Here is a 144,179-nt window from a genome sequence, read left to right as displayed (position 1 = left end):
ACCTTCCGTTCAAGTCTATCTTGAGACTATAAACATTTACCCTTCAGAGCCCAAACTCTGGAGTCAGCAAATCTGCGTTTGAGTATATCACTTGTTAACTGTGTGATACTGGGCAATTTGCATACCTCTGTAGGCCTCAGTTTCTGACACATGGTAATCACTTAATAATAATAATAATAAAGGTTTCCCTGGTGGCTCAGTAGTAAAAAATCCTCCTGCCAATGCAGAAGACTTGGATTCTTTCCCTGGCCTAGGAAGATCCCACAGGCCATGAAGTAATGAAGCCTGTGTGCTGCAAATATTGAGCCTGTGCTCTAGAGCCCAGGAACTGCAACTACTGAGCCCAAGCACCACAGATACTGAAGCCCTCAACTCTAGAGCCTTGATCCACAACAAGAGAAGCCCATGCACCACAACTAGAGAATAGCCCCCACTTGCTGCAACTATAGAAAGACCTGAGCAGCAAGGAAGACCAAGCGCAGCCAAAGATAGATAAATGAAATTATTAAAATAACATCAAGGCAGGAAAAAAAATCATAAGTTAGTATTGCTGTTGCAGAGAAGAAGTCAATTCTGACCCCATGTGGGAAACTGTTCCTTTGACTTGCTTCTTGTTGTTTTTGTTATTGCAATCATACATAATGGCCTGACTCAGAGGACCCTACCCCTCTCCCTGACTGTAAATTAAAGTACCTTTATTCAGATCAGGTTTCCCTGATAGGTCAGTTGATAAAGAATCTGCTGCAATGCAGGAGACCCCAGTTCGATTCCTGGGTTGGGAAGTTCCCCAGAAGAAGGGATAGTCTACCCACTCCAGTATTCTTGGGCTTCCCTTGTGGCTCAGCTGGTAAAGAATCCACTTGCAATTCAGGAGACCTGGGTTTGATCCCTGGGTTGGGAAGATCCCCTGGAGAAGGGAAAGGCTACCCACTCCACTTTTCTGGCCTGGAGAATTCCATGGACTGTGTAGTCCATGGGGTCACAAAGAGTTGGACACAACTGAGTGACCTTCACTTTCACTTTCACTTTACTCAGATCAGAGAGAAATAATCTAATCCTTCCCACCTGTGAACAGATTAATACACCCCTTCCAAAGACTAACCCTTCCAAAGATGTTTTGTGAGACTGAAGGCCCTTCCACTTTACTACCCCATTCCCTGTCCCTCTCTATTCTGACTTTTGATTTCAGTGGCTCATTGCTTCATTCTCCCTAACTCTACAAATGAATCTGATCCAGACCCCAGCAAGATGGTTCAGTTCAGTTCAGTTCAATTGCTCAGTCGTGTCTGAATCTTTGCAACCCCAGGGACTGCAGCACACCAGGCCTCCTTGTCCTTCACCAAATCCCCAAACTTGTTCAAACTCATGTCCATTGAGTCGGTAATGGCACCCAACCATTTCATCCTCTGTCGTCCCCTTCTCCTCCTGCCAGCAGTCTTTCCCAGCATCAGGCTCTTTTCCAATGAGTCAGTTCTTCACATCAGGTGGCCAAAGTATTGGAGCTTCAGCTTCAGCATCAGTCCTTCCAATGAATATTCAGGACTAATTTCCTTTAGGATTGACTGGTTGGATCTCCTTGCAGTCCCAGAGACTCCCAAGAGTCTTCTTCAACACCACAGTTCAAAAGCATCAATTCCTCTGTGCTCAACTTTCTTTATGGTACAACTCTCACATCCATACATGAGAACTGGAAAAACCATAGCTTGGACTAGAAGGACCTTTTGGCAAAGTCATGTCTCTGCTTTTCAATACGCGGTCACCATCTGCAGTGATTTTGGAGCCCAAGAAAAGAAAGTCTCTCACTGTTTCCATTCTTTCCCCATGTATTTGCCATGAAGTGAGGGGACCAGATGCCATGATCTTCATTTTTTGAATGTTGAGTTTTAAGCCAGATTTTTCACTCTCCTCTTTCACTTTGATCAAGAGGCTCCTCAGTTCCTCTTTGCTTTCTATCATAAGGGAGGTGTCATGTGCATATCTGAGGTTATTAATATTTCTCCTGGCAATCTTGATTCTAGCTTATGCTTCATCTAGCCCGACATTTCACATGATGTATCCTGCATATATGTTAAATCAGCAGGGTGACAATATGCAGCCTTGGAATACTCCTTTATCAATTTGAAACCAGTCCATTGTTCCATGTCTGGTTCTAACTGTTGCTTCTTGACCTGCATACAGATTTCTCAGGAGGCAGATCAGGTGGCCTGATATTCCCATCTCTTTCAGAATTTTTAACAATTTGTCATCATCCACACAGTCAAAGGCTTTGGTGTAGTCAATAAAGCAGAAGTAGATGTTTTTCTAGAACTCTCTTGCTTTTTCTATGATCCAAAGGCTGTTGGCAATTTGATCTCTGGTTTCTTTGCCTTTTATAAATCCAGCTTGAACATCTGGAAGTTCTTGGTTCAGGTACCATTGAAGCCTAGCTTGGAGAATTTTGAGCATTATTTTGCTAGCATGTGAGATGAGTGCAACTGTGTGGTAGTTTGAACATTCTTTGGCATTGCCTTTCTTTGAGGTTGGAATGAAAACTGATCTTTTCCAGTCCAGTAGCCACTGCTGAGTTTTCCAAATTTGCTGGCATATTGAGTGCAGCACTTTCACAGCATCATCTTTCAGAATTTGAAATAGCTCAACTGGAATGCCATCACCTTCACTAGCTTTGTTTGTAGTGATGCTTTCTAAGGCCCAATTGAATTCACATTCTAGGATGTCTGTCTCTAGGTGAGTGATCACACCATCATGGTTATCTGAGTCATTAAGATCTTTTTTGTATAGTTCTTCTGTGTATTCTTGCCACCTCTTTTTAATGTCTTCTGCTTCTGTTAGGTTCATGCCATTTCTGTCCTTTATTGTGCCCATCTTTGCATGAAATGGTCCCTTTGTATCTCTAATTTTCTTGAAGAAATCTCTAGTCTCTCCCATTCTATTGTTTGACTCTATTTCTTTGCACTGATCACCGAGGAAAGGGTTTCTTATCTCTCCTTACTAATCTTTGGAACTCTGCATTCAGATGAGTATATCTTTCCTTTTTGCCTTTGCCTTTAGCTTCTCTTCTTTTCTCAGCTATTTGTAAGGCCTCCTCAGACAACCATTTGGCCCTTTTGCATTTCTTTTCCTTGGGGTGGTTTTGATCACTGCTTCCTGTACAATGCCATGAACTTCCATCCATAGTCCTTTAGGCACTCTATCAGATCTAATCTTTTGAATCTATTTGTCACTTCCACTGTATAATCATAAGGTATTTGATTTAGGTCATACCTGAATTGTCTAATGGTTTTCCCTACTTTCTTCAATTTAGGTCTGAATGTGGGCTTCCTTGGAGAAGGCAATGGCACCCCACTCAGGTACTCTTGCCTGGAAAATCCCATGGATGGAGGAACCTGGTAGGCTGCAGGCCATGGGGTCGCTAAGAGTCAGACACGACTGAGCGACTTCACTTTCCCTTTTCACTTTCATGCATTGGAGAAGGAAATGACAACCCACTCCAGTGTTCTTACCTGGAGAATCCCAAGGACGGTGGAGCCTGGTAGGCTGCCATCTATGGAGTCGCACAGAGTTGGACACGACTGAAGTGATTTAGCAGCAGTAGCAGTAGCAGGGGGCTTCCTTGGTAGCTCATATGGTAAAGTGTCTGCCTGCAATGGGGGAGACCTGGGTTCGATCCCCGGGTCGGGAAGATCCCCTGGAGAAGGAAATGGCAACCCACTTCAATACTGTTGCCTGGAAAGTTGGATGGATGGAGGAGCCTGGTTTGCTACAGTCCATGGGATCATAAAGAGTCGGACACAACTGAGCAACTTCACTGGCACTGGTGGCAACAAGGAGTTCATGATCTGAGCCACAGTCAGCTTCTGGTCTTGTTTTTGAGGGCTGTTAGAGCTTCTCCATCTTCTGCTGCAAAGAATATAATCAATCTGATTTCAGTATTGATCATCTGGTGATGTCCTTGTGTAGGGTTCTCTCTTGTGTTGGAAAAGGGTGTTTGCTAGGACCAGTGTGTTCTCTTGGCAAAACTCTGCCAGCCTTTGCCCTTCCTCATATTGTACTCCATGGACAAACTTGCCTGTTATTCCAGGTATCCCTTGACTTCCTACTTTTGCCTTCCAGTGCTCTATAATGAAAAGGACATCTTTTTTGGGTGTTAGTTCTAGAAGGTCTTGTAGGTCATCATAGAGCCATTCAACTTCAGCTTCTTTGGCATTAGTGCTTGGGGCATAGACTTGGATTACTGTGATATTGAATGGTTTGTCTTGGAAACGAACAGAGATCATTCCATCCTTTAGAAATTGCACCCAAGACCGACATATATGTATAGCACATCCGTCTGCCCCCTGATTAATAAGGGTAAGAGATATTTTATGGTAAATATTAGTAATATAGAGATCTTAGAAACTATATGGGCTTCTTAAAATTCTGATGTTTTTTGCTATCAGTCATAATTCTAGTTATTATCTCAAAATATTGTCATAGCACTAGCCAAGTTTCACAAAAATCCTTCCTCTTCAAAAGCTTTATAGAAAGGACTTTTGGATAAACACTAGTTTCTGAACTGGGTAAGGATTCTAATGTGAAACCTGATGAATTCACAAAATTTAACAAAAGGACTGAATGAATTGGCAAATATGCTTAGAAATTTTATGGTTTCTATCTGAAAAATTACTGGTTTGAATCTATGTTTTCCAGGTGTAAGAAAAAAACCTTGCCCTCAAACTAATTATGACAATAATTTGGTAAAATTATATTTTATAAACAAATTGAAACAGTTATCTTTTTAATCTGTGAACCCTCCAGAGATTGGAAACTCTTAGTTTCCAGTAACTTAATCAGATAAGTTAAGAAAGTTATCTCACAAGGAGATACAGAAATCTCAAAGCATTATGGAGCCCTCGAGAAGGGAGGAATTCACTTATATATGTTAGGCAAAATCTGTGATAAGCCTTTGACATGACTTTCCTAGCCTTCAGTCTGTGACTCTAAAAGTTTCAGCAAAGCAAAAAAGTCTGTGATCAATTACGGTTATATCACGAGGTCAAGTTTATTGAGCCCAGACCTGTAAAAATGATGATCTTAGAGAGAAAAAGATGTTTTAATAAACATCACCAGATGGTCAACAACGAAATCATATTGATTATATTCTTTGCAGCCAAAGATGATGAAGCTCTATACAGTCAGCAAAAACAAGACCAGGAGCTGACTGTGGCTCAGATCATGAACTCCTTATTACCAAATTCAGACTTAAATTGAAGAAAGTAGGGAAAACCACTAGACCATTCAAGTATGACCTAAACCAAATCCTTTATGATTATACAGTGGAAGGGAGAAATAGATTTAAGGGACTATATCTGATTGATAGAGTGCTTCATGAACTATGAAATGAGGTTCATGACATTGTACAGGAGACAGGGATCAAGACCATCCCCATGGAAAAGAAATGCAAAAAAGCAAAATGGCTGTCTGGGGAGGCCTTACAAATAGCTGTGAAAAGAAGACAAGTGAAAAACAAATGAGAAAAGGAAAGATATAAGCATCCAAAAGCAGAGTTCCAAAGAATAGCAAGAAGAGATAAGAAAGCCTTCCTCAGCCGTCAATGCAAAGAAATAGAGGAAAACAATAGAATGGGAAAGACTAGAGATCTCTTCAAGAAAATAAGAGATACCAAGGGAACATTTCATGCAAAGATGGGCTCGATAAAGGACAGAAATGGTATGGACCTAACAGAAGCAGAAGATATTAAGAAGAGGTGGCAGGAATACACAGAAGAACTGTACAAAAAAGACCTTCATGACCAAGATAATCACGATGGTGTGATCACTCACCTAGAGCCAGACATCCTGGAATGTGAAGTCAAGTGGGCCTTAGAAAACATCACTATGATCAAAGCTAGTGGAGGTGATGGCATTCCAGTTGAGCTATTTCAAATTCTGAAAGATGATGCTGTGAAAGTGCTGCACTCAATATGCCAGCAAATTTGGACAACTCAGCAGTGGCCACAGGACTGGAAAAGGTCAGTTTTCATTCCAACCTCAAAGAAAGGCAATGCCAAAGAATGCTCAAACTACCACCCAATTGCAGTCATCTCACACGCTAGTAAAGTAATGCTCAAAATTCTCCAAGCCAGGCTTCAGCAATACGTGCACCGTGAACTTGCTGATGTTCAAGCTGGTTTTAGAAAAGGAAGAGGAACTAGAGATCAAATTGCCAACATCTGCTGGATCATGGAAAAAGCAAGAGAGTTCCAGAAACATCTATTTCTGCTTTATTGACTATGCCAAAGCCTTTGACTATGTGGATCACAAGAAACTAGAAAATTCTGAAAGAGATGGGAATACCAGACCACCTGACCTGCCTCTTGAGAAATCTGTATGCAGGTCAGGAAGCAAGTTAGAACTGGACGTGAAACAACAGACTGGTTCCAAATAGGAAAAGGAGTATGCCAAAGCTGTATGTTGTCACCCTGCTTATTTAACTTCTATGCAGTGTACATCATGAGAAATGCTGGACTGGAAGAAACACAAGCTGGAATCAAGATTGCCGGGAGAAATATCAATAACCTCGGATATGCAGATGACACCACCCTTATGGCAGAAAGTGAAGAGGAACTAAAAAGCCTCTTGATGAAAGTGAAAGAGGAGAGTGAAAAAGTTGGCTTAAAGCTCAACATTCAGAAAACGAAGATCATGGCATCTGGTCCCCTCACTTCATGGCAAATAGATGGGGAAACAGTGGAAACAGTGTCAGACTTTATCTTTTTAGGCTCCACAATCACTGCAGATGGTGATTGCAGCCATGAAATTAAAAGACGCTTACTCCTTGGAAGAAAAGTTATGTCTAACCCAGATAGCATATTGAAAAGCAGAGACATTACTTTGCCAACAAAGTTTCGTTTAGTCAAGGCTATGGTTTTTCCAGTGGTCATGTATGGATGCGAGAGTTGGACTGTGAAGAAAGCTTGAAGAATTGATGCTTTTGAACTGTGGTGTTGGAGAAGACTCTTGAGAGTCCCTTGGACTGCAGGGAGATCCAATCAGTCCATTCCAAAGGAGATCAGCCCTGGATGTTCTTTGGAAGGAATGATGCTAAAGCTGAAGCTCCAGTACACTGGCCACCTCATGTGAAGAGTTGACTCGTTGGAAAAGATTGTGATGCTGGGAGGGATTGAGGGCAGGAGGAAAAGGGGATGACAGAGGATGAGGTGGCTGGATGAAATCATGGACTCAATGGACGTGAGTTTGAGTGAACTCCGGGAGATGGTGATGGACAGGGAGGCCTGGCGAGCTGTGATTCATGGGGTCGCAAAGAGTCGGACATGACTGAGCGACTGGACCGAACTAAACTGAACTGAAACCCCAGTTTATTAATGGAGGTCTGCATCTGCTAAGAATCTTTTCCTAGATAGTTCTTTGCTGTTTGGATATATTAATGTAGAATTTAATTAAAATTTTAAAGGACATCAAGATTTGTTTCTGAAGCTTATCTCAGTAATTTATCTTTGGGTGAAGATCAGATGCCCCACACACAACCTGCAACCAATACTGGCAAAAGACATAATTTAAGAAACTGTCTCAAACCTGGGTGGAAGGACCTTTCTGTCAGGTACTCTTAACTGACTGATGCACAGTGAAACTGAAGGGAAGTTGACTGTTGAATTAACTGCCACTTCCAAAGGCCCCTAAGCTGGGCTGGTCTATAGAGAGGCCTGCTGACCTCAAACTCACCTTAAAATGAGTCTCAAAGAGGAAGTTGCATTACACTATGATGAGAAGATAACAACATCAGAAGTAGACAGCTTGCTCAGATGTTGATCTGATTCATATGATCATTTATGTTTTCTTGATTCCTTGGACCTGTGCCTATCAATCAAATGTTTTCTATCATGGACATGATTCTATGCTAGTTTAAAACTCAATCCAATTGTTGTGGCCAGTTACCTGTGTCTAGTACTTCTGGGTTAACTTGGTGGATTTCTGTCCTCCTGGATTCTGACTGAATACCCCCCTAGGAAATTTATTTTAGATAAGAGTTCAGTCCTGTTCTGTCTATTCATAATATTACTAGATGGGATCCTCTCACCTGGCCAACTAATAATACGTGCTCTGATGCTGGCCATAGATTAAGTTTTCTCTTCAGTTTATTTCAGTTGCTCAGTCATGTCTGACTCTTTGCAACACCATGGACTGCAGCACGCCAGGCTTCCCTGTACATCACCAACTCCTGGACTCTACTCAAACTCAAGTCCATTGAGTCAGTGATGCCATCCAACCATCTCATCCTCTGTTGTTCCCTTCTCCTCCTGCCTTCAATCTTGCCCAGCATCAGCGTCTTTCCAAATGAGTCAGTTCTTCTCATCAGGTGGGCAAACTATTGGAGTTTCAACTTCAGCATCAGTCCTTCCAATGAATATTCAGGACTGATTTCCTTTCGAGTGGACTGGTTGGATCTCCTTGCAGAGTTTCCTCTTAGAGTCATTCAAACTCAATCAGCATGACAAGCTAAGTCTTAATCAAGAAACTAACCTGTCATCTATTAAAAGGAAAGCTCCCACAATTATGGGATGGATCTATATGGTTAACATAAAGCTATGTTCGTTTAAGTTTAAAAGCTTCTGTATGCTGGGAACAATTAAATCATACTAAAAATGATCAACCTGATAATATTACAAGACAAGGCTGGGTGCTTTATGAACTATGCCTATTATTACCCTTAGAGAGAATAGTTCATATGGAACTGTCATGTGAGTGTATGCTCCTCAGTTTTGGTCTCATCACAACAAAGATTTGGAGTGACAGACATTAAAGCCCCCATTGGTGCTCTCGGGTCTTGGACAGACCGTGTTATAGCTTTTAGACAAATCAGTGTTACAGCTCTATTTTATTTAGAAGATAGCAGGAAAATCTATCTTTGAGGCATGAGGGCATGTCGATCTAAAGACGCGAAGAGAAGAGCGCCCCAGTGCACAAGGAGAGAGAGCGAGAGAGCACTTTGACTCCTCTTTTTATATGCTTTTTTCTTCCCCCTGGGCCTGCCCTATGTAAATTGGGCTTAGTCAGGAGTGCTGTCCTACCTGAAGTCCTCACTCCGGTCCTCGGATCTTCCTTTGACCTTCCTCTGTTCTATTTTCGTGGGCTTTTCTCTTCCTTGTCTTTTAGCCACCGCCATTCTGGACTCCTTTTCCCTATTCTAACTACCTAACAGAACTCAGTGAATTTGTGGCACTAATTTATAGCCTTGACATCTATATTCATCTGCTGTGAATATCATCAATGTGTGCACAAGGCAGCCCCACAAGAGGGCTCAGTGGCTAACTTCTGAATTTTAGGCAAACAGGCCCTGGGCAGGAGAACTCAGCAGATTATTTTCCAGTGAGAGTGCCTCCACCCTACCCACTTCACACCATAGCTTACATTAGATCTGGAGCAGATATATCCTGGGAGAAGTCTGCCACAGAGGCAGCCCAGATTTGGGGGCAGCACAGCCATCCCAATTCCTGCAGTCACAATGCCCTGACCCCCAATCATAGCCTTGTACTATATCTGGGATGAACACAAGAGGAAAAGAGATGCAAACTGGGGCTGCTTCTGAGTGGAATCACAGGTATGTACACAGGAGGCAGATGCGTCCTCTGTGTTAACAAGTACTTCACTTGCTTTAGTATTCACATCCTTTGCAGCAGGTCTTGCACTCAAATAAAATGGAGGCTGATAGAATCTGTGTCTCAGGGGGCAAAAACTCCAAAAACTGGGGGCAAACCTTGCCACAATAGGTCACAATAACAACAGATCAAAGAAGAAGCCCTGCTTCATTCCTGCACAGGATTTAAATCCTCTAACACAAACCATACACCCTATCAAGGAGATAACAGCCAGCATACTCTGCACAGCATCCATATCAAAATCAGCCCTCACACCAAAAATACTGGACACACCTTTGTTGCAAACTTGTATATAGCCTGATTTTCCCTCTGACCTCCTTGGAGCAGTTTTCTCAGAGCTACTGAGATGCTGTTTCCTGGGCTCAGAGTCCTAAACATTCTTACTATTCTTGACTATCGCTTTAATGAGCCAGAAAATAGATTAAAAAGCAATTTTAATAATTGTAAAAAGTGATTTTTAACTATAATTAATAGTAAAAGGATAAGCACAAAGTTTTAAAATAGGATATCAAAATCACAAAATATAGGAGAATGGAGTATAAAAACATAAATCATTTAGAGTATGTATATATTTTAAATTAATTTAGACTATATTTTAACTTGAATGACTATCAGTTTAAAAAAGTACAGTTATGGGTCAACATACTCGAACTCCATGATAAGCACAAATTTAAAACATACAATAGATTCCAAAAAAAACAAACAAAAAGGAAAGAACTCACGCATACTGCAAAGAAAATTATCAAAACAGAAAAGGAAAAATAATAACAAGAAGAGATGAACAAAAGAGAACTACAAAGACATTTGGAAAATAAAGATTTAAGTGGCAATAAGTATATACCTATCAATAACTGCTTTAAATGTCAATGGACTAAATTCTCCAATAAAAAAATACAGAGTGACAGATTATATAATAAAACAAGAACCTATGATATGTTACTGTCAAGGAAAGTAGTAGTCCTGTTCAGGAAGTAGTCTTCTTCAGGCTTCAGAAACAGGAGAGCAGGCCTTTCAGCTGCTTCTGATCTGCCTGAACACTGCCCAGATCATGTACCTACCTGCAAAACACACCAATCGTTACTAGCAAATCAAGTGGCACTTTAGATAAAATCGTATAATTTTCCTGAGCCCCTGGTGGCCTAGTTAGGCTTCTGAGGTCTAAGAAATCTTATGACTCTAAAGGTGAAACAAATAACATTGTTTAAGTTAAAAAAACAAACTGAAATAAAACAAAAACAGAGTTGCATTTTTGCATGCAATCTGATGATAATATCAGTTTGCAGCCTGGGATTATAAACAGGAGCCTCCAAAGCTGAGATTTGAAGTATCACTCATGGAATGGACACACTGCCCAGGACCCTTCCCCAACTGCGACTCCAGATTGCTGCCATTCAGGGCTTCCTAGCACTGTTCAGTTCTGGATGTAGGTTGTCGGCCCAATTTGGTGATGTATATACTGTTAACTTCTATTGTTTCTTTTAATGGCTGTATGTTGAAATTAAGTCAAATAATCCCCTATTAAACATTGAAATTTTTTATTTGTGTGTAATTAGTGGTTTCTTTTGTGAACAATTCCTTCAAACTTAAAATGAAAGCAAAATTGTCAGCAAAACAGCTGCCTATAAGAGATTCACATCAGGGTGAAAGACAAACTGAAAGCGAGGGGGATGGAAAAAGATATTTCATGCAAATGGAAATGACAAGAGATTGGCTGTGGCAAATACTCACATCAGACAAAATAGACTTTAAAACAAAGGCTATAAAAAAAAAAGACACAGAAAGGCATTATCTAATGATAAAGGGATCAATACAAGAAGGGGATATTACACTCATTAACATCTATGCATCCAATATAGAGGCACCTAACTATATAAAACAAATATTAACAGGGATAAAGGAATAAATTGATCATAATACAATAATAGTAAATTTTAACACCTTACTGACACCAATGGAGAGATCATAAGGCAACAGAGATCCTAATAACCAGTTGGACTGAATTTATTTCTATATGATACTATATCCAAAAAATCAGAATACAGATTCTTTTCAAAAATGCAAGGAACGTTCTCTAGGATAGAGCACATACTAGTTCACAAAACAAATTTAAAAGGATAGAAATTATTTCAAGCATTTTTTTTTTCTGACTATATTGGTATAAAGCTAGAAATTAAACACAGAAAGAACAATGGGATCAGACCAAACCACGGAAAGTAAATATCAATGATGAAATCAAAGAAGAAATCAGAAAATCCCTCAAGAAAATGGAAATGAAAACACAACTTAACAAAATCTATGGGATACAGCTAAAGCAATTCTAAGAAGGAAATTCATAGTGACAGGCCTTCCTGAAGACACAAGAAGAATCTCAAATAAACAAGCTAACTTGCCACCTAAAAGAATTAGAAAAAGAACAAACAAAACCCAGTCAGCAGAAGGAAGGAAATAATAGAGACCAGAGAGAAAATAAATAACACAGAAATGAAAAAAACAATAGAAAAGATCAATAAAAACAAAAACTGATTATTGACAAGATAAATAAAATCAACAAACCTTTAGCCAGGTTCACCAAGAATAAAAAAGAGGGGACCCCCTCCAAAGAAAAAACAACAAAAAAAGACATGAAAGAGGAAAAAAAAACCACAACAAACTGATGCCACAGTAATGCACAAAAGAATGAGACAATTCTATGAATAGTTACATGTCGACAGGATTACCTAGAAAAAATGGACAAATTTCTAGAAACTTGCAGGCTGCCAAAATTGAGTCAAGAAGAAATATTAATAGATAATTTGCCAGAAGAAAAACTATTAAAAATTCCAACATGTGAAGGTTGAACAACACGCTTCTGAATAACCAACAAATCACAGAAGAAATCAAAAAAGAAATCAAAATATGCATAGAAATGAATGAAAATGAAAACACAACAACCCAAAACCTGTGGGACACTGTAAAAGCAGTGCTAAGGGGAAAGTTCACAACAATGCAGGCATACCTCAAGAAACAAGAAAAAAGTCAAATAAATAACCTAACTCTACACCTAAAGCAACTAGAAAAAGAAGAAATGGAGAACCCAAGGGTTAATAGAAGGAAAGAAATCTTAAAAATTAGGGCAGAAATAAATGCAAAAGAAACAAAAGAGACCATAGCAAAAATCAACAAAGGCAAAAGCTGGTTCTTTGAAAGGAGAAATAAAATTGACAAACCATTAGCCAGACTCATCAAGAAACAAAGGGAGAATAATCAAATCAATAAAATTAGAAATGAAAATGGAGAGATCACAACAGACAACGCAGAAATACAAAGGATCATAAGAGACTACTATCAGCAATTATATGCCAATAAAATGGACAAATTCTTAGAAAAGTACAACTTTACAAAACTGAACAAGGAAGAAATAGAAAACCTTAACAGACCCATCACAAGCACAGAAACTGAAACTGTAATCAGAAATCTTCCCGCAAACAAAAGCCCAGGCCCAGATGACTTCACAGTGAATTCTACCAAAAATTTAGAGAAGAGCTAACAGCTATCCTACTCAAACTCTTCCAGAAAATTGCAGAGGAAGGTAAACTTCCAAACTCATTCTATGAGGCCACCATCACCCTAATACCAAAACCTGACAAAGATGCCACAAAAAAAGAAAACTACAGGCCAGTATCACTGATGAACATAGATGCACAAATCCTTAACAAAATTCTAGCAATCAGAATCCAACAACACATTAAAAAGATCATACACCATGACCAAGTGGGCTTTATCCCAGGGATGCAAGGATTCTTCAATATCTGCAAATCAATCAATGTAATATACCACATTAACAAATTGAAAAATAAAAGCCATATGATTATCTCAATAGATGCAGAGAAAGCCTTTGACAAAATTCAACATCCATTTGTGATTAAAAAAAAACAAAAACGAAACAACTCTCCAGAAAGCAGGAATAGAAAGAACATACCTCAACATAATAAAAGCTATATATGACAAACCCACAGCAAACATTACCCTCAACGGTGAAAAATTGAAAGCATTTCCCCTAAAGTCAGGAACAAGACAAGGGTGCCCGCTTTCACCACTACTATTCAACATAGTTCTGGAAGTTTTGGCCTCAGCAATCAGAGCAGAGAAAGAAATAAAAGGAATCCAAATTGGAAAAGAAGAAGTAAAACTCTCACTGTTTGCAGATTACATGATCCTCTACGTAGAAAACCCTAAAGACTCCACCAGAAAATTACTAGAGCTAATCAATGAATATAGTAAAGTTGCAGGATATAAAATCAACACACAGAAATCCCTTGCATTCCTATACACTAATAATGAAAAAAATAGAAAAAGAAATTAAGGGAACAATTCCATTCACCATTACAATGAAAAGAATAAAATACTTAGGAATATATCTACCTAAAGAAACTAAAGACCTATATATAGAAAGCTATAAAACACTGGTGAAAGAAATAAAAAAGAACACTAATAGATGGAGAAATATACCATGTTCATGGATCAGAAGAATCAATATAGTGAAAATGAGTATACTACCCAAAGCAGTCTACAGATTCAATGCAATCCCTATCAGGCTACCAACGGTATTTTTCACAGAGCTAGAACAAATAATTTCACAATTTGTATGGAAATACAAAAAACCTCGAATAGCCAAAGCATTCTTGGGAAAGAAGAATGGAACTGGAGGAATAAATCTGCCTGACTTTAGGCTCTACTACAAAGCCATAGTCATCAAGACAGTATGGTAGTGGCACAAAGACAGAAATACAGATCAATGGAACAAAATAGAAAGCCCAGAGATAAATCCACATGCCTATGAACACTTTATCTTCGACAAAGGAGGCAAGAATATACAATGGATCAAAGACAATCTCTTTAACAAGTGGTGCTGGGAAAACTGGTCAACCACTTGTAAAAGAATGAAACTAGAACGCTTACTAACACCATACACAAAAATAAACTCAAAATGGATTAAAGATCTAAATGTAAGACCAGAAACTATAAAACCCCTAGAGGATAACATAGGTAAAACTCTCTCCAACATAAATCACAGCAGGATCCTCTATGACCCACCTCCCAGAATATTGGAAATAAAAGCAAAAATAAACAAATGGGACCTAAGTAAAATTAAAAGCTTCTGCACAACAAAGGAAACTATAAGCAAGGTGAAAAGACAGGCTTCAGAATGGGAGAAAATAATAGCAAACGAAGCAATGGACTAAGAATTAATCTCAAAAATATAAGCAACTCCTGCAGCTCAATTCCAGAAAAATAAATGACCCAATCAAAAAATGGTCCAAAGAACTAAATAGACATTTCTCCAAAGAAGACATACAGATGACTAACAAACACATGAAAAGATGCTCAACATCACTCATTATCAGAGACATGCAAATCAAGACCACAATGAGGTACAATTTCACACCAGTCAGAACGGCTGCTATCCAAAAGTCTACAAGCAATAAACGCTGGAGAGGGTGTGGAGAAAAGGGAACCCTCTTACACTGTTGGTGGGAATGCAAACTAGTACAGCCACTATGGAGAACAGAGTGGAGATTCCTTAAAAGACTGGAAATAGAACTGCCTTATGACCCAGCAATCCCACTGCTGGGCATACACACTGAGGAAATCAGAATTGAAAGAGACACGTGTACCCCAATGTTCATCGCAGCACTGTTTAGAATAGCCAGGACATGGAAACAACCTAGATGTCCATCAGCAGATGAATGGATAAGAAAGCTGTGGTACATATACACAATAGAGTACTACTCAGCCATTAAAAAGAATACATTTGAATCAGTTCTAAGGAGGTGGGTGAAACTGAAGCCTATTGTACAGAGTGAAGTAAGCCAGAAAGAAAAACACCAATACAGTATACTAACACATATATATGGAATTTAGAAAGATGGTAACGATAACCCTGTATGCGAGACAGCAAAGAGACACATATGTATAGAAGTCTTTTGGACTCTGTGGGAGAGGGAGAGGGTGCGATGATTTGGGAGAATGGCATTGAAACATGTATAATATCACATAAGTAACGAATCGCCAGTCTAGGTTCAATGCATGATACAGGATGCTTGGGGCTGGTGCACTGGGATGACCCAGAGAGATGGTATGGGGAGGGAAGTGGGAGGAGATTCAGGATTGGGAACACGTGTATACCCGTGGCTGATTCATGTTGATGTATGGCAAAACCAATACAATATTGTAAAGCAATTTAGTTCAGTTCAGTTCAGTCACTCAGTCGTGTCCGACTCTTTGCGACCCCATAAATCACAGCATGCCAGGCTTCCCTGTCCATCACCATCTCCCAGAGTTCACTCAGACTCACGTCCATCAAGTCCATGATGCCATCTAGCCATCTCATCCTCTGTCATCCCCTTCTCCTCCTGCCCCAATCCCTCCCAGCATCAGAGTCTTTTCCAATGAGTCAACTCTTCACATGAGGTGGCCAGTGTACTGGAGCTTCAGCTTTAGCATCATTCCTTCCAAAGAAATTCCAGGGCTGATCTCCTTCAGAATGGACTGGTTGGATCTCCTTGCAGTCCAAGGGACTCTCAAGAGTCTTCTCCAACACCACAGTTCAAAAGTATCAATTCTTCGGCACTCAGCCTTCTTCACAGTCCAACTCTCACGTCCATACATGACTACTGGAAAAACCATAGCCTTGACTAGACGGACCTTAGTCGGCAAAGTAATGTCTCTGCTTTTGAATATACTATCTGGTTGGTCATAACTTTTCTTCCAAGGAGTAAGCATCTTTTAATTTCATGGCTGCAGTCACCATCTGCAGTGATTTTGGAGTCCCCCAAAATAAAGTCTGACACTGTTTCCACTGTTTCCCCATCTATTTACCATGAAGTTATTGGACTGGATGCCATGATCTTGGTTTTCTGAATGTTGAGCTTTAAGCCAACTTTTTCACTCTCCTCTTTCACTTTCATCAAGAGGCTTTTTAGTTCCTCTTCACTTTCTGCCATAAGGGTGGTGTCATCTGCATATCTGAGGTTATTGGTATTTCTCCCCGCAATCTTGATTCCAGCTTGTGTTCTTCCAGCCCAGCGTTTCTCATGATGTACTCTGCATAGAAGTTAAATAAGCAGGGTGACAATATACAGCCTTGACGTACTCCTTTTCCTATTTGGAACCAGTCTGTTGTTCCATGTCCAGTTCTAACTGTTGCTTCCTGATCTGCATACAGATTTCTCAAGAGGCAGGTCAGGTGGTCTGGTATTCCCATCTCCTTCAGAATTTTCCACAGTCTATTGTGATCCACACAGTCAGGCTTTGGCATAGTCAATAAAGCAGAAATAGATGTTTTCTGGAACTCTCTTGCTTTTTCCATGATCCAGCGGATGTTGGCCATTTGATCTCTGGTTCCTCTGCCTTTTCTAAGACCAGCTTTAACATCAGGGAGTTCACGGTTCACATATTGCTGAAGCCTGGCTTGGAGAATTTTGAGCATTACTTTACTAGCATGTGAGATGAGTGCAATTGTGCGGTAGTTTGAGCATTCTTTTGCATTGCCTTTCTTTGGAATTGGAATGAAAACTTAGCCTTCAACAAAAAAATAATTAATTAAAAAAAGAAAAAATGAAATGTTAATAGATAATTTGAACAGACTGATCACTATCAGTGAAATAGAATCTGTAATTTATTACTGAAAACTCCCTGCAAACAAAAGTCCAGGACTTAACAGCTTCACTGTGGAACTGTATCAAATGTAAAAAGATAAACTTATACATCCTTATTCGACTATTCCAAGAAATTGAAGAGGAGAAACCATGTCATTCAGTGAAACTACTGTTGTTCTGATACCAAAACTGGACAAAAACAATACATAAAACACATTTTACAGGGTAATATCCTTGATTAATAGAGATGCAAAAGTCCTCAACAAAATATTAGCAAATCAAGTCCAACAATATGTAAACAGCTCACATACCATGGTCAGTTTGGATTCATTTCAGTGACACATGAATGGTTTGGTATAAGCAAATCTATCAATTTGCTATACCACATTAAAAAAAGGCAATATGTAAACCACAAGATTATCTCAAAGGTTGTAAAAAAAAATTGGATAAAATTCAACACCCATTCATGATAAAACCTCTCACTAAAGTGTGGCTATAGAGGGAATATATCTGAATTCAATAAAAGCCATTTATGGCAAACCTGTAGCCAATATAATACTCAACAGTGAAAAGCTGAAAGGCTTCCTGCTAAATTTAGGAACAAGACAAGGATGCCCACTTAACCATCTCTATTCAACATAGTATTGGAAGTCTTAGCCACAGGAATCAGGTAAGAAAAAGAAATAGGAGGTATACAAATTGCAAGGGAAGAGGTAAAAATGTCACTGTTTGAAGATGACATGGTACTTTATATAGAGAACCCTAAAGTCTCCACACAATAAGTATTAGAACTAATGAATTCAGCAAGATAGCAGTTACTCGATTAATATACAGAAGTCTCTGTTATATTGTTTACGCTAATAACAAAATATCAGAAAGAAAAATTAAAAAAGAAATCCTATTTAACATTATGCCCAGAAAGCAAAACAAAATGAAACAAAAAACACAGGAATAAACTTAACCAAAAAGGTGAAAGACCTATACAGTGAAAACTATAAAACACTGATAATGGTAAATGAATATAATTCAAAGGAATGGGAAGATATCCCATGCTCTTGGATTGGAAGAATTAATATTATTAAAATGGCCATACTATGCAAAGCAATCTGCATATTTAATGCAATCCCTATCAAAATACCTCAGATATTTTTCACAGAAAGAGGATGAATAATGCTGAAATTTATATAGAGTCATAAAAGGAACAGAATTATCAAAGCAGTCCTGAGGAAAAAGAACAGAATTGGAGGCATCACAGGTCCAGACTTTAGACTATATTACAAAGCTCCATGAATCAAAACAGCATGATACTGACACACACACAAAATAGATATATACATCAACAGAACAGAACATAGAGACAGAAATAAACCCATGGACTCATGGCCAATTAATCTATGACAAAGGAGGCAAGAATACACAATGGAAAAAAGTCCATTCCATAGTGGTATTGAGAAAACTGGACAGCTACATATAAATCAATGAAATCATAACTCTCCCTTATTACATATACAAAAATAAGCACAAAATAGTTTAAAGCCCTAAATATAAGACATTACCCCATAAAACTTCTAGGAGAGAACATAAGCAAAACATTCTCTGACATAATTCTAGCAATATTTTCTTAGATAGGCTCCCAAAGCAAAACAAATTAAAGCAAAAATAAATGGGACCTAATCAAACTTAAAAACTTTATCATAGCAAAAGAAATCAACAAAAGAAAAATAACCTACAGAATGGGAGAAAATATTTGCAAATTATGTGAATGACAAGAAGCTAATATAAAAAAACATAAACAGCTCATAATCAATATAGGAAAAAAAAATAATACCCACCAAACAACCTAATCAAAAAGTGAGCAAGAGGCCTAAGTAGAAAAATTTCCAAAGACATACAGGTAGCCAACAGACACATGAAATGATGCTCAATGTCAGTAATTATTAGAGAAATACAATTAAAATCACAATGAGATATCACCTCACATGGGTTAGAATGTCTATCATCAATAAGTCTACAAAAATAAATGCTGGAAAAGATGTGGAGAAAAGAATATCATCCTACTCTGTTAAGGAGACACAAATTGGTGCAGGCACTATGGAAAACAATATGGAGGTTTTATACATAAAATAGATAAGTATCAAGGATTTATTTTATAGCACAGGAAATGATATTCAATACCTTGTTATAACCTATAATGGAATATAATCTGAAAAACAACTGAATCGCTTAGCTGTACACCTGAAACTAACAGAATACAGTAAATCCACTGCACTTTAGTTTCTTTAGAAATGACTCACTTCTGTTCAGTTGAGTTGCTCAGCTTGTCTGACTCTTTGCAAGCCCATGGACTGCAGCATGCCAGGCCTCCATGCCCATCACCAACTCCCAAGTTTGATCAAACTCATGTCCATCGAGTTGGTGATGCCATACAATCATCTCACCCTCTATTGTCACCTTCTCCTCTTGCCTTCAATCTTGCCCAACATCAGGATCTTTTCCAGTGAGTCAGTTCTTTGCATTAGGTGGCCAAAGTACTGGAGCTTCCATTTCAGCATCAGTCCTTCCAATGAATAATCAGGATTGATTTCCTTTAGATAGACTGGTTGGATCTCTTTTCAGTCCTAGGGACTCTCAAGAGTCTTCTCCAACACCACAGTTCAACAGCATCAATTCTTCAGTGCTCAGCTTTTCTTATGGTCCCACTCTCACATCCATACATGACTACTGGAAAAATCATAGCTTTGACTAGATGGACCTTTGTAGGCAAAGTAATATCTCTGCTTTTTAATGTGTTATCTAGGTTGGTCAAAGCTTTTCTTCCAAGGAGTAAGTGTCTTTTAATTTCATGGCTGCAGTCACCATATGTAGTGATTTTGGAGCCTAAGAAAATAGTTTCTCATTGTTTCCGCATCTATTTGCCATGAATTAATGGGACCAGGGGCTGCCATGATCTTCATTTTTTGAATGTAGAGTTTTAAGCCACATTTTTTCACTCTCTTCTTTCACTTTCACCAAGAGGCTCCTCAGTTCCTCTTTGCTTTCTGCCGTAAGGGTGGTGTCGTCTGCATATCTGAGGTTATTGATATTTCTCCTGGCAATCTTGACTCTGGCTTGTGCTTCATCCAGCCCAGCAATTTGTATGATGTACTCTGCATGTAAGTTAAATAAGCAAGGTGACAATATACAACACTGATGTACTCCTTTTGCAATTTGGACCGATCCATTGTTCCATGTTCAGTCCTAACTGTTGCTTCTTGACCTGCATACAGATATTTCAGGAGGCAGGTCAGGTGGTCTGGTATTCCCATTCTTGAAGAATTTTCCACAGTTTGTTGTGATCAACACAGTCAGAAGTTTAGCATAGTCAATGAAGTGGAAGTAGATGTTTTTCTGGAGCTCTCTTGCTTTTTCTATGATCCAACAGATGTTGGCAATTTGATCTCTGGTTTCTCTGCCTTTTCTAAATCCAGCTTGAACATCTGGAAGTTCTTGGTTCACATACTGTTGAAGCCTAGCTTGTAGATTTTGAGCATTACTTTGCCAGCATGTGAGATGGGTGCAATTTTGTGGTAGTTTGAACATTCTTTGACATTGTCTTTCTTTGGAAATGGAATGAAAATTGAAATTTTCAAGTCCTGTGACCTTTGCTGAGTTTTCCAAATTTGCTGGCATATTGAGTACAGCACTTTTACAGCATCATCTTTTAGGTTTTGAAATAGCTCAGCTGAAATTTCATCATCTCCACTAGCTGTGTTCATAGTGATGCTTCCCACTTGACTTCAGACTCCAGGATGTCTGATTCCAGGTGAGTGATCACACCATGGTGGTTATCTGGGTCCCTGTGATCTTTTTTTTGGTATAGTTTTTCCTTGTAATCTTGCCACCTTTTCTTAATATCTTCTGCTTCTGTTGGTCCATACCATTTCTGTCCATTATTGTGCACATCTTTGCATGAAATGTTCCCTTGGTATCTCTAATTTTCTCAAAGAGATCTCTAGACTTTCTCATTCTATTCTTTTCCTCTGTTTCTTTGCTTTGATCACTTAGGAAGGCTTTCTTATCTCTCCTTGTTATTCTTTGGAACTCTGCATTCAGATGGGTATATCTTTCCTTTTCTCTTTGCCTTTAGCTTCTCTCTTTTTCTCAGCTATTTGTAAGGCCTCCTTGGACAACCATTTTGCCTTTTTGCATTTCTTTTTCTTGAGGATGGTCCTGATCACTGCCTCCTGTACAATGTCACGAACCTCTCTCCATAATTCTTCAGGTAGTCTGTCTATCATATCTAATCCCTTGAATCTATTTGTCACTTCTACTGTATAATCGTAAAGGATTTGATTTAGGTCACAACTGAATGGTCTAGTGGTTTTCCCTACTTTCTTCAATTTAAGTCTGAATTTTGTAATAAGGAGTTCTTGATCTGAGCCACAGTTAGCCCCTGGTCTTGCTTTTGAGGACTGTGTAGAGCTTCTCCGTCTTTGACTGCAAAGAATATAATCAGTCTGATTTTGCTAATGACCATCTGGTGACGTCCATGTATAGAGTCTTCTCTTGTGTTGTTGGAAGAGGGGGTTTGCTGTGACCAGTTTGTTCTCTTGGCAAAACTCTGTTAGCCTTTGTCCTGCTTCATTTGTACTCCAAGGCCAAATTTACCTGTTATTCCAGATATCTGTTGACTTCCTCTTTTTGCATTCCAGTCTCCCATGATGAAAAGGACATCTTTTTTTGGTATAGTTCTAAAAGGTCTTGTAGGTCATGATCAGTTCAGTTCAGTTCAGTTACTCAGTCATGTCTGACTCTTTGCGACCCCATGAATTGCAGCACGCCAGGCCTCCTTGTCCATCATCAACTCCTGGAGTTCACCCAAACTCATGTCCATCGAGTTGGTGATGCCATCCAGCCATCTCATGCTCTGTCGTCCCCTTCTCCTCCTGCCCCAATCCCTCCCAGCATCAAAGTCTTTTCCAATGAGTTAACTCCTCGCGTGAGGTGGCCAGAGTACTGGAGTTTCAGCTCTAGCATCTGTCCTTCCAAAGAACCCCCAGGACTGATACCCTTTAGAATGGACTGGTTGGATCTCCTTGCAGTCCAAGGGACTCTCAAGAGTCTTCTCCAACACCACAGTTCAAAAGCATCAATCCTTCAGTGCTCAGCTTTCTTCACAGACCAACTCTCACATCCATACATGACCACTGGAAAAACCATAGCCTTAACTAGATGGACCTTTGTTGGCAAAGAAATGTCTCTGCTTTTGAGTATGCTATCTAGGTTGGTCATAACTTTTCTTCCAAGGAGTAAGCGTCTTTTAATTTCATGGCTGCAATCACCATCTGCAGTGATTTTGGAGCCCAGAAAAATAAAGTCTGACACTGTTTCCACTGTTTCCCCATCTATTTGCCATGAAGTGAGGGGACCAGATGCCATGATCTTCGTTTTCTTAATGTTGAGCTTTAGGCCAACTTTTTCACTCTCCTCTTTCACTTTCATCAAGAGGCTTTTTAGTTCCTCTTCACTTTCTGCCATAAGGGTGGTGTCATCTGCATATATGAGGTTATTGATATTTCTCCCAGCAATCTTGATTCCAGCTTGTGCTTCTTCCAGTCCAGGGTTTCTCATGATGTACTCTGCATAGAAGTTAAATAAGCAGGGTGACAATATACAGCCTTGATGTACTCCTTTTCCTATTTGGAACCAGTCTGTTGTTCCATGTCCAGTTCTAACTGTTGCTTCCTGACCTGCATACAGATTTCTCAAGAGGCAGGTCAGGTGGTCTGGTATTCCCATCTCTTTCAGAATTTTCCACAGTGTATTTTGATCCACACAGTCAAAGGCTTTGGCATAGTCAATAAAGCAGAAATAGATATTTTTCTGGAACTCTCTTGCTTTTTCCATGATCCAGCGGATATTGGCAATTTGATCTCTGTTTCCTCTGCCTTTTCTAAAACCATCTTGAACATCTGGAAGTTCATGGTTCATGTATTGCTGAAGCCTGGCTTGGAGAATTTTGAGCATTACTTTACCAGCATGTGAGATGAGTGCAATTGTGTGACAGTTTGAACATTCTTTGGCATTGCCTTTCTTTGTGATTGGAATGAAAACTGACCCTTTCCAGTCCAGTGGCCACTGCTGAGTTTTCCAAATTTGCTGGCATATTGAGTGCAGCACTTTCACAGCATCATCTTTCAGGATTTGAAATAGCTCCACTGGAATTCCATCACCTCCACTAGCGTTGTTCATAGTGATGCTTTCTAAGGCCCACTTGACTTCACATTCCAGGATGTCTGGCTCTATGTGAGTGATCACACCATCGTGATTATCTTGGTCGTGAAGATCTTTTTTGTACAGTCTTCTCTGTATTCTTGCCACCTCTTCTTAATATCTTCTGCTTCTGTTAGGTCCATACCATTTCTGTCCTTTATCAAGCCCATCTTTGCCTGAAAATTTCCCTTAGTATCTCTAATTTTCTTGAAGAGATCTCTAGTCTTTCCCATTCTGTTGTTTTCCTCTATTTCTTTGCATTGATCACTGAGGAAGGCTTTCTTATCTCTTCTTGCTATTCTTTGGAACTCTGCATTCAGATGCTTATGTCTTTCCTTTTCTCCTTTGCTTTTTGCTTCTCTTCTTTTCACAGCTATTTGTAAGGCTTCCCCAGACAGACATTTTGCTTTTCCATGGGGATGGTCTTGATCCCTGTCTCCTGTACAATGTCATGAACTTCTGTCCATAATTCATCAGGCACTCTATCTATCAGATCTATTCCCTTAGATCTATTTCTCACTTCCACTGTATAATCATAACGAATTTGATTTAGGTCATACCTGTACTGGCTCGATAGACATGAGTTTGAGTGAACCCCGGGAGATGGTGATGGACAGGGAGGCCTGACGTGCTGCGATTCATGGGGCGCAAAGAGTCGGAAATGACTGAGCAACTGATCTTAATGAATTGAACTGAGTGGTCTAGTGGTTTTCCCTACTTTCTTCAATTTAAGTCTGAATTTGGCAATAAGGAGTTCATGATCTGAGCCACAGTCAGCTCCTGGTGTTGTTTTTGCTGACTGTATAGAGCCTCTCCATCTTTGGCTGTAAAGAATATAATCAATCTGATGTCGGTTTGACCATCTGGTGATGTCCATGTGTAGCATCTTCTCTTGTGTTCTTGGAAGAGGGTGTTTGCTATGACCAGTGAGTTCTCTTGGCAGAACTCTATTAGCCTTTGCCCTGCTTCATTCCGTTTTCCAACGTCAAATTTGCCTGTTACCCCAGGTGTTTCTTGACTTCCTACTTTTGCATTCCAGTCCCCTATAATGAAAAGGACATCTTTTTTTGGTGTTAGTTCTACAAGGTCTTGTAGGTCTTCATAGAACCGTTTAACGTCAGCTTCTTCAGCATTACTGGTTGGGGCATAGACTTGGATTAATGTGATATTAAATGGTTTGCCTTGGAAACAAACAAATCATTCTGTCATTTTTGAGACTGCATCCCAGTACTGCATTTCAGACTCTTTTGTTGACCATGATGGCTACTCCGTTTCTTTTAAGGGATTCCTGCCCACAATAGTAGATATAATGGTCATCTGAGTTAAGTTCACCCATTCCAGTCCATTTTAGTTGGCTGATTCCTAGAATGTTGATGTTCACTCTTGCCATCTCCTGTTTGACTACTTCCAATTTGCCTTGATTCAAGGACCTAACATTTCAGGTTCCTATGCAATATTGCTCTTTACAGCATCAGACCTTGCTTCTATCACCAGTCACATCTACAGCTGGGTATTGTTTTTGCTTTGGCTCCATCCCTTCATTCTTTCTGGAATTATTTCTCCACTGATCTCCAGTAGCATATTGGGCACCTAATGACCTGGGCTTCCTTGGTGGCTCAGATGGTAAAGTGTCTGCCTGCCATGTGGGAGACCTGGGTTCAATCCCTGGGTCGGGAAGATCCCCTGGAGGGGGAAATGGCAACCCACTACAGTACTCTTGCCTGGAAAATCCCATGGACAGAGGAGCCTGGTAGGCTACGGTCCATGGGGTCACAAAGAGTCGGACACCACTGAGCAACTTCACTTTCAATGACCTGGGGAGTTCCTCTTTCAGGATCCTATCATTTTGCCTTTTCATACTGTTCATGGGGTTCTCAAGGCAAGAATACTGAAGTGGTTTGCCATTCCCTTCTCCAGTGGACCACATTCTGTCAGACCTCTCCACCGTGACCTGCCTGCCTTTGATGGCCCCACAGGGCATGGCTTAGTTTCATTGAGTTAGACAAGGCTGTGGTCATGTGATTAGATTGACTAGTTTTCTATGATTATGGTTTGTGTGTCTCCCCTCTGATGCCTCTCGCAACACCTGTCTTACTTGGGTTTCTCTTACCTTGGACATGGGGTATCTCTTCAGGGCTGCCCCAGCAAAGCACAGCCACTGCTCCTTATCTTGGATGAGGGGTATCTCCTCACAGCTGTTGCTCCTGACCTTGAATGTGGAATAGCTCCTCTCGGCCCTCCTGCACCATAGAACCATTCAACTAGAATGGTTAGAAATGACTAGTTTATCTTAAATACTGTTTCCAGTTTATGTGTGTCTTAAATGTTGATATCTGCTTTAGAATTCTTCTACTTGATACTTGCCAATAAAAAAGTTTCAGCTTTTTACTATTATGGTATTTTAAATATTCAAACATGCCTCACAAAAGAACATAACATAAAATCATAGACACTTAGAACTACAATCTTATGTTTTTTATTGATGACAATCATAATATGACATAGATATTCATATGTTTTTTTATTATACAATATGTTGTGTTTGCTGAGACTTAACAGTATGTTTATTTACACTTATTTTTATAAACAGGGGAGAAAAGGTAGTGGGAAGGAGGCTTAGCATACTTGTCAGTTAAATCACAGAGGCAGTCAATTTTTTATTCTGAAAATCTTGGTTACTTAATTTTTCTGAGCGTTGAGTTACTCACCTCAAAAAACAGTGCTAATAAGCTAATCAGTGTAAATAAGGAAAGCATTTTGGAAATGCTTTTGGAATTTGTAAAGCATTTGTGGCAGACTATATTTTCCAAATATATCTGCAACAATAGCTCCCATTCCATACACTCACTTTCATGTGACTTTGACAAATATCCGATCAAGAGGTGGGGGTTTTCTTAAGACTTCCCAGATGGTCTAGTGTTTTAGATTCTGCAGTTCCAATACAGTGGGCACAGGTTTAATCCCTGGGTGAGGAATAAGATCCCACATGCCATTTGATGTGGCCAGAAGATTAAAGAAAAAAAGCTGTGGATTTGCTTATTTTAGCTGCCTTAAAAAATTACCATATATTGAATGCCTTAAACAACAGATATTTATTTCTTACAGTTCTGGAAGCTGCACGTCCAAGATCTGGATGCCAGCATGGTTGGGTTCTGGTGAGAGCTCTCTTCTTTGTTGCAGACTGCTAACTGCAGCTGCTAACTTCTCACTGTGTCCTCGCATAGAAGAAAAAAAGCAAGCTAGCTCTCTGGTTTTTAGTCTCACTACCTAATTACCTACCTCTCAAAGGCTTCACTTTCAAATATGATAACACTGAGATTTAAATTTCAACATATGAATGTTGTAGAAACACAAACCATTCAGGTTGTAACATGGTCTATATTCACTCCCCTTGTATCTGGAGGGGTTCATAATCATGGTGAGGGTGATGCTACGTGACTTCCAAGTTTAGGTCTTGAAAGAAGACGCTGAGAAAGAAAATAAGCAGTTTTTAACATTTGGAAGCTGTCCTGGCACTTATTGCTAGGTCATATTTTTCTCTTATTGAACATAAACAATCTCAGAGTACCGCTCTAAGACAAGACTACTTTGAGCCCCTGATAAAATGAGACAAAAACAAGGCTACTTCATTATTTTATCTAAACAAACAAAAAAGGTCTTTCATTGTGACACCCCCCAAATACCAACTCTCCCCCTTTAGTCAAAATGAGTGACTGCTATTTCACTGTCAATCATAGTTTTATCCTCACCCTAGTTTAGTTTATTGAGATACCAATCAGAATTGCATCCAATCTCACAGCATTCAATCTAGGGCAAATCAATTCTTGCTTCCTCAGACCCTCCCTCAAGCCACTCATACATGCATGCATGCTAAGTTGCTCAGTCGTGTCCAACTCTTTGTAACCCTATGGACTGTAGGCTGCCAGACTTCTCTGTCCATGAGATTCTCTAGGCAAGAATACTGGAGTGGATTGCCATGCCCTCTTCCAGGGGATCTTCCCAACCCCAGAGTCCATTACATCTGCATTGGCCAGTGGGTTCTTTCCCACTAGAGCCACCTGGGAAGCCCAAATCCTGACAGGTCCTTTCTAACATCCTCTTACCAAGATGTCTGATAATTCTCCCATGGGTTTGTTCTCTCTCACTTCAGGGAGTAATAAATTCAACTTGTTTAATTACATGTATATTCATGGAGAAGGCAATGGCACCCCACTCCAGTACTCTTGCCTGGAAAATCCCATGGACGGAGGAGACTGGTAGGCTGCAGTCCATGGGGTTGCTAAGAGTTGGACATGACTGAGAGACTTCACTTTCACTTTTCACTTTCATGCACTGGAGAAGGGAATGGCAACCCACTCCAGTGTTCTTGCCTGGAGAATCCCAGGGATGGGGGAACCTGGTGGGCTGCCATCTATGGGGTCGCACCGAGTCGGACACGACTGAAGTGACTTAGCAGTAGCAGCAGCAGCAGCAGCAGCAGCATGGTAGTCTTTGGTTGGATCACATAAACAATACTTTGGCTTTTTTATTTTTAGACACTTGCTTGGAGGGCAACCAGCTGCTGTGTAAGCAGACCAATTACTCTAAAGTCATCAGGCTGTGAGGAAGCCCAAATTAGCTCACAATAAGAACCCACAGAGCTCGGATGGTAAAGAATCCACCTGCAATAAGGAACACCTGGGTTTTCTCCCCGGGTTAGGAAGATCCCCTGGAGGACAGCATGGCAACCCACTCCAGTATTTTTTGCCTGGAGAATCCCCAAGGACACAGGAGCTTGGTGGGCTACAGTCCATGGTGTCACAAAGAGTCAGATATGACTGAGCAACTAAGCCCAGCAGCAAGAGACCACATGGAACTAAATGGAGAGAGATGCTTGTCAGCCCCCGGCTGCTGTCACCATAACACTCCCACACCCTCACCCCCTTGCCTTCCAGCTTCAGCTACCTTCTAATTGTAACTGAAAGAAAGATTTTGAGCCAGAACTGCCTGGCCCAGACCGTCTTAAATATCTGATCCACAGAAACCACAAGAAATAAACAAATGATTGTTATTTGAAACCAGTAAGATTTGGGGGGATTTGGTATATAACAACAGATAACTGAAACAGGATTGAAAATTACATTAAGTGTCTGGCACACAGCTCAGTTCAGTTCAGTCGCTCAGTCGTGTCCAACTCTTTGCAACCCCATGAATCTCAGCATGCCAGGCCTCCCTGTCCGTCACCAACACCCAGAGTTCACTCAAACTCATGTCCATCAAGTCGGAGATGCCATCCAGCCATCTCATCCTCTGTTGTCCCCTTCTCCTCCTGCCCCCAATCCCTCCCAGCATCACAGTCTTTTCCAATGAGTCAACTCCTCACATGAGGTGGCCAAAGTACTGGAGCTTTAGCTTTAGCGTCTGTCCTTCCAAAGAACCCCCAGGACTGATACCCTTTAGAATGGACTGGTTGGATCTCCTTGCAGTCCAAGGGACTCTCAAGAGTCTTCTCCAACACCGCAGTTCAAAAGCATAAGTTCTTCGGTGCTCAGCTTTCTTCACAGTCCAACTCTCACATCCATACATGACCGTGGGAAAACCATAGCCTTGACTAGACAGACCTTTGTTGGCAAATTAATGTCTCTGCTTTTCAATATTGTATCTAGGTTGGTCATAACTTTCCTTCCAAGGAGTAAGCATCTTTTAATTTCATGGCTGCAGTTGCCATCTGCAGTGATTTTGGAGCCCAGAAAAGTAAAATCTGACACTGTTTCCCCATCTATTTGCCACGAAGTGATGGGACCAGATGCCATGATCTTCGTTTTCTGAATGTTGAGCTTTAAGCCAACTTTTTCACTCTCCTCTTTCACTTTCAAGAGGCTTTTTAGTTTCACTTTCTGTGATAAGAGTGGTGTCATCTGCATATCTGAGGTTATTGATATTTCTCCCGGCAATCTTGATTCCAGCTTGTGCTTCTTCCAGTCCAGGGTTTCTCATGATGTACTCTGCATATAAGTTAAATAAGCAGGGTGACAATAGACAGCCTTGGCGTACTCCTTTTCCTATTTGGAACCAGTCTGTTGTTCCATGTCCAGTTCTAACTGCTGCTTCTTGACCTGCAAACAGGTTTCTCAAGAGGCAGGTCAGGTGGTCTGGTATTCCCATCTCTCTCAAAATTTTCCACAGTTTATTGTGATCCACACAGTCAAAGGCTTTGGCATAGTCAATAAAGCAGAAACATGTTTTTCTGGAACTCTCTTGCTTTTCCATGATCCAACAGATGTTGGCAATTTGATCTTTGGTTCCTCTGCCTTTCCTAAAACCAGCTTGAACATCAGGGAGTTCACAGTTCACGTATTGCTGAAGCCTGGCTTGGAGAATTTTGAGCATTACTTTACTAGCATGTGAGATCAGTGCAATTGTGTGATAGTTTGGGCATTCCTTGGGATTGCCTTTCTTTGTGATTGGAATGAAAACTGACCTTTTCCAGTCCAGTGGCCACTGCTGAGTTTCCCAAATTTGCTGGTATATTGAGTGCAGCACTTTCACAGCATCATCTTTCAGGATTTGAAATAGCTCAACTGGAATTCCATCACCTCCACTAGCTTTTTTCATAGTGATTGATGCTTTCTAAGGCCCACTTGACTTCACATTCCAAAATGTCTGGCTCTAGGTGAGTGATCACACATTGTGATTATCTTGGTCTTGAGGATCTTTTTTGTACAGTTCTTCTGTGTATTCTTGCTACCTCTTCTTAAGATCTTCTGCTTCTGTTAGGTCCATACCATTTCTGTCCTTTATCGAGCCCATCTTTGCATGAAATGTTCCCTTGGTATCCTGGTACACAGTAGGTGCTCAAGAAGTGGTAGCTCTTTTTTGGTACTTCTAAGAAGTAAGATTGAAAAGTGAAAGTGAAAGTTGCTCACTCAGTCATGTCTGACTCTTTGCCACCCCTCCAGGCTCCTCTATCCACAGAATCCTCCAGGCAAAAATACTGGAGTGGATAGCCATTCCTTTCTCCAGGCGATCTCCCTGACCCAGGGATCAAACCGAGGTCTCCTGCATTGCAGCTAGAGTCTTTACTAGCTGAGCCACTAGGGAAGCCCCAGAAGTAAAGTTATTATGTGTAAAATCTCCAACACCTGTACACATTTTAAAAATATTTATTTTACAATTTTTATTTATTTATTTGTCTGTGGCAGGTCTTAGTTGTGGCATGCAAGCTCTTAGCTGTGGCATGTGGGATCTTGTTCCCTGACAGGAATGGAATCTGGGCCCCATGCATAGGGAGCGAGGAGTCTTAAGACACAGGACCACCATAGAAGTCTCCCTAAACAAAATATTTCAGTAAATTTCCTTTGACAAAAATCTGTGGATTAGTGTCCACAGATCTACTCAATATATTTTAATCCTGATGCCAAAATAATGTAGACTGATTAATAATCCTCAGTAAGAGGCTGCTCTCGTTTTGGAGCAAAGCTAGAGCAATACTACTAATGTTTCCAAAAGGAGCGTGTGAGGGGTCCAGCTGCTCACTGCTCAAAAGGCCAGTTTGGTGTAAAGGAAAGTTTGCTTTATTTCAGTTGCCGGCAACTGTGTGAGGAGGGTGGTAGACATCTGTTCAAAGGCCGACTTCCCCCTTGACAAGCAGTGGGTGACAGCATTTATAGACAGAATGGGGTGGGGTGGGGGGATGTCTAAGGCAGAAACAGTACAGTCATCTCTAACAGTCATCTTCAAATTGGCCATCAGAGGTCTGACTAGCATCATCTTGGTGGTTTTATGTACAGTTAATCTTCAGTTCTGTAAGGCACTTGTTCACACTTCTTTGCAGTCAGTTTTCAGAATTGTGACATCTCATGTCCTGGGTAGAGTCTGGTCATCATGGGGTTTTAGTATCTATAAGACAGCTCACAGGATATGGTTCAGAATATTATCTACAGACCTTGAGAAAGAACTAAAGGTCCTTGACTGTGCTGAAAGATTACATTATTATTATTTAGTCTCCTTAGACTGTTTTCCTTTGAGCATTTCTTACTTCTCTGATTAAACTTATTCTTTGATTAAAGTTTTCCCTGGAGGGATGGTACAGCGAGGGAGGTGGGAGGGGGGTTCAGGATGGGGAACACGTGTACACCTGTGGCGGATTCATGTTGATGTGGGGCAGAACCAATACAATATTGTAAAGTAATTAGCCTCCAATTAAAATAAATAAATTTAAATTTAAAAAAAAAGGGTAACAGAAAAAAAAATAAAGTTTTCCACAGGCAAAAGGCAGGCAGAGGACATCATTGCAGGGCAAGGACCATATGGTCCCGCTCCATTTCACTAGTGCTACTTTCTGAGGAAGATTTTATGTTTCAGTTCAGTTCAGTTCAGTCGCTCAGTCGTGTCTGACTCTTTGCGACCACATGAATCTCAGCATACCAGGCCTCCCTGTCCATTACCATCTCCCGGAGTTCACTCAGACTCACATCCATCGAGTCGGAGATGCCATCCAGCCATCTCATCCTGTCGTCCCCTTCTCCTCCTGCCCTCAATCCCTCCCAGCATCACAGTCTTTTCCAATGAGTCAACTCCTCGCATGAGGTGGCCAAAGTACTAGAGTTTCAGTTTTAGCATCTGTCCTTCCAAAGAAATCCCAGGGCTGATCTCCTTCAGAATGGACTGGTTGGATCTCCTTGCAGTCCAAGGGACTCTCAAGAGTCTTCTCCAACACCACAGTTCAAAAGCATCAATTCTTCAGCACTTACCTTTCTTTACAGTCCAACTCTTGCATCCATACATGACCACTGGAAAATCCATAGCCTTGACTAGACAGACCTTAGTCGGCAAAGTAATGTCTCTGCTTTTGAATATGCTGTCTAGGTCGGTCATAACTTTTCTTCCAAGGAGTAAGCGTCTTTTAATTTCATGGCTGCAGTCACCATCTGCAGTGATTTTGGAGCCCAGAAAAATAAAGTCTGACACTGTTTCCACTGTTTCCCCATCATTTTCCCATGAAGTGATGGGATCAGATGCCATGATCTTGGTTTTCTGAATGTTGAGCTTTAAGCCAACTTTTTCACTCTCCACTTTCAACAAGAGGCTTTTTAGTTCCTCTTCACTTTCTGCCATAAGGGTGGTGTCATCTGCATATCTCAGGTTATTGATATTTCTCCTGGCAATCTTGATTCCAGCTTGTGCTTCTTCCAGCCTAGCGTTTCTTATGATGTACTCTGCATATAAGTTAAATAAGCAGGGTGACAATATACAGCCTTGGCGTACTCCTTTTCCTATTTGGAACCAGTCTGTTGTTCCATGTCCAGTTCTAACTGTTGCTTCCTGACCTGCATATAGGTTTAGAAAATACATATAACTTTATTCATAAAGCGTCTTTTAATTCATGGCTATTGTCACCATCTGCAGTGATTTTCTTCAGTTGTTCAGTCATGTCTGACTCTTTGTGACCCCATGAATTGCAGCATGCCAGGCCTCCCTGTCCGTCACCAACTTCCAGAGTTTACTCACACTCATGTCCATTGAGTCAGTGATGCCATCCAGCCATCTCATTCTCTGTCGTCCCCTTCTCCTCCTGCCCCCAATCCCTCCCAGCATCAGAGTCTTTTCCAGTGAGTCAACTCTTCTCATGAGGTGGCCAAAGTATTGGAGTTTCAACTTTAGCATCAGTGATTTTGGAGCCCAAGAAAATGAAATCTTTCACAAATCTATTCTGTTTTATTTCTGGAGGTCAGAAGTCTGAAATCAGCTTTACTGGGCTATAGTTAAGGCTTCAATCGACAGAATTACTTCCTTCTCATGGCTCTAAACTTCTAGTGGCTGCCTTTACTCCTTGGCTTGGAGATTCCTTGGTCTTCAAAGTTTTTACTGCAACCTGTGCTTGTGAAACAGAGAAGGGCCATGTGGGGCTCCCAGGCATGGAGAACTTTCTGTCCCCCATTTCTTGTTAGAAAGACTGCAGCCATTATGACCTTTCCTCAGTTCCAAAGGGTGGAATGGAACAGTTGCTAATTAAGGGAGAAGCAGCCAAGAAAGCACCTGAGGCAAGATTAAAGGGACCAGAGAAGTTCATCAAGATTAGGAGCCAACAACCTGAGATCCCTCACACACCAATCTTGTCAGAGACCCTCACCTTTGATCCCCTGTTATAAAAACCCTCATCGAATTTCTTGGGGTTGAGACACACAGTTTTTTTGAGACAGGAGCCCGATGTATCTCCCTTTGCTTGGCAAAACAATAAAGTTTTCCTTTTCTACTACAAACAGCCCCTCGATGAAAGTGAAAGAGGAGAGTGAAAAAGCTGACTTAAAACTCAACATTCAAAAAACGAAGATCATGGCATCTTGTCCTATTAATTCATGGCAAATAGATGGGGAAAAAAAGGAAACAGTGACTTTATTTTCTTGAGCTCCAAAATTACTGCAGATGGTGACTACAGCCATGAAATTAAAAGACGCTTACTCCTTGGAAGAAAAGTTATGACTAACCTAGATACCATATTGAAACAAAGGTCTGTCTAGTCAAAGCTATAGTTTTTCCAGTAGTCATGTATGGATGTGAGAGTTGGATCATAAAGAAGACTGAGCGCTGAAGAATTGATGCTTTTGAACTTTGGTGTTGGAGAATACTCGTGAAAGTCTCTTAGACTGTAAGGAGATCAAATCAGCCAATCCTAAAGGAAATTAATCCTGAATATTCACTGGAAGGCCTGATGCTGAAGCTGAACCTCCAATACTTTGGCCACCTGATGCGAAGAACTGATTTATTGAAAAAGATCCTGATACTAGGAAAGATTGAAGGCAGGAGGAGAAGGGGATTACAGAGGATGAGATGGTTGGATGGTATCACTGACTCGATGGACATGAGTTTAAGCAGATTCTAGGAGTTGGTGATGGACAGGGAAGCCTGGTGTGCTGCAGTCCATAGGGTTGTAAAGAGTTGGACATGATTGAGCGACTGAACTGAACTGAACTTTCTAGAACACCCAAAACTCTATCTCTGGGATTTGATTTTGTACCAGTGCACAGAGAGGGGCTTCCCAGGTGGCTCAGTGGTAAAGAATCTGCCTGCTAATGCAGAAGATCTCCTGGAGAAGAAAATGGCAACCCACTCCAGTATTCTTGCCTGGGAAATCCTAGGGACAGAGGAGCCTGGTAGACTACAGTCCAAGGGGTTGCAAACAGTCGGATACAACTGAGCACGCACATGCAGATACAGAAAGGCGAGCTTTTGGCAACGCTTCCATTATCATATCACCTCTCTTCTTATACAGTTTTTTAAAAAAATCAATTCATTCAAATTTGGGGTTTCTGTAGCTGCTAAACTTGAAGTTCCTCAAGCTACATTTCATTTTTTGAAATCTATTTTCTTTCTTAGAATCTTCTCATGGCCTGCTCCCCACTTTGGCCACCTGATCCTTGCCCCGGGAAGGATGTAATCAAGGAAAAGTGGTCCCAACTCTTTTTCTCTTGTCTTTCTTTTCTCCTTTCCAGAAGCAGGAGTCTACAAGACCCACCAACGTCCTCATGTCAATGAATCAGGAAATTTATGACCCCAGTTCCTAGTCCCAAGGGCCTGCAGAATCATGGGAAGCCATGACCCAGGCCCAGGGCACCCTAGCTGAGTGCCAGGGGTTGGCATTCTTCTCTGACACCTCAGAGACAATTATGAATGTTGAAAGGCAAAATGAACACACCTATAAGGAAAGAGGGAGAAGGCAATGGCACCCCACTCCAGTACTCTTGCCTGGAAAATCCCATGGGTGGAGGAGCCTGGTAGGCTGCAGTCCATGGGGTTGCGAAGTCGGACATGACTGAGCAACTTCACTTTCACTTTTCACTTTCATGCATTGGAGAAGGAAATGGCAACCCACTCCAGTGTTCTTGCCTGGAGAATCCCAGGGACGGGGGAGCCTGGTGGGGGGTCACACAGAGTCAGACACGACTGAAGGGACTTAGACTTAGCGTAAGGAAAGAGACATACCTATTTCCTGCCATATCAGTAAGTAAACATCTTAGAACCAGCATCCGTCCAATATAAGCTGGTGGGTCCTAAGGGCAGAGGAAGGAGACCACCTGTGATCTAGCAGCCATTAGACTGCAGCCACTCCCTACACTGATACCAAGGAAGCTCAGGATGTGAGAAAACACAGGTTACTATCCCCAGATAGCTGAGATACATATGAAAGCAATAATTTCAATGAACCCAGACTCTTGTATCTTCCCATACATAGAGAGGATCTTCCTTGTAGCTCAGACAGTAAAGAATCTGCCTGCAATGAAGAAGACCCAGGTTCGAACCCTGGGTCAGAAAGATCCTCTGGAGAAGGGAATGGCAATCCACTCCAGCATTCTTGCCTAGAGAATCCCATGGACAGAGGAGCCTGGCAGGCCACAGTCCATGGGGTCGCAGAGTCAGACATGACTGAGTGACTAACACTAGTACTACTGTTATACACAGAGAAGCCCTAAATCCCTTAACTTGGGATAATCTCATTTTCTTTAAATAAAAATTATCTTTTGATGTCAGACTACCTCTCCTGTGCTGTAAAACTTCTGTATAATCTGTTTCCTTCCTGTGCCTCTCAGGGCAGTTCTCTCAGGGTCACTTGAGAGTCTGTCTCCTAGGCTTGAAGTCCTAAAAGTTTCCACCTAATAAAACATAACTCTCAGCTTTTAGGTTGTGATTATTTTTTAAGTCAACAACATGCTTCCAGGATCCTTTTAAGGATAGGACACAAGATTTTACCTGTGTTTTCAGTAGAAAGGAGACACAGAATAAAGCATCTTCAGTTCTTTTAGATGGTAAATATCTTTTACGTTAGTCAAAGGGAGGAAGACTAGGTCAGGGGAAGGGTTAGATGGTCCTTTCAAGTTAGCAGAGGTCGAGCACTAGAGGGTATAGTGATGCTGAGCAGTGCCCTGTGGGGCTCCCGGCCATGGAGGCCTTTTGTTCTTTCATTTCTTGTATGCAAGACTGAAGCTTCCAAGACCTTCCCTGAGTTTCAAACAGCAGCTTCATACAGTTGCTTATTAAGGAAGTAGCAGCCTTGAAACCACTTGAGACAAGATTAAAGGGACCAGAGAGGCTCATCCTATATTAGGAGAGGGACCACCTGAAACTCTGCACACAACTTAATTTTGTCAGTTGGTGTTGTTCAGTTGCTCAGTCTGACTCTTTATGATCCCATGGTCTGCAGCACACCAGCTACCCTGTCCTTCACCATCTCCCAGAGCTTGGTCAAGCTCTTGTCCATTGAGTCAGTGATACCATCCAACCATCTCATTCTCTGTTGTCCCCTTCTCCTCCTGCCTTCAATCTTTCTGAACATCAGGGTCTTTTATAATATCAGCTCTTTGCATCAGGTGGCAAAGTACTGGAGCTTCAGATTCAGCATCAGTCCTTCCAATGAATATTCAGGACTGATTTTCTTTAGGATGGACTGCGGGGACTCTCAAGAGTCTTCGCCAAAACCACAGTTCAAAAGCACCAGTTCTTCAGCGATCAGTCTTCTTTATGATCCAACTCTCACATCTATACATGACCACTGGAAAAACCATAGCTTTCACTAGATGGACCTCTGTTGGCAAAGTGATGTATGTGCTTCTTAATATGCTATCCAGGTTTGTCACAGCTTTTCTTCCAAGGAGCAAGTATCTTTTAATTTCATGGCTGCAGTCACCATCTGCAGTGATTTTGGAGCCCAAAAAAATAAAGTCTGTCATTGTGTACATTGGTTCCCCATCTTTTTGCCATGAAGTGATGGGACTGGATGCCATGATCTCAGTTTTTTGAATGTAGAGTTTTAAGACAGATTTTTCACTCTCCTCCGTCACCATCATCAAGAAACTCTTTCGTTCCTATTAACTTTCTGCCATAAAGGTGGTATCATCTGCATATCTGAGGTTATTGATATTTCTCCCAGAAACCTTGATTCTAGCTTGTGCTTCATCCAGCCTGGCATTTCACATGATGTACCCTGCAACCAGTAACGCTGAAGAAGCTGAAGTTAAATGGTTCTATGAAGACCTACAAGACCTTTTAGAACTAACACCCAAAAAAGATGTCCTTTTCATTATAGGGGACTGGAATGCAAAAGTAGGAAGTCAAGATACACCTGGAGTAACAGGCAAATTTGGCCTTGGAATGTGGAATGAAGCAAGGCAAAGACTAATAGAGTTTTGCCAAGAAAATGCACTGGTCATAGCAAACACCCTCTTCCAACAACACAAGAGAAGACTCTATACATGGGCATCACCAGATGGTCAATACCGAAATCAGATTGATTATATTCTTTGCAGTCAAAGATGGAGAAGCTCTACACAGTCAACAAAAACAAGACCGGGAGCTGACTGTGGCTCAGATCATGAACTCCTTATTATCAAATTTAGACTTAAATTGAAGAAAGTAGGGAAAACTGCTAGAACATTCAGGTATGACCTAAATCAAATCCCTAATGATTATACAGTGAAAGTGAGAAATAGATTTAAGGGCCTAGATCTGATAGATTGCATGCCTGATGAACTATGGACTGAGGTTCGTGACATTGTACAGGAGACAGGGATCAAGAACATCCCCATGGAAAAGAAATGCAAAAAAGCAAAATGGCTGTCTGGGGAGGCCTTACATATAGCTGTGAAAAGAAGAGAAGCGAAAAGCAAAGGAGAAAAGGAAAGATATAAGCATCGGAATACAGAGTTCCAAAGAATAGCAAGAAGAGATAAGAAAGCCTTCTTCAGTGATCAATGCAAAGAAATAGAGGAAAACAACAGAATGGGAAAGACTAGAGATCTCTTCAAGAAAGTTAGAGATACCAAGGGAACATTTCAGGCAAAGATGGGCTCGATAAAGGACAGAAATGGTATGGACCTAACAGAAGCAGAAGATATTAAGAAGAGGTGGCAAGAATACACAGAAGAACTGTACAAAAAAGATCTTCATGACCTGGATAATCACGATGGTGTGATCACTCATCTAGAGCCAGACATCCTGGAATGTGAAGTCAAGTGGGCCTTAGAAAGCATCACTATGAACAAAGCTAGTGGAGGTGATGGCATTCCAGTTGAGCTATTTCAAATTCTGAAAGATGATGCTGTGAAAGTGCTGCACTCAATATGCCAGCAAATTTGGAAAACTCAGCAGTGGCCACAGGACTGGAAGTCAGTTTTTATTCCAATCCCAAAGAAAGGCAATGCCAAAGAATGCTCAAGCTACTGCACAATGGCACTAATCTCACATGCTGGTAAAGTAATGGTCAAAATTCTCCAAGCCAGGCTTCAGCAATATGTGACCGGTGAACTTCCAGATGTTCAAGCTGGTTTTAGAAAAGGCAGAGGAACCAGAAATCAAATTGCCAACATCTGCTGGATCATGGAAAAAGCAAGAGAGTTCCAGAAAAACATCTATTTCTGCTTTATTGACTATGCCAAAGCCTTTGACTGTGTGAATCACAATAAACTGTGGAAAATTCTGAAAGAGATGGAATACCAGACCACCTGACCTGCCTCTTGAGAAATCTGTATGCAGGTCAGGAAGCAACAGTTAGAATGGGACATAGAACAACAGACTGATTCCAAATAGGAAAAGGAGTACGCCAAGGCTGTCTATTGTCACCCTGCTTATTTAACTTCTATGCAGAGTACATCATGAGAAATGCTGGACTGGAAGAAACACAAGCTGGAATCAAGATTGCTGGGAGAAATATCAATAACCTGAGATATGCAGATGACACCACCCTTATGGCAGAAAGTGAAGAGGAACTAAAAAGCCTCTTGGTGAAAATGAAAGAGGAGAGTGAAAAAGTTGGCTTAAAGCTCAACATTCAGAAAATGAAGATCATGGCATCTGGTCCCATCACTTCATGGCAAATAGATGGGGAAACAGTGGAAACAATATCGGACTTTATTTTGGGGGGCTCCAAACTCACTGCAGTTGGTGAATACAGCCATGAAATTAAAAGACGCTTACTCCTTGGAAGGAAAGTTATGACCAACCTAGATACTATATTAAAAAGCAGAGACATTACTTTGTCAACAAAGTGTGTCTAGTCAAAGCAATGATTTTTCCAGTGGTCATGTATGGATGTGAGAGTTGGACTGTGAAGAAGGCTGAGCACTGAAGAATTGATGCTCTTGAACTGTGGTATTGGAGAAGACTCTTGAGGGTCCCTTGGACTGCAAAGAGATCCAACCAGTCCATTCTGAAAGAGATCAACCCTGGGATATCTTTGGAAGGAATGATGCTAAAGCTGAAACTCCAGTACTTTGGCCACCTCATAGGAAGATTTGACTCTTTGGAAAAGACTGTGATGTTGGGAGGGATTGGGGGCAGGAGGAGAAGGGGACGGCAGAGGATGAGATGGCTGGATGGCATCACTGACTCGATGGGCATAAGTCTGAGTAACTCCGGGAGATGGTGATGGACAGGGAGGCCTGGCATGCTGTGATTCATGGGGTCACAAAGAGTCAGACACGACTGAGCGACTGAACTGACCTACTGACTGACCCCGCATATAAATTAATTAAGCAGGGTGACAATAAATAGCCTTGTTGTACTCCTTTCCCAATTTGGAACCAGTCCATTGTTCTATGTCTGGTTCTAACTGTTGCTTCTTGACCTGCATATAGGTTTCTCAGGAGGCTCATCAGGTGATGTGGTATTACCATCTCTTTATGAATTTTCCACAATTTGTTGTGATCCACACAGTCAAAGGCTTTAGTGTAATCAATGGTGCAGAATTAGATGTGTTTCTGGAATTCTGTTGCTTTTTCTATAATCCAATGGATGTTGACAATTTCATCTCTTGTTCCTCTGCCTTTTCTAAATCCAGCTTGAATATCTGGAAGTTTTTGGTTCAGCTACCGTTGAAGGTTTGCCCAGAGAATTTTTAGCACTACTTTGCTAGCATGTGAAATGAGTACAATTGTATGATAGTTTGAACATTCTTTGGCATTGCCTTACTTTCTTTGGAATTGAAATGAAAACTGACATTTTCTAGTCTTGTGGCCACTGTTGAGTTTTCCAAATTTGCTGGCATATTGATTGCAGCACTTTCACAGAATCATTTTTTAAGATTTGAAATAGCTCAGGTGGAATTCCATCACTTCCTCTAGCTTTGTTTGTAGTGATGCTTCCTAAGGCCCACATGATTTCACACTCCAGGATGTCTGGCTCTAGGTAAGTGATCACATCATCATGATTATCTGGGTCATGAAGATCTCCTTTGTATAGTTCTTCTGTGTATTCTTACCATCTGTTCTTAATACCTTCTCCTTCTGTTAGGCCCACACAGTTTTTGGCCTCCATTGTACCCATCTTTGCAGGAAATGTCCCTTGTTATTTCTAATGTTCTTGAAGAGATCTCTAGTCTTTCCCATTCTATTTTCTTCCTCTATTGCTTTTCCTTGATCACTTAAGAAGGCTTTCTTTTCTCCCTTTGCTATTCTTTGGAACTATGCAAACAGATGTGTGTACATCTTTCCTTGTATCCTTTGCTTTTAGCTTCATTTCTTTTCTCAGCTATTTGTAAGGCCTCCTCAGAAAACCATTTTGCCTTTCTTTTTCTTGGGGATGGTTTTGATTGCCACCTATTGTACAATGTTACAAACCTCTGTCCATAGTTCTTCAGTCACTCTGTCTATCAGAGTGGTCAATACTGAAATCAGAGTGATAATATTCTTTGCAGTCAATGATGGAGAAGCTCTATACAGTCAGCAAAAATAAGACCGGAAGCTGACTATGGCTCAGATCATGAATTCCTTATTACCAAATTCAGACTGAAATTGAAGAAAGTAGGGAAAACTGCTAGACCATTCAAGTATGACCTAAATCAAATCCCTTACGATTATACAGAGGAAGTGAGAAATAGATTCAAGGAATTAGATCTGATAGACAGCGTGCCTGAAGAACTATGGACTGAGGTTTGTGACACTGTGCAAGAGGCAGTGATCAAGACTGTCCCCAAGAAAAAGAAATGCAAAAAGGCAAAATGGTTGTCTGAGGAGGCCTTACAAATAGCTGAGAGAAGAAGAGAAGCTAAAGGCAAAGGAGAAAAGGAAAGATATACCCATTTGAATGCAGAGTTTCAAAGAATAGCAAGGAGAGATAGGAAAGCCTTCCTCTATAATCAGTGCAAAGAAATAGAGGAAAACAATAGAAAGGGAAACTAGAATTCTCTTCAAGAAAATTAGAGATACCAAGGGAACATTTCATGCAAAGATGGGCTTGATAAAAGACAGAAATGGTATGGACCTAACAGAAGCAGAAAATATTAAGCAGTGGCAAGAATACATAGAAGAGCTATACAAAAAAGATCTTCACGACCCAGATAATCACGATGGTGTGATCACTCACCTAGAGCCATGTGTCCTGGAGTGCGAAGTCAAATGGGCTTTAGGAAGCATCGCTATGAGCAAAGCTAGTGGAGGTGATGGAATTCCAGTTGAGCTGTTTCAAATCCTGAAAGACGATGCTGTGAAAGTGTTGCACTCAATATGGCAGCAAATTTGGAAAACTCAGCAGTGGCCACAGGACTGGAAAAGGTCAGTTTTCATTCCAATCCCAAAGAAAGGCAATGCCAAAGAATGTTCAAACTGTCACACAATTGCACTCATCTCACACGCTAGTAAGGTAATGCTCAAAATTCTCCAAGTCAGGCTTCAACAGTACATGAACCGTGAACTTCCAGATGTTCAAGTTGGATTTAGAAAAGGTAGAGGAACTAGAGATCAAATTGCCAACATCTGTTGGATCGTAGAAAAAGCAAGAGAGTTCCAGAAAAACATCTGCTTCTGCTTTATTGACTATGCCAAAGACTTTGACTCTGGATCAGAACAAAGTGAAAAATTCTTCAAGAGATGGGAATACCAGACCACCTGACCTGCCTACTGAGAAATCTGTATGCAGGTCAAGAAGCAACAGACCTGAAATGGAACAATACACCGGTTTCAAATCGGGAAAGGAGTACATCAAGACTGATTGTCACCTGGCTTATTTAACTTATATGCAGAGTAGATAATGCAACATGCTGGGCTGGATGAAGCACAAGGTGGAATCAAGATTGCTGGGAGAAATATCAATAACCTCAGATATTCAGATGACACCACCCTTATGGCAGAAATCCAAGAAGAACTAAAGAACCTCTTGATGAAATTTAAAGAGGAGAGTGAAAGTTGGCTTAAAACTCAACATTCAGAAAACTAAGATCATGGCATCTGGTCTCATCACTTTGTGGCAAATGGATGGGGAAACAACGGAAATAATGAAAGGCTTTATTTTCTTGGTATCCAAAATCACTGTAGATGGTGACTGCAGCCATGAAATTAAAAGATGCTTGCTCCTTGGAAGAAAAACCGTGATCTACCTGGACAGCATATTAAAACGCAGAGATATTACTTTGCAATAAAGTTCTGTCTAGTCAAAGCTATGGTTTTTCCAGTAGTCATGTATGGATGTGAGAGTTGGACTATAAAGAAAGCTGAGCAATGCATAATTGATGCTTTTGAACTGTGGTGTTGGAGAAGACTCTCGAGAGTCCCTTGGACTGCAAGGAGAGCCAACCAGTCCATCCTAAAGGAGATCAGTCCTGACTATTCATTGGAAGGACTGATGTTGAAACTGAAAGTCCAATACTTTGGTCACCTGATGTGAAGAAGTGACTCATTGGAAAAGACGCTGATGCTGGGAAAGATTGAAGGTGGGAGGAGAAGGGGTCAACAGGGGATGGATGAGATGGTTGGATGGCATCACCATCTCAATGGACCTGAGTTTTAGCGAGCTCCAGGAGCTGGACATGGAAGCCTGGTGCGCTGCAGTCCATGGGCTCGCACAGACTAGCACACAGCTGAGCACCTGAACTGATTGTCTATCACATCTAGCCCCTTGAATCTTTTTGTCACTTCCACCGTAGAATGGTAAGGAATTTGATTTAGATCATACCTGAATGACCTAGTGGTTTTCCCTACTTTCTTCATTTTAAGTCTGAATTTTGCAATAAGCGGTTCATGATCTGAGCCACAGTCAGCCCCTAGTCTTGTTTTTGCTGCCTGTATGGAGTTTCTCCATGTTCAGCTGCAAAGATATAATCAATCTGATTTTGGTATTGACCACCTGGTGATGAGCATATGTACAGTTGTTTCCTGTTGTTGGAAGAGGGTGTTTGCTATGACCAGTTCTCTTGGCAAAACTTTGTTAACCTGTGCCCTTTCATTTTGTACTCCAAGGGTAAACTTGGACTCTACACACACCATCTTGTCAGTAACCCCACCCTTTTAAAACTTTGCGGAAGAAAGCAAGAGTTTTACTGCCTTGAGCCTTATCACATCCCCCTGCCAGACTATATAACCTTTACCTATTCACCAGGGCCGGGGGCATTGTTCTAGAAACTTGCCTTCTGGATTCTCCGTTTGCCTGGCAAAGAAAGAAAGCCACTCTTTCCTTCTCTATGGTTCTGACTCCCTATTTCTGTTTGTGATTGGTACATAGAGAGTCAAGCTTTTGGCGGCAGTAGCTAAATTACTGCTTCTTAGGTTAGTACACTGGCATAATCTCGATTCACCTCATTTGCTGATTTTAAATAAAGGACCTTAAGAACTTGAAATGTATACTGGGTGTCGCCCAGCAGTTAAGCTCCACTGCCAAGGCGGGAAAAAAAAAAAAAAAAAGCGCCCTTTCTCCTGCTGCTCCTTGCTCTCTCTCGGAGGTGCCAGACTGTCATCTGCTGATGGATCGTCTGGCCCCAGGGCCTTGACAGTTAATGATTTGCCGCAGAACGAGTCCGCCCAGCAGAGGTGAGAGAGCGACGCCGGCGAGAGCGACAGCGCAGACCCACTGCCCGTGCCGAGCCCCCACCGGCCGCACAAGCGCCGCCTCCCGTCTTCCGGGACCCGGCACTTCTAGGGGTTCCGGGCGCCGAAGACCGCGGGGCTCCGATGGAGGCCGCCTCGCCGGCGGGACCTAGCGGCCGGCAGCCGCACGCGCCGGGCTCGGCCAGCCTGCTGTTCTGGATCAAGGGCAAACTCTTCACCTGGTGAGTGGAGGGCAGTGCTCCGCGGCCGGCTGGGCTGCGGGCGCCGCAGGGAGCACCCCGGCTCGGGCTCGGCGGCCGCGTGCGTTGGGGGAGCTGGTTCAGGCGGCTCAACATGTGCCGCAGGGGTTTTACTCCTTACTGGCTTTATGAAGCGCTTGGTGTCCCTCCCCGGGCTCCCTCTTAGAAATCGTGGGGATGTGTTTCAGAGGATTTGATGGGAAATTAATTCTTTGGGCATCGTTAGGTCTGTCCCCGGTGGCCTCCCAGCCTGCAGGGGACGGAGCCCCCCGGGGATGCTGTGAAAGAGGGGTCCCCACCCTCGGGCTTTGTAGGTGGGTGAGCTCCTCTCCCTGGAGCCTATGTCCACATTCCACTGCTGCGGAGCCCAGTCCACTAACAGTTGAGTTCACCCAAGTGAAAAATCAGGGTTGAGTTTTCTGGTGCCGCCTGGAGGTAGTCGAGAGCCAGCTCCTTCCCTGGGCTGAGATGAGAGGCGACGCAGCCACCTTTGGGTCCAGGGTCCTCAGAGAAGCTGCTTCTGTTGTCACCATGCTCTGTGGGAAACAGAAGTGTGTTTAAGGGATTGGGAGAGACTCTGGGTCGGGGAAAGCATTTTTGTGGTCGGTGGACGACTTGGAAAATAGAGATAACTCAGGATCTAAATAATGAAAGCCAGCATTCATGGAGCATTCACAGTCAAGTACTGTGCTTAGGAATTTTTATGGATAATATTATTTAATCCTTACCACTTTATGAGATGGCACTGTTGTTATCCCTACTTTGCCGATGGAGAAACAGAAAAAGCTAAAGCAACTTCGCAAGGCCATGCAATGACCTGTGAGGAATGACGCCTGTCCACCTCAGTCTCAGCTGACCTGAAGTGCTCCTGGCCACTGGCTCATTATGACACAGGCTTTTTTTTTTTCTTTTTCAGATCAACAAATCAAATTTTTCATAAAAGGTTGTGAAAACTATGTCTTGAAAAGTCATACCATTTTCAAAACTAGATCAATAATGGTGTATATATTTTTATCATGTAAATAAGAATAGTTTTAAACAGCTGTATATGTTTAAAGGGGAAAGGTGGCCAAAAATCACCTTGTATTATCCAGCAGTGTGCAGTATGCCTGATAATTTAGACAGAAGTTCTCAGCTGGGAGGCAGTATCTAAGAGTACATGTCTTAGAGTAATGTCTAAGAGTACAGACTCAAATTCTGTTTGTGCCACTTACCAGCTGACTGATTGTGGATGAGTCATTTAACTTCTCTGGGCCCCAGTTTTCTCACTTGTAGAATGGGGATAATAACAGTACCTATTTTGTTGTGATATTGTGGAGATAAGTGGCTGACTACACAGGAGGGGCACACAGCTTGGTTCATGGTACTATTCATGGGTTTGTTTCATTCATCATCAGCCCCCAGTTCTTGGGGAATAGGAAGGTGTGGTGTTGCTTTAGGAGATAATAGCAATCCTGAGACTAGACAGACGATACAGCAGATTAGTTTAGCAAGACATAAGAAAGATGAGCAATATTTTTTTTCCCTAATGCTCTAATATTTTCCAAAATCTATTCTATTTTATTAATACCAGGAATATCTCATAGCTTCCTAGACATGAGATGTCTTCTCTCTCTAAACACACTTTTTTTGTGTGCCTCCTTTATTGATTTTTAATTTCTTCCCTGTGTGATAGCTATTTGTATGCATCTTACATTCCTGATGGACAAAGTCCTTAATAGCAGGAATTCAGATCTTTTTCTCCCCCGCCCCCCACAATCCCACAAATGAATAAATGAATAAGGGATGACTAGAGTTCTTGAGACTTCCTTTTCACTCTACCATACTCCCTATAATCTTCCCTTTATTGGTCTTTATTCTGAGGGTCTTGGGCTGGAGCTTTTGGCAAAGCTCTTTTGTTCGTTCAGATTTTCAGTCCTACCTCTGGCAACTGTCCAAACATAAATTCTGATGTGCAGTTTCTCTTTGTTTAACCCAGCAATCAGAAAAATGCATTTTACCCAATATCCAGTACTCCTTATATTTAGTATTTTAAACTCTCAGTGTTAAAACTCATCTCTTCTGCTAGACTTCAAGAGGTGAAGTAGCTCATTACCTTAGGAGCTGGAGGGAGCTGGGTGAAGGAATGGCTCCAGGCTAGAAAGCCTGAACCTTTTTAACTTTTCAGCACTGCAGGAAGTTGTTAGAGGGATGGGCAGTAATGCAGTGTAGGGAGGAGGTAAGGGTGGACTTTAAAAGCCTTCCACGTGGCCTCTGGCCGTTCTCTGCCCAAGGGTATATTCCTCTCCTTCCCACCCCCCCAGAACAGTTCTAGGTTATTCCTGCTTATCTCTGCTCCTTTCTTTAGGTTCATTTGGAGGAATATGAGATGGCTGCCAGTGCTTATTTCTCTTCTTGACAGCGCTTCCAGAAAGTATATGGAGTCCACCTCCCCCTCCAATCCCTATGGTCACTACTTACGTTTAGACCTTTATCATTACTTGCACTTTTGTCACAGCTTCCATTCATGCCTTCATCTACCCTAAATCATCTCATTACAGAGGAACCAGAGTAATGCCAAATAACACTGAAGGGTACCAATAACTGCCATCAAATGAGAATTTTTCCCCCAATAAGTTATCCTTCAGGCTTCCCTAATAGCTCAGTTGATAAAGAATCCGTCAGCAATGCAGGAGACCCTGGTTCGATTCTTGGGTCGGGAAGATCCGCTGGAGAAGGGATAGGTTTCTAACTAACATTTCATCAGTCCTTATAAAAAGTTTTTTTAGTCCCTTTGATAGCAGGTTGGACTTCCCTGGTGGCTCAGATGGTAAAGCGTCTGCCTACAATGTGGGACACCCAGGTTCAATCCCTGGGTCGGAAAGATCGCCTGGAGAAGGAAATGGCAACCCACTCCAGTACTGTTGCCTGGAAAATCCCATGGATGGAGGAGCCTGGTAGGCTACAGGTCCATGGGATCGCCAAGAGTCGAATACGACTGAGCGACCTCACTTCACTTAGATAGCAGGTAAGTAATTTGCCTGAGGGCAGATTGCTGTTGATGATCTCACAGAGGCAGCTGTGAGCAGGGGCCTCAAATCTTAATTCCCTGCCCAGGAATTGAACCTGGGTAGCGCTGTGGTTTCCCTATGGTGGCTCAGACGGTAAAGCATCTGTCTACAATGCCGGAGACCTGGGTTCGATCCCTGGGTGGGGAAGATCCCCTGGAGAAGGAAATGGCAATCCACTCCAGTACTATTGCCTGGAAAATCCCACGGACAGAGGAGCCTGGTAGGCTAGAGTCCATGGGGTCACAAAGAGTGGGACATGACTGAGCGACTTCACTCACTCATAGCGCAGTGGTAGAGAATCCTTCTGCCACAGGTATACACGTGTTCCCCATCCGTATGGCAAAACCAATACAATATTGTAAAGTAATTAACCTCCAATTAGAATAAATAAATTTATTTAAAAAAAGATTTATTTATCATTGAGAAAAAAAAAAATCCTTCTGCCATTGTAGGAGATGCAAGAGACTTGGGTTTGATCCCTGGATCAGGAAGATCCCCTGGAGAAGGGAAGGGCTTACTCCAATATTCTTGCCTGGAGAATTTCATGGACAGAGGAGCCTGGTGGGCTACAGTCCTTGGGGTTGCAAACAGTCCGACATGTCCTACTTAGCAAACAGGAGGCTGGCTTTAAGTGTCTGGCATGAAGCCCATCTTTTTCTTGCTCTAAGAAATGTAAACAAGTGGCCAGTTGTAAATGCCTAATTGTGACCCAACTGTTTCCTGCCTCAGGGAGAGGCAAAGTTGAGATAGTTTCATTTGATTCATGTTGTTGTTGTTCAGTTGCCAAGTGGTGTCCGACTCTTCGCGGCCCGATGGACTGTAGAATCATTTGATTCTAAACTAAACTTCTGCAGTACTATTTCAGAAATCTCACTGCATCATGTTGAGGGTGAAATTTTTGGCTTCCTCCCATTACCTGCACAGTGGTTTGCAATTTGGGGAAGCTCTTGGGGGGCACTGAAGTTTCCTCTGGGTCCATTATGGAGGCAAGATGGGAAGTAGAAGCTGGCGGGGTCCTGGGCTGGCCTTTGGCCCCTACTCGGTCTGTGGCTTTGCCTGTTTTACAGTTGGGTTTTTGTGCAAGATGTTTGAAGACAGGGTTCTGCAGTTAAAACAAGGCTGAGCGCCATTGGTTACTGAATGGAGCTCAAGCTGTGTCTATTGGTACTGCTTCTGGTCGCTGTTCCCTCCTTTTCTTTCCTCCCCCTCTCCCTTCCTCCCTCCTTTGCCTTCTTACCTGAACACAATTATTATATTTTTAGAGGTTTTTATTATAATAAAATATACATAACGTAAAGTTTACCATTTTAACCATTTAAAGTGTCTAGTTCAGTGACATTACGTACATTCACAATGTTGTGCATCCATCACCACTCTCCATTTCCAGAACTTGTTAATTATTCCAAATGGAAACCCTAAACCTGTTATACCCTAACTCCACATCCCTTTCTCCCCACAGCCCTTGGTAACCACTATTTTGCATTCTGTCTCTATAAATTTGACTATTCTAGATCCCTGTTATAAATGGAATCATGCAAAATTTTTCCTTTTTTTGAGAACTCAAAGTTCTTGACATGAACTGTAAGGCTGTCTATCATTGGTCCACTTCCCTCTCCAGGCTTATTTCCCAGGACGTCCATCTCTCATGTGGTGGCCCAGCAACACTGGCATTCCTCTGAGTGCCTTGCTGCCAACATGTCATAGTCCATGTCTTTATACTCGTACCTCCCTCCTTGAATGCTTTCCTATCTGACCTCATGGCTGCTTAAAGACTCTTTGCAGACAGCACTAAGTTAGGCAGTCTTCTTCCTTGGCTCCTTGCTGTCTCTCTGTTGGGTGCCCTTCCTCTATGTTCTTCTGTACCTGTTTCCTAACTCATTACATTACCATACTGTAACAAAAAAGTAGTTTTCACGAGCTACAGCTATGGAAGAAGCGAATTGCCTCTCAAGGTAGCTGCTTGTGTACATTAGTTTTGGTAAGTTTATTAAAAAGTTATAAAGCTTCCTTATATTATTATTTACTGAGGAACATCAGAGAAAATGAAGTATTTCATGCAGGTGAATTTTGCAGGTAACTTTTGACACACTTTTTTAAAAATATTAAGACTTACTTTTAAACCTAATCAAAGTGGCACTGTTTATGTAATGGATTACTCATTTCTATTGTCATAATTTTGGGCAACAGTTCTTCCCCATTTAATTGGTTTGTATCAAACAACTGTCTAGGTTAGGCCAACCCACTGAATTACTTAGTGAGTCCATTTGCAACTAATCCTGGAGATTTCACCAAGGAAAAAATCCATCATTTAGAAGTCTTCATGGTATATTTAAAATAGAAATGAGACTACTTGCCTTTTAATAAACAAAGTGCATTCAACATAGTACCTTTTCTTAATGATTCAGGATCATCATTATGATGATTATAATTAAAATTATTCTGCTGAGTAGTCATAATATGCTAAGAGGCCATTTGACTTAATATTTTGTCTTAATTTTTTTTTTGGACTTCTTTCTCATAGTTGTCACACATGATTTTTTTCTGTATTATGGAGCATATCTAAAAGTCTACATTTTTCTAGATTATGACTTCTAACCAATTAATGCTATAGAAACTAGATAACCCATTTCTTAGAATTGCTCATAGTCAAAGTATAAATAGGCCCTGTATAAAGATTTAAATGGTTTTTATTTTAATAAATTATAAAAACTTTAAGTCTACAGATAGTGGGACTTCTTTTTAGATGGTTACAGGGGTCTGTGTTAATTAAAGTCATCAGATAAGTAATATGTCATGAAAACTTGGTTATTTATGCCAATGATTCAGAGAAAGATTCCATTAAAAACCACCTGTGAATCTCAGACTTCTTTCTAGTCATTTCTTGGAAATCAGAGTATTTAAGGAACGTATTGATTCAGTTTCTGCACTCCAGCAAATCCTACTGAGAGCTTGAGGCTAGTATTAATATGCTATATGACTATATTACTATGCTAGTATTACTATGCTGCTGCTAAGTCGTTTCAGTTGTGTCTGACTCTCTGTGACCCCAGAGATGGCAGCCCACCAGGCTCTCCCATTCCTGGGATTCTCCAGGCAAGAACACTGGAGTGGGTTGCCATTTCCTTCTCTAGTATGATTTAGAGCCTCCCAGAATAGTACTCTTGTATTACGGAATATTTTTTCTTTTTGAGTTTTTATTTTATGATGGAGTGTAGCTGACTAATAATGTTGTGATAGTTTCAGATATACAGCAAAGCTACTCAGCTCTATGTATAAATGTATCTGTTGCAGGAAGGGGGATCCCTCCCAGGGTCCCAGAGAGCTGTTGTGTAACACTCAGAAATAAATTGTCCAAGGAGACATACATGCTGACAAAGCAAGAGATCTTACTGGGAAAGGGCACCCGTGCAGAGAGCAGTAAGGTAAGGGAACCCAGGAGAACTACTCTGCCATGCGACTCTCAGTCTCAGGTTTTATGGTGATGGGATTAATTTCTGGGTTGTCTTTGGCCAACCATTCTGACTCAGAGTCCTTCCTGGTGGTGCACACATTGGTCCACCAAGATGGATGCCCGTGAGAAGGATTCTGGGAGGTGGTCTGACATGTGGTGTCTCCTTTTGACCTTTCCTGAACTGGTTGGTGGTGGCTTATTAGTTCCATGTTTCTCCCTAGGACTTCCTGTTGTAAAATAACTCATGCAAATGGTTACTATGGTGCCTGGCCAGGGTAGGCAGTTTCAGTAAGTGTGCTTCCCCTAACATATCCATTAGGAGAATATTTCTTAAGCTTTCCACGTGGTGTCAAGTCAGAGATAAAATAATGTTGAAAGCCAATCTTTGTTGAGGAAACTTTACTTAGTATACCTAGAGCAACCTCACTCTTCCAGGACATCACGTGGATTAACTCATGTAATCCTTACAATAATCCTCTGCAGTGTTATACTTGCATTGCCAGGCCCCTAGACACATTTGGAAGCTGAGGCACTGAGAGGTTCAATCTTATTCCCTAATGGGATTAGTCGTATAGCAGTAAGGAAAGCAGCCAGGTTTCATCTCCTCCAAGTCAGTCTGGTCCCAGCGCCCGGGCTGCTACCACTGTGGTGACGCTCCCTCCTCTGAGCTGGACACCAAACAGAAAAAATCAAGCCCGGGACAATTTTACCCTCTAGAGTTTTTGTTCTGGGCTGTTCGTATCCCCTTAGGGTTCCAGGGAGAATATAAAGTCACAAGATAAATATAATTCTTTTCCTGGAGCATCATTTCTTTTTTAGCTTCCAGTTGCATGGAAGTGTATTACTCATAATCCCTGGCACATGACATGCTTTCATAGTTGGCCCATAAATGACTAAATTAGTTTTTTTTTTGCATGCAATATGTTCCTATATACCTACTATCAGCCCTGAAACTGGCATTTACTGGTAATTTTCATCTACCTTTTTCAAACGGTTGACTGAAAAATTCGTCACATCCTGAAAATAGAGAATATTTCACTTGGTGGGAATGTTTAGGACTCCTAGCCCAGGAGACAGCATCTCAGAGGCCCTGAAAAACTGCTCTGAGCAGGCAGGAGAGGGAGTCAGGCAATATACAAATTTGCAACAAAGGGATCGGGCAGGCTGACCATCACAGATTATTGTTAAGTAAGGAAAACCAGGTTATCAAGGAATTTAGCACCTTTCTATGTATGAGAAGATGCAAGAGTCTGGGATTATTAAAGTCATTTCTTTCATATGCATTTCAGCTATCTGGGGCCAGCATCCTGCAATTTTACAAAAGTATTCTTTTCTCTCTTGAAGTCCCTTACGGCTCACCAGCTCACACTGGAGGACTGTAATCGCTGATGACTGGAACATCCTTAAGTTCCTTGGGTAGAGAGTGGTGCCATTTGTTGGCAGGGCTCAGAAATTCACATTTGGTGATGCCATTTCTTGCTAGCTGATATGGCAGGAAATATTTCATTTCATACTATCCCTTCTTTCCTAACCAAAGATAATCACCATCCTAAATCCTTCTTTCACCATTTCCTTGCTCTTATTTTGGTATAGTTTTCTACCTGTATACATTTCTAAAACTTATATTTTATTATCTTTTTTGTTTAAACTGTTTAAAAAGGGTATGTTATGAATAATCTGTTGGGATTTATTTACACCCCCCATATCGCATTGCTAAGATTCATCTGTATTGTTGCCTGATGCTGCAAAATATTCCCTTTTGCTTCATATAATATTCTTTCTTGTGAGTATACCACATTTTATGTTCTCATTCCGTTGAGGGGCATTTGGGCTTTTTCCTATGTGTTTTGGAGTAGTGAACAGGAGTTTTAGGAACATTCTTCTACTGTCTTCTATTGATCACTTGTAAGAGCTTCTTTGATACATACACATGCACACACACATACACCTATGAGAGGAATTGCTGGATTAGAGGGTATGTGATTGTTCAACTTTATAAAGTAAATGCCAAACTTTTTCCAAAGTGTTTGTATGAATATGAGAAATCCTGTGAAACAAATATCCTAACATTTGATGTTATCATACTTTAAGATTTTTACAATCAAGTGAATGTAAAAGAGTATCTTAATTTGTGTATCCCTGATCAATAATGAAGCTGGGTCTCTGTGTATGTTTATTGGCTTTATTTGTTTCCACTTTTGAGAAATACTCATATTACCTGTGAAATACCCATCTCTTGCTATTACTTTTATATCAAATGACATCTCTATGGGCTTCTTTTATGGTTCAGCTGGTAAAGAATCTGCCTGCAATGTGGGAGACCTGGGTTCGATCCCTGGGTTAAGAATATCCTCTGGAGAAGGGAGAGGCTACCCACCCAAGTATTCTGACCTGGAGAATTCCATGGCCTGTATAGTTCATGGGGTCACAAAGACACAACTGAGTGACTTTCACACATAAATACGCAATGCAATTTACATAGATTTTTAAAGATGCCACCTGAGAGCTTAAAAAATTGGGGCTTGTATCAGGTTCCCCACTAATGCTCATTTACTTCTCTTTGCCTGATGCTGGCAGTTCCATTTGAAAAGGTTGAGAGTGGTTGAGAGCTGGCAGGCATAAATTAGGAGCAAATGAAGCAGACTAAGGAGGAGAGTGAGTTTTTCTGGTTTAAGGTCTGTGGAATGTTGAAAGACTGTCATGACTCACTCCCTTACACCTCCCTTCCCCTCCCAGACCCAGTCCTCAGGAACTTTCAGACTTAGATTCCTGTTTTCTTTTGGTGCCTGGTTGGTGTTTGAATAGTGTATGAATTTGATTGTTAGAAGAGAAATCCAGCTGACCACTGTTGTAGGTAAAAAGGAAGATTTATGACTTCACAGAATTCAAGGAGGGTTTAAGTGCCAAACCACAGAGAGCAGAGAAGCAGATGGAGCCAGGAACCCAAACCACAGTGGGATTCTCTGCCTGTCTATTTGTGCTTTGCTGTCGCTGTTGACTTCATTCTTCTAACTGCAGACCAGTTGATTTTCTTCATTTGAGGATTATATCTTGCCATTTAAAACACACAAAACAGAAAACAACAAAACCCTCAAATTTTGAAATCCGTATTTTTGTTTTGATAATCCACAAGGGATGTACATTTAGATTTTCCAATGGTTAAAAAAAATAGTTCTTCAAAACTTCCTATTCAGCCTCAGCCTCAATGGGTAGGCAGTATTAGGAATTTAAAATTTTATGGGTGGTGGCTTCTTGGTTGCCCATCGAGAACAGGGTTAGTCTGTTTTCTTCCATGCCTTTGCCAGACTGGGCTGGGTAGAGATATGGTTGTACGTCTGTCACAGGATTTTAAACTCTAGCCATCTAGACTCTTGAAACTGCAGTGTGCTAATTACCCAGTACTGATCCCATCCTTCTGAATTTACCCTTCCCCCATCCCTGTCCCCAGCTTGTCAGCCCTCCTGACCTTGGATGGTGTTTCATATTGGTTGCCCCTTTCGGAATTCTCACTCAGGAGTCTGGGGAGAGGGAGAATCCAAGAGGTGGAGGCCACATCCTCTACATATTGCCCACAGCTAGTGCTTCTCCAGCGCCTTCTTGTTCGCTTCCCTTGTGGCTCAGCAGGTAAGGAATCCGCCTGCAATGCAGGAGACCCGGCTTCGATCCCTGGGTGGGGAAGACCCTGGCAGAAGGGAATGGCAGCCCACTCCAGTGTTCTTGTATGGAGAATCCCAGGGACAGAGGAGCCTGGCGGACTGCAGTCCATGGGGTCGCAAAGAGTCGCACACAACTGAGCGACTAACACTTTCCTTTTAACCTCCCCCTTGTAGGCCGTAGGACTCAAGTTTCTCTGATCTGTGTCCAAAGAGAATGCTGCTGCTGCTGCTAAGTCGCTTCAGTCGTGTCCAACTCTCTGCGACCCTATAGATGGCAGTCCACCAGGCTCCCCCGTCCCTGGGATTCTCCAGGCAAGAACACTGGAGTGGGTTGCCATTTCCTTCTCCAATGCATGAAAGTGAGAAGTGAAAGTGAAGTCGCTCAGTCATGTCCGACTCTTAGCGACCCCATGGACTGCAGCCTACCAGGCTCTTCTGTCCATGGGATTTTCCAGGCAAGAGTACTGGAGTGGGGTGCCATTGCCTTCTCTGCCAAAGGGAATAGGTGAGTTGAATATGTGTTTCAGACTTTCTCTTTTCAGCCAATCAAAATTGGAGGGCAGAGAGAGGATACCATAAATACATATGTCTTTCTTAATTTCATTAGAACACCCCTTCTTAGAATAATTGTGGAACATATAATCAAATGCATGTGTTAATGCTCATTGTTAGAAATTCAGGGTAATTTGTATCAGTTGATCTCCTTGCATGGTATCATAATCCTCAATATTGTATACTTTATTTTTGTTATTATCAGAGAGGTGAGGTAATATGTAGGATGGGAAAATACAAACTTGGAACAGCTGAAACTCAGTTTCTTACCTATTCAGTTGTACTTGTAATCCCTTTCTCACTAAAGCTTTTATGAGATTTAAATGAAACAACATATATAAGCACTTAGTATGACACCCGGCATAGTTATTTTTATTGTCTCCTCAATCTTGTTAGGATAATAAGAAAGGTATTTTGAGTCCCTAATAAATGCTGTCCTTGGTTTCAGTTTCACATGGTCAGCCGAGGCCTCAAAACATTAAATGGAAAATTCCAGAAATAGACAGTTCATAGGTTCTAGATTGCGTGCTGCTCTGAGTCGTGTGGTAAAATCCTGTGCTGTCTGCTGCATCCACCTGGGATTTGATTCATCTCTTTGTTCTGCTCTCCTGCCCATTAGTCACTTGTGGCATCTTGATGATCAGATCGACTATTTTTGTGTTCATGTCACCATTAGATTACTTAAAAATGGCCCACAGATGCAAGAGTAGTGATGCTGGCAGTTTGCATACAGCACAGGGAAGCCATAAGGTATTTTCTTTAATTAAAATGGTGAAAGTTCTCTGTTTAATGAGGGAAAAAACTTGTCTGCTGAAGTTGCTAAGATGTATGTAAGAACGAATCTTCTGTGAAACTGTGAAGAAGAAAAGAGAAATGTGTGCTAGTTTTGCTGACTCAAACTGCAAAAGTTACAGCCACAGGGATTTCCCTGGCAGTCCAGTGATTAAGAATCCACCTTGCAATGCAGGGAACGTGTGTTTGATCCCTGATTGGGGAACTAAGATCTCACATGCTGCAGAGCAACTAAGCCCACGTGCCGCAGTTACTGAGCCAGAACCTGTTCGCCACAGTTGGAGAGCCCACTTAGCAACTGCTGAGCCCACAACTAGAGTCCCTGAGCTGCAACGAAGATCCCACATGCTGCAACTAAGACCTGACGCACCTAAACAGAGCAAAATAAAATAAAAGTTACAGCCACAGTGTGTGATAAATACTTAGTTAAGATTAAGATGGAAAACACATTAAACCTGTACTATAAAATATTCTGAGAGCTCACATTCACATAACTTTTATTATAATATATTGTTATAATTGCTCTACTCTGTTATTAGTTACTGTTGTTAATCTCTTCCTTCATGTATAAATTAACTTTGTCATGAGTATGTATGTATAGGAAAAAACATAGCATGTGTAGGGTTGAGTACTATATACATTTTCAGTCTTCCACTGGGATTCTTGGAATGTATCCTCATAGATAAAGGGGAGAGGGCTACTGTACTGGAGTATAATAGTTATTATAAGCCACATTGCTTGGGCTGCTCCCCAGGTTCTACTGTTTATTAGCTGTATAATATTGGGCAAGTTGCTTAATGTCTTGTGCTTCAGTTTCTTTATCTATAAATAGCAAAAGAATATTACCTATTTTATAGGATTGCTGGGAGGATTACATGAATTAAAATTATGAAATTGTTAGAACAGTGCTTGGTAAGAAATGTGCATTCAACAAGTGTCAGATATTATTGTTACTGTAAATAGTAATAATAGTAATAGTAACAATAGTAACAACAGCAATAATAGTAACAGTACTGGATATTATATGAATGTAAGGGGAAGGCACAAAAATCCCCATGACACACTTTCTGCATTTATAATCTAGTAAAACAAATGAAACAGGAATCTAAAACACTACAGACATATAGTAGAAAGTGGGAAGGAGAGTTACAAGGCAAATGCTATAGGAATTGAGGGATAAATATTCTAGAACTGTGCACCCTTCTTACTATCTTTCTTCCCACAATTATTTCATTTTCTTAGCATAGCAGAATGGAAAGAACACAGGCTTTAGAATCTTATTTGAATTTTAATCTAGCTGCAAGGCTTCCCTGGTGGCTCATATGGTAAAGAATCTGCCTGGAATGCAGGAGAACAAGCTTTATTCCTGGGTTGGGCAGTTCCCCTGGAGAAGGAAATGGCAGCCCACTCTGCTATTCTTGCTTGGAGAATTCCAAGGACAGGGGAGCCTGGTGGGCTACAGTCCATGGGGTTGCAAAGAGCTGGACACGACTGAGCGACTTTCACTTTCCTAGTGTTACTATTTATTTGTTATAACTTGGTTAAAGGACTTTGAACTTTGGCAAAAGAATACCTACATTTTAGGTTTGTATAAAAATCCATGAAGTTAATATATGTAAAAGCTCAGTACTTGTCAGTGATTGGCACTTGTCTTCCTTTTTGTTGTAGAGAGGGTGAGTATTAATGTTTCCCCTATACTCCTGACTATCTTAGAGTCATGCGGGACATGATATGTAAGAGGAAATCTCTGGATTTCCAACTGTACTTTTGTTCTTTTACATAGAACTAGTTCAATAGTTTCTTGTTTGATGGCATGGTTTCACTTTCTTCCCAGCAAATGATGAAAGTGTTTTAATCCAGGATGGCTCCTGATCAACTTTGTTTGCAGTTACTTAATACGCTTTTTACTTGATGTGATTATCTTGTTACTTAAGGCCATTCATTGGGTTGGATGTAAAGAGTTAAATAACATTATGATTCAAATATTAAGTGTCATATGCGACTAACTTGACTTGGTGCCCTAGTGTTCTATTGCTGTTATAACAGATTACTACAAATTTAGTGACTGAAAACAACAGATTTATTATCTTACAGTTCCTTAGGGCAGAAATCTGACACAGGTCTCACTGGGCTAAAAAGGAAGACATCAGCTGGGTTGTGTTCTTCTCTGGAGGCTCTAGGGAGAGTGGATAGCCTTGCCTTTTCACTTTCTGGAGGATGCCTGTATTCCTTGGTTTTGGCCCCTTCCCCCATCTTCAAAACCAGCAACGTTGCTTCTCTTGGACTCTATTTATGTAGTCATACCACCCTCAACCACAGATGGAAAAGGGTTTTCCTTTTAAGGACTCATCTCAAGGTACTTAACCATAATTACATTTGCAAAGTTCCTTTTGCCCTAGGGAAAAAACTATTTTCCTAACTTGATATTTCTGACAACAAATGTGGGGGTGGTGGTTGTGGTTTCTCACATCAACAAATTTACCAGCTCTTCTGACACAAATTGGGTGTACCTACAATTTAGTTATGATACTGTTTGGAATTAGTGCAGACTCCACAGGCGCTTTTCAGGTGGCTCAGTGGTAAAGAATGCTCCTGCCAAGCAAGAACATGGGTCCAATCCCTAGTTTGGATGATCCCTGGAGAAGGAAATGGCAGCCCACTTCAGTATTCTTGCTTGGGAAATCCCGTGGACAGAGGAGCCTGGCAGGCTACCGTCCATGGGGTTGGTTGCAAAAGAGTTGGACATGACATAGCATTTAAACAGCAGCAGCCCTAAAGTTTGCCCTATTTTGTGGAAAGTTTTATTTTCATTTTAGGTTCGAAGGATTTATTAACAGAAGAAACCACTTGTAGTTACACACAAATGAACACTTTCAGTATTTAATACAGGATTATTATTTAACTTAATTTCAATATGTTGTTGTTCATAAGTTGTGTATGACTCTTGGACACCCTATTTACTGCCGGGCTCCCCTGTCTTTCACTGTATCCTAGAGTTTGCTCGTATTCTTCCCAGCAAATGATGAAAGTGTTTTAATCCAGGATGGCTGCTGATCAATTCTGTCTGGAATCCAGTGTCCATTGAGTTGGTGATGCTATCTAACCATTTTATCCTCTGCCACCCCCTTCTCCTTTTGCCTTCAATCTTTCCCAGCATCAGGAACTTTTCCAATAAGTCAGTTCCTCACATCCGGTGGCCAAAGTATTGGAGCTTCAGCTTCAGCATCAGTCCTTCCAATGAATATTCAGGACTGATTTCCTTTAGAATGGACTGGTTTGATCTCCTTGCTGTCCAAGGGACTCTAAAGAGTCTTCTTCAGCACCACAGTTCGAAAGCATCAATTCTTTGGCTCTCAGCCTTCATTATGGTCCAACTCTCACATCTGTACATGAATACTGGAAAATCCATAGCTTTGACTAGATGGACCTTTGTTGACAAAGTGATGTCTCTACTTTTTAACACGCTGGCTAGATTTGTCATAGCTTTCTCTTCAAGGAGCAAGTGTCTTGTAATTTCATGCCTGCAGTCACCATCTACAGTGATTTTTGAAGCCAAAGAAAATAAAATCTGCCACTGCTTCCACTTTTTCCCCTTCTTTTTGCCATGAAGTGATGGGCCAGATGCCATGATCTTAGTTTTTTGAACGTTGACTTTTAAGCCAGCTTTTTTACTCTCTTTCACCCTCATCAAGAGGCTCATTAGTTCTTCTTCGCTTTCTGCCACAAGGATGGTGTCCTCTGCAGATCTGCGGTTGTTGATATTTCTCCCAGCATTCTTGATTCCAACTTGTGATTTATCCAGCCTGGCATTTCCCAAGATAGACTCTGCCTATAACTTAAATAAGCAAGTTGATAATGTGCAGGCTTGTCGTATTCCTTTCTCAATTTTGAACCAGTTGTTGTTCTGTGTCCAGTTCTAACTGTTACTTCTTGACCCACATACAAATTTCTCAGGGGACAGGTAAAGTGGTCTGGTATTCCCATCTCCTTAAGAATTTTCCACAGTTTATTGTGATCCACACAGTTAAAGGCTTTAGGATAGTCAATGAAGCAGAAATAAATGTTTTTTTTCTGGAGTTCCCTTGCTTTCTCTGTGTTCCAATGAATGCTGGTGATTTGGTCTCTGATTCCTCTGCCTTTTCTAAATTCAGCTTATACAATTCCAAATTCCCAGTTTATGTACTGCTGAAGTCTAGCTTGAAGGATTTTGAACATAACCTTACTAGCATGTGTAATAAGCACAATAGTATGGTAGTTTGAACATTCTTTGGCATTGCCTTTCTTTGGGATTGGAATGAAAACTGACCTTTTCCAGTTCTGTGGTCACTGCTGAGTTTTCCAAATTTGCTGGCATATTGAGTGCAACACTTTAACAGCATCATTTTAGGATTTTAAATACCTCAGCTGGAATTCTGTCACTTCCACTAGCTTTGAGGTAATGCTTCCTGAGGCTCACTTGACTTCATACTCCAGAATGTCTGGCTCTAGGTGAGTGACCACACCACTGTGGTTATCTGGGTCATTAAGACTTTTTTTGTATAGTTCTTCTGTGTATTCTTGCCACCTCTTTTTAATATCTTCTGCTTCTGTTAGGTTCATTCCATGTCTGTCTTTTATTGTGCCCATCCTTAAATAAAATATTCCCTTGATAGCTCCAATTTTCTTGAAGAGATCTCTAGTATTTCCCATTGTATTGTTTTCCTCTATTTCTTTGCATTGTTCATTTAAGAAGGCCTTTTTATCTCTCCTTCATATTCTCTGGAACTCTACATTCAGCTGGGGATATCTTTCCCCTTTTCCCTTGCCTCTTAAATTTCAATATTTAGTAAAGGGTTATTTAACTTAATTTCAATATGCAGTCATTAAAAGGAAAGAGAAATACAAACAATAGAGAAGATTAACAGCATATATATCACCAAATTGTGCTGACCAACATCCAGACTTAAATGGCATGCTGGAAAGTCCCTCATTAACAGCAATCTGGGGTCCCAACTGGGGGAAGGACCCTGGGTGATTCATCTGCTCCATGTGTGAGACTTCAGACTGTAGTTTCAGAGGCTACCACTTATAACCCCAGGCTGCAAACTGATATCATTGTCAGTTTGTGGGCAAAAGTTCAGCTCTGGTTTTACATTAATCTTTCCTTTTTTTAAAAAATTTTTTATTTATTATTTTTGTCTGTGCTGGGTCTTTGTTGCTGTGCACAGACTGTCTGGCTTTGCTTAGGCTCTAGAAGGCACAGGCTTCAGTAGTTGTGGCACACAGGCTTCATTGCCCAATGGCATGTGGGATCTTTCCAGAGCAGGTATCAAAGCCATGTCTCCTGCATTGGCAGGCAGATCCTTAACCAGTATAGCACCAGGGAAGCCCCATTATTTCAATTTTTTTACAATGCTGTTTGTTTGTTTGTATTTCATTAGACCCCAGGAAGTTAGCTAGATCTCTAGGGGCTCAAGAATTCCAAGACGCATTCTTGGAATGGGTTTTATCTAAAGTGCCTCCTGACTTGCTTTGCTTGCAGGCAGGCACGGAATTCTGGCAGTGTCCAGGCAGGTCAGAAGCCGATCAGAGGCCTGCTCTCCTGCTTCTGAAGCCTGAACAGAACTTCCTCCATTTTAATTTCCCTAACATGCCCCCACCTCCCAACCTTCCATTTCAGACACCAGTCATGAGTCCCAGGTTGTCACCTTGTATTTCTGCTGATCAACCAGAGGTTAGTGAATGTTTTCATTGGTGACCCCATGGACTGTAGCCCATCAGACTTCTCCGTCCATTGAATTCTCCAAGCAAGAATACTGGAGTGGATAGCTATTCTCTTCAGGGGAATCTTCCCAACTCAGGGATTGAATCTGGGTCTCCCTCATTTGCTACAAATTCTTTACAGCCTTAGCCACCAGGGAAGCCCCCATTAGGTAGCAAAGTGATTAATTCATTGGTCATTAGTGATTAACTCAACCTCCAGCCTCTTTCCTCTTCCTTGGGAGTAGAGCTGAAAGTTCCAGCCGTCTAATTGGTGGCTGGTTTCCCTGGCAACCAGTCCTTTACCCTTAGGGGCTTTTTTAAAGTCATATTATTAACATAAACTCTGGCGTGGTTTAAAGGGCCTGTTATGAATAACTAAAGATGATTCTTTCTTCTTTATTACTCTGGAGCTATTTCAGGATCTGGAGACCAACAAATAAAAAAAGGTGGTCCTTTCACTTTCTCTGTCTCCAAAATCACTGTAGATGGTGACTGCAGCCATGAAATTAAAATTTGATGCTTGCACCTTGGAAGAAAAGCTATGACAAACCTAGACAGCATATTAAAAAGCACAGACATTACTTTGCTGACATTAGTCAAAGCTATGGTTTTTCCAGTAGTTATGTGTGGATGTGAGAGTTGGACTATAAAGAAGGCTGAGCGTCAAAGAATTGATGCTTTTGAACTGTGGTGTTGGAGAAGACTCTTGAGAGTCCCTTGGACTGCAAGGAGATCAAATCAGTCAATCCTAAAGGAGATCAATCCTGAGTATTCATTGTAGGGACTAGTAATGAAGCAGAAGCTCCAATACTTTGACCACCTGATGCAAGAAGCTGACTCATTAGAAAAGACTCTGATGCTGGGAAGGATCAAAGGCAGAAGAAGGGGATGACAGAGGATGAGATGGTTGGATGGCATCACCAACTCAATGGACATGAGTTTGAGCAGGCTCCGGGAGATGGTGAAGGTCAGGGAAGCCTCGTGTGCTGCAGACCATAGGGTCACAAAGAGTCGGAAATGACTGAGCAACTGAACAACTCTCTTTTTTAAAAAATTAGTTAATTAATTAGGCCGCCTCGGATCTTAGTTGCAGCATGCTGGATCTTCGATTGTTATTGTGGCATGTGAAATCTTTCTTCAGTTGAGGGCATGTGGGATCTAGTTCCCTGACCTGGGATGGAACCCAGCCCTCAAAAGTTGGGAATGCAGAGTCTTTGCTACTGGATCACCAGGGAAGTCCCCTTTCAGTCTTATCATTTAGGAAATTATAAGGACTTTAGGATTTGGCCAGGAGCCAAGACTAAAATATATATTTTTTATATCATAATATTGTATATGTAAGGTGAAGTATTCATAGGTTCCAGGGTACTAGGGCATGGAGATATTTTGGGAGACATTATTCTGTCTAGAACATTTGGTGATAGAGTCTAAAATTGGTTCCAGTTAAAAAAAGATAACTTTAGAGCACAGAGACCATCTGGATGCTGGTACAAATGTAAGCAATAATTCATAAAATATCAAGAAAACATTTCTCAACTCATCTAACCCTCACCTTTGCACATGGTCCTTGTTTGAAATAATCAACCAATAATTGGTTCTCTTTTTAGGTTGTTCCACAGGTTTGAAAGAGATTTGGTAGCTGCTAATTTCTTTGAATGAGCTGCATCTCTAGGCTCCAGGCATGCTGGAGAATTCATAATACCACTGTCTGCTGGGACCTATAAGCAGATAAGGCAGAGGGTCCCTGGAGAAAGAGAACCAGGCATGGTTTTCTTGACATTAGAGCATGGCCTAAGCTATTTTGTGATCTAAGCCTGACCACAATCCTTGATCAGGTCTCAGTATTCAATGATCTTAAAGACAAAAGAACAAATGTGTTCTTAGGCAAGAAAAGTAACAATAGCTAAGGAATAAATCAGTTATAAAGACTCCCAATTACATTTCAGTGGTAAAGATGGCCAGTATGTGGGTTCTTGGTCTGTTTTGTGGAACTGACCCCTCCTCCGACCACATGCTCAACCACCAGATCTACTGGAATCTAAGGAATGATGATGTTGACCTTTTCTGACCCTGGAGATTTCAGTCAACTATAGCTTGTACTTTGTCAACTTTAGTTCCAATTCTGTGCTGACTTCTTCTCTGCTCAAGTCCCTTCATGAATATATGTGAACCCTTAGCTTCAAGCTTCTCCAGCTTTGTTGTTAGTGAGACACTGCTTTGGGAAAGATACCTGTTGTTCTTACTCGCTGCAAGTAGTAATCCTTCCTTCTCCTGCTCTTGGGCTTTTGGTTGTGTCTTTTAGCTTAACACCCACTAAGAAGTGATCCCAGTTTTCAGGTAACAGAACAGCAGTTCCTATTCCCTTTCTCTTAACCTGAGCAGCATGACAAAGTCAGGGAATAGGAATAGGAAAGGGAATAGGAATTCCTGTTCTGTTCTCTGAAAACTGGGATCATTTCTTAATGGGTGTTAAGCCAAAAGACACAGCCAAAAGCCCTAGCGCAGGAGAAGGAAGGATTAGGAAATAGCAATCCACTCAAATATTCTTGCCTGGAGAATTCCCTGGACAGAGGAGCCTGGTAGGCTACAGTCCATAGGGTCACAAAGAGTCAGACACGACTGAGTGACTATCACTCACTCAGTTGTTTCTTTACTGTTTTTCTTCACTGTTGTATTGTGAATTTCATGAAGGCAGGCTCTCTATTATTTTTCTATATTCTGAGAGTCTGATATGGTATCCAGAACTAAAAAATAATTTGCCGAATTGAAAAGGGTACTAATAAGAAGATGGTAATAAAGGTCACCGTGGGTTGTAGCAGTTATCTGCCAGGTTGGACTATTTTCACTAAGCAGTCTGTAGGTAGGAGTAGTATACTACTGCAAAGCCTAGCCCACTCCTGAAAAAAAGACCCAGGTACAAACTTGATTAGATTATCACTGAAGAATTGATGCTTTTGAACTGTGGTGTTGGAGAAGACTCTTGAGAGTCCCTTGGACTGCAAGGAGGTCAAACCAGTCTATCCTAAAGGAAATCAGTCCTGAGTGTTCTTTGGAAGGACTGATGTTAAAGCTGAAACTCCAATACTTTGGCCACCTGATGTGAAGAACTGACTCACTGGGAAAGACCCTGATGCTGGGAAAGATAGAAGGCAGGAGGAGAAGGGGTTGACAGAGGATGAGATGGTTGAATGGCACCACCGACTTGATGGAGATGAGTTTGAGCAAACTTCAGGAGATGGTGAAGGACAGGGAAACCTGGCATGCCGCAGTCCATGGGGTTGCAAAGAGTCGGACATGACTGAGCAACTGAACTGAATTGAGATAGATCAGCTCCCTCGAACAAGCTGCAGCTTTCTATTACAGGTGCAGTTACTGAAAAATACCTTAAGTGGCTATTTTCTCCATCCACACTTCTCTATTTGTGTGAGGATGTGTGTGTATGTGGTTGTGTGTATATCTTTCTGTTTTTGCTTAACTCTAATTTTCTACAGAACTTAATATTGGTATCCTTCTCATATTGGCTGTGGGATGATATTGCAATGATTAGAGTTGCCAGGTATTGCCAAAATTTGCATACTTCAGTGTTGTGCACAGTATTTAATAAATTGCTTGGCATGTGTTAGGATATATTTGCAAATAAAATTCTGAGAAATATGTAAACTAATTATAATTCTATAATAACTGATTTAATTCTATGCAAACTGAGTTTATAGTTATTATGGAATATTTTACCTAATATAAAATATATGGGAAAATATAATTTGAAGTCATATTCAATGATTAGATGAGAAGTCAGGCATTTATAGAAAGAGATGGCATTCAGTTCAGTTCAGAGTATTATCCAGTTTGTATTTTTGCCACCTTATCCATTTTCATCAGATATTTGTTTAGAGAAAAAGAAGAAGAGATGAATCCTCTACTTTAAGTTATTTTAACAGAATCACATAGGAGGGAACATAGTGGGCTAGCAGAAGCACTCTATTTAGTTCTGGGGCCTTATATTTTGTACCTAATTCTGCTACTTTTGAACCAACATCAGTTAGGTGACCCATTTCATCGCTCTCAGCCTCAGTTTCTTCATCTGTAACTCCACAGCACTGTCAAATGGATCAAAAATCAAAGAAGGTAGAGAGAAGTTTTTGTATCTTGCAAGGCACTATAAAAAACATAAAGTAAGGTATTTTGATGGGGTTCTTTAGCGTGAATGTAAGAAAATAATACTTGATGGTGACGGATGAGTCAACCTTAGCACAAGGATTCAAAATGAAGAGTCAGAGAAGTCTTGTAACGTTAGTCTGCACGGCCTCTTCTGGTCCCTTCAGACTCTACAGGTTTTTAAAGAAAGAACATAGATTTTTAAAAATAGATTTCTCATTGTTAGAAAACTTGCTATGTACAAATTTGATAAAGAAGAAAACAACCAAAGTCCTATGATCCCAGCCACATGCTCTGTTAATTTTAAGGTTCAATCAGGTAATTTGATCCATCTACCAATCTAGTCATTGATTTCTTATCTCTTTCACTAATATCCTTTGGCTCTAGGCCCTTTCATGTTTCTGCAGAGTCAGAATGGAATGAGAGTTTCAGGAACTAGAAGAGAGTTGTTAAGGCTCAGAGGTTGAAGTTAATTTTGGTTGAATACATCTTGAGTTACAACTAAAGAGACTGAATGTAATTCTGGTCCTTGCTGGACCTATACACATCCTAAGTTTGCTCTTCTCCAAACCTCGTTGTATTGTCATAGAGTACCACAAAATTGGTTAGCTTTCCCCTCCCCTTGTAGTGTAAGAAGTTCACTATGACATATGGTGATGGTAAGTAGAGAAAAATGTTTTGCTAATTTTGAAGTGCCTTATTCTATTATTCTGTTTAATAGTAATAAATAGAAGAAAATATAATAGGTGCTATGATTTATGGGGCAACTTTTGGACACACTTGCTTCATTACTTCATTAAACGATAGATTGTGGTTATGGCAAAATTTTATGAACATCCTTCTGGCATTGTAGATAAGAAAGCTGATAGCTGCATTTCTGAATTCCTGTTCCTTGGGGGAATTTTCTACTTCTGTATATCTGGAACATCATGGTCAGTTCATTTGGGGGTGATTGGGCTCTAGATAAAGTGGGGCTCTTGCTGTTGAAACTTACATTTATACTTGAAAATAAATGTAGTGATTTATGATGGGGGCTTCCCTAGTGGCTGAGATGGTAAAGAATCCACCCGCAATGCAGGAGATGTGGGTTTGATCCTTGGGTTGAGAAGATCCCCTGGAGAAGGGAACTACGCACTCACCAGTATTCTTGCCTGGAGATTCTCAAGAATGGAGGAGCCTGGTGGGCTATAGTCCATAGGGTCTCAAAGAGTTGGACAGGACTGAGTGGCTAAGCACAACAATTTATAACAAGAATTGTCACTGTTAAATTTGACAGCTGGTTACAGTGAAATCATCCCAACTGAAAAATCTACTTAGGAACTACAAGATCTGATGTTGTTTGGTGAATCTAGGACAAAGACAAAAGAAAGTCTCCCCTTACTTCATGACATCTTTTCTTCTACTCTTGGTATCTGACTTCCAAGCAGTTAGGATTGATTGTCAATGGACCCTTGCTCCTGTATAGGACTAGAGAAATGGTAATAATTTGGCAAGAGCCTACAACTTACAGTTCAGTTCAGTCGCTCAGTCGTGTGTGACTCTTTGTTATCCCCATGGACTGCAGCACTCCAGGCTTCCCTGTCCATCACCCACTCCTGGAGCTTGCTCAGACTCATGTCTGTCTTGTTGGTGATGCCATCCAACCACCTCGTCCTCTGTTGTCCCCTTCTCCTGCATTCTATCTTGCCCAGCATCAGGGTCTTTTCCAATGAGTCAGTTCTTTGCATCAGGTGGCCAAAGTATTGGAATTTCAGCTTCAGCATCAGTCCTTCCAGTGAATATTCAGGACTGATTTCCTTTAGGATGGACTGGTTGGATCTCCTTGCAGTCCAAGGGACTCTCAAGAGTCTTCTCCAACACCACAGTTCAAAAGCATCAATTCTTTGGTGCTCAGCTTTCTTTATAGTCCAACTCTTGCATCCATACATGACTACTGGTAAAGCCATGGCTTTGACTAGACAGACCTTTGTCGGCAAAGTAATGTCTGTGCTTTTTAATATGGTGTCTAGGTTTGTCATAGCTTTTCTTCTAAGGAGCAAGTGACTTTTAATTTCATGGCTGCAGTCACCATCTGCAGTGATTTTGGAGCCCAAGAAAATAAAGTCTTTCACTGTTTCCATTGTTTCCCCACCTATTTGCCATGAAGTGATGGGACCAGATGCCAACATCTTAGTTTTTTGAATGTAGAGTTTTAAGCCAGCTTTTCACTCTCCTCTTTTACTTTCATGCCAGCTTTTCACTCTCCTCTTTTACTTTCATGAAGAGGCTCTTTAGTTCTTCACTTTCTGCCATAAGGGTTGTGTCATCTGCATATCTGAGGTTATTGATATTTCTCCCAGCAATCTTGATACAGCTTGTGCTTCATCCAGCCCAGCATTTTGCATGATGTACTCTGCATATAAGTAAAATAAACAGGGTGACAATATACAACCTTGATGTACTCCTTTCCCAATTTGGAACCAATCCTTTGTTACATGTCCAGTTCTAACTGTTTCTTCTTGATCTGCATACAGATTTCTCAGGAGGCAGGTAAGGTGGTGTGTTATGCCTATCTCTTGAAGAATTTTCTGTAATTTCTTGTCATCCACACAGTCAAAGGCTTTAGTGTAGTCAATAAAGCCAAAGTAGATGTTTTTCTGAAATTCTCTTGCTTTTTCTATGACCCAGTGGATGTTGGCAATTTGATCTCTGGTTCCTCTGCCTTTTCTAAATCCAGCTTGAACATCTGGATGTTCTCAGTTCAGGTACTGTTGAAGTCTAGCTTGGAGAATTTTGAGTATTACTTGGCTAGCATGTGAGATGAGTGCAAATGTGCGATAGTTTGAGCATTCTTTGGCATTGCCTTTCTTAGGGATTGGAATGAAAACTGACCTTTCCCAGTCCTGTGACCACTGCTGAGTTTTCCAGATTTGCTGTCATATTGAGTGCAGCACTTTAACAGCATCATCTTTTAGGATTTGAAATGCCTCAGCTGGATTTCCATCACCTCCACTAGCTTTGTTTGTAGTGATGCTTCCTAAGGCCCACTTGACTTCGTACTACAACCTATCTGGCGAGCCAAATACATGCTAAATAGAATACTATATGAGACATTTTATTAGATCAGCAATCTAGGTTTTCCTCCATTATAAACATGTTTTCATTACTTCTCTCCCCAGAATTTTATATTTTGAAACTTTAAAAAATTGTATTTGTTAAATAATAATGAATTTATTTTTTTTCCTCTCTGTTTTAACTAATCAGACACTAAAGCTTCTGATTAGTAAGAGAAAATGAGTGTTCCCATATTTGGTTGGTATAATTATAACTAAAAGTAAGTAAATATGATATTTGGGTTTGTCTGAATAGTCTTATCATGGGTAAATCTGAGGTTTCTGTTAGGCTTAAAAAAATTATGGGAACATTTAAATAAAAGTAGAGACTATTACCTGCTGTGATATACAGATCAACTGATAATTATCAGCTCGTTTCTTTCATATTTCTCCACTTCATCCCTCCTGGATTATCATATAATTTCATGCATAAATATTTCAGTATTAATCTCAACATGTAAGATAAGGACTTAAGAAACATAGTCATAGTACTATTATTCCACCTAAAAATTAGCAGTAATTCCTTACTATCATATAGCTAGTCTATGTTCAAGTTTTCCCAATTATAACTTAATTTTTAAAATAGTTTGTTTATATAAAGATGCACGTAAGTACCATTCATTTTTAAAGATTGTTATATCTACATCTCTCTCTTCTATATGTTTCCTCTTCCTCTTGGCTCTTTTCTATTGTCCTTTTCTGTTTTTGGGTCTTTTAGTCTTGCAGTTTATTTATTTTTTTGGTTCTCAAAATTCATTCTTTATTTTGATATAAAAAATAAGCCCATCAACTTGTAAAGAGTGTCACTTGTTTTCATATTGTTTATTGTTGTAGAGCAAACTTACAGAATAAGACTATCTGCTGCCAGCCCCAAGGATGTCATGTATACTTTAGAAGAAAAATCATTGTTACTTAGACCCAGACAAGCATTAGTGTGGAGAAAGGAGTAACTAATCTGATTTTTTTTCATACTTTTACTAAATCATAACTAGAAAAGCTAGTAGTTGGGATGTCAGATAATTATGCTAGAATTTGGTAGTGGTGGTAAAACCAGGTATCTGAACCCAGCTAAATTATAAAAACATGACGTTTTTTTGGCCATTCTTCCATTTCTGGAGTTCAAGAGCTGTGTTTGATACCCCTGTAGGCTAACAATAAGCTTGAGTTATAATGTGTAGATTCCTTTTGGTTATAGTTGCCAAAGAAATCTTTAAATTCTTGAGGGTTTGACTTCTCTTGGAAAGAAGTAAGTTAGGAGGCAGACGGCTGATCTGGATTTGCTTAAATGGAAAACATTTACACTAGGAGTCCAGCTGATAGGCTGTTGAAATCACCAGGCCTGTACTGGTCATCGAGTTCCGTCAGCTGATCGGGACACCATCTCCAGATCTTTAAGTGACATGTTTGAAGTTCTCATAGTAAAGTTGTGGCCTTGACTCTATTTGCTCTGATTATCTTCTTTGATTTTTAATGCCTAGCATTCTTCAGCAGCTGTAGTAGCCACAGCTTGGTAAAATTTTGCCACAAAGCCTGGCTTACTGACCTCCAGCTGCCTGACAAATTCCTAGTGCTGTTGCTCAGCCCAACCTCAGGACCGTTTATCCCGAAGATGCAGCTGGCACTCAAAGATACAAAGTAGTGGGTTTGCTCCAGACACACTGAGCCGCTCCAGACTTTCAAGCAGTGGCTGTAATTTTCCCAGTACTGTCTTAGCTACCAGGTCCTGTTGGAAAGGTTCACACTGAGAACCCGACCAGCTGGCAAACCAGGGAAGGATACACTTTATCTCCTGGGAAATGATGTAAGACACGGGGGAGGGGAAGAGTTAGAAATGTCTGAGACAGAAGGGAGAAGGGAAGGGGAGCGGCATCTAAGAGGAAGATGATTCCAGGGGCACCCTCCCCTTTCCTCTCACAGGGTACCTGGAGACCACCACAAGACTGCTTGGACTCCAACTATTGCACTTCTGTTTTCTGAAAACTTACAAGAAAGGCCAGTCAGGCAACCCAAGCATGTCTGGTCTCTTGCAGTTTATTTTTAAAGGAACAGTTCATATGTGCTAGAGAGTTTTCCACTCTCTGGGTTTTGCTGACTGTATCTGGTGGGTTTACAGTATTTCCTTCTCAGAATAATGTTTTTAAATGCAAAAAATAAAATACATAGGATTATAGAGGAAACCCATTCTCTCTATTTAGGTAATAAATTATTAAAAACAATATGATGTTAATATATGTGCTCTTTTTTTTTAGAAAAAATGTTAAGTTAAAGATCTCACAATGGGTCTTTAACTACCATCATTTTGGAGTAGCAATGGTGTTTTGAAATTCCAGCCAACAGTTGTCATGTAATATGAAAATATCTGTAAAATCTTTGGCAGCAAAATTATAGGCACTGCTAATAGTAATACCTTTATAATTTGTTACCTATGTTTGCAGTCGAAGGGAATTTAAACTACAGTTTAATGTTACTGAAGATCAGGATGTATTTTTTACCCATCCAAGTTCATGTATTTCCTAGAATATTTTCATGGGCCTGATCCATGGACCCCTATTAAAAACTTTGTGGTTCTACAATTTTAGCAAGACAATTTTGTAGATATTGTGTACTGTCTTCAGGAAGTGCCTAATGTTTACATGTCTTTTTTTTTTCTGTTATGTTAGGAGCTATGAAGTTTTATTGCCTAGATTCATTATTTTATTAGGAGTTGTAAAATTATATTCTCTGTCTGTCATTCCATGTTTATTTATTATATACATATTTCTACAAAGATGAACTTCCTGTCATCAACTCATTACCCTGAGGTATAATTTGTATAGGAAGGGCAGGATAAATGTTTGCTTCTTTCCCTCTATTTACCAGTTTTCAAAATAATGGGTTGGTTCCCTGTGTGCGTGTGTGCTAAGTCACTTCAGTTGTGTCCAGCTCTTTGTGACCCTATGGACTAGCCCGTCAGGCTCCTCTGTCCATGGAATTCTCCAGGCAAGAATACCGGAGTGGGTTGTAATGCCCTTCTTCAGAGGATCTTCCCGACCCAGGGATTGAACCTGAGTTTCCTCATTGCAGGTGGATTCTTTAGCCACTGAGCTGCCTGGGAAGCCCAGATTGGTTCCCTAGCATCCACCAAAGATGGTCAATTGTAGGCAGATAGGTTGGGGGTTTCCCAGAGAAAGAACCAGGAATGATTTTCCTTTCTTTTCTCAATAACAATAAGTTTATTTAATTATGTATTTTTGGTTGTGCTGTGTCTTTGCTGCTGCGCCCTCAGGCTTTCTCACTTTGCAGAAAGCCGGGCCTACTCGTGGTTGCAGGGCACAGGCTTCTCATTGCGGTACAGTCTCTTGCTGCAGAGCACGGGCTCTGGGTGTGCAGGCCTCAGTAGTTGCAGCTCAGGGGCCCAGTAGTTGTGGTGCACAAGATTAGTTGCCCTGTGGCATGTGGAATTTTCCCAGACCAGGGACCTAACCTGTGTCCCTGCATTGGCAGGCAGATTCTTTACCACTGCACCATAAGGAAAGCCCTGCTTCACGGATTCAAACATACTAGAGGTATTTCAATCCAGTGTAGTTGCTCTTACTGATGCCTAGACGGTCTTTTTGTCATGACTTCACTAAAGTTTCTTGCCATTTGGTGTGACTGGGGTTCCAGTCTTTTTCCTGCATCAGAAATCAATACATTAATATATTTTCTTACTTGTTTTATGCCACAGTATGCATACAGTTTCAAAATAATATCTACACTACCTCTCAAGGTGTTTAAGGCATTTTGCAGTTCTTATTGGTCCTATAGTGTATTCTATTAAGAATTTACTATCAAATTAGTGTATTTTTTAAAAGTTTATTTATTTCTAATTGAAGGATAATTGCTTTACAACATTGTGTTGGTTTCTGTCATACATCAGCATGAATCAGCTGTAGGTATACATTTGTCCCCTCCCTCTTGAAACTCCCTCCCACCTTGCACTCCAACCCACCATTCTGAGTTGTCACATATTAGTATGTTTTAAAGTCATTTGAAATAATTCCTATTGGGTTTTGCCACCAACTTAAGACATTCTTTTAAGTTCATTTAACATTTTGTTTTTAATTTTATATGTAGCTTATTTTAAAATTAAAGTTTTGTTTTATAGTTATGTAAAATGGTTCCTAAGACAAATCTATAAACCAAGGCATATTCAGACATAATGTAGCTCTTACTTTGTCTCTCTTCTGACATATAGGTAGCTTTAAAAGCAGTTACCTGTTTTCATTTAAAAATATTAACAAATGTAGGTAAATGTATGCATTCCATACCCATTTTCCTCCATACTTATTTTTTAGTATATCTTGGCAGTCATTTTTTAGAGTGTATAGAGATATTTGCTTTGCTTTTTATAGCTACGTAGTACTCTTTTGTATTTATTAATTTAGTTCCCTGAGGTAGGAAGGCAGTGGGACATAACCTTTAAAAGAATGACAGCCATTGAGGACAGGACAGAAACTGGTTAGAACCAGCTAGGTCTAAGATGGCAGGTGATTGACTTCCACTAGACCTTAAGATGCAGTATACACTCATTGTAGTAGATCAGCTAAATGACATGACCGTTCTGAGACTGGATCATAAAAGACTGAAAAGTGGGCAGTGGCCCAATTCCTGGAAATCCACATCCCTTCCCCAAAATAGTTGGAATAATCTTCCCACTTATTAGCCTATGCAATTACCCACCCCTATAAAAACCAACAGCCCTGTACCCTGGTGCTTCTCATCTTCTGAGGTGGCCCATACTCTGTCTGTGGGGTGTTTTGCCCTGAGTAAACCTTCTTTCACTTTACCGTGGTTAGCGTTTGAATTCTTTCCTATGTGAAGCCAAGAACCCACGCTTGGCAGCCATTCCAGACACTCACTTGAGACCTAGGATGTGACCATCCTCTCAGGCCCACTTTATTTCCTGAAACACTATTGTGAGACATATATGATTTTCTCTTTAGACTTTATAAATAATACTGCAGTGAATAGCCTGTATATACACAATTGCACTCATCTCACATGTTAGTGAAGTAATGCTCAAAATTCTCCAAGCCAGGCTTCAGCAGTACGTGAACCGTGAACTCCCTGATGTTCAAGCTGGTTTTAGAAAAGGCAGAGGAACCAGAGATCAAATTGCCAACATCCGCTGGATCATGGAAAAAGCAAGAGAGTTCCAGAAAAACATCTATTTCTGCTTTATTGACTATGCCAAAGCCTTTGGCTGTGTGGATCACAATAAACTGTGGAAAATTCTGAAAGAGATGGGAATACCAGACCACCTGACCTGCCTCTTGAGAAATCTGTATGCAGGTCAGGAAGCAACAGTTAGAATTGGACATGGAACAACAGACTGGTTCTAAATAGGAAAAGGAGTACGTCAAGGCTGTATATTGTCACCCTGCTTATATAACTTATATGCAGAGTACATCATGAGAAACGCTGGACTGGAAGAAACACAAGCTGGAATCAAGATTGCCAGGAGAAATATCAATAAACTCAGATATGCAGATGACATCACCCTTATGGCAGAAAGTGAAGAAGAGCTAAAAAGCCTCTTGATGAAATTGAAAGTGGAGAGCGAAAAAGTTGGCCTAAAGCTCAACATTCAGAAAACAAAGATCATGGCATCCAGTCCCATCACTTCATGGGAAATAGATGGGGAAACAGTGGAAACAGTGTCAGACTTTATTTTTTTGGGCTACAGAATCACTGCAGATGGTGACTGCAGCCATGAAATTAAAAGACACTTACTCCTTGGAAGAAAAGTTATGACCAACCTAGATAGCATATTCAAAAGCAGAGACATTACTTTGCTGACTAAGGTCCGTCTAGTCAAGGCTCTGGTTTTTCCAGTGGTCATGTATGGATGTGAGAGTTGGACTGTGAAGAAGGCTGAACACTGAAGAATTGATGCTTTTGAAGTGTGGTGTTGGAGAAGACTCTTGAGAGTCCCTTGGACTGCAAGGAGATCCAACCAGTCCATTCTGAAGGAGATCAACCCTGGGATTTCTTTGGAAGGAATGATGCTAAAGCTGAAACTCCAGTCCTTTGGCCACCTCATGCAAAGAGTTGACTCATTGGAAAAGACTGTGATGCTGGGAGGGATTGGGGGCAGGAGGAGAAGGGGACAACCGAGGATGAGATGGCTGGATGGCATCACGGACTCGATGGACGTGAGTCTGAGTGAACTCTGGGAGATGGTGATGGACAGGGAGGCCTGGCATGCTGTGATTCATGGGGTCGCAAAGAGTCGGACATGACTGAGCGACTGAACTGAACTGAACTGAACACCTTTTGTATTTTTCCCAGATTAACTTTGGGGTATTTTCCTAGAAATAAAATTGCTAGAAATTGTACCTCTCCACACCATAAATAATGTATCATTTTTGCATTCTTGCCAGAAAGTGTCCGAAATGCTGTTCAGCTTTTTGAAGTGTCAAAAATAGCTCCTAAATAGCCCATTCGTTGCTGCCACTAGTTCTATGGATTCAGAGTTGAGAGAGCTCCGAATTGGAAGCACTATGTAGGCCTTGGACTGGAACAACGGACTGGTTCAAACTGGGAAAGGAGTATGTCAAGACCATATATTGTCACCCTACTTATTTAACTTATATGTGAGAGAGTCAATTCCTAGGCAGGTTGATAGGAAGTCCGGTGGTCCCCAAGGAGAAGAGGGGTCTAGGGTCCTCTAGGAGGAGATAAGTGTCTGGAATTGTCAAGGAGGAGGAAAGGACAAACTTTTTCCTCTACATTTCTTAGGATTATATAACAATAATGTATCCTGTTTGAGGACAGTTTCTGGAAAAAACCTTCTGGCTAACCTGTAATCTTAAAATGTAAATTATGGGAGTGGGTCTAGTAAGGTCTTTATAACCTCCAGACATTCTTTTGACTCACTGTAATAATTAAAAAGTATATAACTCTTGCTAACACTAACAAGGGGGCACTCTTTCTGCCCTCTTCTGATGTCTATGTCAGAAGCTTTCTCTGTCTCTTTTGTACTTTAATAAAACTTTTTTTACGCAAAAGCTCTGTGTGATCAAGCCTCCTCTCTGGCCCTGGAATGAATTCTTCTCCTCTGGAGGCCAAGAATCCTGGTGCCTTTTGTGGTTCAGCAACGACCTTTCATATGCAGAATACATCATGCAGAATGCCAGGCTGAATGAATCACTAGCTGGAATCAAGATTGCTGGAAGAAGTAGCACTAACCTCAGATATGCAGATGACACCACCCTTATGGCAGAAAGCAAAGAGGAACTAAAGAGCTCCTTGATGAAGGTGAAAAAGGAGAATGAAAAAGCTGGCTTAAAACTCTACATTCAAAAAACTAAGATCTAAGCATCCAGTCCCATCACTTCATGGCAAATAGATGGGGAAACAATGAAAGTCTTAATTTTCTTGGGCTTCAAAATCACTGCATATGGTGACTGTAGCCATGAAATTAAAAGACTCTTGCTCCTTGGAAGAAAAGCTCTGACAAACCTAGAGAGCATATTAAAAAGCCGAGACATTACTTTGCCAACAAAGGTCTGTATAGTCAAAGCAATGGTTTTCCCAGTAGTCATGTATGGATGTGAGAGTTGGACCATGAAGAAGGCTGAGCACCGAAGAACTGATGCTTTTGAACTGTGGTGTTGGAGAAGACTCCTGAGAATCCCTGGGACTGCAAGGAAATCAAACCAGTCAATTTTAAAGGAAATCAATCCTGAGTATTCACTGGAAGTACAGATGCTGAAGCTGAAGCTTCAATACTTTGGCCACCTGATGTGAAGAGCTGACTCATTGGAAAAGATCCTGATGCTGGAAAATGTAGAAAGCAGGAGGAGAAAGGGATGACAAAGGATGAGATGGTTGGATGGCTTCACCAACTCAATGGACATGAGTTTGAGCAAGCTTCAGGATTTGGTGATGGACAGGGAAGCCTGGAGTGTTGCAGTCTGTGGGGGTAGCAAAGAGTTGGATATGAATGAGCAACTGAACAACAGCTGTACAGGCGTACAACTCAAAGTGTGGTCCAGCAACAAGCATCATAGGCATCCTCTGAAGTGAAGTGAAGTGAAGTGAAGTGAAGTTGCTCAGTCATGTCCGACTCTTTGCAACCCCATGGACTGTAGCCTACCAGGCTCCTCTGTCCATGGGATTTTCCAGGCAAGAGTACTGGAGTGGATTGCCATTTCCTTCTCCAAGGGATCTTCCCAACCCAGGGATTGAACCCAGGTCTCCCGTATTGTAGACAGACGCTTTACTGACAGTGTTTAAATGCAGAATCTCAGAATTCTTTCCAAATCTACTAAATCAGAGCATGTAATTTAACAAGATTCTCAGGTGATTCATACCGGGCTTCCCCGGTGGCTCAGACAGTAAAGAGTCTGCCTGCAATGAGGGAGACAAGGATTTGATCCCCGTGTCGGGAACATCCCCTGGAGAAGGGAATGGCCACCCACTCCAGTATTCTTGCCTGGAGAATCCCCATGGATAGAGGAGCTTGGCAGGCTACAGTTCATGGGATCATAGAGTTGGATATGACTAAGCGACTAACACTTCAAGATTTGAGAAGCTCTGGTCTAGAGTTGTGCTTTTTAGTATTTATAACTACCAGCTGCATGGGGCTATTTAAATTAAAATGAATTTCAATGAAATAAAGTAAAAAATTCAGTTCCTCATTCACCCTACTAGCCACATTTCAAGTGCTCAATAGCCAGTTTTAAACATTTACATTATTAGTAGCTTCTGTTGCACAGTGCTGGTCTGTGGCTACACTTCAGTGTGGTAGCCTCTAGCCACGCATGGCTATTTTAATTTAAATCGCAATTACATAACATTAAAATTCACATTCACAGTAGCCATATTTCAAGTGTTTAACTGCTACATGTGGCTGACACCAACATGTGGGTGTTGGTTATACAGAACATTTTTATCATCACAAAAAGTTCTGTTATACAGCTCTGGTCAGGAGGTTTCCAGAAGTCTGGGTGAGCCAGAAGAAAGAAGGAAAGAAGATTCATTGAGTGTCTAAGGTTGCAGATACTTTTATACAGGTTACATCAATTAATCCTTAAACCCATATAGGTGGTATTGCTGCTGCTGGTAAGTCGCTTCAGTCGTGTCCGACTCTGTGCGACCCCATAGACGCTCCCCCGTCCCTGGGATTCTCCAGGCAAGAGCACTGGAATGGGTTGCCATTTCCTTCTCCAATGCATGAAAGTAAAAAGTGAAAGTGAAGTCGCTCAGTCGTGTCCAACTCTTAGCGACCCCATGGACTGCAGCCTACCAGGCTCCTCTGTCCATGAATTTTCCAGGCAAGATATTACACCCATTAAAAAGAAAAAAGAAAGTTTTGAGAGACTAACTTATCAACTTCATAATACTGAGAGAAAGTCTAAAGCTTTTTCCACTATGTTCAGAGGAGTATTCCTTTCCTGAAAGCTCTATCTGGGGTGCAATCTCTACCAGCCTTTTACAAAACAGAACAAAACCAAATACAACAAAACCCACTGTTTCTCACTTGCTTGCACCCGTTTTTCTATTGTTTCATGTTTCAGATTTAAATCCAGACCCCAGTTTTATCTAACTGAGCTCATATTCCTTTTACTGTAACATTCCTTGAGTTCACTTCAAAGGGTTTCTTATCTACAGTCTTTGTCTACCTTGCTTTTTAACATTATGGCATCTCAACTGTTAATTGTGCATTTTTCATTAATTTAGTAAACATTACTGAGCATCTCCTGTGAATGAGACATAATCCAGTGGGGGAAAAAGAAAATTACCTTTCCTTATTTGTCTTCCATTTAGAGTAATTATACACACACACACACACACACACACACACACACCCTAACCTTTCTATTCTTTGAAATTTGTCTTGGTTGGCCACTTTGTATATGATCAGAATGTTACATCAGAATGTTGGTTCCTCAAAACTGCTAGCTACTTATGTTTATTATAATTAGATGGCTAAATTTCTGAATCATAGAAATGTAGATATGGAAAGAATATAACATATCATCTAGGCTGCTACAATGTAAAGAAAATCTATCATTTATTTTTTAGCTTCCTTCCAGTCTAATTTAAAATACTAATATACATTGGATATTCTATGTGCTAAATATGAGGATTTATTCTTTTCAGATTTGTAATAGGATTTTTTATAGAAGTGCTCAAGTTATTATTCTATCCTAAGTATTTACAGATGGCAAGTATGATAGATTTAAAAATCTCCTCAAGAAGATGGCTCCATAGAAGTCTTTAAGCTTTAATTCTAAATTCTGCCTTTAGCTGATAATGGGCAACCTAGCAGCATGGATCTGAGACATAACATTGTGTTTCTATAATGTTCCTGTCCTCCGGGAGCTTCGAGTCTTGGAAGAAGAACCATAAGCAGCATGGTGGGTGCTAGGATAGAGGCGTGTGGGTATTTTTTTTAAGACACACAGTAAGAGCATCTTTAGAGAAGAAGGCCTGGGACCATGAAATACATGGGCCTTTAAAGTTCTAAATTCTTCATGTATAATACATATTGGGGGGCTTCCCTGGTGGCTCAGAAGGCAAAGAATCTGCCTGAAGTGCAGGCAACGTGGGTTTGATTCCTGGGTCCAGAAGATCCCCCAGAGAAGGGAATGGCTACCTACTCCAGTATTCTCACCTGGAGAATTCCATGGACATAGGAGCCTGGTGGCCTGTAGTCCATGGGGTTGCAAAGAGTCAGACACCACTGAGCAACTAACACACACACAAGTAAATAGTAGCACATATTAGGCACCCAAGAAACTTTAGTAAGTTCATGGCCAAAGAGTTTACTGACTGAATAAATGAATAAGAGAAATTATAGTTTCATTGGAAAGCATATGAATAAGTATGAGTTTTAGAATGGACGGGATATTAAAATACACACTTCAGGTTTTCTAGAAGAAGGAAGGGAGGAAATAAAATGGCCTGCAATCTTTTCTTCCTTTATTCCTTAAATTGTTAAATTTGTACAATATATCCAATGAGTAATGTGATCAGAATGAGTAATGTGGTTAGTTTCATTTCTACCGGTTTCCTCACCCCTACCCCTGATGACCATGCCTTATTTGTTCTGCTTCATGCTGTGTAGCCCAGCTCTCACAGCATGAAGCTGCCTTGGGAAACACGTCTTGGAGCTGGATCATATCCTGTCATTGAAGTTCACTTCAGTAGAGGTTCCGCTTGAAAAACAGTGACAGGATATGTCCCATGGTTAGATGCACGTTGCTTCTGGCAACTTCCCTTAAAGAGGACAGGCTTTATTATGGTATAGAGAGAGTCCCTGTGTTTAACTCAGAATTCATATGGACTAGGAATTTGTGAAGTTCAAATGGTTACATATGAAGCCATAAGTAACAAAAGTTGTTTTGTGGCCTTAGGTATCTCTCTGTACATGTCTGAGTCGTTTCCTCTTCTTTCTCCCTTGTGCGGCCTCCAACCCCTTCAGCTCCTCTTTCTGTCTCTCTTTCTCACTTTTGTTCTTGCTCTCTTCCTCTTCCATTATAGATGAGGTCATTATGATTTGGAGCCAAGAGAAGTGCATTGCTGTAACTTTAATCTCCAAACTCAATTTATGACTCCCTTTTTATTTTTTAGAAGATAGGTATACTTTATAGTGGGAGGATAACTTTCTTAAGTGTGCTATTTTAGAATGTAAATGGATCTCACCTGGTTGGCTTAGATGGTAAAGAATCTGCCTGCAATGCAGGAGACCGGAATATGATTCCTGGGTCCAGAAGATCCCCTTAAGAAGGGAATGGCAACCCACTACAGTATTCTTGCCTGAGAAATCCCATGGACAGAGGAGCCTGCCTACAGTCCATAGGGTTGAATGAGAATCAGACACAACCGAGTGACTAACACTTGAATGTCCTCCTTATTGCAAACATCAGACTTAAATTGAAGAAAGTAGGGAAAATCACTAGGCCATTCAGGTATGACCTAAATCAAATTCCTTACGATTATACAGTGGTAGTGGCAAATAGGTTCAAGGCATTAGATCTTATACACAGAGTGCCTGAAGAACTATGAACAGAGGTTTGTGACACTGTGCAAGAGGCAGTGATCAAGACCATCCCCAAGAAAAAGAAATGCAAAAAGGCAAGATGGTTGTCTGAGGAGGCCTTACAAATAGCTGAAACAGAAGAGAAGAGAAAGGCAAAGGAGAAAAGGAAAGATATACCCATCTGAATGCAGAGTTCCAAACAATAGTAAGGAGAGATAAGAAAGCCTCCTTAAGTGAACAATTCTAAGAAATAGAGGAAAACAATAGAATGGGAAAGACTAGCAGTCTCCTCAAGAAAATCAGACATGCCAAGGGAGTATTTCATGCAAAAATAGACACAATAAAGGACAATAAAGAAATAGTGTAAACCTAACAGAAGCAGAAGATATTGAGAAGAGGTGGCAAGAATGCACAGAAGAACTATGCAAAACAGATTTTAATGACCTGGATAACCATGATGGTGTAATCCCTCACCTAGAGCCAGACATGCTAGAGTGTGAAATCAAATGGGCCTTAGGAAGCATTACTATGAACAAAGCTAGTGGAAGTGATGGAATTTCAGTTGTGCTGTTTAAAATCCTTAAAGATGATGCTATGAAAGTGCTGCACTCAATATGCCAACAAATTTGGAAAACTCAGCAATAACCATAGGATTGGAAAAGGTCAGTTTTCATTCCAATCCCAATGAAAGGCAATGCCAAAGAACGTTCACACTACCTCACAATTGCACTCATCTCACATGCTAGCAAGGTCATGCTTAAAATCCTCCAAACTAGACTTCAACAGTACATGAACTGAGAACTTCCAGATATTCATGCTGGATTTAGAAAAGGCAGGGGAACCAGCAATTAAATTGTCAAAGTCTGTTGAATCATAGAAAAAGCAAGGGAATTCCAGAAAAACATGTGCTTCATTGACTGTACTAAAGCCTTTGACTTTGTGGATCACAACAAACTGTGAAAAATTCTTCAAGAGATGGGAATACTAGACTATATTACCAGCCTCCCGAGAAAACGGTATGCTGGTCAAGAAGCAACAGTTAGAACCGATATGGAACAACGGACTAGTTCAAAATTGGGAAAGGAGTGCACCAAGGCTGTATATTGTTGCCCTGTTTATTTAACTTCTATGCAGGGTACATCATGTGAAATGCCAGCCTGGATGAATCACAAGCTGGAATCAAGATTGCTGGGAGAAATAGCAATAACCTCAGATATGCAGATGATGCTACCCTAATGGCAGAAGGTGAGGAAGAACTAAAGAACTTCTTGATGAAAATGAAAGAGGAGAGTGAAAAAGCAGGCTTACAACTCAGCATTCAAAAATCTAAGATCATGGCATCTGGTCCCATCACTTCATGGCAAATGGGTGGGGAAACAATAGAAATAGTGACAGACTTTATTTTCTTGGGCTCCAAAACCCCTGCAGATGGTGACGGCAGCCATGAAATTAAGACCCTTCCTAAAGCTGTGACAAACCTAGGCAGCATATTAAAAAACAGACATTACTTTGTCAACAAAGGTCTGTCTAGTTAAAGCTATCGTTTTTCCAGTAGTCATGTACGAATGTGAGAATTGGACCATGAAGAAGGCTGAGCACCAAAGAACTGATGCTTTTGAACTGTGGTGTTGGAGAAGACTCTTGAGAGTCCCTTGGACTGCAAGGAGATCAAACCAGTCAATCCTAAAGGAAATCAACCCTGAATAATTCATTGGAAGGACTGATGCTGAAGCTGAAGCTCCAATACTTTGGTCACCTGATGTGAAGAGCCAACTCACTGGAAAAGTGCCTGATGCTGGGAACGATAGAGGCAGGAGGAGAGGGGGGCCACAGTGGATGAGATGATTGGATGGCATCACTGACTCAATAGATGTGAGTCTGAGCAAGCTCTGAGAGATTGTGAAGGCCAGGGAAACCTAGTGTGTTGCAGTCCATGGGGTTGTAAAGAGTTGACATGACTGAGTGACTGAACAACAAGAATATAAATTTGGGCTTATTAGAGGAATTTTCATTCGTGAACAGGGCTTAGTTCCACATTTCTTATTCTCACGTTTCAAATTTATAGTTGCTTTTGAGCCCATTATGGTGGGCAAAAAATGTTCTGAATTTAAAAAAATTTTCAGCTCCTTTATTAACTTTTTGGTGCCCTGTATTTTGGACATCCAATGTCCTCCTGACATGTGGGAAGCAGTAGCAGAGAAATCGGGCTAGACCCTTTCTTTCCTGACCGTAAAGTGAAGTGCACAGATGCTTTGAAGAAGGTGGCTTCTAATGTAAGGTCTGTTGTAAAATCATAGAGAAGTGAAAGAGGGTGGGAAAAGGGGTGTGGGGATAGGTGAGTGAGGACGAAGAGGCACAGGAGTAAGAAGATAGCAGCTGTGAGAGATGACCTCACTTCCTATCCTAAGACCGTGTTCTCCAGTGGGCACAGCAGATGCTTAATGGTCAGAGAATTTGCATACAATTGGCTCCTATGTTTTCTTAGGTGATATACTCAGCTCTTCTGGCCAGTTTCCTCATTAAAAAAAAAATGGAGATTAACAATGAAGTCCAGCAAGTCTGAGACTTTGTTCCATGGAACAGAGAAAGAGAAGTTTAAAGAAAGGAAGCGTTCATTAAACAATGAAATACAAGAAAATTGGAACCATTTCCTTGCCAGGTACCCTTCCTCACATATTCCAGAGGGAAGTGTGTGGCTGGGAACAATGACTCTGAATGCACTTTTTCATTCTTTGGCTTTGGTCTATACACTTGTAGGTTCCCAGTTCATCATATGGGACCAAGTGGTGAATTTCTTTTGCTTAGGATAGGACAGCATAATTTCCAGAATCAATGCAAACTTGTCTCCTTCGGAAAGAAATGAGCACAAGAGAGAGGTAGCAACCCGCAGATCCAGTTTGCCTCATCAGCCTGTGACGAGAGGAGCAGCCCTAGAAAGAATACTACTCTGTGAGAGCAAGTCTTGAAACTTTTGCTCACCTGGTTGGAAAATTCCTACAGTAGCCTAGTAAAATTTCTTTGCATCTGAACAGTTCTTGATACTATTTCTGCCTCTTGAAGGGTGAAATTTGCCTCATTTTCTTCCATTTGAATGTAACAGAGTAGGCTATATGGAGCAATTCCCTTTAAAGAGAATTTTAGCAAAATAAGTAAAGCTGAAGACATGTTCTAAAACCAATTATTCTATTAAATACATCTCTAAAGCAAATGATTCCTTTAAACTTCATGACATAAATAGAAGTTTGTAGGGTACTATGAGTTCACTGCTTTCAGAAGATGTCTAGGTGGTACCGATCAGGCCATCCTGATTGCTGAGGAGATTATACATTACACATTAGTAACTCATTTGCACAAATTTTATAAAACCTAGAAAAACTCTTAGATATGCATATTGAAAAACATACATATGAATATTTATAGAGGCATTGTTTATAGAAGCAAAAAAATTTGGAATACAACCTAATAATCAATAAAAGAATGGGTACATGAAGTGTGATATAATACAGTAGTGGAAAGGAATAAACTAGAACTAATGTATCATTATCAATGATACCATGTTGATCAAAACAGCAAGTTGCAAAAAGTATACATATAGTGTGATGCTGTTTATATAAAAATTTTAAACAGTTAAAATAATTGTTTATATTGCACAGGGATACTTACATAAATACAAAAATATATGGAAATGCATGAGATGTTAAATTCCAAGTTCTAGAAGGTACTTATCTCAGGAGAGCTAAGATACTGGGGAGAACAGAAGAGGGAATGTTGATGTCATCAGTATTTTACATCTTAAGCTGCCTGGTAGATACACAAGTACATGTTGATTATGCTTTGTACTTTGTTATATTTTAATATTCTATAAGAAATTTCAAAGCTTAAAAATTAAACTGTGATGGGACTGCCCTGTTGATCCAGTGGCTAAGATGCCACACTCCCACGCTCCCAATGCAGGGGGCCAGGTTCAATCCCTGGTCAGGGAATTAGATCCCACATGCCACAGCTGAGAGTTTGCATGCCAAGACTAAAAAATCCAGGATGCTGCACCTAAGACGCAATGCAGCCAAATGAATAAATAAATGTTGAAAAAAAAAACAAAAACTTCTACATCTTCTGATTAACATGCAGAATGTTGACTCCTCTATAGTGTAGAGATTGGGTTTGTGGAGAGTAAAGAAGAGAGAACAGTTAGGGGAAATTTGCTGCAGTTCAAACTGTAGAGTACTTTTTGCTTGCAATGCCACTTACTCTTGCTTCCAGTATTTTTTGCTTGTTCTCTCCCTGCATCTTTCTGGCCATGCCTTTTCATCTGCATCTGTCAATTCCTCTTCCTCCTCTGCCTACTAAATGTTGCTGTTTCCCTGGGTGTTTCTTTTTTACCCTCTTTTCTTTTCAGTTTTTAGGTATATGTTTTAGTGATCTCATTTATATCCCAACTTCAATTACCACTTTTATGATCATGATTCCCAAAATTATTTCTCCAATCCAGTCTTTTTATCCCAACTCCAAATTGTCTACTGGATATTTCTTCTTGACTATCTCATAATTTAAACAAAATCCAGCATGTCCAAAATGGAGTTATTCTCTTTTCTAAATGTGCCTTTTCCTTTTGGCTTTGGGATCTTGATTAACCACATTGTTATCTACCACATGTCTGATTCAGAAAACTGCGTATTATATTAGACAGACCTGTCTCTGACAAATTTCCTCTTTAATTGGCTTCCATGGCAGGAATTAAGAGTAAGGTTTTGGTGCTATGTGTTATGGCATATAGGGACCCAGGCATGCCCAATTTCTGCCTTGCTAGTCACTTTTTTCCCTTCTATGTAGAAGATTTCAATGAGCTTGCCACTAGCAGATAAGATACCAGCTTTAGAACTTACTTTAGATCTTTTCTTGATCTCACTTTTATTGACTTTTCCATCATCTGTTGCTGCTGTTCTTCTCTCTTATACTCTGAAGTACAGCTATACTAACTCACATGAAATCCCTGAATGTGCCATATTGTTTTAGAGCCCTGTGCCTTGGTACTTGCTATTCCTTCTGCTTGAGATATCTTTCCTTACTGTGCCTGTCTAGTGAATTCATGAAGTTTTTGTAACCAGCCTATTTTTGTATTTGTCTGTGCCCTAGTTACTAGTTTATATTCCTGCTTATCCCCAGTGGTCTCTGAGCCTTTGAGGCACAGAAAGTACCTATTCAGTTTTTGTATTCTCATGGCCTGGCACATGGTAGATGCTCTATAATTAGGATTGTCCCACCCAGCAAGCTTCCCCTTTTTCTTTTTGCCTGTGTTGGGATTGTTTGAGGTTAACTGTGAATTACTGAAACAAATATTCCAAAACAACAACAACAACAACAACAAAACCCCAAACTATAAATTCTTAGAACAGATATTCTGTGCCTTCCATAGTATTGGTATTTTCTATTTTGCTAAGAGCAATTCTTGAAGAAAGTATTTATGTAGAGAACATTTAAATAAAAGTTCCAGTATTCTCAGTCCTGGTCCCTGAAACTTCCAGGAACTATATGTATCTCCCAGAGTTTGCTCATACTCATGTCCATTGAGTTGATGATGCCATTCAACCATCTCATCCTCTGTTGGGCCTTCAACGTGTACCCTCAATCTTTCCCAGTATCAAGGCCTTTTCCAGTGAGTCAGCTCTTTGCATCAGGTGGCCAAAGTTTCAGCAGCAATCTTTTCAATGAATATTCAAGGTTAATTACTTTAGGATTGACTGGTTTGATTTCCTTTTTGTCTAAGGGACTCTTAAGAGTCTTCTCTAGCACAACAGTTTGAAAGCATAAGTTCTTCTGCACTCAGACATCTTTATGGTCTGACTCACATCTGTTAGTGGTTACTGGAAAACCCATAGCTTTGACTATACAAACCTTTGTCAGCAAAGTAATGTCTCTGCTTTTTAATGTGCTGTCTAGGTTGGTCATAACTTTTCTTTCAAGGAGCAAGTGTCTTAATTTCATGGCTGCAGTCACTGTCTGCAGTGATTTTGGGGTCCAAGAAAATAAAGTCTGTCACTGTTTCCATTGTTTGCCCCATCAATTTGCCATGAAGTGATGGGACCAGATGATCTTTGTTTTTTGAATGTTGAGTTTTAAGCCAGCTTTTTCACTCTCCCCTTTCACTTTCATCAAGAGGCTCTTTAGTTCTTCTTTGCTTTCTGCCATTAGGGTAGTGTCATCTGCGTATCTGAGGTTACTGATATTTCTCCCGGCAATCTTAATTCCAGTTCGTGGTTCATCCATGCTGGCATTTCACATGTTGTACTCTGTATATCAGTTAAATAAAAAGGGTGACAATACACAGTCTTGATGTACTCCTTTCCCAATATTGAACCAGTTCATTGTTCCATGTCTGGTTTTAATTGTTGCTTCTTGACCTTCATACAGGTTTCTCAGGCAATATGGTCTGGTATTCCCATTTCTTGAAGAATTTTCCACAATTTGTTGTGATGCACACAGTCAAAGGCTTTAATGTAGTCAATGAAGCAGAAGTAGACATTTTTCTGGAATTCCCTTGCTTTTTCGATGATCCAACAGATGTTGGCAATTTAATCTGTGCTTCCTCTGCCTTTTCTAAATCCAGCTTGAACATCTGGAAGTTCTTGGTTCAGCCTTGTTGAAGCCTAGCTTGTAGGATTTTGAGCATGACCTTGCCAGCAAGTGAAATGACTGTAATTGTGCAGTAGTTTGAACATTCTTTGGCCTTGCCTTTCTTTGGGATTGGAATGAATACTGACCTTTTCCAGTCCTGTGGCTACTGCTGAGTTTTCCAAATTTGTTGGCATATTGAGTGGAGCACTTTCACAGCATCATCTTTCAAGATTTGAAATACTTTAGCTGGAATCCCATCCCCTCCACTAACTTTGTTTGTAGTAATGCCTTCTAAGGACCACTTGATTTCACACTTCAGGATGTCTGGCTATAGGTGAGTGACCACACCATCGTGGTTATCCGGGTCATTAAGACCTTTTTGTTCAGTTCTTCTGTGTATTCTTGCCACTTCTTTTAAATATCTTCTGCTTCTGTTAGGTTCACACCATTTCTGTCCTTTATTGTGCCCATCTTTGCATGAAATGGTCCCTTGGTATCTCTAATTTTCTTGAAGAGATCTCTAGTCTTTCCTCTATTTCTTTGCATTGATCACTTAGGAAGTCTTTCTTATCTCTTCTTGCTATTCTTTGGAACTCTGCATTCAGATGGGTATATCTTTCCTTTTCTCCTTTGCCTTTCATTTCTCTTCTTTTCTCAGCTATTTGTAAGTCCTCCTCAGACAACCATTTTGCCTTTTTGCATTTCTTTTTCTTGGAGATGGTTTTGATCACTGGCTCCTATACAATGTTACAAACCTCTGTCCATAGTTCTTCAGGCACCCTATCAGATCTAATCCCTTCAATCTATTTGTTACTTCCACTGTATAATCATAAGGGATTTGATTTAGGTCATGCCTGAATGGCCTAGTGATTTTCCCTACTATCTTCAAGTCTGAATTTTATTGAAATCAGTATGGTGTCCATGATCTGAGCCACAGTCAGTTCCCAGTCTTGTTTTTGCTAACTGTATAGAGCTTCTCAGTCTTTGGCTGCAATGAATATAATTCATCTGATTTCAGTTTGGACCATCTGGTGATGCCCATGTGTATAGTCATCTCTTGTGTTGTTGGAAGAGAGTGTTTGTTATGACCAATGCATTCTCTTGGCAAGAAATTTTGGTGCATTAATTTACTGATATTCTACTCACTCAGCCCACTGAAATCTGACTTTAGTTACTACCACTAACAAAAAGCCTTCTTTCCAAGCTATCTAGGAGCTTCCAGCTTGCCATTTCAACTGTGTCTGTTTAGTCATGATGACCCTTTTTCTGTCTCTGCAGTTTTTGGCTGTTGTATTGTTGATATCAGTTTTCTTAAAATGTTTTTGTACTCTTAGTTTCTGTATCATGGCACTTTCATAGTTTGTTGTTTTTCTTCAACTATTACACTTCATAGGACAAGTGGGAAAGTGTCTTATATTTGAGGTAACCATATGTTTGGGCATATCTGGTAATTTCTTTATCTATTTACATTCACTTGACAAATGTTTATTGAGTGACAGCAAAGTGCTAGCACTGGATATGTAGTGGAGAGCAAAACAGATATAGATACAGTCTTTCTGAAGTTCAGAGTTTCAACTTTGTATTTTTTTAACCTCTTGCTACTGTATAACAAATTGCCTCAAATTTAGTGGCTTAAAACAATACACTTGTTATCTTATAGTTTTGATAGATCAGGCATCTGGGCATGGCTTAGCTCTGCTCTCCACTTCAGATCTTTCATAAGGCTGCAGTCATGATGTTGGCCAGGGATGGAGTCTCATCTGAAGCCATGACTGGGGAGAAAATGCTTCTGAGCTTGTGTTGATGTTGGTGAGATTTATTTCCTTGGAGACTGGTGGACTCAGGGTCTCAATTCCTTACTGGTTGTTGACCAGAGGCCACCATTTGTTCCTTGCCATGTGGGCCTCTTTATATAGCAGCTTGTTTGATTAGAACCAGTAAGGAGGAGAATCAGTAGAGTTGGCTAGCAAGATGGAAGTTATAACCTCATCTAATGTATTCATGGAAGTGGTAGCCTGGGTTTTTTTTTTTTTAATTGAAGTATAGTTGATGTACAATAGTATATAAATTACAGGTGTACCATAGAATGATTCACACTTTTTAAGGGTTATACTCCATTTGCAGTAACTATAAAATACTGGATGTATTCTCTGTGTCGTGCAGTCTGGTATCCCATTATTTTATTTGAATTCTAATGGTTAGAGTCAAATTAAAGATCCAGCTCATGTTCAGATGGAAGCAATTACACAGAACAGAGCTATCCAGAAACAGATTCACTGGTGGCCATCTTAGATGGCGCTTTCACACATTACTTTTCCAGGCTTCTTGCCCATGGCTCTTTGCACTTGTGCCTTAGTCATAGACCACTTGCTTCCAGAACCCACCATTGGATGTTTGTGCCTCTACATTTGGGCCTACAGTTACTTCTTGGATTCCCTTCTCCCTACTTCTTCCTCTATCAACCTCTTATATACATCCAAATCTAACTGAAAAATTGTCTCTTCCATAAAACTTTTCTCAGTTTTCCCTCTGCATGCTAACTCCCTCATTCAGAATTAACCTGTGTGCTCTCTCAGCCCTTTTTCACTTGTACCACTGTTATAAGATTGCTTTCTGTAACAAAAAAAAAAGTGGTTTGTGTGGTTTGCTTTCTGCAGTTTTCAGTTGGTTGCTAAGGTATTCTCTTTTAAAATGAAGACGGGTAGGCTCTAGATCTTTTTCTACTCTGGATTCAAAGTACCCGTTTCTGAAGTGGTGATTCACAGTCTTGGCAGCTTTGGGGATTACTCTGAACATCACTGATGCCTGGACCCACCCCTCGAGGTGATAGTATAATTGGTCTGGGGTGCAACCTGGGGTATTAACATTTTTAAAAGCTCTGTGATTTCTAACATGTAGGTAACACTGAAAGTCTCTGCTTCTAATTGAAGAAACCAAGTCTCTGGGAGAATGAAAGGATAAGAAAATGTTAAACATTTAATAAACAGATAAACTTTAAAACTAGAGTTAAAGTTGAGTTTTAAAAAATCACACAGACACAATTCAAATAATATATGACATAGCTAAGTAATCAGTTCAGTTCAGTTCAGTTGCTCAGTCGTGTCTGACTCTTTGCGATGCCATGAACCACAGCACGCCAGGCCTCCCTGTCCATCACCAACTCCCAGAGTTTACCCAAACTCATGTCCATTGAGTCGGTAATGTCATCCAACCATCTCATCCTCTGTCATCCCCTCCTCCTCCTGCCCTCAATCTTTTCTAGCATCAGGGTCTTTTCCAGTGAGTTGGCTCTTTGCATCATGTGGCCAAAGTACTGGAGCTTCAGCTTCAGCATCAGTCCTTCCAATGAATATTCAGGACTGATCTCCTTTAGGATGGACTGGTTGGATCTCCTAGTAGTCCAAGGGACTCTCAAGAGTCTTCTCCAACACCACGGTTCAAAAGCATCAATTCTTTGGCACTCAGCCTCCTTTATAGTCCAATTCTCACATCCATACATGACAACTGGAAAAACCATAGCCTTGACTAGACAGACCTTTGTTGACACAATATTGTCTCTGCTTTTTAATATGCTGTCTAGGTTGGTCATAACTTTCCTTCCAAGGAGCAAGCATCTTTAAATTTCATGGCTGCAATCACCATCTGCAGTGATTTTGGAGCTCAAAAATATAAAGTCTGTCGCTGTTTCCACTGTTTGCCCGACTAGATGCCATGACCTTAGTTTTCTGAATGTTGAGTTTTAAGCCATCTTTTTCACTCTCCTCTTTCACTTTCATCAAGAGGCTCTTTGGTTCTTCTTCACTTTCTGCCATAAGGGTGGTGTCATCTGCATATCTGAGGTTATTGATCTTTTTCCCAGCAGTCTTGATTCTAGCTTGTGCTTCTTCCAGCCCAGCGTTTCTCATGATGTACTCTGCATATAAGTTACATAAGCAGGGTGACAAAATACAGCCTTGACGTACTCCTTTTCCTATTTAGAACCAGTCTGTTGTTCCATGTCCAGTTCTAACTGTTGCTTCCTGACCTGCATACACATTTCTCAAGAGGCAGGTCAGGTGGTCTGGTATTTCCATCTCTTTCAGAATTTTCCACAGTTTATTGTGATCCACACAGTCAAAGGCTTTGGCATAGTCAATAAAGCAGAGATAGATGTTTTCTGGAACTCTCTTGCTGTTTCGATGATCCAGCAGATGTTGGCAATTTAATCTCTGGTTCCTCTGCCTTTTCTAAAACCAGCTTGATCATCTGGAAGTTCACGGTTCACGTACTGCTGAAGCCTGGCTTGGAGAATTTTGAGCATTACTTTTCTAGCGTGTGAGATGAGTGCAATTGTGCAATAGTTTGATCATTGCTTGGCATTGCCTTTCTTTGGGATTGGAATGAAAACTGACCTTTTCTAGTCCTGTGGCCACTGCTACTAAGTAACCAAGATGATCTCTAGTGAACTAGGGGGATATGTATTTTTGTGGGAGAAATTAGAAATATAAAAGAGAATAAAATTGTAGTTGTTGAAAATCCAACACTTTTTGTGCATATGAAGTAAGTGATAAAATGAAATAAAGAGCCACCTGGAATTATTAGCATTTTCCTTTTTGTTTAGCCCTAAAGTGTGTGTGTGCATGTGTGTGTGTGCATGTGAACTACATAAATTATTTACCAGTTACTCTTATTTTCTCCTTTATTTTCTAGGAATATTTTGAAAACAATTGCCTTAGGTCAGATGTTATCCTTGTGTATATGTGGGACAGCCATCACCAGCCAGTATTTGGCAGAAAGATATAAAGTGAATACTCCCATGCTACAGAGCTTTATCAACTACTGCTTGCTGTTTCTAATTTATACAGTGATGCTGGCATTTCAATCAGGTATGTCAAATTACCTTTTTAACAAATTATCTTCATAAAAATTTTGGCTCTATACATTCAAAAAATAAAACATGAGCCCAAACCAAAACCAAGAACTGGAAACTACTGCTGTTTTTATAACAGTCACTAGAAAGGTTTGACACCTCTGAATTCTATGAAGTTAGTGACTAGAGTGATTAAAATGAGTAGCATCAAACTGTAACACAGGATTTGTAAAAAAAAAAAAGTGTAAATGCCATTATAAGTTACACCTTTTTTCCTCCCCTGTGGTTGATAAATTTAAGAGACAGTGTTAAAAACACTTAAAAAGTCAAGAACCTCACTTTCCAAAATATATATTTCCAGCTAAGTGGAGAATGCTAAGTAGAGCACCACTGCCTGTAAATGTGAGTGAAACAAAACAAGGAATTAACATCTTATCACAAGATTGATTTCAAGAGTTTAAAGACAGTGGATAACCCAGACTGGGAGGGTGCAATGCTACCATTTTCATCACATTTAAAGCATATGATAAAATTACCAGTGTGGTGGTTTTAATATGAACATTAATACATCAATGGTATTCCTATATGTCAGGATAAATAACTTACTTTTGAAAGAAAGTGGAAGCCAATTATGAGAAGGGGGAACTATCCTAAGGGGAAAGCACCAAATTTGGCAAGAGCTGTACAAGTTGGAAATAGAACTGGTATGTCGTGGTTAATAGCCTCAGAATTTGCTCCTCTCTGTAAGAACTGGCCTTTAGGAAGTCAGTGTGATTTGTAAATGTATCAGTGAAGTCCCTCTAAGGGATGGCTATTATTGTGTTTAGTTGCTAAGTCGTGTCTGACTTTGTGACCCCATGGACTTTAGACCACCAGGCTCCTCTGTCCATGGGATTTCTCAGGCAAGAATATTGGAGTGGTTTGCCATTTCCTTCTCCAGGGGTTCTTCCTGACCCAGAGATTGAGCCTCCATCTCCTGCATTGCTAGTAGATTCTTTACCACTAAAAAAATGATACGCAAATAAATAAGTGAAGTCCCCTAAGGGATGGTTATCATTAATAGATGCCTTCCATGCTATCTCATGTTAGGAAGACTGTGTTTTTAGGATATTCCTGCTAGTTGGGATTTAATGATAATTATTGTGGATGGTGACTGCAGCCATGAAATTAAAAGACACTTGCTCCTTGGTAGAAAAGCTATGACCAACCTAGACAGCATATTAAAAAGCAGAGACATTACTTTGCTGACAAAGGTTCGTATAGTCAAAGCTATGGTTTTTCCAGTAGTCATGTATGGATGTGAGAGTTGGACCATAAAGAAAGCTGAGCACTGAAGAATTGATGCTTTTGAACTGTGGTGTTGGAGAAGATTCTTGAGAGTTCCTTGGACTGCAGGGAGATCCAACCAGTCCATCCTAAAAGAAATCAGTCCTGAATATTCATTGGAAGGACTGATGCTGAAGCTGAAGCTCCAGTACTTTGGCCACATGATGCAAAGAGCCGACTCAGTGGTAAAGACCCTGATGCTAGGAAAGATTGAGGGTAGGAGGAGAAGTGGGGAACAGAGGATGAGATGGTTGGATGGCCTCATCGACTCAATGGACATGAGTTTGAGCAAACTCTGGGAGATAGTGAAGGACAGGGAAGCCTGGTGTGCTGCTGTCCATGGGGTTGTGAAGAGTCAGACACAACTGAGTAACTGAACAATAACAGAATTTGACTATGATTCTCTCTGCCTTTATTTCTTTGCAGGTTATCTTACCCATAAAGCCTTCTTGCATATATGCCAACTCTATATCTCCTTGTAATGCTAGATTCTCCAAAGAAATTATTCACAGTTAACTTGAATAAATAGAATTTAAGGGATAAAAGGTGTTTCTTCAATGATGTCACTAGGCTGTTTTTCCAAACTTACCACTGGCTTAATTTTCTGTTGAAAGCAGATATTTTCCAAAATAATGACCACAAACAGAGTTTTGGTCTGTTTGATAAAGTTATAAGAAAACATTTCATTTCATAAGATGATCTGGATGTTATATTTCTGTTGCAGTAGGAAAGAAAAAGGAATTCAATGAATTTAACCACTCTTACTTCCTTTATCTTTGGTGTTTTCATTGAGCACTGGGTCTATGATGACATCTTAGCTTGCGCCTCATACTAGAAGAAAATCTGACCAACTCTGCTGAGCTGTTGCAGGAGTTTGAGTTATGAGTAATGGACATTAGGAGGGACCATGTTCAATGTACATGGTGGTAAAGTATGTGCCTGTAATGCAGGAGACCTGGGTTCCGTCCCTGGGTTGGGAAGATTTCCTGGAGGAGGGCATGACAATCCACTCCAGTATTCTTGTCTGGAGAATCCCCATGGACAGAGAAGCCTGGTGGGCTACAGTCTATAGCGTCGCAGAGAGTCAGACACAACTGAGCGACCAAGCACAGCCCAGCACAAACACTAGCTTTGGGTCTTTATCTCTAAATTAACATGCATGGAATAATTTTCAAGTAACATGTCCTAATCTAGATTTCTTTCAACCAGGTAGTGATAATCTTTTGTACATCTTGAAAAAGAAATGGTGGAAGTACATCCTGCTTGGACTAGCAGATGTAGAGGCTAATTACCTGATTGTCAGAGCATACCAGTACACAACTCTAACCAGTGTCCAGGTAAGAAGGAGTCCTCTGACCAGTTTGGATTTTATAGCTTTAAGAAAGGAATCTGAACTCATATGTGCTCACCTAATTTGCTTAAGAACCTGTTCACTCAGAAAAAAACTAAAAACAGTACATGCTGTCTGTTTTCCAGTGGAGCACGTGTGCTAATGAGAAAGGCTTCCTGGAATTAGTGAAAACATATACAAGTTAATCTGTTCCCAAATTGCTAATGCTATAGATGAATAGAACAGTTGCTACCAAACAAACATAAATATTTAGTTGGCAGTCGATGCTGTGATGTTGGCAAGAGTTCTGTTCTGTGTGTTGCTTAAATGGCATATAAAGTGAATATACTATTGTGTCCCAGATAAATTGGAGTCTTACAAGTAAAGCAGATATCTAAGACAACTAATAGGTTGTTGTCTTTTTGTTGTCTGTTGTCTAATAGGGCATTAGACATTTTGGGTAGAGGTGGTAGCCTAAAGTAAAACTTATATCTATTCCTTTTCTAGGTTTAGTCTCATTAGATTGAAAGAAAAATGTTCCTACATAGCGGTACTTTTCAACTTGGTGGAGTTGAGGACGACTGATTAAGTTGTCTTAACATTAGGGAGTTCCCTGGTGGCCTTAGTGGTTAGGATTCTGGGCTTTCACTGCTGTGGCCGAGTTTGATCCCTGGTCGGGGAACCAAGATCCAGCAAGCTATGTGACACACCCTAAAAAAAGAAAAGAGTTGTCTTAACGTTAGCAAACTGTGGAATGTATCATAACACTGACTCCTTATTGCTAACAATAAAATGTGTTGTAAATGGAGATGAAAGTAAAATAGATTCCCATGTCGGGTTTAGACTTCACAGTTTACTGAATTTATGACTTAAAAAAAAATTTGTTGCGGCATGTGGTATTTATGTTCTTTACCAGGGATCAAACCTGAGCTCCCTGCATTGGAATCGCAGAGTCTTAGCCGCTGGACCACCAAGGAGGTCCCTGAATTTATGACTTTTGATACATCTTTTTTTTTTGTTTGTTTGTGCTGTATAACTTGCAGAATCTTACTTCCCCAACCAAGGAGAGATTGGACCTGTGCTCTCAGCAGTGAAAGCACAGAGTCTCTACCACTGGACCACCAGAGAATTCCTGTTGCTTTACTTTTTCTTATAAAACAGAGATAGTCTTATCTCCAAATTTAAGGAACATGGAAAAATTGAAGATTTAAAGAGAAAGATTAATGATTAGTGAAAACTCGGTATTTTTCTGATGTGAATATGCATTAAATGCTATTATTACCAGAATGCCGTTTAATACTGTGCTAAGCATTGTCCTCTGGGCTTCCCAGGTGGCTCAGTGGTAAAAAGAATCTGCCTGTCAAGCAGAAGACGCGGGTTTCATCCCTGGGTCGGGAAGATCCCCTGTAGAAGGAAATGACAACCCACTCCAGTATTCTCGCCTGGAAAATCCCATGGACAGAGGAGCCTGGTGGGAAAGATAGGAAATCTTTTATAAGACAGACATCATAAGAGGCACATGAAAAACTCAGAATTTCATAGAAATTAAAACCAGGAGTGACCTAGAAGATGCATTCATCACAAATAGTATTAAGTGTACTTTTAGCAATGAATAATAAGAGTGTAAGTATATAGAAAATGTACTCTATATAAAAGAGCCGACTCATTGGAAAAGACCCTGATGCTGGGAAAGATTGAGTGCAGGAGAAGAAGGGGGTGACAGAGGATGAGATGGTTGGAGGCATCACCAACTCAATGAACATGAGTTTGAGCAAACTCTGGGAAATAGTGAAGAACAGGAAAGCCTGGCATGCTGCGTTCCATGGAGTCGCAGAGTCAGACACAACCTAGTGACTAAACAACAACAAATACAGAAAATGGCATTTTTCTAGTCACATCTACCTTCATGATCTCACACACAGTTTAATTGCTTGATTATAATTTCCAGAAATTTTGATCTGTGACAGATGATGTTTAGAAGTTTTGAATTGGTACAGGTCTAAACAGAGCTAAGCAAAATACTTACACTGAAGTTTTGTGACTAAAATTCATGCCTTAAACTAATCTCAAACAATTTCTTTCATCCTAGCCTCTTAGAAAAACCTAAGCATTTGGTTGTCAAAAATTAAGTACTTATGGTCCTAGGAAGCCATATTATAACAAGTGCATCTAACAACTAAACCTCCTTCCAGCAGTGAAGAGTGCCTGTCACTGGAATTCTTCAATCGGATTATCTCCTTGAGTAAACCTCTAGTCTGGTTAATCCGAAAGGGTGGAAGTTTGCTTGTTTGTTTCTTTATGGACATACAACATGCAGGATCTTAGTTTACCAACCAGGTATGGATCCAGTGCCCCCTGCAGTGGAAGCACAGAGTCCTAACCACTGGATCACCAGGGAATTCCCCCTGAGAGGGTGGAAGTTCAAATTGGATGGTCTTTGAACCTCTTTCTTAAGGATTCCTTCAAGGATTCTGTAATTGTAAATACTAATGTAGTGGTTCATGATGTGTCATGACGTTGACATTGCTGGCCTAGGTTTCTACTCATGTTACTTCTCATTTCACTTGCCATATCTACACATTCCCTACCCACAACCAGCTTCTCTCATTTTGCTATATTATTTCTAGAATGCATCCTTTTCAAAGCCCCTTCTCAAAGGCCTAATTCAATTTCATTTTCTTCTCTATAGAGTATACTCCATTGTATCACTAACAAAGTCTGATTCATGTTTATATCCATCCTTCCCCCTCATTCCAGGTTCTTACTTCTTGTGTCTATATAATAATTTTTTTAAAGCAAAGATGAATATTTTTAATGATAAAAGGAGCAATTCACAAAGAAGATAGACATCATAAACCATTAGATACCTTATCAACAAAGAAACAAAGATATATAAAGGAAAAATCAGAAGAAATATAAAGGAAAAGAAAAAATATATAATCATAGTGAGACAATGGCAACCCACTCCAGTACTCTTGCCTGGAAAATCCCATGGATGGAGGAGCCTTGTAGGCTGCAGTCCATGGGGTCACTAAGAAGTCAGATACGACTGAGTGTCTTGACTTTCACTTTTCACTTTCACGCATTGGAGAAGGAAATGGCAACCCACTCCAGTGTTCTTGCCTGGAGAATCCCAGGGACGGGGGAGCCTTGTGGGCTGGCGTCTATGGGGTCGCACAGAGTCAGACATGACTGAAGCGACTTAGCAGTAGCAGTGAGACATATTAACATTTCTCTGAGAATATTTTATCAAGTGCAGAATAAATAAGAATAGGAGCATCTTGAATGATATCATTAATAATTTAAATATAATAGATTTATATTTAATTAATTTATATTAATCATATCCTACACAAATATATTTAAAATTTTGTATCTCATATGTTGTTATTAGATGTCCATAGGCCATTTAGAAAATGTGGCAAAAAGATAAACATTGCTTAATTTCAAAAAGTAGAATTTTTGTGTGTGTGTGATTTAGTTATACACACATGTTATTTTTGAAATTATTTTCCATTATAGGTTATTACAAGGTATTGACTATAGTTCCCCATGCCACACAGTAAACCTTTGTTGCTTGTTGCATATCTATTTTTTAAAATCAGAAATCTAGCCAATAATTTTTAAACATTAAATAGATGGCTCTTAGAACTAAAAGCATCAAGCAGAAGGCATCTGTCACCAGGAATACATTTTGAAAAGATTCCGTTTAGATAAATGACTGACTGTGATAGATACCAGATTAGAAGTCATGGAACTTTAGAGTGGCCAGGTACCTTGAGATCATTTGGTCTGAATTCTTGATTTTAGATTTTGACTCGAGTTGACTAGCTGGAGATCACACAGCTGGTCAATGGCAGGGCTGGAGCCTGAGGCCTTGGGAGCTCTCACCAAGATGTAGGTGCCTCTCTTGTATGGCCAGTCATTGCCCACCAAAAATGGTTAAAAATAGAGCAGGTTTAAGTTTGATTTTAAGATACAATTTGAGGATAGGGAGTCTTCTCTGATAGTTTTTAGAGAGATTTTTGTCTACTTTTTTTGTTTAAGGACCATAGTTTTGATTTTATTACTTCACTATGGCTAGATTCTTTTGGTGTCTTCCAGGACAAGCTATTATCATTTGCATTGTTTAATGGTTTGTTATTCAGGCAGGCTCAATAAAGCACTTAAGAGATTAGAGTTCTATAGATGGAATAAATAACAGAAGGCAAAGTGCCCATTCCTATACTTGACATTGCAATGAAAGGCAATCAGTAAACAACTGTGGATAGGATCAAACAAACTGCTGAGATTTAGGGCCTGCCTTGTCCAAGACTAAATAGATACAGGATGAGCAATCAAATAGAAACATCAGGAACATTATTAGTAAAAGGAATGTATTTTATCCTTGAATGCACTCTACAAATGTGTGCCTTTGAGAAGTGAATGAATGAAATCTCTTTTTACTTTATCTTGCAAAGATTTTGGATTTACTATAATTTTGGCACTCTTAATCCCCCTGCCTTTCAGACTGGCAATATCAGGGGTGTAGCAAGTATTTTCTGGACCCAGAATCAACAGGTGGTGGAGGAGTATATGATGAAGATGAGCGAGAGTATTTGCTGTGAGCAAGTATCTGTCTTATATGGTGGGGTTGGACACTTTGTCAGGGAGATGGTGTCTGTTTGCTTTCTCATAATAACCTGTTCTTTTTGTAGTTCTTAAGCCCAACTGCAATTAAACATTGGTTATGCTATTTTTCTCTGTCTAGTGTTCTAAATACTCCACTTGGTACCTTTTTTATTCTCTACATTCCACCTCCTCCATTAGTGTCTCCCACATATCACATACTTAAATATTTATTGACTGAATGGGTACATGTCTACTGGACTTAAGGGTAAACACAAGTGAGAGTGTAGAAATACATTGTATAGGCTGTTGGGCAGAATTCCTGGGTTCATCAACTGACTCCCAAACTTTTAACTGTGTAATTTTGGGCAACTCATTTAAGCTCTCTGTGCCTTTGGTTTCCTCATGGGTAAATTGGAGGTTGAAGTTCCAGTTTCATAGAGTTCTTGTGAGGATTAAATGAGTTCATCCAGATAAAGCATTTAGTACAGGGCTGGCAATAATAAATGCTCAATAAACACCAATTTCTGTTATTACTTGGTCATCTTTTCATTAATGAGAGATGTTTTAAGTTATTTATTTCTCCTTTCATGCAGCTTTTGGATTGCTTTGGGATTCCTGTGTTGATGGCTCTTTCGTGGTTTATTCTTTATGCAAGATACAGAGTGATCCACTTCATTGCTGTGGCTGTCTGTCTTTTGGGTGTAGGAACTATGGTTGGTGCAGACATATTAGCAGGGAGGGAAGAAAATACAGGTGAGACTGTGTTACTTGTTTCTGGTTTAGTCACAGAAGACATTTTGCTTATGTCTTCACTTTTATTTTGCAAAGATAAAGTAAAAGGCAGAGAACATGTCCTGATTACCTATCTTAAAATTTTTATTTTTAGATTTGCTTGCTTCTGGTACTATGACCACTTCAACAAAGCATTCTATGTTCCTACCTGCCCGAGTCCTTGCTTTTTGTCACACTAGTTTGTTTTGTGTCCTGAGAAAGAACTTTATATATTTGCAATAATCTTCTTTTAGCCCATACATTTAGATTAGTTGCTGGAAACCCTACTGTAGGTTTTGTTGCCATCAAAAAGGAGACTTTGTGTACACTAAATGACCTCTATTTCAGCTACTCTGTAGATGAGAACATTTTGATATTCTTTATGTCAAGGTTGAGATAGTTTATAGTATAAAATCTAAATAAGGTCTATGAATTTCCCCAATCTGCAAGCGACTTCAGTGTCTCCTTTGATTGAGAAAATTACCTTGCTTCCCTGTAGTTTTCAGTGAATTCCCATTAATAAATTCCATTAATTTCCCATGTCATAGAATCATTTTCTGGGGCCTTACATTGTGGTATACACCACCATCTTCCAATCTGTTAGTTTCCTGAAGATCCAAAATAAGAAAAATGAAAGCAGAATTGTGCCAGAAAGTGAGAAGAGTAAGAGTCTTTAAACTTTTAAAAATCAGGGTTTCTTCTCCTGTAAAATCTTATTTAGATGATTATGAGTCAGATATACTTCTGGAAGCAAGCTGGAGAGTTTTCCCTACTGACAATGTATCCCTTTTTATGGCTTATCTCTCTATAGGTAATAATGTACTGATTGGTGACATCTTGGTTCTTCTTGGAGCTTCCCTCTATGCTGTTTCTAACGTGTGTGAAGAATACATCGTGAAGAAGCTGAGCAGACGGGAGTTTTTAGGAATGGTGGGCTTATTTGGAACAATTATCAGTGGCATACAGCTGTAAGATTCTAAACATATCCTTAAAAACAAAATCAGCAAATATGTCATAGATGATTAGTTTCCAGCTACTAACATTCATTGTTTACTTGGCCTAAATTCATATTCAAAATCGGTAGCTTGCTAAATATCTATTCGAAGATTGTTAAAATGTCAGTAATTATGCCTCATTTTTTTAACACATGTTTGATGCTTAAGATTCCTGCTTATAATATCATTAGACTTTGTATTACCAGTGAAGACTTTCTTTTTCAGTTATTCCTAGAAAATATTAACTTCCTATTCATAATATCATGTTTCCCTCCTGTAGCTGACTACCACTAAACAGTGCTTCTAGGGGTGTCAAACATGTGTTTATGGACTCCTTTGAGTTTAATTCTTTGTCATTAATTAAAGATAGTTTTTAAAAATATTTTATGAAAACCAAAAGTCAACATAATTCATTACCTTAAAAGCTGAAGCACTTAAAGTGAAGTACTTAAAGCTTGAAGGAACTTACTTGTTTATAAAACAGTGAAAATTTATATAAAGATGTCTCTGTGACCTCTTGCTTTAATCACAGATTGATTGTGGAATATAAGGATATTGCCAGCATTCACTGGGACTGGAAAATTGGTATGTATGTATATATATATATAATAATTATTTTTAGTCTTTCCCCTGATACACACCAAGAAATATTTTAATAATACTATTTAGGCATTTTTATATAAAATCACAGAGTAATTTAGTACACAGAAAACTATAGTGGTTTATGTCAAGTTTTCTCTGAGAACTTGTAAATGAACCCCCATAAAAGTTAATCCTTAATCTTTACCTTCAAGAATAACCTTTCTTTACTAGGAATTCTGAATAAGACTGACCTTTGGTCACACTAGCTTTCAACTAGATCTATATTTCATGTCCTCAGACTTCTTGTAAAGATTGCCTGCTTGGTATAATCAGTGAAGTATTAACTTAAATAATCTGATGGTGTGTAGTCACTACCATCTTGATTGCTTCTCTCATCTGATAGTCTTAAGCATCTGCACAGATAAACAACAGAAGACAGCAGTAGTGGGACAGTCAGGAAAGATTTGAACCTTATGGATGGAAAAAAGTAGTGCATGAAGTGTCATTGAATTGCAACTCATTTACCATGCTTGAATGATTTCATTCAAGTAAATAACTTAGATTTCCTGTGTGTGTACTGTGTATGTGTTGAATGAGGTTGGTGAAGTGGTTGTGAAGCAGAGACTAAGTAGTCAGCACCCACATGACTAGCTCTCTTATAGGATGAACAAAAGATAAGACTCTAACAACTGTCTTTGATACCCTAAGAATACTTTATTCTGAATTCAACCACACAAATTGTGTCCAACCATGATGTCTTTTATCATTGGCACCTCACTGGGCAGGTGTGGATAGCATGGAGTGAGAAGAGCTGTTAGCTTACACCATAAGCAAGATTCTATGGCCTTGATCATCTAACACTCTGTTGTAGTTCTTCATCTACATCACATGAGAACTTTGTATGTCTCATTTGTAATGCTTACTGTTAACAAGGGACTTTGTGGACAGTATGTTAAAGGATCAGGGAATTTTACATCAGGCAAGTTTTATCCTTTATCTTTTGATTTCTTCCTTTAACATTAGATATTCCATTTTTCCCCCCACAGCCCTGCTATTTGTAGCATTTGCCCTCTGTATGTTTTGCCTGTATAGCTTCATGCCACTGGTGATGAAAGTCACCAGTGCTACTTCTGTCAACCTGGGCATCCTGACAGCTGACCTCTACAGTCTTTTCTTTGGACTCTTTCTGTTTGGCTATAAGGTGAGCAAATAGATCTTGTTCAAATAAGAACATTTGTTTGGTGTAAAAGAAGTAGTGGGTTTCTTTAAAATTTTAGATCCCAAAATAAAACCTTCTCATCTCCTTAGCAAGAATTTCTTACTGCCTTAGAAATCTATCTTTCCATAGTATAAAGCTTGTTAACCTGCCTGCTATTACAATCATTTGAACAAATAGAATGTCAGCTGTTGCTTGGTAATGTTACTTTTAGCTGGGTATAGCAACTGTATTTCTTTATCCTTATAAAGTTTTAGATCTGGGTGGAAATTACACGGTGTTGATTGACACTATTCCCAGGAATTGACCGTGAACTCAGAATGCCTAGTTCAGTGTATTCCCAGAAATTTCTGCTTAAGAAGCATAAACCGTTTTTGCTTTTCAAAATTACATCGTAGAAATTAGCTGTTATCTTTGCAAAAAACCTACTGGTTGTGGTATTCACGAACCAAGCCTGAAGAAGTATTTATAGCTTTTTGGTGGCATCATTAAAAAGTGACAGATGTCAGAGTGAATCAGAACAGTGATCTTGATAGGCTTAGGTTCTTTCCTGTGATAAAAATCATTAAGGGGTACAAAGCAAGCCTTTCAAGTGTTAGCTGTTCCGTGCTGGTGTTACTGCTTTTCACGTGGCCACCACTAGAGGACCGTGGTGATTTTATTCTGCAGTTCAAGGCCAGCTGATGGCTACCAGAGAAAGCTTGAAAGCTCTGCAGTATAACTTGTGGCCTGGCTCACGTGTGCTTTTCTTAAAACTAAACATATTGAGATAGCATTAGTAGTTTAACATGTACTTTTCCCTCATAAATAAAATATTGTCCAAGGAGGAAGTAAGCTTAAAGAAATAAAAGCTTCAAAGTGAAAATACACTTGTCGCTACCTATTATAAGCTCCCTAAATGTAGTATTTGCTCTTTAATTGCTATTAACTTTAATGAGAAAAAGCCTTTTTGTGTGTCTTTTTTGCCCAAATGATTTACACTATTGTTTTCAAAATGGAACATGCAAGTGATAATTCCTTTACAGTTCTTTTGCTTCGTGTGTCTTTGTCCCTGCATGTCTAGCAGCTCACTTTTAAACTCTAATCAGATTTTATTCTTTTTGGTGAAAGGCTATTTCAAGACTTGTAAAGGAAAGAGGTCTGCTGTGATCTTCAGAGTAAATTACAGAGGTTGGAAATCATACAGAACATAAAGAAGATACCTAGGATTTTAGAAGAAAATTTTAAGTAAAGAATCATAACTCAATATATCACCAGTTTAAAAAAGTGTAGCATCTAAGATAACCTGGGCTCTAATATTTTGAAACAGTTGAAGAAGATGTTAAAAATTTCTACCTTCATTGGTGTCAGACTCCACCCCCTCCCCGGATTGATCTTTAGTAAATACTCACCAAACAGAGTAGCCACAGAAACTTCCTGTGTAGATCCAGACACAAAGGGTAGAATTAAAAAAAGGTAAGAGCCTTTAATTCAGGAGACTTATTATCTCACTCCCTCAGTCTCTCTCTTCTAATAAAGGTGCCTCCGTTTAATCACCTGGAGGCTCAGATGGTAAAGAATCTGCCTGCAATGTGGGAGACCTGGGTTCGATCCATGAATCAGGAAGATCCCCCGGAGAAGGGAATGGCTACCCAGTCTAGTATTCTTCCCTGGAGAATTCCATGGACAGAGGAGCCTGGTGGGCTACAATCCATGGGGTTGCAAAGAGTCGGACATGACCAGGCACCTAATACTTCTTAAGAGGAACAAGACTTTTTTTCTTATAAACATTTAAAACCTCCAAATCAAGCAGAACATGTTTTGAATAAGTTACTTAGGTTTCCTCACAGTTAAAAACGAACATTCTATGGGAGAGCACAATTGACTTTTATGATACCGACTTCAAAAGTTTAGAGTATTGTAAATAGCTTTAGACATTCTAGGAATCAGCAAACTAAATGGACTGGAATGGGTGAATTTAACTCAGATGACCATTATATCTACTACTGCGGGCAGGAATCCCTTAGAAGAAATGGAGTAGCCATCATGGTCAACAAAAGAGTCCGAAATGCAGTTCTTGGATGCAATCTCAAAAACGACAACAGAATGATCTCTGTTCGTTTCCAAGGCAAACCATTCAGTATCACATTCTATGACCCAACCAGTAACACTGAAGAAGCTGAAGTTGAACGGTTCTATGAAGACCTCCAAGACCTTTTAGAACTAACACCAAAAAAAGATGTCTTTTTCATTATAGGGGACTGGAATGCAAAAGTAGGAAGTCAAGAAACACCTGGAGTAACAGGCAAATTTGGCCAAGGAATACGGAATGAAGCAGGGCAAAGGCTAATAGAATTTTGCCAAGAGAATGCACTGGTCACAGCAAACACCCTCTTCCAACAACACAAGAGAAGACTCTACACATGGACATCACCAGATGGTCAACACCAAAATCAGATTGATTAAATCAGATTGATTATATTCTTTGCAGCCAAGGATGGAGAAGCTCTATACAGTCAGCAAAAACAAGACCGGGAGCTGACTGTGGCTCAGATCATGAATTCCTTATTGCCAAATTCAGACTTAAATTGAAGAAAGTAGGGAAAACCACAAGACCATTCAAGTATGACCTAAATCAAATCCCTTATGATTATACAGTGGAAGGGAGAAATAGATTTAAGGGACTAGATCTGATAGATTGAGTGCCTGATGAACTATGGACTGAGGTTCATGACATTGTACAGGAGACAGGGATCAAGATAATCCCCATGGAAAAGAAATGCAAAAAAGCAAAATGGCTTTCTGGGAGGCCTTACAAATAGTTGTGAAAAGAAGAGAAGCGAAAAGCAATGATGAAAAGGAAAGATATAAGCATCTGAATTCAGAGTTCCAAAGAATAGTAAGGAGAGATAGGAGAGCCTTCCTCAGCAATCAGTGCAAAGAAAGAGAGGAAAAGAACAGAATGGGAAAGACCAGAGATCTCTTCAGAAAATTAGAGATACCAAGGGAAAGTTTCATGCAAAGATAGGCTTGATAAAGGACAGAAATGTTATGGACTTAACAGAAGCAGAAGATATTAAGAAGAGGTGGCAAGAACACACAGAAGAACTGTACAAAAAAGAGCTTCACAACCAAGATAATCACGATGGTATGATCACTCACCTAGAGCCAGACATCCTGGAATGTGAAGTCAAGTGGGCCTTAGAAAGCATCACTATGAACAACGCTAGTGGAGGTGATGGAATTCCAGTGGAGCTATTTCAAATCCTGAAAGATGATGCTGTGAAAGTGCTGCACTCAATATGCCAGCAAATTTGGAAAACTCAGCAGTGGCCACAGAACTGGAAAAGGTCAGTTTTCATTCCAATTCCAAAGAAAGGCAATGCCAAAGAATGCTCAAACTACCGCATAATTGCACTCATCTCACATGCTAGTAAAGTAATGCTCAAAATTCTCCAAACCAGGCTTCAGCAATACGTGAACCGTGACCTTCCAAATGTTCAAGCTGGTTTCAGAAAAGGCAGAGGAACCCGAGATCACATTGCCAACATCCACTGGATCATGGAGAAAGCAAGAGAGTTCCAGAAAAACATCTATTTCTGCTTTATTGACTATGCCAAAGCCTTTGACTATGTGGATCAAAATACACTGTGGAAAATTCTGAAAGAGATGGGAATACCAGACCACCTGACTTGACTCTTGAGAAACCTGTATGCAGGTCAGGAAGCAACAGTTAGAACAGGACATGGAAAAACAGACTGGTTCCAAATAGGAAAAGGAGTACGTCAAGGCTGTATATTGTCACCCTGCTTGTGTAACTTATATGCAGAATACATCATGAGAAACGCTGGGCTGGAAGAAGCAAAAGCTGGAATCAAGATTGCTGGGAGAAATATGAATAACCTCAGATATGCAGATGACACCAATCTTACGGCAGAAAGTAAAGAGGAACTAAAAAGTCTCTTGATGAAAGTGAAAGAGGAGAGTGAAAAAGTTGGCTTAAAGCTCAACATTCAGAAAATGAAGATCATGGCATCTGGTCCCATCACTTCATGGCAAATAGATGGGGAAACAGTGGAAACAGTGTCAGACTTTGTTTTCTTGGGCTCCAAAATCACTGCAGATGGTGGCTGCAGCCATGAAATTAAAAGACGCTTACTCCTTGGAAGGAAAGTTATGACCAACCTAGATAGCATATTGAAAAGCAGAGACATTACTTGGTGAACAAAGGTCCGTCTAGTCAAGGCTATGGTTTTTCCTGTGGTCATGCATGGATGAGAGAGTTGGACTGTGAAGAAAGCTGAGCACCGAAGAATTGATGCTTTTGAGCTGTAGTGTTGGAGAAGACTCTTGAGAGTCCCTTGGACTGCAAGGAGATCCAACCAGTCCATTCTGAAGGAGATCAGCCTTGGGTGTTCTTTGGAAGGAATGATGCTAAAACTGAAACTGCGGTACTTTGGCCACCTCATGCGAAGAGTTGACTCATTGGAAAAGACTGTAATGCCGGGAGGGATTGGGGGCAGGAGGAGAAGGGGACAACAGAGGATGAGATGGCTGGATGGCATCACCGACTCAATAGACTTGAGTTTGAGTGAACTCTGGGAGATGGTGATGGACAGGGAGTGCTGTGATTCATGGTGTCACAAAGCTGGACATACTGAGCGACTGAACTCAACTGAAATAGCTTTAACTCCCCCTTAATCTTCTCTGAATCACCTCCCCCCACCCAAACCACTGCTCACCCCTCAGAAAAAAAACATTTGTTCAATACTAGCTATGTGCTGGGTGCTGTGCTAAGATTGGATCCAAGAATGAAACCTATGGAAATTAGTTTGGCTCCTGCTCTGCTTGAAATTATCACTGGTGTTGCATCATCACTGAATCCATTGGAGGTCTTCTAGCTTTGGGGAGGGCTCTGGCTATTAGATGTGGAAACAGTGTCAGACTTTTATTTTGGGGGGCTCCAAAATCACTGCAGATGGTGACTGTAGCCATGAAATTAAAAGACGCTTACTCCTTGGAAGAACAGTTATGACCAACCTAGACAGCATATTCAAAAGCAGAGACATTACTTTGCCAACAAAGTTCCGTCTAGTCAAGGCTACAGTTTTTCCAGTGGTCATGCATGGATGTGAGAGTTGGACTGTGAAGAAAGCTGAGCACAGGTGAATTGATGCTTTTGAGCTGTGGTGTTGGAGAAGACTCCTGAGAGTCCCTTGGACTGCAAGGAGATCTAACCAGTCCATGCTAAAGGGGATCAGTCATGAATATTCATTGGAAGGACTGATGCTGAAGCTGAAACTCCAATACTTTAGCCACCTCATGCGAAGAGTTGACTCACTGGAAAAGACTCTGATGCTGGAAGGGATTGGGGCCAGGAGGAGAAGGGGATGACAGAGGATGAGATGGCTGGATGACATCACCGACTCAATGGACATGAGTTTGAGTGAACTCCGGGAGTTGGTGATGGCCAGGGAAGCCTCGTGTGCTGTGATTCATGGGGTTGCAAAGAGTCGGACACGACTGAGCAACTGAACTGAACTAAACTGGCTCTTCCAGGGTTCTAAAAGTTTAAGGTTAAGAACTAATTGAGCATCTATGAAACATTAACATGTTGAAACCAATGGTGACCCGTAGAAGCCCACAGCTGGAGGGGACCAGCAATCTATATAATACTCATTTCAAAACCTATTTCGTTTCTCCTTCTACCCTTGAGAATGTGTCTCACTTTTTCTTCTCTTTCATTTTATTTTTCTTTTCCTTCTCCAACCCTTTCTGTTTTCTTATTGTTTCACGCGATTGTTATGTGTTGTTGTCTAGGGTCTAAATCTGGGTCTTTCCTTTTAGTCTCTCCACTAAGTACGTGGGACTAGTTGTGAGGTGGGATGTTGCTGTATTATTGCAGAGAAAGGCAAGAGTCCATTTCCTAGAGATCTAAGATGTTTTACCCAGTTGACTGATGGGCTGGGTAATATTGGCAGATATCACATATACTTGGGACAGTTTGGGTCCTTAATATCTCCTTGGACAACTTTCAGATAAAAAGGTTATGAGAAGGTAACTCTCCAAACTCAGTGGACAGAAGGCAGCAGCAAAGATGTGTGAGAGACCACTATCTTAGCCGATCCTCTCCTCCTAGTTTTCAGGACTCTACATCCTGTCCTTCACCGTCATCATGATAGGGTTCATCCTGTACTGCTCCACCCCGACACGCACAGCAGAGCCAGCTGAAAGCAGTGTACCACCAGTCACCAGCATTGGAATTGACAACCTGGGATTGAAGCTTGAGGAGAACCTGCAGGAGACCCACTCTGCAGTCTTGTAGCTGGAGAAGAAGGCATGCACGTGCCCCTGAGGTTTCCTGGGGAGCTGGGAGCTGTCACCTGGATAAAGCAGAGCCTACTGCTTGGGCTACTTGAAAACTTATCAGAGTGAACACTCCATAGCATTGGGGTTTGATCCAGTTGGATTTTAAAAGGATTATTAAAATCGTGTATCAAAAGTGGAAATGCCAAAATAGAGCAGAAGCCGAGGCTAGGATTGTGTTTCTGTATGTTTCAGGCCAAATACCTGTTAGTGTTAGGGAGACAAGGTATGGGGCGCACCCTGGGTTGTTAGAAGCACAAGTGGGAAAGCAGGATTGGGCAGATACCTGGGTGTGAGCCAGACTCAGGCTGTCCAGAATGGGCTAGGTAGTCAGGAGAAGGGGCAGCCCAGGGTGGTTGGGAGTAGGTTTTCTCATTTGGAGGCATCTGTGTTTTGTCTTGCTGAGCCAATTATTGTCCACAAGCCTTGTGGCCTTTTAGGAAAGGGAAAATGGGTGGGGCAGCACTTGAGAAATCCCGAGATGCAACTGTGAGTACCATAGAAGCCGTCAAGTAGAGTACAGTAAAGCTAGGAACCTTCTCCCAACTGTACCTATGCTACTTCTTAGCAAATAATGTGCCATGCGATTTTTATGATACCTCTTCAATGCAGAGTGTTAATATGCAGCATCATTATGATATCAGCTGCCAGAATACCACTTTGTAAAAGCTCTGTATGTGAACTTTTGGGGGTGAAAAATATAATAATGAAACTGAGGGTAAATTCGTACTATTAAAAGATTTTGATTTCATGGAAATATATTTACTGTGTGGTTTCTTTGATTGCCTAATTCCCCTTGTGGATTTTAAATGACAATATATTCAAGATTTCCTCATATACAACTTTTTAGAGTCATGTCTTCTTAAGGTGGGGCAGCCTTATCTATTGGGGGCTATGTCAGAATGGAGGGGAAATCAGAGCAAGCTCCCAAGTTATTTGCTGGGATAAACATTTAAAACTTTTGAATTACCTTAATGAATTTTTAAAGAAAACTTTTTAAAGTGAAATAATCTTTCATTTCCTGCAGCCAGTTAAAACTGATGTTTGGTTTTCACTCTTTACCATTAACAACTGTCAGTGAGTGGAAAAAGGTTATGTTAAAATGTTTGACTCTTTGGAGAAGACTTCCAGTTTGATTAATACACTGATTATTTCTTTAAAGAACCTTGATTAACAATAAACCTGTATCTATAGGGATAGTGGTGAAGTAGCCCTGATGGCTCAAGCAGTAAAGAATCCACCTGCTACACAGGAGACACAAGAGGCTTGGGTTCCCTCTCTGGGTTTGGGAAGATCCCTTGGAGCAGGAAATGGCAACCCACTCCAGTGGGTTTCCAGTTACCTGGAAAACCCCGTGAATGGAGGAGCGTGGCAGGCTACCGTCCATGGGATTGCAAAGAGTTGGACATGACTAAGCAGGTAAACAGACAGAGACAGACAGACGGAGAATCTCAGGTGTCAGTATCCCACTGGATACTCAGTATCCAGTATTCTGAGTCTGAGCTCAAATGAATCTGTGCTACTATGAAGCCTTTTTTAGGCTGTCCAGGCTGGGTCTCCCCCTGCTTTATGTTCCCAGGGGCCCTTGCTTATTCACATCTTCCTTATAACACTTAGTGAATTGAGGTGCTTGTCATTTACTTGTCCCTTTTCACCACAGGTTGAGCTCTTCCATGTCAACAGCTTTTTATCATCTTTCTAGTCCTTGGTCATCTCACTTCTTGAGTGAAGTGAGATTAGTGAACTTTGTCTTTGGTCCCAGTTCAGAACATTTAAGGAGAGTCTGATCTAAAGTAAGGCCTTTTATGCAGATACATGTCTGTTGTTCAGTTGCTAAGTTGCATCCAACTCTTTGTGTGACCCCATGGACTGCAGCACACCAGGCTTCCTGGTCCTTCCATATCTCCTGAAGTTTGCTCAAACTCATGTTCACTGAGTTGGTGATACCACCCACCCATCTCATTCGAGGTTGACATCATCTTCTCCTGTCCTCAACCTTTCCCATCTTTTCCAAAGAGTCAGCTCTTCACATCAGGTGGCCAAAGTATTGGAGCTTCAGCATCAGTCTTTCCAATGAGTATTCAGAGTTGATTTCCTTTAGGATTGACTGGTTTGATCTCCTTGCAGTCTAAGGGATGAGAGTCTTTTCCAGCATCATAATTTGAAAGCATCAATTCTTCAGTGCTCAGCCTTCTTTACAGTTCAACTCTCATATCCGTACACAACTACTGGAAAACCATAGCTTTGACTATATGGACCTTTGTCAGCAAAATGGTATCTCTGTTTTAATGCACTGTCTTACATTTGTCATAGCTTTTCTTCCAAGAAGCAGGTGTCTTAATTTCATGGCTGCAGTCACCATCCGTAGTGATTTTTGAGCCCAAGAAAATAAAATCTGCCACTATTTTCACTTTTTCCCCATCTATTTGCCATGACGTGATGGGTCTGGATGCCGTGATCTTAGTTTTTTGAATATTTAGTTTTAAGCCAGGTTTTTCACTCTCCTCTTTCACCCTTATCAAGAGGCTCTTGATGTCTGTAGGGAGTAAATTATCCTACCCTGCTCTTTTTTTACCTGTTGCCCTTAATCCTGGTGTTCCTCCTTGCTTGCTGCCTTTGGAAAGGGGCAGAGGAGTTCCAGTCTAGGCATCTCACATTAAAATTCAGAATTCAGGGTTCCAAAGAAGCAATGCTATGAATGACATTCAAAAACTATATAATAATACTGCAAGGCTGTGCATATAAGGAGGGGCTTCGGTAAAGAATTGCCTGCAGTACAGGAGCCTCAAGAGACACGGGTTTGATCCCTGGGTTGGGAGGATCCCCTGGAGGAAGGCATGGCAACCCACTCCAGTATTCTTGCCTAGAGAATTCCATGGACAGAGGAGCCTGGTGGTCTACAGTCCATGGGGTCGCAAAGAATTGGACATAGCCGAAGTGACTTCACACACACACACACAAGGCTGTGCATCCTGGTTTAAGTAAGTTGTGAAGACTGTCAGTTTAACTAGCTTATATAATGCCACTTTCGTGGAAGATGTGTTTTCAAATATCTGGCTTACACACAAGCTTTTAAAACACAACACATTCTTAAGCTGAGAACCTCCTATAAATTCTTTCTCAGTCTATTAAAGCAATATTGATATTTCTATTTTTTTTGTAGATATTCATGTCATTAAAAAAAAATTCCTGCTGAATAGTATAATAGAGTTTCTAGATCCTTAGTGTTATATAGTGGTAATAAATTGTGCAATTGGACTGTGGTAACACTGTCAGAAGAGAGTGTTTTGCTGGTACCATTTTCATTATTTGCCTTTTGAATTTAGATTCTCTTTTTTGGATGTGCTGTGCTCAGTCACTTCAGTCATGTCTGACTCTTTGCAACCCAATGGACTGTATGTAGCCTGCCAGGCTCCTCTGTCTATGGGATTCTCCAGGCAAGAATACTGGAGTGGGTTGTCATGACCTTCTCCAGGGAATCTTCCCTACCCAGGTTTCAAACCCGAGTCTCCTGCTCTCCTGCAGGCAGATTCTTTACCCACTGAGCCACCTGGGAAGCCCATTTTGTGGATGAGCACTTAACATTTCTTACGTTTCTGATATGTGTTTCAGAGTATTAGAATGTAATATCAGTATTTCCAACAGGTGGCGCTTTAACAATTAGAAAAAAGACCTGTGACATTAAACAATCTTTTGTAGCACCACCATCATGTTCTGTTAAATCAAAGTGTTTTAAAAGAGAGGATCTTGATGACTATCCTCAGCAAGGATTGCCTTTCATTAACAGCAGAAGAATGCACATCTCAGAAAAGTTGAAATGTCCTTTATGGGTCACATAGTTTGGTGGCTAAAGTGAAAACAGAATCTAAGATTCAGTTTCACTGAAATTCCTACTACTTGAAACAGTGAATTCTGAGCGGGCTGTATGTGATCCCCGTGGAACTGCTGAGCCAGTGAATGTGAATGCACCTCAAATGGGAGGAACTAGGAAGATTTTCCTCTAAAAACTAGCTTGATGGTGCAGTTTTCTATGTGGCTCTGGAGCCTGCCCTTTTAAGAAGCTGTCAACATGCATTTCTGTGAGGTCTTCTGTATGCCTAGTCACGATTGTTTTTTCTGTCATTATTATGGTGATGTACCATTTTCATCCACATTTAATCACTTAGTATCTGGACATATCTTCAGCTCTCCAAAGAGACCAATAAATCAGAGAAATTTAACAGATAGCCACTTAGCTTATTAAAAGAAGAGATTTATGAGGAAAAAAAAAGGCAAGAGATTTATAAGGAAATTGGGTAATGCTAAACATGCAGTTCTTCAATAATATTTTTATAAAAAGTGTTTTGAAAAATCTTGCAATATATATGTGGTATGTCAGAGGAATAAAGCCTCTTTAGCAAAATTTTACCTGTAGAAATTTTTGTCCCCAAGTTTCTTCATGCACTTAATTCTTAGTTTAAATATTGCCCTCTTTTAGCAATTTTAAAGTGCAGAGACTTTAGAAAAGAAAATTGGGAAGAGAAATGATGTCGATAAAAAACATAGGCCATTTGAATAATTATTTGTTCCAACTACCATAACAAGCATGCAGGTCGTACCCGTATAGAATTATCATTCAATCAGCTCTTCTTCACTGCTTGCCCAGTGAGGAGGCTGGACTCTATACACCAAGTGAGATTTAGAGGATTTGCCGAGCTAGTAACAGGATTCTGGAGTCCCACTTTCCATGACCTCAGAAGTTGCTTTCTTTCTTTTGTTGATGGTGCTTTTCCATTTTTGCCTGAGTGTTTCACATTCTTTCAGATTCATACTCTGACTTTGGCCTTGTGGACCTTATCCCCACCTTGGTCTCGATAAAAGCCTGCTAGTTCAGTGCATCTGCCTGTAGTGCAGGAGACCAGACCACTGTATCTGACTGCAAAGAATCTGCCTGCAGTGCAGGAGACCTGGGTTTGATCCCTGGGTCAGGAAAATACCCGGGAGAAGGGCAATGCAAACCATTCCAGTATTCTTGTGTGGAGAATTCCATGGACAGAGGAGCCTGGCAGGCTACAGTCCATAGGGTTGCAGAGAATCAGATCTGACTGAACAACTAACACTTTCATTGTCACACACAGTTCACAATCCAGTGCATACACCTTTACATGAAGGCACAGACACACACCACACCACTGTCACCGCTATTATCACTATCACCAACTTCTATGTATTCCCCTGCCCTGCAGTCTCCCCATCCTACCCCCATCTTATTAATATTTTTCCAGAAATTGCAGTTGTTGAGAAGATTGATTGCAGCTTTAGGAAATATACCCTTACCCCTGACACATATCTAGAGCCATTCCTGTAAAAGTTCATTTTCTTCAGCCAGTTGTTGGATTAAACGTACGGACATGCCTCATTTAACTGTGTTTGGCTTTGTTGTGTTTTGCTGATATCACTATTTTTACAAATTGAAGTTTTGTGGAAACCCTGAGGAAGTCTATCAGCACCATTTTCTCCAACAGTTGTTCGCTTCATGACTGTGTCACATTTTGGTAATTCTCGCAATATTTTACACTTTTTCATTATTATGTATTTGTCATGGTGATCTCTGATCAGTCATCTTTGATATTACTATTTTAATTTTTCAGGAGCCACAAACTGTGCCCATATAAGACAGTAAACTTAATTGGATAAATGTTGTGAGTGTTTTGATTCTTTCATCAACCAGCCATTCCCTTGTCCCTCTCCCTCAGCCTCACTATTCCCTGAGACACAATATTGAAATTTGGTCTATTAATAACTCTGCTGTGGCCTCTAAGTGTTCAAGTGAAAGGAAGAGTTACATGTCTCTCACTTTAAATCAAAAGCTAGACATGATTAAGCTTAGTGAGGAAAGGATGTTGAAAGCAGGAAAAAAACTAGGCTTCTTGTGCCATTTAGCTAAGTTGTGAATGCGAAGGAAAAGTTCTTGAAGGAAATTATAAGGAAATTATAAGAACACATGAGTGATTAAAAAAAAAAAGTGAAACAGCATTATTGCTGACATACAGAAAATTTTAGTGGTCTGGATAGAAGATCAAACTAGTTCCAACATTCTCTTAAACCAAAGCCCAGTCCAGGGGAAGGTCCTACTCTTTTCGACTCTGTGAAGGCTGAGACAGGTCAGAAACCCGCAGAAGAGAAGTGTGAAGTTGGCAGAGGTTGTTCCTGAGGTTTAAGCTAAGAAGTCATCCCCATAACATGAAAGTGCAAGATGAATCAGTAAGTGCTGATTTATATAAGAGCTGCACAGTTATCCAAAGGATCTAGCTAAGATAATTAATATGGTGGTTCCTCAAAACAGATTTTCAGTGTAGATGAAAGAGGCTTCTACTGGAAGAAGATGCCTGCTAGGACTTTCATAGCTAAAGAGGAGAAGTCATTGCCTGACTTCAAATTTTCAAAAGACAGGCTGATTCTTTTTAGTGGTCTTTTTAAAACAAGATCTACTGTGAGTAAAATGCTATCAAACAGCATTGCAAGCTGTAGAGAAACTGTTCATGAAAGTAAGAGTCAGCTGATGCAGCAAACCTTATTATTGCCTTACATTAAGAAACTGTCACAGCTATGCCAACTTTCAGCCAACGCCACCCTGATCAGTTGGCAGCCATCAGTGCTAAATAGTCAAGTGTCGAGAGCCGCGTTAGGCATTACTGACAAAATGGAGGCATGGCCCCAGACCCCTCTCTTCATTCCGCAGGCATGGACCCGGGATGAAGGAGTTCAGTTCAGTTCAGTTCATTTCAGTTCAGTCGCTCAGTCGTGTCTGACTCTTTGCGACCCCATGAATCACAGCACTCCAGGCCTCCCTGTCCATCACCATCTCCCGGAGTTCACTCAGACTCACGTCCATCCAGTCAGTGATGCCATCCAGCCATCTCATCCTTGGTCATCCCCTTCTCCTCCTGCCTCCAATCTCTCCCAGCATCAGTGTCTTTTCCAATGAGTCAACTCTTCCCATGAGGTGGCTAAAGTACTGGAGCTTCAGCTTCAGCATCATTCCTTCCAAAGAAATCTCAGGGTTGATCTCTTTCAGAATGGACTGGTTGGATCTCCTTGCAGTCCAAGGGACTCTCAAGAGTCTTCTCCAACACCACAGTTCAAACGCATCAATTCTTCGGCACTCAGCCTTCTTCACAGTCCAACTCTCACATCCATACATGACCACGGGAAAAACCATAGCCTTGACTAGACGGACCTTAGTCGGCAAGGTAATGTCTCTGCTTTTGAATATACTATCTAGGTTGGTCATAACTTTCCTTCCAAGGAGTAAGTGTCTTTTAATTTCATGGCTGCAGTCACCATCTGCAGTGATTTTGGAGACCAAAAAAATAAAGTCTGACACTGTTTCTACTGTTTCCCCATCTATTTGCCATGAAGTGATGGGACCAGATGCCATGATCTTCGTTTTCTGAATGTTGAGCTTTAAGCCAACTTTTTCACTCTCCTCTTTCACTTTCATCAAGAGGCTTTTTAGCTCCTCTTTACTTTCTGCCATAAGGGTGGTGTCATCTGCATATCTGAGGTTATTGATATTTCTCCCGGCAATCTTGATTCCAGCTTGTGTTTCTTCCAGTCCAGCGTTTCTCATGATGCACTCTGCATAGAAGTTAAATAAGCAGGGTGAAAATATACAGCCTTGATGCACTCCTTTTCCTATTTGGAACCAGTCTGTTGTTCCATGTCCCGTTCTAACTGTTGCTTCCTGACCTGCATACAGATTTCTCACTAGGCAGGTTAGGTGGTCTGGTATTCCCATCTCTTTCAGAATTTTCCACAGTTTATTGTGATCCACACAGTCAAAGGCTTTGGCATAGTCAATAAAGCAGAAATAGATGTTTTTCTGGAACTCTCTTGCTTTTTCTATGATCCAGCAGATGTTGGCAATTTGAGCTCTGGTTCCTCTGCCTTTTCTAAAACCAGCTTGAACGTCTAGGCCTTGTAATTCTGACTTGTTTCTTCCTCTCCTCGGCTGAGTTGACTGGAAAGGAATATTAAGGTGCTTATTGTTCTTGAGAGAAGCTTGAGAAGGAACAAAGCCTTCTGCAGCTGTGCTCAGAGAATAATTCATAAAGTTAATCATTTACATTTGTTTAAGGACTTTTACAAAAGAGTGTTCCAGGATGAGCACATAGGCTGCAGCTTGAGGCTATGGGAGGGATTGCTATCTGAAGCCTATTTGTGAGGAGAATGTTTATGGCAAAGGAGTTTACTGAATTTATGGCCTGAAAGTGAAAGTGAAAATAGTTAGAAATTAAAGATTTAAGGAATGTTGTAAAGTTAGCATATTTTACTATAGCTTATAGAAGTTAGGAAATTTTAGAGACACTATAGCTAGAAGCCTTTTTAAGAGATAGTGAGCTTAGGATACTAGGGGGAAACAGGACTTAGAAATATAAGAAATAAACTGAGGAATGTGGTATGCAGCCCAGACATTAGCATGAGTTACAGTGTATTCGCAAGGACACATGAGAAAAAGTAGATAAGAGAATCGCTGAGGCAGAAACTCCTTTTGAGGGGCAATGATGATTTATGGAGACAACAAATCTAGGTCAGTGGGAACTGAAAATATCAAACCTCTGACCTAATGCTTTTGTAAAAGTATAAAAGAGAATCATAAGCTTGAAATAAACAAGCAGTCCAAGAAAACAGAGGCTGCCTCAGTTTCTCTCCGACACCGCTCATCTCTTCAGGTTGAATCCCTGGCTGCTGGGGCTGTACTCTGGCAGTCAAGATTCTCCATCTGCAAAAGGATTATGACTTGTTGAAGGCTTGGATGAAGGTTAGCACTTTTTAGCACTGTTTTACAATTCAGCTATATACATTGCTTTTTAAAATATAATCCTATTGCACACTTAATTAGTAATCACACACTTAATAGAATACTGATAAATTTTATGTGCAGTAGGAAACCAGAAAAGAAGTCATGTGACTTTTAAAAATATTTCTAATTTGAGTAATAGTCACTCGGTTATAATTGAGTAATAATTACTCAAGTAATTAAAGTAATACTTACTTTACAATATTGTGATTGTTTCTGCCATACATCAGCATAAATCAGCCATAGGTTTATGCATATACTCCTCCTCTTGAACTGCCCTCCTGCCTTCCTTCCCATTCCACCACTCTAAGTTGTCAGAGTACAGAGTACCAGCTTTAGGTCGGTACCCATACAGCAAGTTCCCACTGGCTATCTCTTTTACATATGGTAATGTATATGTTTCAATGTTACTTTCTCAAGTCATCCCACCCTTTCCCTCCCCTGCGGTACCGTAAGTCTATTCATGTTTATGTCTGCTTTGCTGCCCTGCAAATAGGACCATCTGTACTATCTTTCTAGATTGCTTATATATACATTAAATTATGACATTGGTCTTTCTCTTTCTGACTTACTCCACTCTGTATAATAAGCTCTAGATTCATCCACCTCATTAGAACTGATTCAAATGTGTTTCTTTTTATAGCTGAGTAATATTCTATTGTGTATATGTACAATTTCTTTATCCATTCATCTGTTGATAGACATCTAGATTGCTTCCTTATCCTAGCAATTGTAAATAGTGTTGCAGTGAACATTGGGGTACAAGTGTATTTTTCAATTATGGTTTGCTGAAGGTATATGCCTAGTAGTGGGATTGCTGGGTCATATGATAGTTTTATTCCTAGTTTTTAAAGGAATATCCATACCGTTGTCCATAGTGGAAATTTTAATTTTCATTTTCACCAACAGTGCAAGAGGGTTCCCTTTTCTCCATATCCTCTCCAGCATTTATTGTTTAGAGACTTTTTGATGACGGCCATTCTGACTGGTGTGCTGACTTGCTTTATTGTGATATACGCTCTATTATAGTGGGTGGGAACGAAACTCATAATATCTCAAAGATATGCCTAAATATAGTGACTTTACTTGGACACAACTGGTGTGCAACATTTATTTAGTCTCCCATCAATTTAAAGCATTCTATAGGAGGCATAGGGCCAGGGCTTGACCTCTGATCTGATAACTGAAGTGTGAGACATGTCAGAGCAGGTGTATCTGGCTTAGTAGAAAATTAGAGATACCAAGGGAACATTTCATGCAAAGAAGGGCTCGAAAAGGACAGAAATGGTATGGATCTAACAGAAGCAGATATTAAGAAGAGGTGACAAGAATACAAAGAAGAACTGTACAAAAACATCTTCATGACCCAGATAATCACAATGGTGTGATCACTCACGTAGAGCCAGACATCCTGGAATGTGAAGTCAAGTGGGCCTTAGAAAGCATCAATCACTATGAACAAAGCTAGTGGAGGTGATGACATTCCAGTTGAGCTATTTCAAATCCTGAAAGATGATGCTGTGAAAGTGCTGCACTCAATATGCCAGCAAATTTGGAAAACTCAGCAGTGGCCACAGGACTGGAAAAGGTCAGTTTTCATTCCAATCCCAAAGAAAGGCAATGCCAAAGAATGCTCAAACTACTGCACAATTGCACTCATCTCACATGCTAGTAAAGTAATGCTCAAAATTCTCTAAGCCAGGCTTCCGCAATATGTGAAATGTGAACTTCCAGATGTTTCAGATGGTTTTAGAAAAGGCAGAGGAACCAGAGATCAAATTGCCAACATCTGCTGGATCATAGAAAAAGCAAGAGAGTTCCAGAAAAACATTTACTTATGCTTTATTGACTATGCCAAAGCCTTTGACTGTGTGGATCACAATAAACTGTGGAAAATTCTGAAAGAGATGGGAATATCAGACCACCTGACCTGCCTCGTGAGAAACCTCTATGCAGGTCAGGAAGCAAAGTTAGAACTGGACATGGAACAACAGACTGGTTCCAAATAGGAAAAGGAGTGCATCAAGGCTGTATATTGTCACCCTGCTTATTTAACTTCTATGCAGAGTACATCATGAGAAACACTGGACTGGAAGAAACACAAGCTGGAATCAAGATTGCCTGGAGAAATATGAATAATCTCAGACATGCAGATGACACCAATCTTATGGCAGAAAGTGAAGAGGAACTAAAAGCCTCCTGATGAAAGTGAAAGAGGAGAGTGAAAAAGTTGGCTTAAAGCTCAACATTCAGAAAACCAAGATAATGGCATCTGGTCCCATCATTTCATGGGAGATAGATGGGGAAACAGTGGAAACAGTGTCAGACTTTATTTTTGGGGGGCTCCCAAATCACTGTAGATGGTGATTGCAGCCATGAAATTAAAAGACACTTACTCCTTGGAAGGAAAGTTATGACCAACCTAGATGGCATATTCAAAAGCAGAGACATTACTTTGCCAACAAATGTCTGTCTAGTCAAGGCTATGGATTTTCCAGTGGTCATGTATGGATGAGAGAGTTGGACTGTGAAGAAAGCTGAACGCTGAAGAATTGATGCTTTTGAACCGTGGTGTTGGAGAAGACTCTTGAGAGCCCGTTGGACTGCAAGGAGATCCAACCAGTCCATTCTAAAGGAGACCAGCCCTGGGTGTTCTTTGGAAGGACTGATGCTAAAGCTGAAACTCCAATACTTTGGCCACCTGATGCAAAGAGTTGACTCATTGGAAAAGACTCTGATGCTGGGAGGGCTTGGGCGCAGGAGGAGAAAAGCATGACAGAGGATTAGATGGCTGGTTGGCATCACCGACTTAATGGACATGAGTTTGGGTGAACTCTGGGAGTTGGTGATGGACAGGGAGGTCTGGTGTGCTGCAATTCATGGGGTTGCAAGAGTTGGACACGAAATGAGCGATTGAACTGAACTGAACTGAGGAATCAAATTTGGCTGATGAGCACAGTGTACTCTCTTGAGAACTCTTTGGACATGATGTAGAAACATGGTTCAAGTCCGCATCTCCTTGTGGAGAGGAGTGCAGGAAGACACTGTGTGCTCAGTTGCTCAGTCATGTCTGATTCTGTGACTGCATGCACTGTAGCCTGCCAGACTACTCACAAGAAGACTTTCAGTTCAATCAGTTCAATTGCTCAGTAGTGTCTGACTCTTTGCGATGCCATGGGCCACAGCACACCAGGTTTCCCTGTCCATCACCAACTCCCAGAGCTTGCTTAAACGCATGTCCATAGAGTCTGTGATATCATCCAACCAGCTCAACCTCTATTGTCCCCTTTTCCTCCTGCCTTCAATCTTTCCCAGCATAAGGGTCTTTTCCAAGGAGTCAGTTCTTGCCTAAAGTATTGGAGCTTCAGCTTCAGCATCAGTCCTTCCAATGAATATTCAGGACTGCTTTCCTTTAGGATTGACTGGTTTGATCTCCTTGCAGTCCAAGGGACTCTCAGGAGTCTTCTCCTACACCACAATTCAAAAGCATCAATTCTTCAGTGCTCAGCTTTCTTCATAGTCCAACTCTCATATCTATACATGACTACTGTAAAAATCATAGCTTTGACTAGACAGCACTTTGTTGGCAAAGTAAGCTAGGTTGGTCATAGCTTTTCCTCCAAGGAGCAAGCGTCTTTTAATTTCATGGCTGCAGTCACCATCTGCAGTGATTTTGGAGCTCAAGAAAATAAAGTCTGTCACTGTTTCCCCATCTATTTGCCATGAAATGATGGGACCAGATGCCATGATCTTAGTTTTTTCAATGTTGAGTGTTAAGACAGCTTTTTCACTCTCCTCTTTCACTTTCATCAAGAAGCTCTTTAGTTCCTCTCTGCTCTCTGCCATAAGGGTGCTGTCATCTGCATACCTGAGGTTAGTTGTTCAAGCTGGATTTAGAAAAGGCAGAGGACAAATTGCCAACATCCACTGGATCATAGAAAAAGCAAGAGAATTCCAGAAAAACGTCTACTTCTGCTTCATTGACTATGCTAAAGCCTTTGACTATGTGGATCACAATAAATTGTGGAAAATTCTTAAAGAGATGAGAATACTGGACCACATATCCTGCCTCCTGAGAAATTTGTATGCAGCTTCAGAAGCAACAGTTAGAACTGGACATGGAACAAGGGACTGGTTCCAGATTGGGAAAGGAGTATGTTAGGGCTGTATATTGTCACCCTGTTTATTTAACCTATATGCAGGGTCAGTTCAGTTCAGTTCAGTTCAGTCACTCAGTCGTGTCCGACTCTTTGCGATCCCATGAATCATAGCATGCCAGGCCTCCCTGTCGATCACCAACTCCCGGAGTTCACTCAGATTCACGTCCATCGAGTCAGTGATGCCATCCAGCCATGTCATCCTCGGTTGTCCCCTTCTCCTCCTGCCCCCAATCCCTTCCAGCATCAGAGTCTTTTCCAATGAGTCAACTCTTTGCATGAGGTGGCCAAAGTACTGGAGTTTCAGCTTTAGCATCATTCCTTCCAAAGAAATCCCAGGGCTGATCTCCTTCAGAATGGAGTAATTGGATCTCCTTGCAGTCCAAGGGATTCTCAAGAGTCTTCTCCAACATCACAGCTCAGAAGCATCAATTCTTCGGTGCTCAGCCTTCTTCACAGTCCAACTCTCACATCCATATATGACTACTGGAAAAACCAAAGCCTTGACTAGATGGACCTTATTTGGCAAAGTAATGTCTCTGCTTTTGAATATGCTATCTAGGTTGGTCATAAATTTTCTTCCAAGGAGTAAGTATCTCTTAATTTTATGGCTGCAGTCACCATCTGCAGTGATTTTGGAGCCCCCCAAAAATAAAATCTGACACTGTTTCCACTGTTTCCCCATCTATTTCCCATGAAATGATGGGACCAGATGCCATGATCTTCGTTTTCTGAATGTTGAGCTTTAAGTCAACTTTTTCACTCTCCTTTTTCACTTTCATCAAGAGGCTTTTTAGTTCCTCTTCACTTTCTGCCATAAGATTGGTGTCATCTGCATATCTGAGGTTATTGATATTTCTCCCAGCAATCTTGATTCCAGCTTGTGTTTCTTCCAGTCCAGTGTTTCTCATGATGTACTCTGCATAGAAGTTAAATAAGCAGGATGACAATATACAGCCTTGATGTACTCCTTTTCCTATTTGGAACCAGTCTGTTGTTCCATGTCCAGTTCTAACTGTTGCTTCCTGACCTGCATACAGATTTCTCACGAGGCAGGTCAGGTGGTCTGATATTCCCATCTCTCTCAGAATTTTCCACAGTTTATTGTGATCCACACAATCAAAGGCTTTGGCATAGTCAATAAAGCATAAGTAAATGTTTTTCTGGAACTCTCTTGCTTTTTCCATGATCCAATGGATGTTGGCAATTTGATCTCTGGTTCCTCTGCCTTTTTCTAAAACCATCTGGAACATCTGGAAGTTCTTGGTTCACATATTGCGGAAGCCTGGCTTAGAGAATTTTGAGCATTACTTTAGTAGCATGTGAGATGAGTGCAACTGTGCAGTAGTTTGAGCATTCTTTGGCATTGCCTTTCTTTGTGATTGGAATGAAAACTGACCTTTTCCAGTCCTGTGGCCACTGCTGAGTTTTCCAAATTTGCTGGCATATTGAGTGCAGCACTTTCACAGCATCATCTTTCAGGATTTGAAATAGCTCAACTCGAATTCCATCACCTCAAGATGGTAGGTGTTGCAAGGAGGCATCAGAGGGCAGAGACACTGAAACCATACTCACAGAAAACTAGTTAATCCAATCACACTAGGACCACAACCTTGTCTAACTCAATGAAACTAAGCCATGCCAGTGGGGCAACCCAGGGCAGGCAGGTCATAGTGGAGAGGTCTGACAGAATGTGGTCCACTGGAGAAGGGAATGGCAAACCACTTCAGTATTCGTGCCTTGAGAACCCCATGAACATGAACAGTATGAACAGTATATGCAGAGTGCTGCTGCTAAGTCGTTTCAGTCGTGTCTGACTCTGTGTGACCCCATAGACGGCAGCCCACCAGGCTCCCCTGTCCCTGGGATTCTCCAGGCAAGAACACTGGAGTGGGTTGTCATTTCCTTCTCCAATGCATGAAAGTAAAAAGTGAAAGTGAAGTCGTTCAGTCGTGTCTGACTCTTTGCGACTCCATGGACTGCAGCCTACAAGCCCTCTCCGCCCATGGGATTTTCCAGGCAAGAGTACTGGAGTGGGTTGCCAGTGCCTTCTCCACAGTAGGACTCTAGTCTAGGCCTAAGGACACTGTCTGGGAGATCTATTCATCAAAAGTGGGGAACTCTCAAATTTCCTGGACTTCAGTGACTACAAGCTAATTTAGAAGAAGGCTGGTTAGATAATGGGAGGACATTCATACGGAACCCCCAGACAAGGATGAAGGGGGCAGGGAGAAGAATCTGGGGAAGATGAGAGTCCTAGGCCTCTAGTAGTAGGATGAGCTCAAGAGAGGTAGCTCAATTTGGCTCCCAAATGGGCCTGTGCTCTTAGAATATACTTTAACCTTCTAATATGGACTTTTCTCCAGCTGATTATTCCAGTACTGAACTCAGTAAGTTTAACTGAAGCACATCATAGTTTCTATCCCCTTCACTTTATCATCTGCATTAACTTTTAATGTAGCAGGTGGAGAAAACCTTTTAGAAGGTTAAAGAACATTCTAAGGTCTATTTGGGGACCAAGTTCTAACAGTTAAGAGCAATACCTTTTAGTTTGCTTATCCTTTAAATTTTCTTTCCTTGTTACTAATTTTGCTATTTCAACTGGTGGATACTGCAGCTGGGAATGAATCATGTGTTTTGAACTTAGTGAGAGAGAAAAGAAAGTGCTACAGACACTCTGAGAAGGGAGAGAATCCTGTGGACTCCATCTGCTAGGAAGAAGGAGACAGACTTCAGGTGAAGCTTGGACAATGAAGTAAGTGTGAAGCACACAAAGAAGTGGAAAAAGGACTTGAACCTGATTATAATTAGATAATTATTATTTAGATATGTGGAGAATTGTGAGCTTTAAGCATTGACACTCAAGAACAAGATTTGACAGTACTTAATTTGGTAGCATTCAAACCTGCCAGAGAGTGCTTTTGTCCTTGGGAATTTGAAAATAAGTTCTGAGCTTCCCATTTTGGCTGCTTCCCAGCAACAGGCTTTCTACCCATGGAACTATTGGTAGTGCTGAACAGAATAGTTAACGTCCTGTTACTTTAAATCTTGAGAGAGGTGGAATTCTTCATCTACATTAAAACAACAACAACAACAACAACATAAACCAAAAGTGAAACAACCAAAGCACCCCTGGGTGAATTGGAGTTCACAAATAGATTGGCAAACCTGACCAGAGATCTCTTCCAGAGGAAACCAGAAGCCTTGGGACTGCAAAGCACCTGGCATAGTGATTGTGAGCAAAGCAAGATAGTCCTGGCTCTTCCTATTGCTGGGTGAGTCTCTGGCAAGTGATTTCATTTATGTCTCGGGTGAGAGAATGCCCGTCAAGTGCTCAGTACATGAGGCACTGCCCCTCTGGCAATGTTTGGGGTCTGCTGTCCCCTGAGGGACATCAATGATGCCAGTGAAAGAGGAAAGTGAGAAAGCTGGCTTAAAGCTCAACATTCAGAAAACTAAGATCATTGCATCTGGTCCCATCACTTCATGGCAAATAGATGGGGAAACAATGACAGACTTTATTTTTGGGGGCTCCAAAATCCCTGCAGATGGTGACTGCAGCCATGAAATTAAAAGATGCTTATTCCTTAGAAGAAAAGCTATGAGAAACCTAGACATCATATTAAAAAGCAGAGACATTACTTTGCCGACAAAGGTCTGTCTAGTCAAAGCTATGGCTTTATCAGTAGTGGTGTATGGATGTGAACGTAGAACCGTAAAGAAAGCTGAGCGCCAAAGAATTGATGCTTTTGAACTGTGGTGTTAAAGAAGACTCTTGAGAGTCCTTTGGACAGCAAGGAGATCCAACCAGTCAATCCTAAAGGAAATAAGTCCTGAATATTCATTGGAAGGACCGATGCCGAAGCTGAAACTCCAATACTTTGGCCACCCGATGTGGAAAACTGACTCATTGGAACAGACCCTGATGCTGGGAAAGAGTGAAGGCAGGAGAAGAAGCAGATGATAGAGGATGAGCTGTTTGGATGGTATCATTGACTCGATGCATATGAGTTTGAGCAAACTCCAGGAGTTGGTGATGGGCAGGGAGACTTGGTGTGCTGCAGTCCACGAGGTCGCAGAGTCGGACACGACTGAGCAACTGAACTGAACTGTCGCCTGAAGGTGCTAGCTCTGCCTACCTGGTCTTGCAATCACACTCTTGTCACACACTTTGGCTGTGTCAAGTTTCATAATCTCACTGCCTTCTTTTTCATCTTGAGACATCCACCTGTTATTGCTGTTGACAGTGAAGGAGGAAGATCCACTAATAAAGGAAGTGCAAGGTGACTTGTCATTATTAATACCACAGATATATATTGCTCCGTAAAATAGGGGCTCAGTTATACCACAATTATTTTATTAATGATTATGCTAGAACTCATAATCCTATTAGCAAGACGTTCTCTTCTAAGGGGCTCTCCCCATTTCCTGAATTACCTGAAAACCCAAGGGGGCTTTAGCAATTCCAAATGGTTGAAGGGTACTTTCATCCAACTTTCGTACCAGAAAGACTGAGTTGTCTCTGATTCATCAGCCTCTGTTGCTTCTTCTCCCCAACATATGGTGTAACAGTGAAGAAATGGTCCTACAAAGTCTGACAGAAGATGACATTCTTTTCTGACTGAGGCCTTAACTGATCCAGATGTGCACAAACTTGATGGAGAATGAATGAGCCAAACCTGCTAAAGCTAAGTAGGCATGTTGTGTCCTCATACTGAGCATTTCTGGGTTTTTTTTTAATTGGAGAAAAATTGCTTTACAATGTTGTGTTGGTTTCTGCTGTACAACATGAATCAGTCATAATTATATATATGTATATTTATTATACATGTGTATATTATGTATGTATATGTTTGTATATATCCACTCCCTCTTGAATCTCCTTTCCTTCTGCCCATCCACCCCTTTAGGTTGTCACAGGGCAGCAGAGTGGGTTCCCTGGGTTATATAGCAGCTTCCCACTCAGTTCAGTTCAGTTGCTCAGTTGTGTCTGGCTCTTTGCCACCCCATGGACTGCAGCATGCCAGGTTTCCCTGTCTATCACCAACGTCCAGAGCTTGCTCAAACTCATGTCCATTGAGTTGGTGATTCCATCCAACCAGCTTATCTTCTGTCATCCCCTTCTCATCCTGCCATCAATCTTTCCCAGCATGAGTCTTTTCCAGTGAATCAGTTCTTCACAACAGGTGGCCAGAGTCAGTTCTTCACAACAGGTGGTCAGAGTATTGGAGCTTCAGCTTTAGCATCAGTCCTTCCAATGAATATTCAGGACTGATTTCCTTTAGGATTGACTGGTTTGATCTCCTTGCAGTCCAAGGGACTCTCAGGAGTCTTCTCCAACACTACAGTTCAAAAGCATCAATTCTTAGCACTCAGCTTTCTTTATGGTCCACCTCTCACCTGCATACATGACTACTGGAAAAACCATGGCTTTGACTAGATGGCCCTTTGTTGGCAAAGTTTCTTTGTCTCTGCTTTTTAATATGTTGTCTAGGTTGTTCATAGTTTTTCTTCCAAGGAGCAAGCCTCTTTTAGTTTCACGGCTTCAGTCACCATCTACAGTGATTTTGGAGCCCAAGAAAATAAAGTCTGTCACTGTTTCCATTGTTTCCCCATCTATTTGACATGAAGTGATGGGACTGTGAACCATGATTTTCATTTTTTGAATGTTGTGTTTTAAGCCAGATTTTTCACTCTTCTCTTTCCCTTTCACCAATAGGCTCTTTAGTTCCTCTTCACTTTCTGCCATAAGGGTGGTGTCATATGCATATCTGAGGTTATTGATATTTTTCCCAGCAATCTTTATTCCAGATTGAGCTTCATCCAGCCAGCATTTCTCATGATGTACTCTGCATATAGTTTAAATAAGCAAAGTGACAAAATACAGACTAGACGTACTCCTTTCCCAATTTGGAACCAGTCCATTGTTCCATGTCCTGTTCTAACTGTTGCTTCTTGACCTGCATACAGATTTCATAGGAGGCAGGTTAAGTAGTGTGTTATTTCTATCTATTTAAGAACTTTTCACAGTTTGTTCTGATACACACAATCAATAAAGCAGTAGTCAGTAAAACAGAAGTTGATGTTTTCTGGAACTCTCTTGCTCTGTCTATGATCCAGTGGATGTTGGCAATTTGATCTCTCGTTCCTTTGCCTTTTCTAAATCCAGCCTGAACATCTGGAAGTTCTTGGTTCAGTATTGTTGAAGCCTAGTTTGGAGAATTTTGAGCATTACTTTCCTAGTGTGTGTGATGAGTGCAATTGTGTGTTAGTTTAAACATTCTTTGGCATTGTTTTTGTTTGGGATTGGAATAAAAACTGACGTTTTCCAGTCCTGTGGTCACTGCTGAGTTTTCCAAATTTGCTGGCATATTGAGTACAGCACTTTAACAGCATCATCTTTTAGGATTGAAATAACTTACCTGGAATTCCAACGCCTCCACTAGCTTTGTTCATAGTGATAGTTCATAATGAAAGGTTGTTGTTGAATCAGGACGCCAGGATTCTTGGCCCCTGGAGGAGAAGATTTCAATCTGGGGCCAGAGACGAGGCTTGATCCCTCAGAGCTTTTGTGTAATGAAGTTTTATTAAAGTATAAAGGAAATAGAGAAAGCTTCTGACATAGACATCAGAAGGGGGCAGAAACAGTACCCTCTTGTTAGTGTTAGCAATGAAGTTATACACTCTCCAATGAATCCAAAGAATGTCTGGAGGTTGTAAAGACCTCATCAGACCTACTCCCATAATTTACATTTTAAGATAACAGAATTAACCAGAAGGTTTAATCCAGAGACTGTCCTCAGGCAGAATACATTATTGTTATATAATCCTTGTAAAGAGCAGGTCTACTCCCATAATTTACAGAATTAGCCAGAAGGTTTAATCCAGAGACTGTCCTCAGGCAGGATACATTATTGTTATATAATCCTAAGGAATATAGAGAAGGAAAAAAAGTTTGTCGTTTCTTCCTCCTTGAGAATTCCAGACCCCTCTCTCCCTGGGGACCCTTAGACTTCTTATCAACCTGCCTAGGAAATGACTCTCTCAGTAAGGCCCACTTGACTTCCCATTCCAAGATGTCTGGCTTTAGGTGAGTGATCACATGATTGTGGTTATCTGAGTCATTAAGATCTGTTTTGTGTGGTTCTTCTGTATATTTCTTGCCACGTCTTCTTAATATCTTCTGCTTCTGTTAGGTCCATACCATTTCTGTCCATTATCGTGCCCATCTTTGCATGAAATGTTCCCTTGGTATCTCTAGTTTTCTTGAAGAGATCTCTAGTCTTTCCCATTCTACGGATTTTCTCTATTTCTTTGCACTGATCACTTAGGAAGGCTTGCTTATCTCTCCTTGCTATTCTTTGGAACTCTGCATTCAGATGGATACATCTTTCCCTTTCTCCTTTGCCTTTCATTTCTCTTTTTTCCTCAGCTATTAGTAAGGCCTCCTCAGACAACCATTTTGCCTTTTTGTATTTTTTTTTCTTGGGGATGGTCTTGATCACCACCTCCTGTACAATGTCACAAACCTCTGTCCATAGTTTTCAGGCACTCTAGCTATCAAATCTAATTCCTTGAATCTATTTGTCTCTTCCACTGTATAATTGTAAGGGATTTGATTTAGGTCATACCTGAATAGCCTAGTGGTTTTCCCTGCTTTCTTCAATTTAAGTCTGAATTTTGCAGTATGAAGTTCATGATCTGAGCCGCAGTCAGCTCCCAATCTTGATTTTGCTGACTCTAGAGGACTTCTCCATCTTCAGCTACAAAGAATATAATCAACCTGATTTCGGTATTGACCATCTGGTGATGTCTATGTGTAGAGTCGTCTCTTATGTTGTTGGGAGAGGGTGTTTGCTATGACAGTGTGTTCTCTTGGCAAAACTCTGTTAGCCTTTGCTCTGCTTCGTTTTGTACTCCAAGAGAAAACTTGCCTGTTACTCCAAGTATCTCTTGACTTCCTCCTTTTACATTCCAGTCCCCTATGATGAAAAAGATCTTTTTTGGTGTTAGTTCTAGAAGGTCTTGTAGGTCATGGTAGAACCATTCAATTTCATCTTCAGCATTATTGGTTGGGGCATAGATTTGATTACTGTGATACTGAATGATTTGCCTTGGAAATGAACAGAGATCACTCTGTCATTTTTGAGATTGCCCCTAAGCACTGCACTTTGGACTCTTTTGTTCACTGTGAGAATTACTCCATTTCTTCTATGGGATTCCTGCCCACAAGAGTAAATATAATGGTCATCTGGTTAAATTTGCCCATTTTGGTCTATTTTAGTTCACTGATTCCTAAAATGTCAATGTTCACTCTTGCCATCCCCTGTTTGACCACTTCCAATTTACTGTGATTCATGGACCTAACATTCCAGGTTCCTGTTAGGTAGTTAGAATAGGAAACAGGAGTCCAAATGGCGGTGGCTAAAAGATAAGGAAGGGAAAAGCCCGCCAAAATAGAACAAAGAAAGGTCCGAGGACCGGAGTGAGGACTTCAGGTAGAACAAACAGCACTCCTGGCTAGCCCAATTTGCATAGGGCAGGCCCAGGGGGAGGGAAAAACATAAAAATAGGAGCCAAAGGGCTCTCTCTCTCTCCCCCGCATGTGTGCACTCTTTCTCTTTCTCTCTCTCTGTCTGTCTCCCGCACACTGGCACGCTCTTCCACTCTCTTCTCTTTGTGTCTTTGGGTTGGCATGACCTCACGCTTTGAAAATGGATTCTCCTGCTATCTTCTAAATAAAATAGAGCTGTAACACTGATTTGTCTAAGAGCTATAACATGGTTTGTCCAAGACCCGAGAGCTGTGATGCGCCGAGAGCTGTGATGCGCTGAGGGCTTTAATGTCCGTCACTCCAAATCTCATCCAAATTGTGACAAGACAGAACAGAGGAGCATACACTTGCCTGACATGCCATGACTCAGATTTAACCTGGCTGAAACAACCTCAGCGCGGCCCCTGCAAGGAGGAGGCCAAGCACAGCCGGAGGCCAAGCACAGCAGGAGCCCAACTCAGCCAAAGCTCCGTGGTAGAAGCAGAACATGAAGAAAACCCAGCGCAAGGGAACTGACAAGAGGCCCATCGTGCTGGAGACCAGGACAGCAAAAAATGAACTCAGCAGAAAGCTCACGAGGGTCAGTCTCAGATTCCAGGAGACCTCCAGTTAAGGTAAGGAGGTCCTCGCTCCTATGGCTGGAGGGACATGCCTAACAAAATCTTAATTCCTTTACAATCTCTGGTTTCTTGCTTCCTTGAACACCCTCCCTGCGAACAAGCAAGTGTCACTGGGCGCAATTGATGGACTCTGGAGAGGCTACTCTTTGGTATGTCCCAAAGGCACTATCTGCTGAGCCCCAGTAGCTGTTACCCAAGCCGGTGGGGGTTCTTCTGTCCTTACTCTTCTCTGTGCCAAGAATCAGGCCAGTGAAAACTGTGAGGACAGGTCAGGAATTTAGCAGATTTTCTGGCAGACTATGGAGGGGATTCTTTGGCACGTTTTTCCCATTGCTTTTTCCTTCTGTCCTTCAGCTCTCTCCCAGGACTCGAGCCCAGCCAAACCCAGGATGCCTGGCTTCAGCACCTAATGAAGCTCAGGCTCTGATGTCTCATTGCAAAAATCCATTGAGAGACAAAGCCATTAGTAAGAGGTGGATTTGTTAGGATTCAGAGAGAAGCCACTCTTCAGGGTGTGGATCATTGCCGAGGGCAAGGGCTTGGGCAATGGAATGTAGTCTGGCTAGGTTTTGCTAGTGGGGTGAATTCATATGCTAAAGAGTGGGAGGATCATCCCAGCCACTGGGGAACCACCCGCTCCTCCCTCTTTTGACAGTGCCTTAGAGCTGTCCTGCCACCTCTGGGTGTGCCTGTTGGCTTATATATTGGGGATTAAGGTTTACTTGAATTTGATTTGTCATGTTAGACCCAATTGATTTTAATTGGTTTAGTTATGCCCTTGTGCTATGTCATTCTTTCAAAGGTTGTGCTCTGCCTCCTTCCCTCCTGTTTCAGGCTACTTTCCTCAGCCACTCTGGGCCCACAATGTTGCCTCTACAATCTTCTGGAGGGACAACCAGAAAATAGCTGGCCTTGGGAGGGAAATACTGTATAATAGCCAACCCCTTAATCCTACCCTGCACTGGTCACGCGGGAGACCTTGGGAATGCCCAACTCCAGTCCGGGGGTCCCAGGAGGTCAACCTGCCTTGACCTGCCTAAGGATCTGGCCCTCAAAAGGTTGTCACACCTCAACCTGCTCGGGGATCTGCCAGTCCCAAGGGTCCCAGGAGGTCGTTACGCCTCGACCTGCCCAGGGAACCAATTCTCAGGAGGCCCTCATGCCTCAACCTGCCTGGGGATTCGATCTATAGGAGGCTGTTATGCCTCAGCCTGCCTGGCGATCTGCACTCTGACCTGGGGATGCCTGGCTCTCAGGTTGCAACAGTACTGGGTAGGATAAGCTTCAGAAAGACTCACCCCTAAGAAAGTCCACTCCTGGAAACAGAAGGAAGCCTATTACTTATGGGAACGTGCCCAGTCTCAACAATAACTCAGGAGCCCAACAAGAACCCCATTGCCTTTCTGGAAAGGCTAAAAGAGGCCTTCCAAAAGTTTAACAATCTGGATTTAGAGTCCTATGAGGGACAGGTGATTTTAAAGGACAAATTCCTGTCCCATTGTGCATCAGATATCAGAATTAAGTTACAACAGCTACAGCAGCAGGATCCTGTTGTCTCTTTAGATGAGATGATCCAGACAGCCACCAATACCTTTGATAACAGAGAACAGTAGGAGGCCAAGGCCCAGAAGCGGGAGAGAAGGAAAGAGACAAGGCATGCCCAGATGCTGGCCACCCTCCAGGGAAGTCCTATGGCAAACCCCGAGTCCTTGAAGGACAAGGCATGAGGCAAATGCCTAATCTGTAGACAGGTGGGACATTGAGCCAAAGAGTGTCCAAACCGTGACAAGTCTCCTAAAACGGCTTGCTACAAATGCCATCAACTGGGACATTGGGCAGCACTCTGCCCTCTGGACCCAAGAACCTCAAGGTCAAGTGCCAAGCCTTCCCTCACCATGGTTCAAGAGGACTGAAGCGGCCCACTCCAACCAGCCTGCCTGTCACAGATAACCATCACTGGGCTGGAGCCAAGGGTGCAACTGGATGTGGCAGGTAGGTCTGAGAATTTCTTGGTTGACACAGGGGCTACCTACTCTGTCTTGATCTCCTACTCCGGAGCCTTCTCCTCCCAAATCTGTACCATTTTGGGTGCTACAGGAAAAACAACTACTAAAAGATTCGCCCAAGCACTTCTTTGTTGCTGGGATGGGCAAATATTTTCCCACCAGTTTCTGGCGGTCCCTGAGTATCCTACTCCCTTATTGGGAAGAGATATACTCACTAAATTGGGGACCACCCTTGTGATGGGAAGCTTTTCAGCCCCTAGATCCCTACAGCTCCTAGTTACTACTGAAGAACCCATCACACCTTCTCCAATAGAGAGGAACCAAAAACTATGGGACCACAAAATTAACCCCCAGGTGTGGGACCAGGGAATTCCTGGACGAGCCCACCAAGCTGAACTGGTCATCATTGTCCTCCGAGATCCCACCCGGTTTCCCAGCTGGAAACTATCCCCTCAAAAGAGAGTCTCGAGAGGGACTACAGCCTTTAATAAATAAATTTCTTGTTTGTGGGCTATTGGTTCCCACCAATTCACCATGTAACACCCCAATTCTCTCAGTAAAGAAAAAGGATGGAACTTGGCAAATGGTTCAAGATCTCTGGATCATAAATGAAGCTGTAGTCCCCCTCCATCCCACAGTACCCAATCCCTATGTAATCTTGGGAGAAATCCCACCCAGTGCTAACTGGTTTACAGTCTTGGATCTCAAAAATGCATTTTTTTACATACCACTGGCTAAAGAATCCCAATATCTTTTTGCCTTTGAATGGGAGGCCCCAGGAGAAAAACACCGATAGTTGACTTGGACAGTATTACCTCGGGGGTTCAGAGATAGCACTCACCTGTTTGGAAAGGCCCTTAGCTGGGATCTCCTAGATCTGGACCTAGGATCTAGTGGGAAAATATTACAATACATAGATGATGTAGTGCATCTGCTCTCCAGATGAAAATAATGCCCAACAACATCCAATTCAGGTTCTAAACTTTTTGGCAGAAAGGAGATATAAAGTCTCCCATGCTAAGGCACAGATGGTCGAGACAAAGGTCACTTATCTGGGAGTTCAGATTACACATGGGTCCAGGAGACTGTCCTCTGATCAGGTACAAGGAATCCTCCAGTTACCCTCCCCACGACTCAAAAAAAATTGTGAGCTTTCCTGGAGCTAAATGGGTATTGTAGAATCTGAATACCCAACTACGGTCTAATTGCCCAGCACTTATATGAAAACTTAAAGGGACGAGATGGTTCAATCCCACTGATGTGGGGAACTCCTCAAAAGAAGGCAGAGGCTACACTAAAACAGGCCTTAACTCAGGCACCTGCCTTGAGGTTGCCAGATCCAGAAAAAGCATTCCAACTTTATGTCCATGAAAGAGAGGGAATAGCCCTGGGAGTGTTAACTCAAAGGCTGGTGTCTGAGCCCTAGCCTGCAGCTTACTTATCCAAGAGACTCGATCCAACCGCCCGAGGCTGGCCCCTCCTGCCTTCGGAATCTTGCAGCTATTGCAATCATGATATAAGATGCTTTAAAACTCTCCTTTGGGGGCAAACAAACTATTTTTACCAGCCACTAAGTAAAACAACTCCTAAATGGGAGAGGCCATTTATGGATCTCTGACCAAAGAATTCTCAGATATCAGGTAATGCTGATGGAAAATCCAGGCTTCACTATACACCTTTGTGAGGTTCTTAACCCAGCCACCCTCCTGCCTACCCCCGAGGGCTCTCTCCCCTTTCACTCTTGTCTAGAAACCTTGGACCACTGGACAAAACCCCGAGAGTGATTGTTGGAAGATCCTCTGACCAATCCTGAGGAAATCTGGTACACTGATGGAAGCAGCTTTGTCTTAGATGGAAAAAGAAGAGCCGGGTATGCAGTAGTCTCAAATTTTGAGACCACAGAGGCTAAGCCTCTGCCACCAGGTACTTCAGCCCAATTAGCTGAGCTCATAGCCCTGACTCGAGCTTTAGAGCTGGGAAAAGGAAAAAGAAGAGCCATTTACACTGACTCCAAGTATGCCTTTCTGGTGTTACATGCACATGTGGCTATTTGGAAAGAAAGGGGCCACTTGACCACCTGAGGGTCCCCAACCAAATATGGTGATCAAACTCATAGACTCTTGGAGGCAGTCCATCTGCCCACTGAGGTTTCAGTCTCCCACTGTAAAGGACACCAAAAAGGGAGCACGGAAGTGTCACAAGGGAACCAAGCAGCTGATCAGGTAGCAAAGAGAGCAGCATTACAGAACAATGACCTAATAGGGGTTGCCACCCTAGTTCCACAGACTAATTTGCCAGAAACTCCTTCATATACTGAAGGTGAGACTCTTAAAGCTAAGAGTGATGTCTTTCAAGAATATCATATGGAGTGGTTCCGAAAGGAGGGGCTCCTTTTTCTGCCTGGGAACCTCCAATGGAAGTTGGTTAACTCCTTACATGCCACCTCTCATTTAGGGAAAAAGGCCCTCCAGAGATTACTAGAAAGGTCCTTCAGAGGAACAAGCCTCCAAACAACTATAAGGCAAGTGGTCTCCTCTTGTCCTACTTGCCAATTAAACAACCCCCAAGGAGCTCGAACAACAGACTGGTTCCAAATAGGGAAAGGAGTATGTCAAGGCTGTATATTGTCACCCTGCTTAATTTATATGCAGAGTATATCATGAGAAATGCTGGGCTGGAAGAAACACAAGCTGGAATCAAGATTGCTGGGAGAAATATCAATAACCTCAGACATGAAGATGACACCACCGTTATGGCAGAAAGTGATGAGGAATTAAAAAGCCTCTTGATGAAAGTGAAAGAGGAGAGTGAAAAAGTTGGCTTAAAGCTCAACATTCAGAAAACGAAGATCATGGCATCCGGTCCCATCACTTCATGGCAAATAGATGGGGAAACAGTGGAAACAGTGTCAGACTTTATTTTTTGGTGCTCCCAAATCACTGCAGATGGTGACTGCAGCCATGAAATTAAAAGATGCTTACTCCTTGGAAGAAAAGTTATGAGCAACCTAGATACCATATTGAAAAGCAGAGACATTACTTTGCCAACAAAGGTCCATCTAGTCAAGGCTATGGTTTTCCTGTGGTCATGTATGGATGTGAGAGTTGGACTGTGAAGAAAGCTGAGCGCCAAAGAACTGATGCTTTTGAACTGTGGTGTTGGAGAAGACTCTTGAGAGTCCCTTGAACTGCAACGAGATCCAACCAGTCCATTCTGAAGGAGATCAGCCCTGGGTGTTCTTTGGAAGGAATGATGCTAAAGCTGAAACTCCAATACTTTGGCCACCTCATGTGAAGAGTTGACTCGTTGGAAAAGACGCTGATGCTGGGAGGGATTGGAGGCATGAGGAGAAGGGGACGACAGAGGATGAGATGGCTGGATGGCATCACTGACTCGATGGACGTGAGTTTTAGTGAACTCTGGGAGCTGGTGATGGACAGGGAAGCCTGGCGTGCTGTGATTCATGGGGTCGCAAAGAGTCGGACATGACTGTGCAAGTGAACTGAACTGAACTGAAGGAGCTCGAAGACCACAGCTGGCCCAGCTTGTCCAACGATGTGGGACCTATCCAGGAGAGGACTGGCAGATGGACTTCACCCAGATGCCAGTTTCCCAAGGGTATAAATACCTATTAGTCATGATAAATACATTCACAGGATGGATTGAAGGCTTTCCCACCCAGACTGAGAAGGCTGAGGACGTAGTAAAAAACTACTCCATGAAATCAGTCCAAGATTTGGTCTGCCCAGGTCATTACAAAGTGACAATTGGACATCATTTACTTCTAAGGTCACTCAAGGCGTCTCTAAAGCACTGGGCATTACTTATTATCTCCATTGTGCCTGGAGACCTCAGTCTTCAGGAAAAGTAGAAAGAGCCAACCAATTCTTAAAATCAGTGATAAAAAAGATAACCCAGGAGACCTCCCTGGGATGAAAGGAGGCTTTACAATAGCCCTCCTCCACACCCGCATTGCCCTTAAGGAACAGGTTGTTCTTAGTCCTTATGAGATGCTATATGGGAGACCTTTTGTTATGGGAGACCTCTTTCTAGATCCAGAGGCTCAGACCCTCCAGTTTTATACCATGGCCATTGGGCAATTCCAACAGGATATATGCTTGTGGGGAATGAACCAGGACCCCAAAGATTCTAAGGAGTCACCACTATACACTCCAGGGACTCAAGTCCTAATTAAAGTCTGGAAAGATGGATCCCCAAAGGCTCAACTCCAGCCCACATGGAAGGGCCTCTACCCTGTAATACTTTCTACCCCCACAGCAGTCAAGGTACCAGGACATGACACCTACTGTGGAAGCTGTGGAAGAAAACAGAAGAGGACACTCAATACACCTGTGAGCCCCTGGGAGATCTCAGATACCTATTCAGGACTACAAATGAGTGCCATTCTAATGAACACCACCAAAATCTGGTTTCTGGGGACAAGATTTCTCAGGATAGCTCTAAACAGCCAACACAGCTTGGTAGAGATTGTACTCCAAAACAGACAGGAGATAGATCTTCTAATCCCTGAACAAGAAGGGACTTGAGCCATCCTGGCAATGGGAATTTAGAATTGGCTAATGCCCCCACTAGTCCTTGTTACATCATACTGCTTATGATTGTTCCATGTATTGTCAATTGTCTAACCTGTTTTGTCTCTGCTCAGGTCAACAAGCTACAACATGCAGTGCCAGTTCAACAAAGATACAAAATTACAGCCGACCATGGAAAATACCACTCACCCTTTGATGGACACTGCTATGAGAACTCTGATGCCTGAGACTAGCAAGAGGGGGAGGTCCAATACCCCTCGCCATCCCAATTCAGCAGGAAGTAGCCAGAAAGACCTCGACACCCCTATTCCCAAAGAGTTGGGCCTCCCGTCTCTTGAGGGGGGAATGTTAGGTAGTTAGGTAGGAAATAGGAGTCCAAAATGGCTGTGGCTAAAAGGGAAAAGCCCGCAAAAATATAACAAAGGAAGGTCAAAGTGTTAGGGGAAGCACATTGATTGAAACCACCCACCCTGGCCAGGCACCATAGTAACTATTTGCATGAGCTGTTTCATGACAGGAGATCCTGATAAGGAATGCGGAACTAATAAGCCATCGCCAACTGAAAGAGTTTGGGAAAGGTTGAAAGGAGACACTGAGTGTCCGTCCACTTCCCAGAATCCCTCTCAATAGCATCCATCTTGGCTGAGCGATGCGTGCACCACCAAGAAAGACTCTGAATTAGCGATTGACCAAAGACCACCCGGAAACTAATCCCATCACCATAAAACCCGAGACTGCAAGCCACATGGCAGAGCAGTTCTCCTGGGTTCTCTTATCCTACTGCTCTCCACCCGGGTTCCCTTTCCCAATAAAATCTCTTGCTTTGTCAGCACATGTGTCTCCTCAGACTTCTAACGCTTCATTTCCGAGTGTTAGACAAGAGCCCAGTTTCGGGCCTTGGAAGTGGTCCCCCTTCCTGCAACAAAAGGAATGTCCAAGGACTGGAGTGAGGACTTAAGGTAGAACAAACTGCACTTCTGGCTAGCCCACTTTGCATAGGGCAGGCCCAGGGGGAGGGAAAAACATATAAAAAGAGGAGCCAAAGGGCTCTCTCTCTCTCCCCAACATGTGTGCACTCTTTCTGTTTCTCTTTCTCTCTCTTTCACGTGCTAGCGTGCTCCTCCACTCTCTTCCCTTTGTGTCTTTGGGTTGGCATGCCCTCACACTTTGAGGATGGATTCTCCTGCTATCTTGTAAATAAAATAGAGTGGTAACACTGATTTGTCTAAAATCTATAACATGGTTTATCCAAGACCTGAGAGCTGTGACGCACCAAGGGCTTTCATGTCCGTCACTCCAAATCTTTGTTGTGATGAGACAGAACCGAGGAGCATACACTCACCTGACAGTGCCTATGCGGTATTGTTCTCTACAGCATCAGACTTTACTTCTGTCACCAGTCTCATCCACAACTGGGCATTGTTTTCTCTTTGGCACCATCTCTTTATTCTTTCTGGAGTTATTTCTCCACTCTTCTCCAGTAGCATATTGGGCACCTACAGATCTGGGGAGGTCATCTTTCAGTGTTATATCTTCTTGTCTTATACTGTTCTTGGGGTTCTCAAGGCAAGAATACTGAAGTCGTTTGCCGTTCCCTTCTACAATGGGCCACATTTTGTCAGAACTCTCCACCATGTCCCATCCATCTTGGGTGGCCCTACATGGCATGCCTCATGATTTCATTGAGTTAGACAAGGCTATTGAGAGGGTAAGAGGCAGGAAGGAATGTTTAGAGGCCCCAAGGGACGAAATAGGCTGCAAGTGCAGACATTTTTAAAATCTTTCTTAAGAGGCTGTAGGAAACAAACTACAAGTGGCAGATTTTTTTCCCTTCTCTATACAAATTTAAAAGGCAGTTTCTTTTAAAATTCTGTGTTGCCATGATGACACCTGGTTCCCCCTGAACTTAACTTTCCTCAAACCTTGAGCTAACCAACGTGTTTTTCTTAAGCTAGGTTAATGAACTATGTATTTACCCTAGACTCTGTCTTTCTTCAAGTCAGTTCCACATAAGACTCAGAAGGATTTGATAAACCAGTATGTTTTACTGATGCAAATGTTCTCTTAAGCTATGTTAATGAGACTATGTCTGCTTCAGTTCAGTTCAGTTCAGTTCATTCGCTCAGTCGTGTCCGACTCTTTGCGACCCCATGAATCACAGCACGCCAGGCTTCCCTGTCCATCACCATCTCCTGGAGTTCACTCAGACTCACGTCCATCGAGTCCATGATGCCATCCAGCCATCTCATCCTCGGTCGTCCCCTTCTCTTCCTGCCCCCAATCTCTCCCAGCATCAAAGTCTTTTCCAATGAGTCAGCTCTTCACATGAGGTGGCCAAAGTACTAGAGCTTCAGCTTCAGCATCATTCCTTCCAAAGAAATCCCAGAGTTGATCTCTTTCAGAATGGACTGGTTGGATCTCCTTGAAGTCCAAGGGACCCTCAAGAGTCTTCTCCAACACCACAGTTCAAAAGCATCAATTCTTCGGCGCTCAGCCTTCTTCACAGTCCAACTCTCACATCCATACATGACCACAGGAAAAACTATAGCCTTGACTAGACGGACCTTAGTTGGCAAAGTAATGTCTGCTTTTGAATATGCTATCTAGGTTGGTCATAACTTTCCTTCCAAGGAGTAAGCGTCTTTTAATTTCATGGCTACAGTCACCATCTGCAGTGATTTGGGAGCCCCAAAAAATAAAGTCTGACACTGTTTCCACTGTTTCCCCATCTATTTCCCATGAAGTGATGGGACCAGATGCCATGATCTTCGTTTTCTGAATGTTGAGCTTTAAGCCAACTTTTTCACTCTCCTCTTTCACTTTCATCAAGAGGCTTTTTAGTTCCTCTTCACTTTCTGCCATAAGATTGGTGTCATCTGCATATCTGAGGTTATTGATATTTCTCCCAGCAATCTTGATTCCAGCTTGTGTTTCTTCCAGTCCAGTGTTTCTCATGATGTACTCTGCATAGAAGTTAAATAAGCAGGGTGACAATATACAGCCTTGACATATTCCTTTTCCTATTTGGAACCAGTCTGTTGTTCCATGTCCAGTTCTAACTGTTGCTTCCTGACCTGCATACAGATTTATCAAGAGGCAGGTCAGGTGGTCTGGTATTCCCATCTCTTTCAGAATTTTCCATAGTTGATTGTGATCCACACAGTCAAAGGCTTTGGCATAGTCAATAAAGCAGAAATAGATGTTTTTCTGGAACTCTCTTGCTTTTTCCATGATCCAGCGGATGTTGGCAATTTGATCTCTGGTTCCTCTGCCTTTTCTAAAACCAGCTTGAACATCAGGGAGTTCACGGTTCACGTATTGCTGAAGCCTGGCTTGGAGAATTTTGAGCATTACTTTAGTAGCATGTGAGATGAGTGCAATTGTGCGGTAGTTTGAGCATTCTTTGGCATTGCCTTTCTTTGTGATTGGAATGAAAACTGACCTTTTCCAGTCCTGTGGCCACTGCTGAGTTTTCCAAACTTGCTGGCATATTGAGTGCAGCACTTTCACAGCATCATCCCTCAGGATTTGAAACAGCTCCACTGGCATTCCATCACCTCCACTAGCTTTGTTCATAGTGATGCTTTCTAAGGCCCACTTGACTTCACATTCGAAGATGTCTGGCTCTAGATTAGTGATTACATCATCTTGGAAACCTGCATTTCTTCAAGATTCATGTCAATCATTTTATGGCCGGGGCAACTCACCTTGTGCCAGTGTTATCTCAAAATGCATGTTGTGGGTGAGGGGCCTGGTGTCAGTCTCTGAGTTTTGAGACATTTCTTTTCTCTAATTAGCAGACTTCTGCTGCTGCTGCTGCTGCTAAATCACTTCAGTCGTGTCCGACTCTTTGCGACCCCATAGACGGCAGCCCACCAGGCTCCCCCATCCCTGGGATTCTCCAGGCAAGAACACTGGAGTGGGTTGCCATTTCCTTCTCCAATGAATGAAAGTGAAAAGTGAAAGTGAAGCTGCTCAGTCGTGTCCAACCCTCAGCAATCCCATGGATTGCAGCCTTCCAGGGTCCTCTGTCCATGGGATTTTCCGGGCTAGCATACTGGAGTAGGATGCCATTGCCTTCTCCGAGCAGACTGCTAGTAGCTATATAACATTCCAGCTAAAGACTAGCAGGGGACCACTCTTTCTGCCCCCTTCTGATGTCTATGTTAGAAGCTCTCTCTATCTCTTTTATACTTTATACTTTTATAGTTTAATAAAACTTTATTACACAAAGGCTCTGAGTGATCAAGTCTTGTCACTGGCCCTGGATCGAATTTCTCTCCTCTGGAGGCCAGAAATCCTGGTGTCTTTCATGGCTCAGCAACAGCCTTTCACTGTGATCCTTGTGATCAGTTTGGTTAGTTTTCTGTGATTGTGATTTTTCATTATGTTTGATTGTGGTTTTCATTCTGTTCCTTGTGTTATATAGCAGCTTCCCACTAGCTATCTATTTTACATATTATAGTGGATATATGTCCATGCTACTTTACCCATTTGTCCTACTTGTACTCCCCCTGTGTCTATAAGTTTGTTCTTACATCTGTGTCTCCATTCCTTCCCTGCAAATAGATCCATCAGTAGTATTTTCTAGATTCCATATATATGCATTAATATACAATACGTGTTTTTCTCTTTCTGACTTACTTCACTCTATAGAATAGGCTCTAACTTTATCCACCTCATTACAAAGGACTCAAATTCTTCCTTTTTATGGCTAATATTCCATTGTACATATGTGCCACATCTTCTTTATCCATACATCTGTCAATGGACTTCTAAGTTGCCTCCATGTCTACTTATTATATATAGTGCTACAAGTGAACATTGGGGTACATAGTGGTTTTGAATTGTGGTTTTTCTCATGGTATATGTCCAGTAGTGGAATTCCTGGGTCATATGTTAATTTTATTCCTAGTTTTTAAGGAATTTCCATTCTGTTCTCCATAGTGGCCGTATCAGTTTGTATTTCCCAAGAGTGCAGGAGGGTTCCATTTTCTCCACATCCTCTCTAGCACTTATTGTTGGTATGTTTTCTGATGATAGCCATTTTGATTGGTGTAAGGTAATGCCGCACTGAAGTTTCAACTTATATTTCTCTAATAGTGAGCAGTGTTAAGCACCTTTTCATGTGTTTATTGGTCATGCTGGGTCCTTGTTGCTACATGTGGGTTTTCTCTAGTTGTGGCAAGCATGGTCTACTGTGTAGTTGTACTTTCTGCCCATTTTTTAATTGGGTTGTTTGTTTTCCTTATACTGAGCTCTATGAGCTGGTTATATATTTTGGAGAATAATCCTTTGTCAGTTGCTTCATTTGCAATTATTTTCTCCCATTCTCAGGGTTGTCTTTCCATCTTGTTTATAGTTTCCTTGTTTGTGAGAAAGCTTTTAGGCTTCATTGGGTCCCTTTTGTTTATTTTTGTTTTTATTTCCATTATGTTAGGAGGTAGATTAAAGAGGCTGTTGATGTGATTTATGTCAAAGAGTGTATTGCCTATGTTTAACTCTTAAGAGCTTTGTAGTTTCTAGCCTTACATTTAAGTCTTTCATCCACTTTGAGATTATTTTCATGCATGGTTAAGAAGTCTTCTAACTTCTTAAGAGTTCATTCTTTTACATAGCTGTCTACATTTTCCTAGCACCATTTATTGAAGAGGCTGTCTTTTCTCCATTGTATATTCTTGCCTCCTTTGTCAAGGATAAGATGCCCATAAGGTGTGTGAGTTCATTTTGGGCTTTCTATCTTG

At 41.1% G+C, this 144,179-nt stretch overlaps 1 protein-coding gene across 1 annotated transcript; it reads left to right on the top strand.

The window, feature by feature from the left end:
* Nucleotides 1-44,436: 44,436 nt before the first annotated feature.
* On the top strand, nt 44,437-109,662 carry SLC35F2 (solute carrier family 35 member F2). Its single transcript, XM_052653198.1, has 8 exons — nt 44,437-44,545; nt 92,368-92,543; nt 95,063-95,190; nt 100,388-100,547; nt 101,377-101,533; nt 102,093-102,145; nt 103,189-103,343; nt 109,477-109,662. The coding sequence occupies exons 1-8, from the start codon at nt 44,448-44,450 to the stop codon at nt 109,660-109,662; spliced, it is 1,113 nt and encodes a 370-aa protein (XP_052509158.1). The 5' UTR covers nt 44,437-44,447.
* Nucleotides 109,663-144,179: the final 34,517 nt, after the last annotated feature.

This window comes from Budorcas taxicolor, chromosome 15, assembly GCF_023091745.1.
Source record: "Budorcas taxicolor isolate Tak-1 chromosome 15, Takin1.1, whole genome shotgun sequence".
NCBI classification, from domain to species: domain Eukaryota; kingdom Metazoa; phylum Chordata; class Mammalia; order Artiodactyla; family Bovidae; genus Budorcas; species Budorcas taxicolor.
The sequence above is the reverse complement of the archived record's forward strand: the minus strand, read 5'-3'. Positions and strand labels throughout refer to the sequence as shown.

Excerpts from the sequence above, each read along its gene's own strand:
- SLC35F2 (XM_052653198.1), top strand. The coding sequence starts at position 44,448 with ATGGAGGCCGCCTCGCCGGCGGGACCTAGCGGCCGGCAGCCGCACGCG. Across the intron at positions 100,548-101,376 it reads AGGGAGGGAAGAAAATACAG|GTAATAATGTACTGATTGGT; the intron begins GTGAGACTGTGT and ends ATCTCTCTATAG. Across the intron at positions 103,344-109,476 it reads TCTTTCTGTTTGGCTATAAG|TTTTCAGGACTCTACATCCT; the intron begins GTGAGCAAATAG and ends CTCTCCTCCTAG.